At 45.5% G+C, this 144,179-nt stretch overlaps 1 protein-coding gene across 3 annotated transcripts; it reads right to left on the bottom strand.

Moving 5' to 3' along the window:
• Window positions 1–48,929: 48,929 nt before the first annotated feature.
• On the bottom strand, window positions 48,930–140,027 carry LOC135901053 (stearoyl-CoA desaturase 5-like). 3 transcript variants are annotated; one of them, XM_065430699.1, is made up of 6 exons: window positions 139,832–140,027; window positions 138,876–139,053; window positions 73,757–73,987; window positions 71,808–71,938; window positions 54,860–55,065; window positions 48,930–50,158 (listed from the first exon to the last, which is right to left on the bottom strand). In XM_065430699.1, the coding sequence occupies exons 3-6, from the start codon at window positions 73,968–73,970 to the stop codon at window positions 49,645–49,647; spliced, it is 1,065 nt and encodes a 354-aa protein (XP_065286771.1). In that variant the 5' UTR covers window positions 73,971–73,987; window positions 138,876–139,053; window positions 139,832–140,027; the 3' UTR covers window positions 48,930–49,644. The 3 variants fall into 3 exon arrangements, with proteins under 3 accessions (XP_065286771.1, XP_070396270.1, XP_070396273.1); XM_070540169.1 differs by having other exon boundaries at window positions 138,876–139,038; XM_070540172.1 differs by having other exon boundaries at window positions 138,876–139,027.
• Window positions 140,028–144,179: the final 4,152 nt, after the last annotated feature.

Here is a 144,179-nt window from a genome sequence, read left to right as displayed (position 1 = left end):
TGTTTTTTTTTCTTTTTTCATTGTTTAACCTAGGTAGAATATTAGGCAGTATAGTAGCAAGAGCTTGGTGGCGCAACCCACCGCCCCGTTCCAAAGGGGACGCTCATAACATCCATCCATCCATGCCTTTGAAGGGGGTGGGGAGGGGGAGGTAGGCGAGCGGAGACGTTTTGGTGTTGGTGACCTAGAGCGGGGATTTACCTGACTGGGCGTCTTGTTTTCGTCGTGTCGGCAAGGGGGTATGATGCCTTTCACGCAGTTTATATTACCCGCCGTATTCTGAATGTGCCGTGACTCCAGTAGCAGCCCTTTTCGCGAGACGAACTCGTGAAAAGGCTGCTTGAGAGATGCACTGTTAGGAAAGGAAAGCCAGTCTCTAAAACAAATGTAATCATATCAAGCCAATAGCCTATGAAACCAAGGGAAGCATAGGGGAAATTACTTGTGGTTGAAATTTAAATGTACAAAATAAAGAAATGGAAACGAAAATGGGCGAAGAGATAACACATTTTGAATCGGTGTATGGTAACGGGCTGCCATACACCTATTCAAGATGCGTTACCAACAAGCCCACATTGCAACCCTTGGAAAGGTAACGTGTCGCCGGTGGGGAACCGAACCCACAACCTACGCATTGTGCGTGACTTGCACTACCAATTGTGCTACAGCGACGTCTATCAATCCATCCACTAACTTGGGTATTTATTTTTACTAGATATAGCCCTGGGAGTGTTAGCCAGCGCCACTCAGAGCCCAAGTGGGCGGATGCGGAACATCCTTCTGTTGTCCGATGGGCTCACGTAGCAAATGTTGTCACTTATAAATTTCCTTTCATGCGGTAGTGACCTCGTAGATTGTTTTGTTTTTTTCGCGTACAATTAAATGAATTGCCTAAACTCCCGTTCTGAAAACTTTGCAAGCGTTTGTGCACTAAATTGGTGGCAAAATTGTGCACTGCTGCACGCGTAACGTGTGGTTTAGGTGTGTACAAGCCGTTTCCCTGCCTCGCTTTTCCTTGACTGTGCAAGGGCTAATAGCTACTTGCAAAAAAGTGCACTTCAGCGCCTGTTTTGTGCATCGCAGCCGTTAGAGGGCTGTTTGTTAGTGTGTGAAATTTGGGCCCAAGGTTTGATGCAAATTTTCCCAGGATCTCGTTGCCAAACTAAACCGAGGAGTCATATGGCGGCGCTAGTTGTCACTGACGCTGGGAGAGTGCAAGGGTGTCGAGACTTATAGGTTTTTATATACCTTTATATCCGGTCAATATACACAATGTGCACGAATCAAATATATGCAGTTGAAGCTGGTGCACGTAAATCGTAGAAATACAAAAATACATAGAAGCAAACCAAGGGATACATAGCAAATATATACAGTAAGTCCATGGGGTTCACGTCTACCGGGCTGAGCGTTCGTGTGTGACACAACATTGGGCTACTCCAGCCTACAAATAAATTCCTGAATTTTTATTCACACATTCATTTTTTTTTCTTTGCTTCCCTTTCCCCTTCCCCTAGCGTAGGACAGTCACCCGGGCTCAGTCCTGGTTAACCTCCTTGCCTTTCATTTATTCTGATATATCTCTATTTTCTGGTATTTATAATTGGTTCATATATATAAAGGTTCCTCATTACACATTGGCAGCATGACAGCATAATGCCAATAGTTTCAATACATGACAATCGATTAAGACTGATTGACTGATTGCCTTCATTGGCTGACTGATTGGGCTATGAGATACGCCGTAAGGGAAGCATCAATCGTGAGGCTAAACCCTCCTTCTGCTACAATCTACCACCACCACCACCCTATACAGGAGAGCTCTGGAGTCCCATGCAAGCGATCTTGCGCGCGACAGCGACAAGCGATGCCATGGAGATGGCTGTCGCGTTCGCTCGTCGCCTACAAGTCGTACCCCATGCGAGCGACGATATTGAGCAACGTTTCCCCGGTGTTGCCGGCATGAGGGCAGCAATATACGCTCCGAAACTAGCGTGACGCATGCTTTTTTAATTTAAAGTTTATGTTTTTCACTGTAAAAAGCAGCATAAAATATTTCTGAGGGTCTTGCAGTAGGTTCTTATCCTTGCACGTGTAAAAAATCAATCGTTTGCTCGTTCCGTGCGACAACCGATAGTAGAGAGAGAGAGAGAGAAGAAAGGGGAAAGACAGGGAGGCTAACCAGATGGGAAAATCCGGTTTGCTACCCTACGCTGGGGAGAGAGGGGAGGGGGAGGTAAAGTGATGGCAAAGTAGAGATAAAGAAAGAAAGGAGCATAGATATACACGCACAGTCGGTCACTGTCACCGCATACCGTCACCGCACAGCACAGTAGCACTTGCAGCACTGTAAACATCTGTTTAGGCTACAGCCGCTTGTCCAATTCTGTTGCCCTTAAAAGCAGCAACAGTGCCCTCGTCGCCCTCCGCTGCGATGGCATTTGATGTCGGCAGTCTAAAATAAGTTCCTCTGTTAGAGGTCTTTGGTCAAACTGCGCTATCGTGATTTCGAGCGATCGTCTCTGTAAATTGCAGCGGGGAGAGTCACAGAGAAGGTGTTCAAGAGTCTTTTCGCTACCATAGTCATCACACGAGGCGTACAATCGATAGTATTTGAGTGATGAACATCCAGTTGCGGCATCGCAGTATTGGCTAGTCGCTCATGGCACTTCAACGAGCGAAGAATTCTAGATTTCCAGAACCAAGCGATCTGTTCAAGTGACGGCCCGTTTTGTCGCTCGAAGCCGTCGCTTCGGAAATAAGTGGATCATCGTGGCGACGGACTACCTCGCCCGATTCGCTGAAACGAAAGCTCTGCCGAAAAGCAGCGCAGCCGAAGTGGCGAAATTCTTCGTCGAGAATATCCTGCTGCGACATGGCACCCCAGAAGTCCTCATCACCGACAAAGCAACGACCTTTACAGCGGACGTCACCCAAGTCATAGTGCAATACAGACAGACAAGCCACAGGAGGACAACTGCCTACCACCCGCAGACGAACGGCCTTACGGAGCGCCTGAATAAGACCCTCGCCGACATGCTAGCCATGTACGTCGACGTCGAAAACAAGACCTGGGATGCCGTCCTGTCGTACGTAACTTTCGCTTACAAAACGGTGGCGCAAGAAACAACGCAGACCACGCTGTTCAATCTGATTTACGGCAGGAACCCGACGACAACGCTCGACGCCATACTGCCGCACGTCACCGACGAAGAGAATCTTGACGTCGCCACCTATCTAGCGCGCCGAAGACGCCCGACAGCTTGCCCGCCTGCGGATCAAGAAGCAGCAGAGGACCGACAGCCGACACTACAACCTTCGACTACGCTACGTCGAGTACCAGCCCGGCGACCACATTTGGGCTTGGACCGCAATACTCCGACGACGACTTCGCGAGAAGCTTTTACGCCACTATTTCGGACCCTACAAGATCATCCGACGCATTGGCGTACTCGACTATGAGGTCGTACCAGACGGCATTTCGCTGTCACAGCGGCGCCGCTTACGACCTGAAGTAGTCCGTGTTGTGCAACTTAAGCCGTTCCCCCAGCGCTAATGAACTTCGGGGACTTTTCATAGATGAACTTTGTACTTTCTTTCGGACTGTGTTACCGTGGACTTTGTTTCTTTGTTGTTTTGTTACTTTTGTTTATTAAGTGTCCTTTTGTGTTTCCCTCTCCTGTTATGTTTGTAGCATAGGGACGATGCCTTTTGAAAGGGGGGCATTGACACGTGAACTTCTTTATCTGTTACGCGTGAGCGCTTTTCGCCGCCTAGGAAATGTTATCGCACAGAGCAGGACGCGCCTGCATGTATCGCAAGTTTCTCGAAAGTTATCGTTGGTTCTATCCGCTGTGTGTTGTCACCGAGCCTTGTGTACTTTGATTTCATCGCGCGACGCGAATGGTGTAGAACTTCCTGGAAGACACGCGGGTCCCAACGATTACTCTGGAACCTTCGATGACTGATGTATAAAAGCCGACGCCCTTGACCCGCTGATCAGATTTTCGACGATCGCTCTGTGCGCCGCTTTCGTTGTGCTTTAAGTGCAGTCTGTTTTTGTGGGCACCGATTCGCCCAATAACAGTTAATTTCGTCTTTCACAGTATTGCAACTCTGCTCTTTACCGTCACTACCGCGTGACAGAATTATTGCTATTAAAGAACGGGGATTAAGCGATGATATTCGGATGGGTGTTTAATTTGAGCGCGCACTCGCGTTAACCTGCTGAACTATTTGTTAAACGGCCATCTGCTGGTCAGAAAACGCTACAGCCTCCTCCCTCCCCTTTCACACCGACTTGTAGTTCATCATCGAGTGATGATTAGTCACTTCACTTTCGTCATCCAAGTTTGTTTCAACTCATTGAAATCATTCGTGAAATTTCACAACAGCGTCATACGCTGAGACATTGTGAGCATACGCCTCCATCAGCTCGGTGTAAATTTCCCTGGCATGAGGTCCCTTCAAGCGCAGAAAGCAGATTACTGTTAGTCCTTCAACCTACATTATCGAAGGATGCGGCCATTTTTTGTTTTGATGTTCTAAGGATGTCCCGACGGCATTATATACAACAAATTTTCTATATTCTGCTGAAACTAGAGAGGCATGCGCTGGTTTTGATGTGTATCGTGTACGCCTGTTCCAATTTTATGGTGCCGATAATGCTAATTTTATCAACGTTTCTCGTATTTCTGCATCTCGTACTAACTCATACACCTCTGTATGCGTTTAGACGGGAATTGAATTTAATTCTGGGGTTTTACGTGCCAAAACCACGATTTGATCATAAGGCACGCCGTAGTGGGGGACCTCCGGATTAACTGTGACCACCGGGGGTCCTTATTAACGTGCCCCCAATGCACGGGACATGTGCCTGGTCATGTGCATTGATATTTGTTTGTGGACTCATAAACTCTAGTGACAACATGTCATGAGCGTCATACAATGTACAAATCGTATACGAGAATTGTATACGAGATGTTCTGGCGAAGGCTACCGAAAATTCATAAAGATAGGGCACTCAACATAAATGAGAAATTTGTTTTTAAAAACAAGATTAGCGTCAACTGTGGATATCAGGAAACAGGTTAAGTGTTCTAATTTTCTCGCTAAATAAATAACTTAAATAACTACACTAAAATCTATTTAAGGAGCGCCGTTGCCCTGCTGCGCCTGCTGACAATGCGCCTGCTGACAATGTAAACTTTGTAGCCACTTACGAGGGGATCTCGTATCAGTTTTAAAGTAGCACGAAAATTCCTCCTTGGCTTGGAAGTACGAGAGAGTTTGTCACTTTTTCGGTGGGAAACTGGGCGCTCGAGCAGTGCAGGAAAAACATGCGCACCAGAAAGGGCAGCTGGTGACGTCTTCTTACGTCCCCCGGTCGGCGCCATGGAAGCAGAACCATCTTTTTTATTTCGGCATGGTGGTTACGGCTCGTGGCATGCCCTTGACTTCATTCGATTGCACTGCAGAACATTGGCCATCCCCTGTCATTGTCAAGTTATAAAAGTTAACTTAACCGGTCAGGAAGGGCGCAATCACCGCTTTATCAGAAGCGGCAGGCACATGGCGAAAAAGAAAGTAGAAACAAGGAGTTAACTTTAAAAAAAAATATGAAGAATCAACCGTGGTTGCTATCCGAGAATCCGTTTAGAATGCTTTGCGAGGCGGTTATTTGTGGAACTATGTCACACCATGTGGGATGCGTGGCGCTCGCCTTACCGCCGTGCCGCACTCCGTAACTACTTCCTCCAGGGCCATTTCGGAGCGCGGCGCAGCGTCTGCGACTGCCTCTGGCCGCAGAGGCACAGTGTGTCGAACGACATCGCCTGCGCCTTCGACCAGTGGCACAGCTTCTCAACGACTCGAAATGCTAGCTGAGTGCCACGAGGGAAGAATGCGAGAAAGCCCCCCTTACCACCGCGCAACCATGCGGTTTTTACCACTGTAATTAACTGCACAATCTTCCGGAACGGCCCACAAAAGCGGTTAGACAGTCACAAGAACTCGCGCTTAGTTCCTAACGAATAAACGCATAAAAAATAAGAAAATACAAATTCCCCGATACGGTAAAGCCGTCAAGCGAAGCTCTAGAGAAGCGTGGTGAAGAAGCTAGTGTGCTTAGCTTTCTTTTGGCGCATAGATGACGGGGTGAAGGGGAGCATCCGCATCTAGCCGTAATCACCGCGTCGAAATAAGGAAAATGGCTCCGCTTGCATGGCGCAGATCACGAGATGTCAGAAAAAGTCAACAGCTAACGTTTCTTGCACAAGGGGTTCCTGGGCGTATTAAGCGCTCATGCAGTTGCAGTTAATTTCCATATGAAAACGTGAGAAACGCTCTGGTTCTGCAGGGCCTAAGAGACAGACTTTTTGAATGATTCGGAACCTGGCATACCACCTGTCTAGCAGCTACAAACTTTGCATGGTCAGTAGCCGCGTAACTGTGCTAATTAAATAGAATGATTAATCTAGTTATTTAGTTCGCGACAAAATTAGTGCACATAATTTGATTCCTGATATTCGCCGTTCACGATAATCTGGGTCCTAATCAATATCATTGTTCAGGTGACCTCTGCTTTTTAGGAATTTGAGGCAGTCTTCTCAATAACACCCGGTATAGTGGAACCAAAGGAAACATGCTCAACCGAGTCCCAATAGCCCAAAGCTGCAAAAGACCCACACCGTTCCCCAGTGTAAGGTAGCTAACAGAATTTTCCGTTGTCGTATACCTCCCTGCCCTTCCTCTTTCTTTTGCATCTCTCTCTCTCTTTTAATAGTGTCTGCTGAGATACAGTGCTTGAAAGTCGAAACCATAAGCCTCTTCGGGCTTCCTTTATTAGCCAAAAGCGTTCTGCAGATGACCCACGTTCTTCATTTCTAATCATCACCGTCACTCTGTCACTAATTCTAAACGCAGTGCAAGTTAGTAATATTCTCACGTTGTGTCCATTTCCTTTTCGTCATTGATACCTTTATTTCTGACATGCATTCCATGGTTTTCAATGAGTGGTATTTCGTATCAAGTTAACGGAAGGCAGAGTTTCAGGGTCATAATTTTACGAACATTTCAAACCCTCGCTCAACATTTTATACTTCTCATTTCCAATCAGTTTCCCTCGAGAAAAGTGTTTTTGAAGCAGAGCCGTGCCAACATTTGATTAATACCCTTAGTACCTTATCGTGGTCTATACGCCATAGTTTCGGCACTGTCTAATTCACGAAGATATCTTAATTTTTCGATTGTAGCTTGTAGTTTTTTTATTATAATGGGGGGGAGGGGATATATGGGACTATATTCTGTCATAGGAGAACCAGGACGAATCTATTTAAAATCTACGTGTGCCCCAGAAGCACACATTGCAAGCAGAGGGCAACAACTCTCTTGGTGGGGATTTTTGAATTTCTTGAAGAGGTAGCAAGGGGTGGCTGGCTTTTCCCTCGGCAACTAGTTCAGCACAAACTCAGTTCTTCGTTTCTTTACGGGCAGCAATTGACGCCACCAGAAAGCAATTTATAAAAGTCTTAAAGTTGTCTATGAAATGGATGATGATGATATGTTGATTTTTAGGGCGCAAGGGCCAGGTATGGCCAATGAGGACCAACTATGGAATGGACACAAACATCTAGACAAAAACGTTACTGTAAATATCTTCAGGGGTGCCGTCATCTGCTCCCTCGAAACCATTAAGTCGATTAAAAGACTGCTTCGTATTCGCCAGACAACTCCCGTCTATTCAATTAGGTCGCTGTTTCCTGCTTTCGTAATGTTTGTAACTAAGAATGACAAAAACTATCTCCAAGATACACAGTGTTTTCCTGTTGCTGTCACCGCTGCGTATGTTGCTGCAAGCCATTTCACACGCTGGCAGAGATTGCGAACATCAAGCGGAAAAGTGCCAGACATAAGGCGCTCGCCCAGAAAAAAAGAAAGAAAGATATTTGCTCCCCCCCCCCCCTTTTTTTTTTCGTTAGCTAATGGGTTATACGCATGCTTAACGAATCCTCTAAATGTGCGTAAGACTTGCGTGCGGGACATTAACTTCTACATCACTTCAAGACTCCCTCCTCACCTCCTCCTTCCTTTCCCGAAAAAAAAAAGGAAGGTAGAGAATGCGGGGGCGACTATCGGCAACGAACAATTTACAAATGTAGGTTGCACGCACGATCATATTTCAATTAGTTTAGTATAGTCCCTTGGCAGGTGGAACAGGAATGGGGTGCACCTTTGATATCATTCTTTTAGTCCTGTTTAAGTTCTACGGTCTCTTCGATGAACAGTTTTTTGAAAATAATAAATTGCCCCTGTTTTCCTTGCGCCCCGTCCGCGACCCATAATGGACCTTCAGGTAATGACGTCGGCGTCATCTAAAAATGTCGTAGAACTTCTTGATTTTGCGTGCACGTATTCACAAACGTCTTTTACTTTTTTCACCGCGTTCATAAATATCCTGTTATTACGAGAATCATTTTCTTTATATAGCGGGCGCATGACTGTTGACCAGTGATGAAACATAGTTGCGTAAGTTAAATTTTAAGACTGCGCCAATCGCCTTTCTTGAGTGCACAAAAAAAAAAAAACCACCCTGCACAACGCTGGAAAAGCTTGGCAATAACCCGCCCCCTAACGTAAGAAATAATTCTTAAACTCTGGCTCCCGCCGATGTTAGCCTTGGTTGCTGTAAAAGCGCTAGTGAGACTTTTTGAAGCTTAGGGACTGCATGAAAAACTTTAGTCGTCAGTTCCATTCCTCGTGCTTCTTCGGACGGACATTCTTCCTATCTTTCTTTTTTTTATTATTTCTACCCTTTCCCTTCCTCCCAGTGTAGGGTAGCCAATCATTTAGTTACTCTGGTTAACCTCTTAGCCTTTAATACATTACCTCTTCCTCTCCCTGTACGAGCATGGACCCTGACGGGGCCTGTAATGGCAGGTACAGTCGGCTCTCGAATTAATGAGAGTGGTTGTTTCCAACAGAGATGCTGTCGTAATATGAAAGCTTTCGTGAAGTACCGAAGTTGTCTGTCTTCATGAACTGTCTGTTCACTGTTTTGCCGAGGGAAACCGGATGCAAGAGGTACAGTTGAACGGGCTACCGCGATTCTCGCTTGTTGTGCGCGCGTCTGAGACGGTTTTGCTTTCCATTCAGGCCGTTGTATCGGGACGCCCTGCGGGGCCACAGGAGGGTCCTTGAGCGTGGCCGGTGGCAGACGCGATAGTTGATTGGGATCAGACGCGACCCGCCTGGAGGTTTCGCAGCGGCACGCGCGGAGCTCTTCTATGCATCCTTTTACAGCGACGCAGCGTGAATACAGTATGCAGGGTGTTGTTTTTAACTGTACCAAAGTTGTAAAATTAGAAATATATACATCACGGTAACGTTATGTTTACCATTCGAGTGTACGAATAGGCAGCCTCTAGAATAGGCAGCCTCTAGGCAGCCTCTAGAGCAATTCCCGCAATTACGTGCGTAATCAGCGAAGTTATGCTAATTAACTTTCTAGTTATCGACAATAAGTGGCCACAGCAAACGAGTACTTTGTGGCTCGCCCTCGACACTACCTATCCCAACAATTAAATTTTGACTAGCGGATTTCATGTGTGAGCTACGCGAATAATTAGTTCCCTTTGGCGGGCTCATTGAAACCAAAACTGGCTGGAAAAAGAGCGTCTGTGTCGTTGAAGTGCCCCCCCCCCCCCCGCCCCCCCCGCCTTTCGTCGTTGCCGAGCTCACCGCCAGTCCGGCCCCACGAGCACTTTGCGTTATCTCCTTGCTGTCTGCGGCGTTGGCCTAGCGCTTCAATGCCGGTGGGCCGCCAAATTTATTTCATCATTCCATTATTATTTTATTTTATTAGTGATGAAAAGGTAATTAGCGCAAATATGTTAATTATTTATGCAAGTATTTTGATTTCTCGTAGCAGTAATGGCCGCCTGATCGAGTAATTTACATCAGGGACTAGAATTATGCTGTCTGCCACAGGCAATTTTGGTGCGACTAAAAGAAAGATTACCCTGTATATATCGACCCCGAAATCGCCGAAAGATCTCAGAAATTGGCCGCGCTCTTCACTAATAACGAACATTTCAGGTGAGTTTAGAGGAAGCGCAAGCTCATAACAATAGTTACTGGCGATCAAAGAGGGCGAGAGCGTAGCCATCATGAGAATTCATGCCGAAGCGGGAGCCATGGGTCCTGCCATGTTGCACAACGCTATTTTTTAGCGTGCGCAAACATTACGAACGTTAAACTCGCCGAAATAACGAACGTTATCATAGCGCACGTAAGCAACAGAAACCCAGTAACATTCGGAGCAGGATGACAACTCTATTTCTTTACATATACGTAACGCGTTTACGTTTGGTTGCAAAGACTATTCTAAAGTTGTCTAGTAGTTCACAGGTTTCACCGCCGCCAAGTGCCCGATATAGCAGTAGCACGTTATGGCCTCAGAGTTGATTAAGCTCCAAATGACACCTTCAAAACGACTCACGAAGCCTGAAAAGCAAGATTTTAACGTAGCAACTGCTTCATCACTGGCTGATTGAAGAATGATTTACACAAACAATGAATTTCAAAACTGATGTAAAGACACTTTATATTTAAAGGTGTTATCTCAAACGCCACGCTGGCCACACGGTGGACAGGTAGGTTTGGACGTTGTCCCTATTGAATGATGGAAATAGAAAATAAGATGTTGGCGCATGAGTTCAAAACTTGTTACACTGAGAGAGAGGCAACCTTACCATAATAACAAACTAAAAAAATGAAATAAACATGACGTACCAAGGTCGTCTGGATCAAATGCATTCAGATAGCAAAATGTTGAACCACCTCGAAAATTTTTTTACCATATATAGCCTTTGGCTAAACAGCGGGGAACAGAAGGTTCCATAGAGCTATACATATGAACTAAACAGATATAGCAGACATAGACATAAGGAGTCTGAGAGTGCAAAAGTCTGTCCATGTAGAGCGCAGTCTACTGTTAAAAGGAACACATGAGTGTAGAGCCCGTGCGAATTTTCCCACCTGGCAAGTGCATAATTCCCCGCCTTTGCAGCAGCGGACCTGTGGTTGATGACGCTGGCACCTTCCTGCATAGCTGTGCACTCGATTGATATAGCTTCAGCCGACACTTGTACCTCCAGCGCCAGAAGAGTGAGATCCACTCATTAGAGTTCTCCATCTAGTAGTGTACTGCGTTGTACGTATCTCAAATTTCACAAAATGCATTATTATGCAATTCAAAAAAAGAGAAGAAAGAAAGAAAGCGTTCCGCACATGACAAGGAAGATAGACACAATTAATTTATTGAGACAACATTTTTCTTTCTGAAATACAAAAGAACTTATGATAATCACTTAAATACTGAAATAAATATGACACTTCTTTATTTCTTACTTTAATGGATTACTTTATGACATCACTTACCCCAACCAACAGCCCTACAACCACTACCTTCTTGTCCGTTCCCCCGAGGTGGGTGAGCGTCATTGTTCGAGGAAAAAGCGGGCAAACGAAAACAACATGGCGGTCTTCACTGTGGGCGAATGACTGCTTTCGCAGTAAATGAGCCGAGAACTGAAGGAATCGCTAAAATCTGCTACTTTTTTTCTTTGTCCTGCGGTAACTTCGCGCAAACGTCCCGAAACAGGATGTCACTTAATTAGGCGTCGCGAGTTTCTTGCAGATTGTCGTGATGTAGCTGCACATCGTCAGATTTCGTTCATTCTGCTTCACTAATGACACGCCACAGTCCGCGTGCCCGGCCGGCCATCGAACGCGCGACATCGCGGCAGGCGCGCGCACCACGCACGCTCGGCCACTGCGTCAGAGGACTACGCGCGCAGTCGACGAGCATCGAGGAACGGTGGGCGCTACCACATCTCTAATGCGCGCTCAGTGGCGTCCGCAGTGGCTCACGTGTTGTTTGCGTTCCTTACTACCTGTCGCGATCGCAGTCGACCGTCGAGGCCATACCCTGCAGGTGATCAGTGGCGGCGGCCTAATGGCTTACAAAGATGGAACGCTCCGAACAGGAGGAATGAGGCACCACACTGTCGTAATGTGCACGTACGTCGAAGGACGTGCGTGCTTGATGGCGAATGGTTAGGGCACGCGGATTTTGTGGGCCCTCGCTCGTAGCACGAGAATAGCACGTGCAGAGGAAACCGATGCGTTCTTTTTTTCTTCTCTCAATATCTCTCTTCCTGGTGCTTCTGCTGCAGCGCCCTACTGGTTTCGAAGCAAGCAACATCAGAAGGAGGAAAATAGAAATACGGAGGACATGACGCGAGTTCGCTTGAAAACAAAGCCTCCTCGCGGTTAAGCCGATCTGTGCAAAGAGGAAAGAAGAGCGTTGTGCCTTGTCTTCCGTTTCGCACATGTGGCCTAAGGTGGCAGTTAGCTACCGAATCCGGGAATGCGCCTCGGTTCATTTGTTTTTGTTTAAATGCGAATATCATTCCTTATGGTATTCGCATTATGCTTTACTTCCGCCGTTTTGAGCCCGCCCGCCCACCCGCTTGCATATCCGTCTGTCCATCCGTCTGTCCGTCCGTCCGTCCATCCATCCATTCATCTTCTTACATCGACTATAGTAGCCTAAGTTGTCTTATAGTTTTTGCCACTGAGTATGCGCTTGCGGTCGTGATGCCGTCGTGGTCAATGCATGGCCGTCATTACAGCTTTGTCATTCAACACTCATCATGGCGTAGTCGTCACGCCATAGTCCTCATGCATTCGTTTTCACACAGCCATAGTGATGCCGTCATGGTACAATCATCGTTATTCGAGCATCGTGATCGGAATCTCCTCATTCTGTCTACGTCACGCTTTGTACTTCGACGCAGTGGTCCACGTTGTGTAAGAGCGTGGAGGAGGAGTATATTTTATTGAAGAGAAAGGAAGAGAAGTAGGCCTGGAGAACGTGTCTCTAGTCTGGTACTCCTCACTGGGGTTACTAGCAGGGGCGTAGCCAGGAGGGGGCGGGGGGGCTTATGGGGCTTCAGCCGCCCCCCCCCCCCCCCCCCCCCTGGCTACACCGCGTTCACTTGAGCGCAACCTCTCCGGAAAGTCTTGTCTCGCCAGTGTAGGATACCGAGCAGTATGCGTATGGTTCTCGGTGGACCAAGCATCTCACGTTTTCTTCGATATTCTTTCGGTAGCTACATTAGGTGCCCAAAGTAGGCATTTGATTGTGGCCAACATACTTTGTGCTTTTTCATTTCGGTTCCCCGGCCCCACAAAACAGAAAATAAAGACGTGGCACAGCGAATTATCGTATGGTGAAAGTTCGATTTTGTTACTTCTTGTTTTGCGGACAGTAATGGGCCACGGGACGCTTCAGTTGCCGGATAGTCTTATTATACAGTATTGCGATAGCAATTATATGGACACTCCAGGCGCATTCGGGCCGTCGCCGTCACCCTCATGTTTCGTATAAAGTCCAAGGGCAATAACATCGTGGCCGCGCGCCGCATGCTGTATGTGCGAGTGAAAGCGTGGGGAGGGGGATGGGGGCTAGAATGGGTGAGACGACGATGGTGGCTCAGTCTTGTGTGCGCAAAAGATAAAGCGGGAAGCAAGCGCGCCGCCTTCCGTCGCGCACGATACATCGGGAGGAGTGGATGGAATGGGAACGGGATCTGTGAATCTCTAATAAATATATGGGGTTTTACGCGCCAAAACCACTTTCTGATTATGAGGCACGCCGTAGTGGGGGACTCCGGAAATTTTGACCACCTGGGGTTCTTTAACGTGCACCTAAATCTAAGTACACGGGTGTTTTCGCATTTCGCCCCCATCGAAATGCGGCCGCCGTGGCCGGGATTCGATCCCGCGACCTCGTGCTCACCAGCCTAACACCATAGCCACTGAGCAACCACGGCGGGTCAGTGAATCTCTGACTGCGGACCATGTTTATTTGCCTTGTTTGACGCATTGTATACAGTGACTTTTTTTAGATACTAAGATTTATTGGAGACTTATACGTATATTTAAATATCTTCTTGTGGGGTGTTGTGTATACGTGCAGTGTACTTTGTTTCCAGTGACACTTTTCGCCTTTTATCAAGTTGTATCTTCCCATTTCTAATCTACGAAGGCGAGTAAAATGAAAGTGAGCCAACCCACCCCGCGCAATAATTGTTCGGTCCATTATCTGCGAGGCATGCACGTTACACAGAGACACCTCTCTATTACAAAAGTGACACGCAGGTGTGAGTATCAAGGTTGTTTAATGCTTTCATGCACGGGGTTGAACATGGTTGCGCGACATAATGGACGCTCTAGAAGTTGAGCAGCATGGTGCCCTGAGGTTTTTGACAGCTGAAGTTAATTCCCAAAAAGAAATTAGTCGCCGTATGGCTGCCGTGTACGTTGAATATTGCCTTAATTGGCCACTGTGAAGCGTTCGAGCAAACGATTCAAAGAAGGACGTGAAAGGTGCCATGATGATCCCAGACCGGACCAAAGCCATCGTACAATCACCCCCTAACAAAATTGCAAAGGTTGATGAGCTGATGAGACAAGAACGGAAGATAAGCATCGATGAACTGGCAAAGCGTGTGAACATCAGTCACGGTTCGGTTCACGCCATAATTTGTTCACGAAAAGAAGAAGAAGTGTATCTGTTCGGTCGCCCATTTTGTTCACGAAAAGAAGAAGAAGTGTATCTGTTCGGTCGCTGTTTTTATGTGGTGCTCTGATTTTTCTGGTTTTTTGGATAGTTACGGTTACCTTTGACGACGATTGATTAACAAGACATCGGGTGAAGATTGGACGAGCCAGGCGCCTTACAGGTACGACATTTCTTTTTTGAAAACCTGTCTATTACCCCGCCGCTACGGTGGTCGGAAGCCGAGAACATCGTCACGAGCCTTATGCTCGTCCAAACGTAACAAGCCATATGAATGACGCTACGGGCCGTAATGAAAAGCCTGGAGCCTTGCAAGCGTCACAAAACTCCATAAAGCCGGCACGTTTGGTTCTCCCCAACTCAGAATCAACTTCAGCGAATTCAGGAATGATGGCTGATGGTGAAGCCGAGACCAAGAAACCTCGCCTAGAAGACGGCAAGTACGATGATAGAACATCGACTTATGAGCTAAGTGATGAAGAAGATATGGGTGAAGATGCACCATTTACTGTGGTCACGTATAAGAAAAAGCGAGCCGAAGGCATTCCGGTTGTCTTTCGCCCAACAAATGAAGGTACTACTTTTTGGCAAGTAAATCCAAACCGAGTGTCTGCCGAAATAGTTTCTGCTGCCAAAGAGAAAGTACAGTCTTTCAGGACGACCAGAGATGGAAGTTTCAGTGTTAGCGTTGCTTCCTTAGCATTGGCGAAACGCCTTTTGATGCTCTCAAGTGTAGGTGGCCTGGAAGTCAAGCCATTCATCCCAGAATCGTACACGCGAAACGTTGGGAAAATAAAACATGTGCCTCTGCAGTACACAGACGATCAACTCCTAGACTTCTTGAAAGACGCAGGAGTTATATCGGCACGCAGACAGATAAGGTATTCGCGCCAAGAAGATGGAGCAGTGAAGTCATATCCACTTCACACGGTAATCCTGACTTTCAGAGACGACCGGCCTCTTCCTGGAAGAATTTACTTGGGTTTCACCAGTCACCCTGTCGAGGAATACCTAGGACCCGCACTTCACTGCTATAATTGCCAGAGATTCGGGCACATGGAGAAAACCTGCCGTAGCACACGTAGATGCAAAATCTGCTCAGAAGACCATGACCACAAGCAGTGCAAGTCGCTTCTCCAACCTAAATGTGCGAACTGTGCGGGGAACCATGCCGCCTCCTTCTCAGGCTGCCCACAGAAAAAAGCAGCGGCGCAAATGCGTCGACATGAACTAATTCATGGAAGACAACCGCGACGCAACGAACCCGCGCCAAACCTCGAGATTGTTCATCCAGTGCCAGATCACCCACCTCAGCGGGCACCGGAACCACCACAGCCAAGAGCGCCAACAAGATATCCCTCCTCTAGAGAACAACCAACAGTGCAATCAAGAGACCAATCAAGAGAATCACAGTCAAGCGCCCAGTCCTATGCATCAGTACTACAGAAACCCAGAGGACAACAGGCAGAAAGTAATACACAAGAAAGCTCCTGTACTCCCACACATTTCTCTCAGCGACCTCACGCATCTACTGCAGAAGTAACACCAGCTAATAGCGAACATACTACAGCATCGGTGACACAACTGATTTTGCCAATGCTTTTCGCAGCTCTTAAGGCAATCCTATCTGCTTTGCCGGAAGCAAACAACCTACCAGAAGTAAAAGCCTTGTTGCCTCTAGAAGCACTATTGTGTCAACAATCCGGGCCGAAACTGCGGCAGGCACTACATGAATAACCGCTACAAAAATGTCTCCATATTTCAGTGGAATGCCAACAGTCTTCGAAGAAAGTGCGCTGACTTTCGTAAACTGCTTGTGCAATACAACTTCCCAATACTTTGCATTCAAGAGGCGGGAATCACTGACGACTTTCGCCTCTCGAATTATGTGATATATAAGACTTCTCGTCAAGGTGCTGTTAGCAGAGTGCTCCTGTGCGTCAGAAAGGACCTACCATCTTATCAAATTCAGTCCAGTGATTCAGACTTCCCGGAATTCATCGCATGTAAAGTATCCTTTGGCAAGCTCTGTATAACAGTGATTAATCTATATCTACAACCTTCAAACCGGATTTCAGTAGATGCGCTAGTGGATATATTCAAAATAGCTCATTCTAATGTATTTATATGTGGTGACTTCAACGCACACAACATCATCTGGGGCAGTGATCACTGTGATGCCCGGGGTAATGTTATTGAATGCGCCATAGATAAATGAAACTTGACTGTTTTAAACGATGGGTCGCCAACATTCCTTCGTGGATATAATTACTCAAGTTGCATAGATGTTACCCTGTGTTCACATGATCTAGTGAATGGTGTGGGATGGACAACAGATATGGAAACGCGCGGAAGTGATCACTTTCCCATTCTTGTTAACCACCCTAGCATGCACTATGATATCAGGCGTTACAGCAGACTAACCAACTGGCAAGCATTTCGATACCGCCTAACGGATCAAATTAACCAACATGCAACAGTGGAAAAATTTACAGAATTTTTGCAGGATAATATGAACATATGCACAAAGAAGGTCCCAATACCAAAAGACTATGCTGCAGTTGACGGAGAATATGAACACCTAAGAGCCATCAGACGCCGATCCGAAAGAGCTTACCGACGGAGCGGAAGTTTAGAAGCATACAGAAACGCTCAGAAAATACACAATGTAATGCGCAGACGAATGGAAAGCTTAGGCAAACGGCGCTGGCGCGATTTCTGCGGCACGCTGTCTCCTCACACGGCTGTCCCACGAATTTTTCTAGTAATTCGTTCTTTAAGCGGACCTGTAACACACAGCTTCCCATTTCGTGATCTCGCTGTAGCCCGGGACACGTGTGAAATAATAGTTGCAGATGAATTTTGTGAGCTAATTTCCAGATGTGCCTTTTCATCACAATGTGCAGAATTTGATATTTCAGTAGAGTTGGCTAAGCGAAAAATTACTGCTTGCTACTGGGCCCAACATCCTCAATTAGATCACACTTTCACATTAAACGAGCTCCAATGTGCAATTGCATCATGTCGCCAAAAGTCCGCTGCTGGGCCGGACGGCATTACGTACAATATGCTAAGAAACCTCGGACCGACAGGTACAAATGCGCTCTTAGACATCTATAATAACTTATGGATAGAGGAAACTGTACCTGAGTCTTGGAAAGTCGCTCGAATCATACCAATTTTAAAACCTGGTAAGACGCCCTTTTGCCTTGAATCCTTCCGCGCCGTTAGTTTGACAAGTTGTTTATGCAAAGTAATGGAGAAAATGATTGACGCGCGACTTCAATGGTGGTGTAATGAAACGAAGGTGCTGTCCAACTACTTAGTAGGTTTTAGAAAACATAGATGCACAATGGATGCAATATTAGATATAGTAACCTGTGTGGAGCACGAGCGTGCACGTGGAAACATGACGATAGCAGTATTCCTAGACATCAAGAGGGCATTTGACACCGTTAGTCACATTCATGTTCTGCTAAGCATGTTGGAACTTGGTCTGTCTGGCAGGTCCTTGCGATGGATTTCTGAATTTTTATCGGGTCGCAAAATATTTGTTCAGACGGGTGAAGGAAAGAGTGCTGAACATATTGTCAAACAGGGAGTACCACAGGGAAGCGTACTCAGCCCCTTCCTTTTTAACTGCGTCATGGCTGATTTAACGCGAAGACTGCCATCACAGTTAAAGTTTTCACTGTATGCAGATGATGTGTGTATTTGGACATCTGGGTCTAAAGCTCAACTACTCCAGATGGCACTGCAAGACGGCATAAATATCATCAACCAATTTTTGAGAGAAAGAGGAATGGTACTATCACATGCAAAGACTGCTGTGTTGCCCTTCACTCGGAGGGTGTTAAAAAATTTCACCCTTAATCTGGAAGGACACCCTCTAATGATTGTCACACAGCATCGATTTCTTGGCATAATACTTGATAGGCAGCTATCCTGGGCACCCCACTTAAAAAAACTCGAAAACGAGGTCAATGCCATAGTGACTGTACTTCGCAGACTTGCAGGCACATCATGGGGCGGATCAGTATCGTCCATGCTGACTGTTTACAATGCATTAATACGACAAAAAATTGCATATTCCGCGCCCATCTTACACGGACTTTCCCACACGTCAGAAGAGAGACTTCAAAGACTTTTAGCTAGAGGACTACGTCTATGTCTAGGAGTTCCACGAGCGACTTCGAGTTCTCTTGTAATAGCTGAGGCTCGCCAATCACCATTTCCAGTTATGCGAACTACAGAAACATGCCGGCATTATTTCCGCCTTCAAACCCAGCATAAAAACCACCCATTGGCTCTAGACATAATGAAACGAGATAGAAGTTATGTTCATATAGAAATTCAAAAAAATCTTCACATATTGCCAGAAAATGAATTTTGGAACTCAGACATCGAATATCCTCCATGGCTGCTTACAGTTCCAAAAATTGAATTGTCAGTAGAAGGGATATTCAGCAAAAGAGACATGTTCATTCAAGCTGCTCAACAACTAGCACTATACCAGATATATATGCGGTATTCAGGATACACACACGTCTATACAGACGGCTCCAGTACAGCAACCTCTTCAACTTCATCATTCATTATACCGCACCTCAACAAACAAGAATCATTTAGGTTATCTCGTGCGACTTCGTCCACAACGGCTGAACTGTTCGCAATCCTATGTGCGGTAAAATTTATATTGTCAGCAACAGAAGCGCAAAAATGGGTAATTTTCAGCGATTCACAGGCGGCTCTAACATCACTCTGCAGCACAAAGGGGAAAACATTCAGCGACAGTATAATATATGAAACACTTAAATACCTCACAAAGGCAAGCGAAGCAAAACATGCAATAGCATTCCAGTGGATACCAGGGCATTGCAACATTCCTGGCAACACAGCAGCCGGTGAAGCAGCACGACAAGCGCACCTGAAAGATGATACGGCTCCACTCCCAATATCAAAGAATGAATTACGCTGCATTATTAGGACAACGTCTTTCAACATGTCTAGGAACACTTGGTTTGACCAGAATTCTAAGAGCTCTGACTTATATCATATTGATCCAGTTATTGAATTCAAATTTTCATTGTCATTAGATAGAACTATGGAAACGCTTATTCATCGATTAAGGCTAGGCACTGCCTACACAAAGCATTTCTTACACAGAATTGGCCGAGCGGAAACCCCCGAATGTGATTGCGGATTTGTAGATGAAGATATATATCACCTCCTTCTTGATTGCCCACATCATGATACACCAAGATGCCGACTTAAATCAGCGCTAAGTAAATTAGACCGCAGACCTTTCAGTTTAAGGAAACTTTTAGGCCCTTGGCCAACAACGGCCTTGCAGAAGAGCGCTTTAAAAGCACTAAAGACTTTCTTTGAAGACAGCGGCATCGCTGGACGCTATTAGTGCTTTCATTGTTCTGTTCGTTTCAATGTGACTCTATATATCCATCTGTTTGGGAATTATGTTATGTTGACTGCTTTGTTGTGACTGTATGTGCTAATATATTTATTATTAGGCAAGTGTTATTAGGCAACAGTATCGTTTGTACTTTTGAGTCTTTCGACTTTGTTGTGACTGTATGTGCTAATATATTTATTATTAGGCAAGTGTTATTAGGCAACAGTATCGTTTGTACTTTTGAGACTTTCGACTACATAAGTGTGGAGACATTTGCCATGTATATTGTATGTACCGCTGACCCGCTGACTAGAAAATGTGTTATTAGGCGGCAGTATCGTTTCTACTTTTGAGACTTTCGACTACATAGGTGTGGAGACATTTGCCATAGTCTTCCTGTGGAAACGTTGCTTTATAAGTCCTGGTGCTTGTGTGAAATGATTATTTGATATGTACCGTGAACCCTGAATTATGTATGACGGAACCACTCAAGAGATAAGGAGTAGCCGGCGCCTTAAATTGCGCGCCAACATCTCCTTATATCATATCAATAAAAAAAAAAAACATCTCGGTTATCCGCTCTTGTGTGCGCAATGGTTGCCAAAGATTTTGAACTACGGCCAGAAGACGGAGAAGTTCAGCGCTGCCTTGACTCATCTGACCTGGTATCACAATAAGGGTGACGACTTATTGTCTCCATTTGTGATCGGGGACGAACCATGGTGCCACTTTTACGAACCTCAAGCACGATAGCAAAGCTTGCAGTGAAAACATTCGAATTCACTACCCCCAAGAAAGCAAAGGCCGTTATTTCCGCCGGAAAGGTGTTGACTTATTTTTCGATCGTCAGGCGCCATTACTGATAGAATTTGCTAAATCTTGAGAGGCTATCAATTTGTGTCGTTATTGTAAAACGCCAGATCAGCTGCGTGTCACAATCAAGAACAAACTACGTGGAAAATTGACGAATGGGGTCATCTTGTTCCACGACAATGCCGTCCCCACGTCGCTGATGTGGTTAACACAACACTGGCAATGCTCAAGTGGGAAACGCTGCAACATCCGCCATACAGCCCAGACCTGTCGCCTTGCGACTTCCACTTTTTGGAGCATTTGAAAAAAAAATCAAGAAACAGCTCAAGGGAAGCAGATTCTTGTCGGACGGTGACGTGAAAGAGTCAGTTGCAGACTTTTTGAAGCAGCAACCCAAGAAGTTTAATGAGACGAGAATCACGCGACTCGTTAGACAACGGGACCAATGTCTAAATGATCATGGACACTGCTTTTAAATGAGGTACCCGGTTTGTCATATATTCGCACTGGCTGACTTTCATTGGACTCGCGCTCGTTTATTTTGCAGAACTCCTGCATTCTATACGTGCTCTAAATTGCGGCTATAATTTCGGTGCAATTACTCACGATACACGACCGGTGACAGCTGCTCCTGCGTAATACATTGGAACAAATGACAGCGTCATCGATATTTTTCATTGGCCGTTGCATATGTACAAGAATCTAAACAAGGTTCTTGAATGACAATGTTTCATTACAATATTTGTCCTCAGCTTGTTAATTTCATGGCCTTTACATTTTTCATATCAGCGGCATGCACTGCCTTGATGGTTTCGAACTGACATAGTTCTAAAGTTCGTGTGATATTTTATTTACTTATTAAATAGAGAAAAAACATGGAAGCAATAATATCGGTTATATTGGGCACAATTTTTGGCCCGTACAAGTATATTTTTTTATGAAAAAATACATATTTTACTTGTTTTGACAGTGCGTAGCGTTCAAAAATTCGTTTGCAGCATCTTTAGCAATGGTAATGCAGTTATTATTCATGTATTTGATCCCAAGACAAATTGTTTAAGAGGAAGCTTTAGCTCTAGCCCAACTCCGACGCGGCTTATTCAAATACATGTAAAACGCAGAAAGGCTTTTCTGTGATAACCCCCCGGATCGCTTTTAATGAAATTTGTTGCATTTGAGAAATAAAGTTAAATTTTAGTTTCTGTTGGAAGAGGAATTTCGATTTAGGGCCTGAACATTGTTCAAATATTTTGAAATACTCGAAAGTCCCCCCCCCCCCCCAAAAAAAAAAAATAGAAGCACGACGTTTACAAACTAATAGCTCTGCATCAAGCACACATGTCGCTGTTCAGTAAACGGCATCTATTATAACAGTCAAGCGGACAAATTTGGTGTGTCAATTCGTATCTTACGGGAATTGGTTACGTTGTGTACAAGGATTCTGCGAAAGCCGTATTTCGATAACGCTACTTTCTTGAGATTCACGTGTAAGATAGAAATTTTGTCCGCTGTAGATGCACTATTAGGTGCAATTCATAGAATTGTGATATCATTTTTCGTTGCTGAGTTATATAGTTTAAAACTTGATCGTTTTGATTTCCGAAGATTTGTGATTTTGGTGAATTTTTAATAAAGAATCGACAACCTAAATGAAAAATTCGAAACCAACAGTCACTAGAATCTAAGTTTTTCTTTTAAATGCAACCGACCTCGTCAAATTTGGTGTGTTGGTTGCCGAGAAAAACGAATTCTCCTTCTACATGTATTTAGATACGAGCACCCGAGCTAAAGCTTCCTCTTAGGGAGGAGGCCGAGCTGCAATGCGACCCCCCCCCCCCCCACCGAACGAAATTTCTGGCTACGCCACTGGTTACTAGGTATATGTGATACCTAGTATCACATATACCTAGTACCTAGGATCACGACTTCGCCGTGGTCCTTGTATCATCGTCATTCCAGCTTCGTCATTAGACGCTAGTCATGTCATCATGCCATCGTCGTCGCATAGTCATCATACCGTCGCGGTGATGCTTTCGTTTCATCATGGCCATCATTTCAGAAATGTCATCCCACTGTCACCACGCTGTCGTCGTTATACCACCGTCATAATTTAAGAATCGATATTTCATTGTTGCCACGTCATCGTCGCTATACGCCCTTGTTGTTCGATCGACATGATTCCTTCTTCCTCATTCTATCGTGACTGCGTCGGCCTCATACAGTAGTCGTCATGCCTCCATGCTCTTGGGCGACCTTGGCAAGCGAGTGCCACAGCAATGTGGCACGATGTCGGAGTATGCAGCGTACATCCGAAGCAACGAAAGTCTCAGAATTACCAATACACGAGTTCAATAAACGTGACTTGCTCGATTGTTATTCGCATTGCTGTCTACAGTCATTCTGAGATACGTTCTACCATAATTTTAATGTATTTAATTCTTTGCCATCTCAATTTTGAATGAATAAGCCGGGCTAGGAACAAGAGGCTCCCACCGCATCGCCAAATTCCGTTCACTTATTTTTTGTTATCTATCTTTAAGATATTCGGCACCTGAAGGTGGCGCCGGCTGTATTCCTCTTCTCTTAGGTGCGACCCCCCCCCCCCCCCCCAAAAAAAAGAAGACGCTGCATATCTCACGCAGAGAGAGAGGAACATTAGTGCGCAAATTTGAAAAAATGCAAGTGTTCCCGGGAAGGGTTGCAATCGAGGCCCTACGGGAATGACACATTTCAAATGCTCACGACACTCGCGAACACAGGAAAATATCATGCACTCGATCACCTCTGCGTGCGTATTAGCGTGAGAAAGCACTTCACCATGTTGCATAAACTTAATCTCTGAAGCTATCTAGTCATAGATACACTCGTTCAAACCCAGGTAGGATACGTACGGATCCAGAAAAGAAAGAAGTATGCCCGAAAATGCCATGTTTTACCGAAATGAGACGTACAATAGCGGGATCTTGTAGCATAAATCGCGCTTATGCGTGTTCAGCATATTGTTGCAATTTTTTCTGATCGTTATGCACCCACAATTACGTCAAAATGTCGTCCTGCTATGGGCGAGGCACGAAGTTGTGCTGACGCTATCTCATGGTATAAGTTGTTAGTCTAAAATAAGGTGCTCTATGGTGTTCTTCGATCTCTTCACATGAGCAGACAACGCTCTCAACTTCTCATATTCTTAACAAGATGTATTTATTTTAGGCCGTGACACGTCCAAATCTAGGAAGTGTTCCAACAGAGTGGCTGATGTTAATTAATAAAGTGAACTACATGTTTTGTTTTTCTTTGAATGGACTTCTTCTAAACAATGTGCATCACTCGTTACCAAAAGCGTAGCAGCAATAGCACAGCATTTAATGCACCACGCGCGCCATGGCATCACCTTCAATGTTCCCTGTTACGTCACAATGACCTCATAACCAAGGCTATCGGCAGGGCACTTGCTCGACATTTCACGACACTGCGTCGGAGTTGACGCTTTTGAAAGGGCCGGTGGTTGCCGTAAAGTAGGTGTGTTCGGGCCGTCGTAGACGACATGCCTTTCGCTCTAGGAGGTTGCCAGCAGTCATAAGGCAGCCGCGAGGCGGCATCCGGTCTGCAAGTTGTGCGTTTAAATGCCGAGCCAGCATGACCAGCCCAAGAGCGATATATGGCTGGTGTAGCCACGCTCACCTCATCCTAGACGATATAGGCCGCCTTCGAAGCGCGGAGAAAGCACCGAGAGAATCGCGCTCAATTTGTTTCCTTCCTCGTAGGCGTTACGCCGGCACGGCAGCACACGTATGCGCCACAGTCCTTTCAGAGCACACAAATTTCAGCCGGCGACCGGGCGTGTCACTTTAGAGGCGAGCACAAAGGCCCGACGGGTGTAGAAGAAAGTTCGAGGAAGGGCGAGAGTGAGCCAAAGGCACGTCTGCGTCGGACAATTCGCGACGTTGCTGTCTTTGCTTGTTGCCTTCACCGAAGCGAAAGAGTAATGACGCTTGGCGTCAGCCTTTCAACGGTCACGGACGACATTTAGCGGGTGTGTACACGCCTCGAGCCTAAAATAGTTTCACACGCCGTCGTGCTCGAGGTGCGAGTCGACCTTCACCGGCTTCACCACACTGGTCGGGCTGGCCTGTTGCGCCACTGCGATCGGTTGCGGTACGCGAGGGACTTGTTCGATGGATGGATGGATGGAATGTCTTTAATGAAAGGTCCTGCGTCCTGCGGGGCGCAAGGCCTCATAGAGCGGGCTACTCCCCACGTTGGGACCGGGATCGAAAACAGTGCCGAACACGCACCACTGATTACCCAACACATTGAAACATGCGCGGAAGCGACAGTGATGTCCTACTTTGTCTGCTTTATGCCAAATGGTACTGAGACACTCCTCGGGATTATCGCATCGAAAAAGACAGACGAAAAAAAGAAAGAAAGAAAGAGAGAAAGGAAAGAAACAAGCAAAATTTTGTGGAAGCTGGCGAAACGACGCATGGTCTCCTGTAGGTTACGTCGAGCGTTTAGCATCGAGTTCACAGTTTACCCAAGTGGCACTGAAAGGGAAGCTGAAAAACAACATTAAGTTAAGCAAGATCGAGCACCAACACATCTGGAATCGCAAATACGTCAGTCTTGCTGTGCCAGAGGAGGAGGAGGAAAGAGAAAAGAAGAAGGCAGGGAGGTTAACCAGAATAACGTCCGGTTGGCTACCCTACACCGCGGGAATGGGAAAGGGGAAAGTAAAGATCACAGGGAGAGAGAGCAGGAAGGAAAGAAGGAAATTGCGGCAAGTTCGGTGACGCGTGTGGTTGTACAGAAATTGCCTTAAAAGTCACAGGTGGTCGCACAAACCCGTCGTCCTTAAGAAAGACAAAAGAGCCTTCACCGCTTTATGGGCCGACGGGCGATGGGGGCGGTGTTCCAGCAGCACCTGCACAGAAAGCGGCCGATTGTCCAGTTTTTGGAAAGTTTTGGCAAGTTCTTGTCTCTCTAGGGCATATCTTGGACAGTGGCACAGCAGGTGGTCGATGGTTTCTGCGGTGCCACAGACCTCGCATGCTGCACTGTCAGTCACTCCAATTAATGTAGAGTATGCCTTTGTGAAGGCCACGCCTAACCAAAGGCGACAGAGAAGCGTAGCTTCACGTCGAGGAAGTCCGGGTGGAGGTCGGAGCTGCAGGGAGGGGTTTAGTCGATGTAGTCGTGTCAGTCGTAAGTTTTGCGAGTTCCACTCGGTCACTGTGAGGCTACGTCCCAGGTGTCGAATCTGCCTTTGCAGCGTCAGTCCTCGAAAGCGGAATCGGAACGCTGTGCTCTTCTTGATGAGCTGTGCGTGCAGCGTTATCGGCGGAATCATTGCCACTGATCCCACAGTGGCCAGGTACCCACTGAAAAACGACTTCGTAGCCTTTTTGTTGGACGTCATGGTGAAGTTTCGCGACTTCGTATGTCAATTGGTCATGACATCCGTGTCGGAGAACTGACTGCATGCACTGTAAAGCCGGTTTTGAATCACAGAACACAGCCCATTTTCTGGGTCTTTCCGAATCAATGAATTCCAGTGCTCGACGCAGGGCCGCTAGTTCTGCCGCCGTTGAGGTCGTGACATGCGATGTCTTGAACCGCAGTGTCATTCCTCGCGTTGGTATAACCACGGCACCGCCAGAACTGCACGACGTAGTCGATCCGTCGGTATAGATGTGCACGTGGTTGCTGTACCTTTCATGCAGAAGAAGTAAGCTCAGCTGTTTTAGAGCAGGGGCCGGTAGATCTGTCTTCTTCTGTAGTCCAGGAATCATTATCTCAACTTGTGGACGGGTCAAACACCACGGAGGAAACGCTGGCTTGGCCGCAGGTGCGTACCCTGAGGTAAGGAACGCACGATGTGTACTGACAATACCGCTAAATGTCGAGCAGGGCCTTGAAGCAGTGAGGCTCGCCAAGTGGTGGGAAGGGGTCCTAGCATAATGCCTGAGATGCATACGCATTGTCTCAACGGCAATGTGCGTCGTGATCGGGTAATCCTGCGCTAGGGCGATGGTTTCAGCCGTTGATGCACTGCGTGGTAAGCCAAGACATATCTTAAGGGCTTGGGCTTGAATACTCTGAATCGTACGCAGGTTAGTCTTGCAGGTGTTGGATATTGCAGGCAGGCTGTATCGCAGGAATCCAACGAACAACGCCATGTACAACTGTAACATAGCATGTATAGGTGCTCCCCAACTTTTTCCTGCAAGGAACCTGAACAGGTGACAGATAGCAGTCAGCCGCTTTTTCACGTAATTGACGTGCGGAGTCCAAGACAGGTCTCTGTCAATTACGACTCCCAAGAACCTGTGACTTCTGCTGTATGGTATAAGTTGTCCGTCAATAGATACGCCGTAACCAGACATTGGCTTCCTCGTGAATGCCACCATTGCGCACTTTCCGCATGAAAGTTCAAGTCCTTGTTCACGAAGGTAGCAAGATGTCACTGTGGCAGCCTTCTGAAGCCGAGCACGAAGCTGAAGTCGTGTCACACCTGATGCCCAAATGCAGATGTCGTCCGCATAGATGGAAAGTCGTACGGTGCTTGGCAGGTTGTAAACTAATCCACTGAGGGTGAGATTGAAAAGAGTGGGGCTAAGCACTCCTCCTTGAGGGACTCCTCGGCTACCGTAATGCTCGGACGTCGGGCCATTTTCTGTGTGCATGTAGAATGATCTCCTCTGTAAGTAGTTGCACACCCACATATACATCTTACCACCAAGTCCGACGGCTTCTAACGTGCTAAGGATGGCGTCATGGGTGACATGATCGTATGCTCCTTTAACGTCGAGAAACAGAGCAGCAGATAGACGCTTACAGGCCTTTTGGTGTTGCACAAAGGTTATCAAGTCAACAACGCTGTCTGTTGACGAACGGCCCCGTCTGAATCCGGCCATAGCTTGTGGATAGATTTCATAGTACTCTAAGTACCATTCCAGACGTGTTAAAACCATTCGTTCCATCGTTTTTCCGACACAGCTGGCAAGTGCGATCGGACGGTATGAGGAAATGTCCAAAGGCGACTTGCCAGCTTTGAGAAGTGGAATGAGGCGAGTTGACTTCCATTCTTGCGGAACCGTACCCGTCTGCCAGGAGTCGTTGTACAGCAGCAAGAGTGCCTTCCGAGCTTGGTCTCCTAGGTTACACAGGGCACGGTATGTAATGCCGTCAGGTCCTGGCGCTGAAGAACGCCTGCACAAAGCCAGCGCAGCTTCTAGTTCTTCCATAGAAAAGGGGCATTCCATGCGGGGATCGCGTGAGAATGGTGGGTGGTCGAGGGTTCCCGTACCCGTTCCATCGGAATTTGCCTCGCCAGCAATCTTTCTGCAGAAAGATTCAGCGACGTCAATTTCTCTACATTGTAGATAAAGTGCCAATGATTTAAACGGGTGGCGCTGACTAGAGGTTGTGCGAAGGCCACGAACAGTCCTCCATATAAGCGACAAAGGTTTTCGCGGATCCAGGGACTCGCAAATGGATGCCCATTGTCGCGAAGCCAGCTTGTTCATGTGACGCTGTATTTTCTTCTGTGTTCGTCTAGCCAATCTCAAATCATGATTTGACTTCGTGCGTCTATATCTTCGCTCCACACGACGGCGAATGGCTCGAAGTTTTGCTAGTTCAATGTCGAAATCGGTGCGGGAAGAACTCCTAGAAAGCGGATGCGTGGTTGTTTGTATGGCATCCTTTATCGCGCCCTGTAGGTTATAAGAGGTGCCGTCACGACAACAGTCTTCCATTATTATTTTGTATTTAGGCCAATCGGTGCACTGGACGGTTCTGGAAGACTTGGAACTAGTCAAACCTTCGATCTTCAAATAGGTTGGGATGTGGTCGCTACCTCGTGTTTCTAAATCGGAAAACCAGTGCACTCTTCTCGAAAGCGACCGTGACACGAGGGTTAGGTCTAAGCAGCTGCCATACGCTGATCCACGCAGATAAGTAGGGCTACCATCATTTGATAAGCACAATTCCCGTTCAGAGGCAAAGGACACCAACGTTCTGCCTCTAGAGTTAACTTTGGAGCTTCCCCATAGGTAATGGTGGGCGTTAAAGTCACCAGTGAGCACCCATGGCTCTGGAGTAGATGTCAAAATTCCCAGTAGGCGCTCACAATCTAGACGGCTTGCTGGAGATAAATAGGCTCCAAGAATTGTAAACGTGAGCTTTTTCTTCTTCACTGTTAAGCAAACGTATTGATTTGCTTCGTCAGGAGGCACTGGGTGATGTACATAAGTCAAGTCACGGCGTATAAACACAACAACCTTGCTGCATTCTCCGTGGGTAGAGGACATAAAGCACTCATACCCGGACAGTCGGATGGGAGCTGACAGGTGGGGCTCGCAAATCACGATAATGGGAAACTGGTGCGTAAAAACAAACTGTCTAAAGTCGGACATGCGTGACTTAAGCCCTCTGGCGTTCCACTGCAAGACAGATGCATGCTTGACTTCCTCTTCAAACGACGGCATCGCTCGGGCCATGGTTTTACCCTAGAGCCGCAAGCACCGGACTCAAGGTGTCCAGCACCTGCAGTGCGCTCTGTGCCGACGGGGTTTTCATGCTGCTCAGTAGAATGCGCATGGCGTCCATAAGTGACTTCAGCATCACTATGACTTGGCGATCCTCAGTCGTCGTCCCATCCGCGGTTCGTGAAGTCATTGTTGGCGGCGCACTTTGGTGTGACCTCGAAGCAGGTTGTGCTCTTGGAAGTGTAGGCCACTGTTCAGGAGGTGAGCGTGTTGCCGCAGTCTTCGTTTTCGCAGTATCTGTTTTTGTGGAAGTCGGCGTTGATACGGTAACCGCTGTGCCGGAAGATGGTGTATATCTTTCAGTAGACGTAACTCTTCGTGCTGCTCTTCGGGGCCGATGTCGTCGTCGCCTGAGAGTAGCGGCAGCCTCTTTGTGTGTCGAATGGTCCCGTACCATACGTTTGAGTACTGCTCGCTCGTTCCTCACCCGCGGGCAATCATTGGATGAGGCCTCATGAGTACCATGGCAGTTAGGGCACTTTAACACAGTTGCGCGGCAGGCATCGGCGGAATGAGATTCGGCGCACCGTGGGCACACGAGGTTATTCCTACAGACACCTTTTACGTGTCCCATCTTGCAGCATTTGTAGCATTGCAGGGGCTTCGGTATGTATGGTCGGACTGGATGGCGGACGTGGCCAACTTTGACATGTGAGGGAAGGCTGTCTCCATCAAACCACAGCTTCAGGCAACGGGTGTTGCCAAGTCTTGTGATGTGCGTGATAAGAGTGCCTTCTGTAGTTGGCTTTATTAATATTGGGAAGTCGTCGGTTGGTATAGAAATATCGACATCATAAATGACGCCGATAGTCCCATTGCAGCCAGTAGGTATCATGGATCGCACCTGTACTTTGTCGATCTCCGTTACGTGCCGCAGGCTTTGCAGTGCACTACGGTGTAGAACATCGACTGCAACGACATTCTTCCGTGCGTTTATTCTCACATCCTTTATCTCATTTGGCGCGACTCCCTCAAGAAACGCAGAAAGGACTTGCCTGTTTAGGAGTTGCAGATTTGACACTGGGTCCACAGGCATGAAGAGCATAGTGTGCGGCCAGCGCTGTGATGGTGTCTTCACGGTAGAGACACTTGGCGACGATGACCTCCGCAGTAGTCTTCTTTTTGTGGTTCGGCTCATGACAAGCGTGAAATCGTCGTCCGACGAGTCGACGCTGTCCGAGTACAACTCGGTTGCCTCGCTGTCCGTGTCACTCGACGCATTTCCACGTTTCCTGGACGCGACCGCACGTGATGGCTTGGCTCCAGGAAGGTCTTCGAGGGCTTCTTCGTCCATTGCCACAACACGGGAGCGGCAGCTCCCAAAGTTTGGAAAGAAACAAAGCGAGACAAAGGTACAAGCGTTCTATGATAGAAACACTTCCGCTGTGCCAGAGAGGAGCTAGAAATCGCATGGGGCGCTCAAAACACGAGAAGGGAAGTGACGCCATATCTTGCGATTATATACACCATATGCCTGTGGTATCACACATTTTTTATGTATGGTTCGTTTTGCTTATGAAAAATATGCGAAAACTCGGTCAAGTCACTTCTGTACGCACTTTTACCGTGGAAAGAATAATATAAAATAAGATAATCCTAAAGAATAAAAAACAACATGAAATACATCACATCAGAACGTTTTATAGACGCCGTACTTAGGGGGCAAAATTTCGAGAGGTAAGTGATCTTAGTTATTAAGCAACCCATTTCTGAAAAAAGGTGGGTGGTTCTCGAAAAAATAAACTAATGATCTGCTCGTCTAGAGCACGTTTATTTTAGTGCCCCTAAAAGGGGGTCTGACCCTGCTTCCGTAACCTGCTAAAATCTGTGACGAACGCGTTTCTCGGTGCTAATGGCGCCTAAAACCCGAGCGAACGGTAGATTTTTGTCTGACCCTTGCCGGCTGTCGGGAAATTAACGAGTTCGTTTGCAGAACAAAAACAGAAACGATAAAAATAATGCAAAAAAAATTTAAATTATGGGGTTTTACGTGCCAAAAGCACTTTCTGATTATGAGGCACGCCGTAGTGGAGGACTCCGGAAATTTCGACCACCTGGGGTTCTTTAACGTGCACCTAAATCTAAGTACATGGGTGTTTTCGCATTTCGCCCCCATCGAAATGCGGCCGCCGTGGCCGGGATTCGATCCCGCGACCTCATGCTCAGCAGCCCAACACCATAGCCACTGAGCAACCATGGCGGTAAAAAAAAAAATGCAGGTAAGTGACTGCTGACACCCTGAAGTGTACTCAATGGCCTCGAATGTCTGAAGTGGAAATTCTTTTTATTGAAAACAGCTGATCTGAAGTGAGCGTGCGCTATCTACCCTGGGTACATAAGAACACATGTCGAGTTTGGCTTTTTGCCACGTGCAGTGGCACTGGCACTATTTCTTCGGTACGCTAAGCGGCTTGCGTCCGCTCCTCTTAAAACCTCCGGATGTCTCTCTCTTTCTCTACTTCCCTCCTTTGAGGAAAGATTTCCATTGTAGAGAGAGAAGGGAAGACGAAAAGGCAGAGAGGTTAACCAGACTGAGTCCAGTTTGCTACACTACACGTGGGGAGGGGAATGGGGAGTAAACGAGACAGAAAACTTAGTTGTAGGATGTCTATAGTCAGGCACTCAAGTATGTTGCCTTCCGGTAGTGAAGAAGCGCTCGAATTGCTTTCTGGGCTACTGAACTGTGAGGCCAGGCTCCCAAGATCTTTGCTTCTGTAAATGGCCTGTCATCTAGTATATTCAAGGCACACTGGAGAGTCTGACGTTGCTTATCAAAGCGAGAACAGTGGCACAGAAGATGACTGATGGTCTCTTCACACTTGCTCTTAGTGCACATTGGTGAGTCCGCCATTCCCATACGATAGCTGTAGGACTTGGTGAATGCTACTCCTACCCACAGCTGACACAGCAGTGTGGCGTCACGTCATGAAAGGTTTGCTGGTAATTTAAGTTTGAGTGATGAGTCGAGGCTGTATAAACGACACTTAGTTCTGTGGTGTATGCCAGTAACTTAAGGTGATGGTACGAGCGAGACGGAGAAGCTTTCTTGCAGCATCTACTCTCGATAAAGGTATAAGAAGTGTCGGTGCGCCATCCTGGGCACGTCGGTCAGCGTCATCGGCGAGGTGGTTATCAACGACGCCACAATGTCCTGGCAGCCACTCAAAGATGGTATCATGGCCTCGTTCACAAGCGCGATGGCCAGTTTCGTTGATTTTAGACACCAGCTGTTCATAATTACCCCGTCGTAAACCTCGCAAGATCTGGAGGCCTGCTTTGTAGTCCATTTCCATTGTAGTCAGACATAGTAAAATGAGGGCAAAGGATGTGATGAAAACATTGAAACAAATATGGACGTTGTTTTTCGTGACAGTGTAAGAAAACACTGAGGTATACCTTCACTGGTGTTTAATGTACTAACAGCTGTGCTCAAAATTTTTAATTTATGCAATAATGGTCTCTTAAGTGGCTCGGAAGAATTGACGCTCCTTGTGTCTCCTTCTGAATCGAATATTTTCGGTTTTGTTAAGTAATGTTATACAACAAAATTAATTAGCAGGCGATGTTTTTTCTTGACAAACGGTTGGTCAAAGCGAGGTTGGAGGGCCACGGAGAATCGGAAAAGCGTAGAGCGGCCAACACGGAGCTCTTCGTAGCTCTGCCGACTTTTGAATTAAAATTTGATGAAAGTTGGTTGAATCAAAGTAGTGGGAAGATTTAGTTCCAGGTGAAAACGTCAGCAACAGTGGAAGACAGTAAACTGTACAGAGACATATACAACAGATTTAATCAACTGAATTGAATTGATGTCCAGCACACATAGATTCAACAGGTTTCTACTTGGTCTGGGGTATAGACGAACGTCCAAGTGCAAAAAGTAGAGGTGTGCAAATATTCGAAATTTCGAATACGAATCTAATAGTCTTTGTTGTTCGATTCGTATGCGATTCGAAAAGTCACTATTCGAAGTTGTCGAACGTTCGTTTCTGTTCGAATATTATAAGGGACCATAGCAGTTCTTGCAGTCTACGGGAAGGAAAAGCGATACAAGCAGAGACTCCTGTGAATGAGTCTGGTGCAGGAAAATCACAGTTGTCACGCGTATGATGATGGCGGTTAATGCACAAAAAAAGGAGGTCACTTATGCGCAATAGTGACCAGCCACTGAGCAAGCATGCTTCGTCTTTAGCAGCATACGAATTGGCTGCCAAGATTTCGACAAAAATTGACTCGCCATCTCGGCCTTGCGAAAGTGGATGTACAGCGAAGCTGTTGAAAACCACCACTATTACTGCTGAGATGGGTATGCAATGCTTTATTGATTTAGAGTAATGATAGTAACGCAATCTGAAGTAACTGTAGCAATGGGATTAAAAGTAATATTGACAGCACGCCGCTACTGGTCGTATTGCCGTTCATTTTTCCCTTTGCCGCTCCTCGTATTCACGCTGCTCCTCGGGAGTCCTAACTATGCATTGCCTACCCATAGCGGCGCTGCAACAACAATGAGATCAGTTGCTAGGCTGGTTATTTTATATACGAAAGGCTGGTGACGTCTCTCCCCACGTCGCAAGCTGCCGTCGCTGCGGCAGCTTGCGCAAGAGTAATTTTTACCGGAAAACGTATGTGGGGATCGCTACGCGCCTCGCATTGTTATCCGGAGCACCTTATCATCAATTAGGTGGTTCGGATGCTTCTTCTGTGCTGGTTGTTTATTAAAACGAAGGCTGTTCTGCATGTTACATGCGTGATTCCAATGAAGGTATGCACCTTTTGGCTTCAATTTGCTGGCTGCTGGAAGCTTGCTTCACCTACGCCGCGGGTCGGCCTGTTAATGCACTACCTCCAGGATCAGCCCACAATTTTATGCATGGACATGGACGCGAAAGACGCCGACCAATGATAGGCTGGAAGCTTCGCTGTAAAGCAATGCCCTATTTGTCATATGTCATGTTGTTTGGATCTCTTCAAAACGATGTGCGGCTCTGCAACATAGCTGGCGCTCTAATATAGCTCCTTCAGCGAGCACTACAATTTACCATAAGCCTCTGGGGGCGAGTTGTTCGCGTTGTTTCATTAACTTCATTGTCATCGTGCACCAGATATGATCGCACTTTCCTTTGCTTCTCATTTACAAGCTTGTCAGTCGGCCTGACATTCAATGGTCAACGGCATTACTCGTGTCAAATAACGGAAACAAGCCTTCTATTGCCAACAGATTTTCATATAACATTGCATTTCTATTTTTTAATACAAATTCCGAATATTTGATATTCTATTCGCTTTTCGAAGGTCGTGTTTCTTGAATGGTTCAAAAATTCATCAATTTAGCACCCATTGCAAAAGGGTAAATAGGAGGACGTGTGCTGCATGCTGCGCAGTCGTAGGCCCCAGGCGAAAGCCATCCACCAGTTCGAAGTGGGCGACGCGATGCACACGTGTGTGCTAAACATCTTGTGGCCAAAGTTTTCTTTCTCGCAACAAAGAAAAAAAAAGAAGAAGAGCGGCAGGATTGCATGTGAATGAGTTTTTGTGATAACAAACGTCAATAAAAGAAATCGTTTAGTCTATTCGCGATCGTGCGGCAAAAACATTTTCAAATTGTTCCGCAAAGCAATACAGCACAGCAGGCGCTCAGAATTTAATGCCTCTCTTCTCTTCCTGCACGCCTTTTAACTTTCAGAGAACGGCACACCATACAACGCAGAAGCTTGCAAAATAGGTTGTATCGCATAAGCGAAGCTGCATCTGAATGGATGAAGCCAGACGCATTCTTCAATTTTCAACAATTTTTATATTATTGTTATTATTGCCACACAAATGATGCACATATGATACAGGCTTCGCTCCCTTAAGCAGTCCATTCCAATTGAGTAGCCCACAATAGGCATGTCACGAATTCGCGACAAACGGCAAGACGAGAACAAACGAAACATTGCGGATCTCAACCGTACTCCGTCTGTAGGCAACAACTAAAGAATTGAGTAGCACCTCCCGAAGGTTGTGCAATTTATATCTGAAAAATGGGGTTGTGCGATGCACAATTCGCACTCTATGTCGCATCACTTTGTAGGAACCTTTGCGTTCTATTTACAACAAAGTATTCTCTGTCGAACAGCTCTGGGCCGTCCAACAGGTCCAACAGGGGGCCGTTATAGGGGGTGGCTCGCTCGCAGAAATAAAAAGCAAGATCTGCGGCCTAACCATTGTCTCGCAATACAATAAAATAATTAAAATCAACACAGACACGAGGTTCGCTGACGTGCTGATGAATGCAGGCCAGGCAATGCGGACAATAATCATGCTGTCGTGCTTCTCATTTCGGCGAACACTTCATCGAAAAGGGCTCGTTATAGGAACAGGAGTGTCGCATCCTTTCAGTTGTTTCTCCGGGTACCGGTCGGTTGACTATACTCCTTGGCTGATCAACGCCCAGGCACATGGCGCGTGTCTTCAGGCCGGCGCAAGTGGCTTACCTGAAGAGGCGGATATTGGCCGACAAATCACGCCACCCAAGTGGCTAAATAAAGAAGTTTAAACAATTAACGACAGAATTATGCCCTTTTTTCTCAGATGTTGCAATTAAAGCCGAGCAGCAGTCAAGTCATGCCAGCTTAGCAATAAATGCCAGGACAAGCATTACTTTCGAGATATCCGTCCTGAATATCTGACGCAAAATACTTTTGCGTTCCAGTTAATAGCTTCCCGATAGACTCTCTCCAGAAGTTCGGCACTACATTAAACTGGGAGGCCAATGCATTTATTTGTGATATTTAGGAGACGCGGATTCCTCGATATATAGGAGAGCTAGGCTGAAGATTTTTTGCTAAGTATAAATGACTTTCCTCAGTTTCAATTTCTCAATTGCAACATGGGTCCTAAACTGAATAAATAAAAGAATGATTTAGTAAATATTTGAATTAGCTGCCTGTTAATCACGCAGGTAATTCCCGCCTACTTCAGAAATCCCCATGTGATAAGGCGGAACGGCGTATCCAGATTGTAGCAGACATTTAAAAAATTAATCTGTTCGAGCCTTAAAAAAACGTGCGTGACATTTCTTTTTTCCTTCGAGTTAGGCGGCTGCACTGCACGCTTGTTTGCACTCGCAACAATGCGCGCGCTTTCGAGCTTGCCGCGTGACAAGGTCAGAGGCGTTGCAGGCATGAAGGTAATGAATAACGTTCGCGACAGCGTACGCTGCGACAAGATTTCATGTCTGCGGCAGGGGGATAACACGTTCAAGCTATCTCGAAATGTGGCGAACAGACGGAAACTTTTCCTTTTCTCAATCCTTTCGCTTTTCACTCAAGGTCGGTTACGCTGAAAACGGAAAACGAGAGTATCTCTTAACGCCGTATCACAATCCCTGGCCTCGCCTGCGAAGGCCGCGGCAATATTTTTGGTTTTCGGCGGAAGTAGACTGCAAAGAGTGAGGAAATGACGGAGGAAAAAAAGAAAAAAAAAAGAAAGAGAAACGCATTACGCACAATCAGTGCAACAATTGCTTAATGTCTGAACGTCCCCTTCTCAGTTGCTTCCTGTATGTCGCTGAATTATCGTACGTTTTGAAGCTGACGTACAGAACGTATACGGTCCTGCGGCCAGACCGTAGCTCTTAAAAATTTATGGAATTTGTCACCACAGAACTACACAGTTGGTTAAGAGGGAGGACGCCGTAGGGGAGGACTCCGGAACAATTTTGACCACTTGGGTTCTTGAACGTGCATCCAAAGCCCGACACATGAGCATGTTTTGTATTCCGCTCTCATCGGAATGTGCCTGACGAGGGCGGGAATCCAACCCGCGACCTCGTGCTCGGCGGCAGGACGCCATAGCCACTGAGCCACGGTGGCGGGTATGCGGTGCTCTTAATGGTGGTCGTCAGTGCGATTGAAATCCCTTCAAGCAAGATTATTATTGAATTCACCAAATGAACGATGACAAAGATGAACGAAGAACGATGAACGATGACTAACTACTACAACTATCAACCCCGCCACTACTACGATCACTACAACTACAACACCAACTACTACTACTACTACTACTACTACTACTACTACTACTACTACTACTACTACTACTACTACTACTACTACTACTACTGCTGCTGCTGCTAACTACCACCACCACTATAAAGAATGAAGGCAACAAAGTTATTCAGTCAGTTCTGCACATGTGACGCGCCAGCCATTATGCCCACTCACACGCACCAATCCATGTAGTTTATGTTGACAATAGCTTGCTTTTGTTTTTGAAATAGCTTGCTTACACATGGATCTGACGATATGCTTTCGCATCAACAAATGAAATACTGTTTACTTTGGAAGCATCAAGTCATCCCATTGTAAAACCATAAAGTGTCTGAGCAAACTCTAACTTGTGAATTCCCCAGTTCATGCTAGCAAACTGAATATTTATCTTCCGGTTAACCGCTCTCTCTCTCTCTCTCTCATTTTATAAAATGAAATCTGGTTGCACTTCCAAATAACTAGTGCCTTACATATCCTAGGCTGCTGCAGCAGCAAACGCAACGAGAAGGGCGATGGGGCGGAGAGGGGGGAGAGAGTGGTATCCAAGCATTTGTCGACCCAACGCGGATTACGAGCAGGAAGAAGAGGCAGCGCAAGGTAATGCGGGACGCCGGCGCTGTATTTCCTCGCCCATCACACAGCACCTTTGCGGCGGCCGGACGCGTCCCGCGAACATATTCAGCTATGGCGGGGAACTTGGCGCACCATTCATGCGGAAACGTTTCGCGGCATTTGATTTGTCTAGCCGCAGCATTCCGCCGCTGCATGAATGGAGCCATCAGATAAAATAGTCACGAACCGCGCGGCGGCAGCACCACGGGCATATGGCGCGCAATTTCTTGAGTATTTTGCCAAACTATCCAAGCACCTCCTTAGGCAAAGTATGTTGTCATTGCATTGGAAAGCTTGAAATACTTCTCACGGTGCTTTCGATCACTGACCAATTATCGTTAAAATAAAGTACTTGTTTCGTTGCCATCGCTATCTTTTCTGCCCATGAACCATTCTGAACCACATATAGTATAAAGTCATATCATAAGAAGCCAACAAACACTTATGATATGACTAATAAAAATCGAGCCCCTCGGTTAACGCCCTTCCTTCTCGTTTATATAGTATGAAGGTGTTTTATGGTTGCGGAACCGAACCAGAAGTCAGCCCTTTTCATTGAAGCGCAAAGAAAAGCGTAACGAAAAACATCACCCTCTAGTTACAAGAGCAGGAACGTGGGCTTGTTGGTATGAAACCTTGATCCGAGTTTTTTAGCGGAAATAAGAGGTGTGCGTGTCCTGTGTGTCTTTTGTCCAGCCTCATATTCGCGCTAAAAAAGAAAAAAAGCTCAGATCAAAATGAAGTTACGAGCAACATTAGTTTTTACAGTGCGATGCTCATGCAGCTAAGTGCAAAACTACGCAGCCATATTAACTAAATAGGGGGCTACCAAGTTAACTCACCGAGAAGCTAAGCAAACACATTTGATTTTTTTCCCAGAAAACGGTAGCCTGAAGCGTGCGTTACGTACGAAGCGTTACCTTATTTAAAGCCTCGACAATAAGCTTCCTCATGCATTAACTTCCTATTTAATATATCTATTATAGCCTGTAATATATCGAATTATAGCCTGTCATGAAGATTGGGCATACAGTGTCTCAAACAAGTTTGTTCGCGGACTCAAGACAACACAGAGTGCGCATTCCCGCACGTGGCTGCAAGAATAAATTTCAACTTTTCGGGAATCACCTACATGTTGAAGAAAAAAAAAACGAAAAACTAAACGAGCGAGAAGATGATGGAATATCGTGAAAGAACTGCAATGTCTTAAAGCCGTTGACAAGTAGATAAAAAGCCTGATATCATTCAAGTTTCAGAGAGGTACGCCGTCTAACTGAAGGATGATTGCCAGAACCTTTCACATAAATTTGGAGGCCCATTCATAGAAACGGAGTTGTAGGACATGGCATTAGGAGTACTGATAGCGCACGGCTCCCTCGCATGACGCATTTATACTGCTCATACGTATGCAAGGCTACGAGGCCCTCGCTTTGTTTTCATTGCACAGATAAGGAAGTGTGCGTTAGATGTTTTGATTCTAATATCAGAATAACAGATCACAAATTCAATCTACTATAAGCTCGTTCATGTAATGAAACCCAGACAGTAGGTGGCTATAGAAAGAAGGCTTGGAATCTGTTCCACATCGCTGTCCAAGGTGACGCAGTTAAAAAGCGAGCAACGTGACCTTCTGGAACATTCTAGGAGGCCTACCATTTTCTTACTACTGTTCTCCCGAAATCCTTGTCCTATTTTGTGACGCTGTGGAGTACACTATTTAGCTGCCAGACGCGTCATGTCATAAAGTTCAAGGAGCTGGCAGGAGCATGTCGAGGAGCTGGCAGCAGTTGTAATGCGATAAAAGAAAACTGAAGGACGCGTAGCATGTTCCCGATAACAATAAGTGCAGTTATGGTTATGTGAGCACCGACCGACCTGGAATGAATAAAAGAAAATAATGTCAGGCATGAAATACCCGCAATTTTAAGCGTATATTCGACGGAGCGGCAAGCGCACGTTCGTTTACGCCCGGTAATGCTCTCTCTTGGATACGGGTGTCCAGTCCTGCGCATTTTTCCTGGCAATGAATCAAGCTGACTGAAGAAAGTATCCAGCAGACGCGCAACAGCATGGTTCCTCTCCCGCTCTATACCCTGGGGCATTGTTTTTTCGCGCCTAGCGATCCCAGCAGGAGTGCGGCTACACAGAATCCCCCCGTATTCGGCAAGGCATGATTTTCATATCTGTCGAGCGTTAAATTTGGCCGGCGTCTTTACTCTGAAAGTAGCCCGAATGCACGCGCGGAGGCGCCCTGGAGCTGTAGCTGTGGGATCACCGTGCAAAATAGGTGATTGCTATCTTTATTTCTCCATGGCGTGAGTACCGGTGGCGCCTCCTGACGATACCGGTAAGCCTGTCGCAAACCTGTGGGCGTAGGCCGGCTGCTTCTTTTTGTGACCGTACGCGTGGTTTGTTAGTTCTCAGCGGCCCAATGAAGCGGTTCGAGACGTGGGAAGCCTGGTAAGATCTACTCACTTTTTCCTGGTTTCCGCGTCGTCAAGTCTGGAACGCCATCTGTTACACCTTTCTTACGCGCTGCAGCTGTAATGAAGTGTCCTTGTTACACTAGCTACGCGCGAAGGGGTACGTTGGCTTCGACGGAAAATGTTTACCTCAGCTTAGTAGAAGCACTCCCATGCTGCTCCAGGTGCAAGGCGAAAAGCGGGAGGACGCGAAATCGGATATACTCCTAACTGACAATAATGTGGACCTGCACGTAAAACTACCACCCGGGTCGTATGCGCATGCGCTCTGCTGATTTTTCTGCCTGCACTACGCAATGAAACAAGGCAGTAGCAACGTCCGCACGCAACGCACTGTCCGAAAGACAGTCAGCGATTAGACGAAGTCACTTCTATTGGCTGCTTTCGAAAGGAAGACGTGGCAACTAGTCTCTTATGTACTGTCCTGCCCCATGGAGTTCGCATCACTCTCTTTGGTGTAGGTCGCCTTCAGTGAATCAGTTTCATAAAATCGACTAGTCTGATAAGTTTGGCAAGATGCACGTCCTCACTAGGTAAGAGGCCAAGGAGGCCATCTCAGCATCGCACTCAATGTGGCCTATACGTGCGGTGCGATAATTTTTCATTTTTATGGAAACAAAAAAAAATTGATTATTGCAAATAACATAATTCTAGTCCTAGAGCATGAGAAGAATTAGAAAAGAAGAATGATAGGTGTAACCTTAAGGGATAAGAAAAGAGCAGATTGGGTGAGGGAACAAACGCGAGTTAATGATATCTTAGTTGAAATCAAGAGAAAGAAATGGGCATGGGCAGGACACGTAATGAGGAGGGAAGATAACCTATGGTCATTAAGAGTTACGGAATGGATTCCAAGGGAAGGGAAGCGTAGCAGAGGGCGGCAGAAAGTTAGGTGGGTGGATGAGATTAAGAAGTTTGCAGGGACAACATCGCCACAATTAGTACATGACCGGGGTAGTTGGAGAAGTATGGGAGAGGCCTTTGCCCTGCAGTGGGCGTAACCAGGCTGATGATGATTATGATGAGTCCTAGAGCTGGATTTTTCAGAGAAGCAAACATTATTGCTACGTGAAATCGAAACAAATATTCAAACAATTTTATTCAACAAAATGCGCTAATTAACTTCTTAATAAATGACTTTACGGTACGTAAAGCAATTTACGAATTGTAGCCGATATATTTTTCAGGTGTATTCACTTGGAAGGAATTTCCAGAATGACACCTGTTTGGAGAAATGCGCCATAAAATTCACCGTAAGAATGCAATGTTGGTCCACTTACTTTTTTCACAAAAGGCTCTTTTATACATTTAAGCACAAAAGTAACTGAAAACCCATATATTTCATTCCACATTTTGCAAAAGGTTATCTCGAAACTGGTGTCCCCTTGGAAATTCAATTCAAGCGGATGCGTCATGCTAACTCTCCGGATACAATTCGTAAATTGCAGTATGTGCCGTGTAAAGTACTTAAGAAGACAATTAGTGAATTTTGTTAATTAGTGGAATATGGGTTTCGATTTCTCACGCTAGTATTGTCCGCCTCTTCGAACAATCCAACTCAAGGACAATAATTATGCTATCTGCCACAGGGGATTTTTTAAAATTCCGTAAAATTTAAAGATGATTGCCCTGTATATGCCGGATACATCCTGTTCAAACTCCTGCTGACAAACTCGTTGTTCTCTACACTTGTACGACGTACAGCATATTTTGTACATCTGCAGCCGCTGCTTATCTCAGAAGTGCTCCACTCTCTGAAGGTTGTGCTGCATTTGCATCAGGGCTCGTTTGTCTGGCTGCGGTACGATCTTGGCCCACGGATGTGCACCATCTGCGCATTGCGTGCAACGAGAGCATGTGTATTCTTTTTTGAGAACTACTGAATTCAACGAAATCAGCAACAAATATCATCATTGCGTCCGTGCGTTTATACGCCCTAGTGGTAGTTGCGTCATATCAGACTTCATCATGCAGCTTTGGTGCCATGCTATGGTCTAAACTGGGCCAGCATTTGCAGTTGCTCCTTAAAGCCATCATTTCTTTCTAAAATCATACTAAAGAAGCATACCGCGCTTTAAAGGATAACAATAATAGTAAAACATAGCGGGTCTGTTCAATAAAAGCTCCTCCGCGTACCATGTTTCGAGTATAGTAGCGTAGACTCAAGGCCCCGTTCCATTCATTAGGGGGTACGACTTCGTCTGATCACATTGAGATATTACAAAACGGGCTCTGCCTGCCGCGATTCAACGTCTACTTGCACGTGCATATATTGATCACCTTCGACGTTAAAAGAACCACGGTAGCTTGGTCATTAGCATTTTCATAGCGCCGCAATCGAATAAGGTCTGTGGATTTTTCTTCTCCTTCTTTCGAGAAAATCCCTGAAAAAAAAAAAGCAGCAGCAGGAAGCAGAGCTTCCCGTTTCTGTTTTCTTCTCATCGGCCCCAAACAAAATAGAGAAGGAGGATGTGGATACGGATGCCAACAGGAGCTCGCATCTCAATCTTATCGGTAGCAAAATACAAAACATCCCCCCCCCCCTCCCCGAGCAGGCCACCAGGCATCAAGCCACACTGACCTCTAAACTTTCACGCTCGGCGTCTGCTACCGCGACTGGGGTGCACTGCAGATCAGGCGGCAGATAAATACCGCTGCACAAGGGTGCGTGGATCGCGCTTGTGACTGTGCAGGGACGGCGAGATAAAAAGGAGTTGACGCGACAGGAAAAACAAGACTGTTGCACCACCGTGACGCTGGCAGCTCTGAAATCGCCGACGCCGCGCGCTTTGCCCGACGCATTTCCCGTTTCAGAGGAAATCCACCGTATGTGCACGTGCTTTCCGTGCGAGATGCACGCAAATATAACAGTTCTAGACGCCGAACTTCTGCATGCCTGCGCAAGGTTGGTCTGATTGCTCCCTCGCGAGGTCCGAGACAAGAGACGTCTTTCTTTACGTGACGCACAAGATGCAATCTAGAACGCTGAGCGCAGTAGGATAATCGCCGGTCTCGTGCAAGATTTCGCCGATGCGGTGCTTTCTGAAGAGTACTGCATGAGACGCGAGCTGTCATGCGCAGTATTTCAGCAGTATACCGGCGCGGCATGTGGGGAGCATTCTGCGCGATGCAGGGCGAAGCCGACGTTAAATTAGGATACTCAGTCCTAATTATAGGTATACGCTAAGGCACTCAAACACATTGTGTAGGAGGCGTTAGTACGAAATGAGTGCGATGAGAATGTAAATAGCAACACTACCAAAAAAAAAAGATTCTGGGGCGATTGCAGTGCAATTTATTAGCCGGTCAGTTTTGACCAGGAGTGTCTTGATTCTCAATGTTTCAAGATGAAGACGCTTCTTGTATTGCACTCGCAATAGCTCAGGCGGGAGAAACAGGGTAGCGTTGTTTTTATTTGGGTGCACATTTGTAAAACAATGGAGCGTAGAATAGCGCTTGTCGGCTTAAACACGTTAAACGCAAGCACATTTGCGGGACGTTATGGTGCACGTCCCTTCAGGACTTTTAGTTTAACATGTGGGAACGCAAACGTAAGAACGACGTTAGAAGACAGCGCAGTCTGGTGCCTCGTGTCAAACGTATCCAAGCCCAAGACAATGCATTCCCAACCATCCTGTCGTTTCTATGCGTACGCGTCTCGTGAGGGCTGCGGAGCTGCGGACTCCAGAATCGCAGAAGTATCTCAGAAATTGGACGCGCTATGTGCTCATAACCAAAGTTTCAGGCGAGTTTAGAAGAAGCGAAGGCTAATTTTTATAGTTACTGGCGATCAACGTGAGCGAGACCGTAGCCATCATGAGAATTCATGCCGAAGCGGGTGCCATGGGCGCCGTCATGTTCGACAAGGCTATTTCTTCGTGTGCATAAATATTACGAACGTTAAACTCGCCAAATAACGGGCATTATCATAGCGCACGTAAACCAGAGAAATTCAATAACGTACTGAACATGCTCAGTGAGGACAACGCTACTTCTTTACGAACGCAATGTGCTTGCGTTTGTTTGTAAACGCTATTCTAACACTCTCTAACAGTACGCCTTACGGTGAGATACTCGTATCACCCACAGGACCAAACAACTGAGTGCGAGTCAGGAAAAAATTTAGCCACTGCTATTATATTGATGCGAAAGCACCAAATTGGACGAAAAAGCCGGCGTCTGTAGCAGCAAAACGGCACCTGAATTCCAGTTGGCTGCCATGCCACGTTACGTGCGCGCCTCGACAGAGAAGAGCAGGTGAAAGGGAACACCTGCTGCCTCGCTGACGCACCAGGTGTTGCGTGAGGGCAGAGAGCATCGCAGCGACGCCACGTCACCCTCTCTCTCGGAGACCTGTGTTATCCGCGCGTTTCTCGTCCTCGCAAGCTTCCGTCTACGTTATTACTTCGCCTCTGTAATTGATATAAAAATTAACGTATATATTAAAGAAATAGACCACATTCGAAACGAACAACGCTGGCGGCAGCGACTTTCGACCCAACGACCCCTCGCTCAGAAGCCGAGCGTCTTACCCATTGGGCTAAACCAGCGCTTTCTAGATAGCAGGACTGCGCACTCTGCTTCATGACGTCATGCTACTTGGACCGACATTTCCGTTGCCAAGCCCTGCTGGACGAAAGCGGGGACGTCAAAATCACCGCGGCTTACTCGGGAGCATGCCCATTAGAATCTATGGCAGTCGGCAATCGGGCAAGGTAGCATGACGTGACGGATCGAAGTGTATCGGCCTTGCGCTATGTAGGAGGCGTTATGCAAGGGTATCAATGCACTCGCTTGCTCACGAGGAGTTCATAACTCGAAGGACCGCTCAGCGGCGTTAAATTGGACATGAATGATTTCGCATTCACAACTCATAAAAAGTGCTTAGCGGTCTTGGGATTTTTTTCTATTCTAAACTTATGTCAAAGTTGTTCTGTCTGCGTAAGTCAATGGCTCGACCGGCTCCCTGAATGCTCATTCAGGGAGCATTCAGGGAGCCATGTCGATGCAGATAACAGAGAAATAGCATCGTCTGAGTAAGATCGATATGTTATACCTGTTCAACGGGGTTACCGGCACTGTGGCGATTATTTTTTCCTATCCCATTCTCCGACCAGGACGCAAGAACTGCATATACATATACTATAAGCTTAAACGACTTCAATGACGTTCACATAATGCTACCTCGTGCCATCTCGCAGGACACCGAGATGGCCATCAGAAACATCTTCGTAACTTGCATTATTTGACTTCACTCTGCAGGGGTTTGTATATTAATATTTAATTTACAATATAACTTGTAGATATGTGTGCGCAAACTTGTAGCCGACTTTCGCAGATCTATGACACTCAGCAGACTCGCTGTCTACGAGTGGCGAGCCGACATTTTTGCTAAACCTGTTTTGTTGTCTGGTGACAAAATACAATGTAACAATAATATATACCGGATAATTATGCCTTCCTGAGAAAGCTTATGCATCTTATACGAAGGTTTGTCGACTATGGAGGTAACACTTCTTGAATATGCAGCATTCACTAGCATTGAGAATTTTGCAGCGGTACTTTTGTTTCGTTGACATTGCTATGGCTGTTCGTTGGCAATATGTGGCAAAAGCTTACATCCATCAGTCATTTATTTTGTTTCCTTTACCGGATTTTCTATCATAACACATCGTCACATGCTTTATTTTAGGAAATATTGACACTATATAACACAAGAGGCAATACTCCTACAAAGTTACGGCTGCAAATAAAGTTCTACAGACTTTCTTTTAACCGGAGAATGACCACGCCGACGAAGCCGCCCGATCTGCACATGAAAGTGGTCAACGTGTCTTGATTCCGCTTTTGCAAACAGACGTTGCAGCTGGGCTGCTATTGATGTCCTGTGAATGTACTTTGCCCCTGTGGGACCCGAACGCTTTCACCATATGTCGTTTGCGTTCGTTGTCTCCGGACATACAGATGCACCTACCGCCTGGGTTACCACGACGTGAACAGACCATGCTGTACCGTCTGTGGCTAGGCGTTGCATTTACGAACTCATATGCCTTCCTTATAGGAATGGCCAACAGCCCCACGTGCGCCACATGCAACATCAATGAGACGCTCGCACATATTATCTGTGTATGCCCGCGATATAGTGCCCAGAGGCAAGTTTTGTGCAGAGTGCTGGACCAGTTGGACAGTCGTCCACTATCAGAACTCAAAGCTTTAGGTCAGTACTCCCACAGAACATCCGCGCTGAAGGCCTTACTCGCGTTATTATGGTTCCTGCGGTCGGCGGGGCTTCACGATAGACTTTAAGAACGCCGCCCCCTACCGCTCTGTAGTGTACGCGGTTTGTTCGTGTTCGTCTCTATTTCTCTCTATCTCGCCCTTCCGCCCTCCTTCTCTTTTATTCCCCTTCACCCTTCCCCCAGTGCAGGTTAGCCAACCTGAACTGCCTCTGGTTAACCTCCCTGCCTTTCTATGCATCCTTTTCTCTCTCTCTCTTCCCTTCTTTAACTTGCGACGTACTGGCTTCTAGACATAAGAAAACTGCTATTCGATAACAAGTGCTTTATCAGCAGAAAAGCCGAACGCGACACTGGTCCTGTGGTGACGGCTAATATATCGCTAATTTTAGGGGCAATGCGCGACTGTTCAGAGTTGACTCCACACAATACAACGGGGCTTGATTTGTACATCCAGCGGTGAAAAGCTCCATTTTTCACTGCTACAAGCAACCATGCATCGTCGTTCGCGCTTTGTCATGTCGTTCCTCAGTGCTCGTTCTTTCTTAATTAAAATGGCGGACAGTGACGAATACGATGCCTGTTACAGCGAATTAACCGTAAGCAGTACTTTACGGTGCCTGTGATTTGTTTGAGGATGAAAAACCTGCTTTTTGCCAAGTCCTAAGGCTAAATGAAAGAAGGTGCCTCTCTGAGATCAAGCCCTTGGAACCTTGGACTGGCTTGCGGGTGACATATGCATGACATATTCGACTGGTAGCTTCAGAGCGCTCCAGAAGCGCTTCCGTGGTCGTGTAACACAGCAACTAAACTTTACTGCAACCATACTGGGGCTTAAATAGCGACGATGAAGCCAGATTAACGCTATGAGATCCTGTTACTCTTGTAATGCCGCTTTAATTGTACCTTTCGCGACCTTAGTGTAGCTCTGACAGAGCGCTTTGAAATGACAGGTTGAATATGCAGACAAAAAGTCAGAAAAGTGCTGCTACGATGGTTTAAATTATGGACATTCGACTGCACCTGTTATGACTGCTTAGATTGCATCAGTGCGTTCCCTTTGTCATTTTTTTTTCCGTCACGCGGTATAGTGTATTGAAACCAACCAGGTTGAACATCGTTCATGTCGATGCCTTTTCTCTGTTCCCATATCTTTAGGCAGTGCTGGCTGCTAAGGGAAACTATTTTTCCTTTTGATTGCACCGCAGATATAACGGAACGATATCGCAAGACCCACGATTCTGGTTCAACAGCCTTCGGATAACTTGAAGACTTTCCCCAAGAGCGAATTCAGCGCTTCTACCATAAGTTCCGGGTGCTGTACCATTTACATGGACGTCTCAGTGGATTGTAATCATTGCTGATTCACTAATTCCATTCGTTTCTATTTCTGTATTACTTGCGTCGGACGTGATCTGTAAACGAGTAAGTTATAAATAAAGAAGCAGTTTGCCATCTACTCCTCCGATGCCTCATATACGAGATCCAAAGACGGCAGCTAGAACAAGAGCTACACTCCACTGATCCTCACCGGCCTTTTTCACTCCAAAATTGCTGGGCCCATGGCCATCGAAAATAGCACAGCGAAAAGCATTGAACGCACTTGAACATTTTTTTAAGAAACAGGCATCCTTAACAAATACTAGGTATTGCACTGAATAATCACACGATGTTACTAGAACGTTCTTCTATTATTTGTAATTATTAGTGCTTGTACATTACGTGTTATGCGTTCTTTTTTTTCTGCGTGAATTATTTTAACACAGTAATTCCTCATCTTTTTATATGCTCATCGAAGTCTACATCACGGCCGTTTGTGTGGGTTTGTGACTTTGTTTACGAGCTCATTGTGGTGCAACTTTCATTTTACTTTTATACTGTTATGTTCATGGGCTTATAGGACTGTGTTGTGCATTTCTTACCGTATGAAGTGATTTCTTTTCATTTTCCTACATATTTTTTGTATTGTTGTTTCAGTTATGAGAAAAGGAGTAGCGGTCACTATTATAAGGTGACTACGTCTCTTTCTTTTATTTTCATTTCAATAAAATAACGAAGCAGTTTCCAGAGAACAATATTTTTGTTTCTTTTATTTCTTATAAAGAAACATGACTATATACAAAGGTTTAATGAGTGAGCGAAAACCACGACGACAACTCAGCAGCGATGAAGTGGAAGCGCGCGGAAATAAGCACACTATTGAGTCCATTACAGTACACGAGCAAGATTTGTTGCTTCCATACGTGAAAGCTACCTCAATCGAACCAAAAAAAGCGGAGCACGTGATGACTACTCTCTTCTTCGAGAACTTGTTGCAAGTTGAATCCTTACGAATACACTAACTTGTCGAGTTCTTGTACGAGCGCTTGTCGCATCCTTTCCTTGTATGCGTAAGCTATGCGCGCAAAGATACGCCTCTGCTAACGCCAAGTTTTTTCTCACTATAATGCAGATGAGTTATTCTGTTTGTGAGTCAGATCACATATTTTTTTTTTCTTTTGCTCAAGCCAACGCATGTTGTCACACGACGTCTTTTCTGCGCACAAAGACCGCCAACATGCGATGTACGTCGTTGCCAGAAAGAGCTTAGAGATGGTAGGATATACCATCTCAGAAAGTGAGATATGGTATATTCTATAAGACAGCCCCGTAGAGCAGCCATCAAGGCAAGTCGTAATAACCGCCGTTTGAACACGCCACACTCGTCTGAAGAATGCAGTAGTCCATGCATGATCGTTACATCAGCTGCCCACTGGTGCACGTGTGTTTCACCTGCAGCAGTCCCCGTGCCGATCGTTGGCGTCGCTTCTGGCTGTACCTCTTGCGAATTTCCCTTTCTTCAAGCATATCTAGCGGCCTCAGCCCTGGCTTGCTCCAGTTACCGCCGCTGTAGCCGCTGCGGCAGCGTTTTCTCTTTCTGCCGCGGCCATCTTGCGGAACCTCCTGGGCAGCCGCGTTCCGTCTCCAGTTCTCAACTTTCGGGCTAAGACGGCCTCCCTGGAGGCGACCTTGAGGTCATATGCCTGCCCAAGCTTGGCCATGATGTCAATGAACATGGTGCTCATGTTGAGCTTCCATCCCAACTCACTGGTCGAGTAGTCCCAGGGGAACGTGTGGTGGAAGTTGTGGAAGCCTTCGCCGACGGCGACGAAGGACACCCAGGGAGCCTCGGTGGGAGAGATGCTCTTGTCGTACGGCTTGTTGCCCCAGAGATGGGCGAAGCTGTTCACCGACCAAGTGAAGTTGAGCGACAGGATGAGGCGCAGCATGGTGGCTGTGCAGAAGGCGTTCCAGTACGACTCGCCCCAGAGCCAAGCAGGGAGAACGGTGGGCAGTATGAAGGAGAACAGAAGCACCAGCCGCATGTAGTACCTGCGCAGTGAGAACGGACGTGATAAAGCCACCCCCGGAAACAGGAGCTCGGACGCCATTTTCATTATCACAGGGCAAGAAAATAGAAATACTGTGTAGGATCTGAATTTTGGGTACGCGCTATAGCCGCACATCGCGCATGCGGAAGTCTTGTATCTTGCTGTATAATTTCGATTCCATACGCTGGGAAGCTCGACCTGTAGGAACGCGTGGAAACTGCAGACTTTTGCGCAGAAAAGAAGCTATCTGTACCCCGCAGAGTGAAATTGCCGGCAGTACAAATGCTAGTTTTGACCTTCTGGGTTATTTATTTTGAAACAACGTATCTCTCAAAATGCATTATGGCAGTTCCTGGATGCCCAATTTTTGCAACAAATCACACATCATCTACTGAAAGTATAGATATAAGCACATCAGCACTACCAACTACCCACTTGAATCGTGGTCGAGTGGTTTGGACTGCCGCCGCTATGGATCCAATTCCACCTGTCTCGTGCTTCGATGTTGTTTTATTTCTAGTTGGCAGGATACAGGATGTCATGCTGGCTCACGAATACAGCTTCAGCTGTTCCTTTTTTGTTCACTCACTGATAAACTCACCAATTTGTCGGATATGGTTATTCTCGTCAATGCCTGCGTCGTCGTGAAAATTCCTATTTTTGGAGTCTGAGGAGTGATAGCGAAGGTCGAGCTTTGTCGCGCTGGTTCAACCCGAAAGTCTAGAATTTCAACGTATGCAAAGAGACACAGTAAGACGTATATTAAATTTAAGAACACAGAAGTAATCAAGAAAAGTTTGCATCCACAGAAGCAGACGCCGGCTACTCAATTCATAATTACACACTAATTGAATTACACGGCAGTCAGAATTGATCGGACATCTCGTTTTACAATATACCCTAGCATACGAATTGCCTCATGAATGTGGATTTGGGTGATGAGTAAGGAAGAAATGTATGTACCAGAATCTCTATTTCAATACCATCTAGTAAATGCCGGCGCTATTGAGCTTGCGGTTAATGATGTACCTAAATTGAAGAAAAATATATAGAGTTCTACGTGCTAAAACCACGATCTGTTTATGAGGCACGCTGTAGTGTGGACTCCGGATTAATTTTGACCGCCTGTGGTTCTTCAACACGCACCCAATGCATGGTGAACGGGCGTTTAATTTTGCATTTCGCCCCCTCGAAGTGCGGCCGCAGCGACCGGAATTCGATCCTGCGACTTCGTGCTTAGCAGGGCAACGCCAAACCTACTAAGCATCCGCGGTGGGTGATCATGTACCTATAAACGTTTGGTCTTCCATAAGTTCGCGTTGTTAATCCCTTTAGCTTCATCGTGTTAGCAAAATCCTGCAAGGCGCTTTCATGTGTCTTCCCTTGACGTCGCCTTGGTTACTGTATCCAATGGTGCTTATTATTTTATGATATTTACGTGAAGAAGTATTATTGCAACAGATACCTCCTCGCTGTACATGACATTGTGCTCTCACACAAATGAGTGGTATTCACTTCTTGAGCACTAACCCACATGTCAGTTCCTCAAAAAAAAAAGTACCCTTCACTATTGATACCCGTCTGTTTTGATATCCGGAATTTGTCTTTCCCTTCGTTCTGTTCTACCCTTCAAACGGTTGGGTGAGACGTCCCGTTCAGAATACAATAACTAGCTTGCTTCTCTTTCTTATTGTGTGGCGCTTATACGATTCTATGAAGTAATAATAGCGCGACTAAGTTTCTCTACTTACTGCTTCAAAAAGTACGTTTGGTCTGAAACATACCGCTTTATGGTGTAGACATAATCATGTCCCCGCAGCCAGTTTTTTTAGACAGTTGATCCTTATTATTATTATTTTTTTACGTGAAACTACTCGTCTTTCGATGAAGCGCTCATGTTTACACCGAGAGCGCAACCCGACGCGGCAGACGTGAGCAAATTCTCTGAAGCATCGCTTTCAAGTGACAGCTGACATCGCAAAGTCGAAAAAAAAAAGAATATGGAAGGAAACTAGAGGGAAGCAGAAGAATCACAAGCGAACACTACACGGTGGCTTCCTTATGTGCAGAAAACAACGGTGCTCCGCAGCACGACCGTCTTCCTCGGTGGCACACTTTTTCGCCATGGCGGCCCGAGCAACCTTGGCCCAGAGGAAGACGCCATATCACCTGCTTGCTTACGCGATTTATACGCTCGGCTCTTTTCCTCTTCTTTTCATCGCCGGCATGTATCACCTCATCCGGGGAAGCCATATTGTAATAGTTGTAAATTACTCGCCGCCGCTGCGTCTTTGGAGTTTGCACCTTTCTGAAACTTTCCAGGCATACACGAGCATTTCACATAGGTCTCTTTGAAGCGGGCGAGAAATGACGTGGTCCGAGGGCGGCACATCGGCTTTCATGCCTTGGCGGAAATTCAATTCAAATGACAGCTACAGAGAGTTGCAGAATTGCGCTCGGGGTGCGGCTGTTCGTCCCGGCTGAGTCCACAGAGGGCCCGGCAGAGTTACCGTAACTTTATAGCTTGACCAACTTGTACTGTCAGCCGAAATTCAAACACGAATGAATCCAAAGGAAATATAATGCGTTCCTGCTTTTCCAGGTTCACCTCCATTTGTAATTGATGCCTAATTCAGACTTTTTAAGACGTAAGTTTATTTGGTACTACACCAGGCTGAGAAAACTGGCACGAAAGAATGGCACGCCTCACGTCCACGTTACGACGCGTGTCAGGCATTCTATTGCTTCCTCCTGTTCACAGTGCAAGTTATGCCCATGGTAGACTAAATAATCACTCCTCAAGTGTAAATCCAAAAACCCGCTAACTACTCTGCTCAAGTGGGGTTAATTTAGACGTAAAATTTCGCTCCTAAGAAAATGCATTTACACTTTATGTTGCATTTCTTCTTACAAATGCTTGCGTTACTTCTTTAACATATGCTCCTCAAGGATCACTCCATAGATAGCAAGGGCAAGTGTGCTTTCTGGTGCTTGTTCCGAAACTTCCGCAACGCTGGCGTTGCTCTGTAGGACAATTACAGCACTAATATAGCACCGATCACCGAGGCTGTGACTTTTGTCTTCTTTCTATCAAATTTCTTCGTGTTGGGCGTCCTGAAATTTGCTTAGCAGCAAACGGCCAATGCTACAGTTCATAAGAGACATCAATAAGCAATACCCTCGCAAACTTGGAGTACCTTTCACAAGTGTTTCATCACAGTGATCAATTACTGATCCACAAAAGTGAAGCATCACAATACAAATTACACCAAAGCAAAAGTAATCACAGTAATTTACTGCCATGATATTAACGTTACTGCCATGTTAAAAAGTGAAGGGAATGTTTATTATTATTTTTTTTGTCCTTCAAGTGAACATCCGGATCTAAGACTGACATAACTATCGTGCGCGATAATCAACGTACGCTCAAGGAGAGGAGAAACGGATGCTTCGGATGCTTCCGGGCAACAGTGTTAGTGATCTGCATTGCACCATACTTCGAACTGATATGTCGGTGCCTTCGTAATGCTGACGCGTGCGATTGTGCCAGGAGGTTATTAGCGCGATACACATCGAAAGACTTCGACTAGATTCTGCGGATTGCAGCGGCGTCAGCAGGAGTAGAAAACGCAGAAAAGACTGGCGTAGTTTTTGCGCTGTCTGCTTCCACTACCGGTTTGTCAAGAGCTAAGAAAATGATTATTATCGAATGTTGAGAAACAGCGACACATAAAGCCAGCCTTATTGCGAGATCAAGTTCCCGCACTTAATTTTTGAACAATATCGTCGACCCACCATATAATGGGGTTTATGTCCTTGCAATCACTTTATGCAAAGTCATTGGAAGCTATGCAATCGAAGCTATACAAATAAGCAATTTAATTTTGCTAGCGCTGCAGTGAATCCCGACCGTAAGGCAATAGGATATCTAATAAGCCTCGCTATTTCAACTCTATATTCCCCCCACATAGCATATTCCTTACACATAGCATATTCTCCCCACATAGCACTGCTATCGGTTACTGTCATCCCAACAACTTTTCTGATGTGTTTTATTCCCTTGGTTTATAGTTTCCTTGAAATTACTCCGCACCAGAAACAACGATGCCGAAGCCTGATTGCACATCAGGCTCCATTTCTTTGCACAGAGCTTGTGCAAGGAAATGGTAGGGCTTGTTCCACCCGGACCTGTGATTACACTGGTCAAACCACCAGTGATGTCCCCGGTTAAGGCATGGTCGGAACCTCAATGAGTATACCGACGGGCATTAGAGTAATTATGTCAAGTGATGTGCATACGTATAATTTTAGTACACACTCTCACAACACAAAATTGTGAAATCGTGCATGATTATTATCTCTGACCATGCGATGTCATACATTTCGTCTTCACAACCTGCTGTGTATACGTATCATTTCATAAGGTTACCACGGTTCGTGAGTATCCTATTACAATAACATGCAACCAGGATTCACTTTACGTAGCGCTCGACCGGAGTTATGGCCAGCAAACATATCTTTGCTCGTTTGTTTCGTTTCGGTTTGGCAGGGCAATCAATTGTATGAAATATTCGAGTTGGACTGCGTTGAAGTAACTTCTGGACACGTCATGCCATGCATTATAACCTATACGATATGCATGCTGGGAGATGAATATCAACAACAAAAACAACCCAAATGCGGCTGCGCAACTGGCCCTCACTGTTTCTGGAATCTTGCCACGGGGTCCCGCAGGATGTCGCTGCAGTCGATGTGCTTGCCCTTCTCGGTCACCTCCGGGTGTTTTCTGCACAAGAGCCAGCCGACGTGCGCAAAGAAAAATCCGCGGTTCACGTTGTGTGGGTCGGCATCGGTCTCCGAGTACTTGTGGTGGACGCGGTGGTCGCGCACCCACTCGTAAAGGTCGTTCTGCGAGACAGCAACGAAATGGCAACCTGATGTTGATATAGAATAAACAGGGTGAAGGCAGAAATTTGCTTAGGCATTTTTTTTAGCGAGAGGTACTGTACGGCACGATACAGCAAGCAAAAACAGCAAGTCAGTCAACGATTTCACAACCACCTAATACAAGGAGTACTGCACTACCTGCACATTATTGCAGTTGCGAAGTTGCACGAAGAGCATACTTGTAAGTCATATATAAATGACTAGCAAAAGAGTGTTCATTACACTGCACTAATTCCCTGTTGATACTGCCTTGTCAAGAGTAATCGTTGTCCAACAGGAACACGTTTTGAGAGCTGCAGTTACGAGGACGGGCTTGTACAAACGGGGGACCAAAGATCATGGCCGAACCTACTATATATACGTACTAGAAACCAATTAAACCCAACTACTACTAACTACTAACTAACTAACTACAAACGTACTAAACCCAACTTCCTCCTCTAGTTACTAATAAACGGCAGCAAACGCAGCAGTCTCTGTGTTCACAGAGGCGCCGTGTGAAAGAACAGAAACTAAGCAAGCAAGTGCTTGTATATGCTCGAAAGGAAGTGAACGGGACGAGAGCCGGAGAGTAACATTATCAATGCAGTTTTGACCCAGCGCGGTTGCTCAGAGGATGTGTCGGCGCGTTTCGGGTCATGAAGTAGTCGGTTCGATTCCCAACCATAGAATGCCGCATTAAAAGGTGGCACTGAAACGCAGAACTCAAAAACGCAGCAATTCTCAGATGTTAAACTGCATCTATCAATAACACAAGTAAGGTATTCAAAAAAGCAGTACATGCACGAAACCCCTTGACAACCGCAAAGCACTACGAGACAAAGCTGCTTTTCAGATAGGGAACAACAGCGCACTCGCGCATCATTCGTTGCCAAATTTTTTGCTATGCTTCAAGAACCTCACGCGCGCGTTGTGTTTTTTGTAATCTCCTAGAATATCAATATCCTTGAAGGATATAGTGTGACCGCAAGCTTTACAACGCAAGAGTGAATTCCTTTCAGTACATGATGCTCCCCCGTTCAAGTTTAGATGATTACGCAACATGTAGTGAATTCGGGGTCCCATTCGTTCTACATAAACATTTTCGCAAGTATTAGTGTACCACCGTGACTTTTAGCAGAGAGTATAACTAGTGCAATAAAGACAGTTGGCCATTCCTCTGAATGCCTGCTTTTTGTCCGACTTCTTCCTCCCCCTTTTTACTTTCTTATTCCCTGCGCTGCGCTGTCTAATTGATCTTCTTACGTCGCTTTGGATGAAGAAGTGATTGAAATTGTAAACAAGCCTGAAGTGTGGCCTGCCGGCTGCGTGCTCCGCCCGTTTCATGGCACTGTGTTACCTTCCAGCCAATTTGATGATACCGGCACGCCCAAGCAAGTCCTAATGGCACCAAAGAAAGGCACCAACGCGAGGAAGCCCAGAGCAAAAAGTGAGGCGTTCTTCGTAAACACATACGACAGCGAGCATATTATTACTCACCTGACTGAAACCTCGCATAACTGAACTTCCACAAACCGGTCCTATTTTTTGAATGAATGTTCTTTCTTAAACTGTGGCTTTATGGGGAACGTTAAAAAAGGGGGCACTGTGTTTTTGGCTAGCAAATGCGCTCCTTGCGCGTCTAGTGGGAACGATCTTGTGACATATGAAAAATGTGTGTGGGCCGAAGCATTAGCTTCCGATGGCGTAAACTTTCTTTCTGGCTTCTACACCGCCGAACTCGGAAAGCTCGGTTTTCATAGAGCACTCTGTGGATTTCGAGCGCAAGCTTGATTTTTCAAAGCCCAAAGTGCATATATACGGTCACTTCAACTTGCCTAGCATCCACTGGGCTGCCAACCTAATTCAGCGCAGCAGCTCAGGGGCACCGTATTGTCTGATTGAGTACATCAATTTTAGCGGATATCACCACTCTAAACACAATTTAAAATTGCGCAGGCAATGTTTCAGTTTTCATAACAAAAGTCGTAATACTTCGCAACAATAGGCGAGAGGGGCTTGTTCCAATAGAGTGGTTTCATTCGTCATTCACCTCCCTTCCCCGTTATCGATTTCGTTTGTCTGATAACTTAAACTGCACTATGATAATGCAGTACGAAAATACATATATGGGCATGACGACGTTACGGGGTCTAGACTTGTTCGATTATAGTAGTTTTCCTCTTTTTTAGAACGATGGACATTGATTCTTGTGCCAAAATGCTCACCTTGATTGATAAGCTCTTTCCGCGGTGCGTAGAGGTGTAATACATTGCGAGCAAGATCGTTAGCGCGCATTGTGTGCACTGCGCTTGTCATTTCGGAATGGTCAGACCTGGTGAGGGGCCCTTTAAGAATGGAAAGGAACCCTACTCTTCGTTTGGGTGAAAAATGGGTTTCGACAACCTGTACTGCCAAGCCGGCCCCAATCGGCTGTTTGACAGGCACGGAAATAAACTATAGAATTATCCAACTATCTTTGCAGTATCTTCACAAGTGGATGTGAGGTTTTTCTGCGCAAAATTAAGTAGCGCATGCGCCATGCGTTCTTTCCTTTTTTCTTTTTCCTGCGTAGGAGCATGCTTCGCCAATATAGCTACTGGAAGCGCAGCGCGCCTGCGAGCCACTTTTTTTTTTATCTAAGCATTCGTTCGATAATTTTTTGTTTGTAACCACAGGTACGTGCTAACTCCGTCAACAAGAAACTGCTGAAAACGCGCCGCTTATATTTAACAATTTCAGTGCCCAAATGTTGCATCTCTGAAACTGAAAGGCATCTTCTGCTGGTAATACAGAAAGCAAAGCGCAGAAAGGACAAAGGACAAGTCGAGATACGATGAGCGCTGTCTTTCAACTCTTGCAGACACGCATTCAAGCACCCGCAAGAGTGTCTGCAAGAGCACAACAATAAAGTCCGCAACATTGCTGCAGGCGGCCAACTGGCTGCCTATTGTAGAAAAAAATGTGACGCGCAGCTACAATGCCATCCTCTTGCCGATCAAACTGTTGTCGTGTATCGCCACCGCAACAGCTTGACCAGAGAAATAGTGGAGGACACTGAACTAGCACGGGCAGGAGATTAGTGTTTCAGGTGGCCGCATTATGACTTTATGAAAGAAAGACCTTTCTGCTAAGAAACAAAAACCCGCAATAATGCAGCACCGCGACGGTGAAACTCGACAGGTTCACTGCCTATAGCTCCACTTTCCTTTTTTTCAGCCGCTTACTTTGCTTTTGTTCGCATAGATAGCTTTCAGAACGACTGGCATGAATTTCAAGCTTGTGGCCCTACTACAACTAGGCAGTCCTATTCTATATGGAGTGATGCGGTGAGTCATTTGGGACAATTAATGCGAAGAATTCTTAAGGCAAAATGAGCCTTTAGGCGGAAAGTTTTCATTCTGCCGGGTGAGGGCCACGACCAGCTTTTCCGAAACACCCCACGCCCCACCCCATTTATATATATATATATATATATATATATATAACAGTTGCACTTGAAAGTTCGTGTCACCTTGAATAATGCTTGACTGAAGTGACGACCTTTTATAAGTATTTACGAGACCTCATGGTTGAAAAAAGTTCAATTTCATACCCTCAGTCCCTCGCACTACCAAGAATCTGGCGTCCCTCGGTGGTGCAATCGCCCTTCGTGAAATTGTCGTATACTTCGCTGTCACTAATGCTGCTTCGCCTTTCCGGAGAAACCGCAGCCTCTCTCATTTAACTGTGAGCCCGAGTACAAGCGCTGCTGCGCATCCCTGCTGCTCATTCTGATTTCCAGTGAATCTGGCTTGGCCTCATCTCGGTTACTGAGTGAATTATGCAGGGGGTCGCGACTATCATGTACCAAGGCTTAGAAAAAGAGCAATTGTGTTACTCGAGGAAAACCTATTGCGTATTGTTTCAGTAGAGTGGAGTAGCCGCCAGTATGTTTTTCGTTATTAAGATTTAATTAGGTAATCACACTTAATCACGCAGTTAAACGACTTCACGCACGACGTTGCTTATCAGTTGGATCTTGGTAAACAGATTGACGCTAACTTCATTGCCTTTTTCTAAAGCTTTCGATTCATTACTTCATTCTCACCTTTCGCAAAAATTAAATGTGACACTAAAACAAAAGTTCCCGTCGGGGCGATTGGATTGGTAGTTTCCTATTTAACCGCTTGCAATATGTCGAGTTTAGTTCTGCTAGGTCATGAATTCTTGAAGTATACGTATATATACAGGCTCTGGCGTTCCTCAAGAATCCATCCTGCGATCTTTATTGGTTTTACTTTATGTCAGTGACCTCCCACAAATGTTTCTTCCAGCATTCGTCTTTATGCTGACGATTGCGTCTTATACCGTGTGATTGACTCTACGGCTAGTTATAAGCGACTAAACGATTCCTTTGTCTATTTCGGTGCTTGCTGCGAAAAACGGAAAATGAACATTAATTAAAAAAAACAGTTGTTTTGTCCTTCACGAAAAGAGCAGCATCTGTAATTGCGACAAATTCCTTGAATGGATCATCTTTAATCAGAGTTCAACAATACAAATACTTCGGCGTAACGTTTACTCACAATCTCTCATGGACTACACACATTGACCAAACACGTTCAAAGGCCCTATAAAATAACTTGGGTACCTACGTCGTACTATGCAAAAGGCTCCGAAGGCAACTAAACTCTTAATGTATAAAACTCTTGTTCACCCCGTTATCGATTATGCCGCCACAGTCTGGTCACCCCATAAACAAAATAACATAATAAAACTCGAAGCAGTTCAGAAAAAAGCCATCCTTTTCATTTTTCACCTGTAAGACCGCTATTTTTTCACCCTCCTCTGCCCTCCCTACGCTGAAACATTACTTTCAGTACGTCGTGTTGTGGAATCATTAAAATTTTTGCGCAACATAATTAACAAGTCCTATCATACTTCAAACACAGCTTGCATATCTTTTCCCAAGCCTTCTTTCACACGTAACTTCCATGAGCTTAATCTTAACCCTTTCTATGCCCATACAAATACTTTCAAGTACAGCTTCTTTCCCCGCACAACAGAAATATGGAATTCCTTACCTGGCTGCATTCGTTCACTACCGATAAGCGAATTCGAAAGTGCTCTCTATAAAAAACAGTGGGAGTAACTACTTAAATTAGGTTTAGATTATACTTTATGTGTATGCGTTTCGCTGTTTCGCCGCTTTCAAGAATCGATAAAAACGATTTTTCAGTTATTTGACTGCCGCACAAATGTTGTAAGGGTCGTTGTTGATTTCACTTTATTTTTTGTTCACCACTGTTTTTACCCACTTCTGCAATAGCCCTCATATGAGGCTGCAGTAAGTACAAATAAATAAATAAATAAATAAATAAATAAATAAATAAATAAATAAATAAATAAATAGTATAACTCGAGAAGTACTGTCCTCGTTGTCGAAGTGTCAATGAGGCATTTGTAGGCACCCCCAAATGACATCTAACTGCGGTATCTTCAGTGACGTACTAATTGCGTGAAATTTTTTGCGACCGGCAAATAAACCACATGGAATATGAAAAATACCACGTGACTGCGCTGTCACCCAAATCCCCACAAAGCAGAGCCCTCAAATGAGCTGGTTGAAAGTAACTGCACTGCCTGTCGTAAAACCCGAAGAGACAGCGCATAACCTTGACAATGGTACGGAAGCAGCACCAACAGCAGGTGTTGCACCTTCGCAGCTATTCCTTCCTATCATTTCTGCGTCACACGTACTATCCGTCTCTGTAGGCTGACTGATCACAATGATAACAAAAGCCCCTTGATAACACGGCCGAATCACCGCTCTGACCATCGCATCGAAAGAGTGCATCGCGCAGCTTTATTTCGCGCCAGAAACTTGCTTCGGACCAAAGCCAAATTAAAGTGACGGTTTATTTTTCTTGACAGCGTATATGTGCTGCAAAAACAGCTTCATATGGCAAAAAATAAAAGCGAAATAAACAGACCGAGAAGTGACCCACACGTAAAGAAAAGGCAGAACCGATGCGTTTAAAAAAGTAAATTTAGCACTTCTAAATGAGTCGAACTGGCAACCTGCGCAAAAAAAGAAAAAAAAATGCGTATTAGTGTGCCTTTATTATTTGTGAATTCGTAAGCGCCGTTCAGCACCACTTGCCGCCTATAGGACGTGTTCGAATAGGTCCGCTTCTGCAGCTAGGCAGTACTGAGTCCGCTTTATCAAATCTTCAGTGGCTTTTTTGATGACCAACGCTGGAATTCTACGGCAGACATCCGTTATCCTTGTCTTGAGCTCATCGCACGTCGCCGTCTGGATCATGTAAACACGGTCTTTCACATAACCCCAAAGAAAGAAATCGAGTGGAGAGAGGTCAGATGACTTAGCCAGCCAATATATAGGCCCGTGCCTTCCACTCGATTGCACATGAAAAGTCGTATCCAGGCAGTTTCATGCTCGGCTGCTGCTGTGTGGTGTTGCTACATCTTGCTGATACCACAGAAGTGGAAGATTTGACAGCGGGACTTGGCTGAGAAACTCATCCACCACTCCTTCAATGCTTTCGTCCACGTAACGCTGTCCTGCAGTCAATGTCTGATCGAAGAAGGTGGGACCGATTATAGCACCGGCGTAAATTCCGCGCCACACATTGAACGACCACTGGTACTGGTGCGAGCGCGCTTTACCCAGTGTGGATTGGAGTCACTCCAATAGTGTGCATTATGCAAATTTACGTGGACATTTCTGCAAAAATTGGCTTCATCTGTGCACATGATGTTGCTCAAAAAATCCGGTGACTGATCAGCTGTTGTGAGGTCATGGCGTCGCATGAACGCCGTGGCCCACTCGCAAAACTGGATTAAGGTGGATTAACGTGAATAAAGGTGGACTAAGGTGGATTAAAGTGTATTTAGGTCTATTACAATTGATTTAGGCGGATTAGACTAGATACACCAGTATTAAGGTGGATTAAGATTGGTACAAATTAGAGCAAGGCGGATTAGGGTGTATTGAAGAGAATTAAGGTTGGTGCAACTTACAGGAAGGTGGGTAACAGTGGAGTAAGGTGGACAAAGTTTGGTACTAATTAGAGGAAATTGGATAAAGGGGGAATTTTAATTTAATGTGATAGATTAGACAAGTCTTCATGCTTTCGCATTCAAATCACGTAAGGATACGTAAGTGACTATCAATTCTTGTAGTAAACTCTATGCGACAATGTGTTTCCCACAACCCAAAATTAGGAGAATACACTGAAGCGTTCGCTCGTTCTGATGAAATCAGCCACGACAAGTGTCCAGTGGTCCGGTAGCCCGAGCAGCTTGACACACGCAGAGAAGACTACAGAAGGTGGCTGCTGATTCTACACCACTCCTCCTTCCACTCATTGTGACCGAGCACTTGGTGACAGCCGGGCCGTGTTGCCGAGGCCCCGAAGCGTGGTTCGTGGCGTGACCTGTCGCAATATCAGTCTGTCTTGTCTAATGTTGGCTTTGTGTGCAAGCCACAGTCACGAGGACCACTGCCCGTGACGCGCGGGTGACTGGCGCAGGCAATCTGAAAGTCAAAGCTGTCAGCCGTCCTTGGACGTCGCGGGAAGGGGGCTAAGCGGACTAGAACGAGGGGGAACCACCGAAGAGTGTTGCCCGTTTGAAGGAAGAATGCACCGGGCGGGGTTTGCGGCTACGTGAAAACTGGAGAAGCAAAAATGAGACAGAAAAGTCGCCTGTGACGTCACTCTCTGATGTGAAATGAAATAACGATAACTACGGATGACGTACGCGCAGAAACTTCAGCACATGCCGGAAACCACGATCGTGCGAGCTGTTTGGATGCAAGGGGGGAAAGGGAGGTCTAAATTTGATGATGAGTTCGATGTCGTCAACATGCACGCACACCCACGTTAGGTCGGGCGCTATCAACAAAAAAACCTGGAATGTACGTCGCATGCGTGTACAGGAATGTGAAGGAATTACTTGTGTGGGGTTTTGTTTGCGTGCATGTGTGCGGTGTGCAGATGTGGTGCGTGCATTTGTGCTTGGAGAGCATTATTCCATATAGTTGCTTACTTCTTAGTGTAAGAGGCTTTTTACCATATGACAATGGCGGCAGCAATTTTCACAATAGCACAGCGCGCGTGTAGTTTACCATTGTGGGAGATTGACTGGAAATTAAAGTAGGCGACCAGAAGAAAGCGTTTCTTGCTAATTACTGGCATTCTGTTGCCGTTTTGGCACCGGAATGCACCTGTGTAACTTAAATGCAAGTAATTGCAATAAAATGGGCGACAGAGTTTCATCGGGTCCTCCAGGATATTTTGTCCTGAAAAGAGATCTGGACAACATGTGGACAAACAACAAACACAACAACATGCGAACACTTCTGCGAACACTTCAAACAACACTTCTGGACAACATGCGAAGAAGGGGATTCCCTCACGAACGGGCTTCCAAGAGTGACCGCTGATAGTACGCAAGGAAGCGTCACGCATTATTCTCACATTTCTGTGAGAGAAAGGAAAGATGGACATCTGGCGACGTATTTGACGCTGATGGAGACGCTCAGGCAAAGAAATTGCCGGCCAGGTCTACCAGGCTAACTACGCCTGTAGCAACTTTAGCACCACCACCAGCCCCTGCACAAGCACCAGCACAAGCACCAGCACCAGCAGCACCACCACCACCATTGATTATTTGCTGGCCGCGTACAGCAACAAAACATGGCGGCGCCTGAACGCACACAGAACACACTCAGAGGGGTGCAACTCAGCGCGCAATGGCCCTCGTACACAGTGACCCTTGGTAGCTCAGGTCGCGAGATTGTCATCGGTCTTCACTTTCCGAGGAATCCCCATCAAGGTAAATTTTACAAAATACAGAAAATATTTTGAAACATAGAATTTTAATTTATTGATCTTGTTTGGCGGCGACATAGGACGAAGAATTGAGAAAATTGAGAACGCAGGAAAGCAAGATCCAAATTGAGGAGGAGGAGGAGAAGGAGGAGGATGGTGTTAGCTGCAGAAGAATCTAGCTTTGCGAAGGCACGTCTTCAAATTTGGAATGAGCCACATGTACTTGTCTAATATAAGTGTTGAGCCAGCCGTTCTCGCGATAACCGCATGAATATTCTTATCACAGGGCATATGCTCCGAACTATCTGTACGTAATAAAAGGAGCGTCGTAGCGTTTAACTGACAAGCGATTTAAATGCTTGCAGCAACCCACTGAGGCGACGGGAAACACAGTATGTATGTGAGATCTATATTCTTTCTATTCCCACCAGACAGTTTCGAATGAGACAGTGCATTTGCATGTAAGAGCCAGGTCGACGATTCTTCGCACCTAATTTACCACGTTGAGCAACATGCGTAGCGCCATAAATAACCGTGTGTATATACTCTGAGAGTGATCGTTTTCCTGCTTCTTCCCATCTGCCTGCGCAAAGTAGCAGGAAGCAAGAAGACGTCCACCGATACGCACCTGTGCACCTTGCCTGGCAATAAATTTCCCTCTTCTTTTCTGGGGAATTCGCAACCGAAAGAAAACGAGTGAGCAAGACGCTTGCGAGCAAATAGAAAACGCTTCTCTACCTACATACATACGAAAGGAGCAGTAAAATGTGTGTGTAGAGGATAAGTTCGAGGAGACGACACGTTCAACCTCCAAGAGAGCTAGCTGTTACACCAGTTACACCAGTTACACCAGTTAGCTGTTACAACGACTGAGGACGCCAGTAGAGACAATTGTTTCGAAAAGTTTCAGGGCGTGTCTATTCTGTCACACCTGTCCGTGCCGCGAACGCCCCCCCCCCCCCCCCCCCCTTCATTTGTAACAGCGTGTCCGCAGAAGTGTCGCGATGTATCGCGCCACCTGCGTCACACAGTGGGGTGGCAGCAAGCACATGCAGAATGAACACGTGCGCTGAAGATTGCACATCTGTCATAGCACTAGTGCTTATCTCACTCGCGCTGCTGGGGAGCATAATGAGTGAGATTCGGTTGGCAGCGGTGTCACCGCTTTCAGAATACTCGAAGGTTCCCTCGCTCGAAGCATAGGCGGAAAGTTTTTATTTTTCCGGTAAAGAGGGTGGGCGACCAGTTTTGTGAACACACACACACACAAATATATATACCAGAAAAAAGCAATTCCGGGTCCGGGTAAATATTCATAGTGAAGTAGACGCGCATTGACGTTTCGGCCGGGGTCCGGCCTTCATCAGAATTCTGATGATTGTGATGAAGGCCGGACCCCGGTCGATACGTCACTAACCCGCTTCATACGCGCGTCTACTTCACTGTGCATATTTACCCGGACCCAGACTTGCTTTTTTCTGGTATATATATATATATATATATATATATATATATATATATATATATATATATATATATATATATATATATATATATATATATATATATACATGTTTTTGTGTCCTCGAAGAGAGAGAGAGAAAATGATAAAAGAAAGGCAGGGAGGTTAACCAGGACTGAGCCCGGTTGGCTACCCTACACTGGGGAAAGGGGAAGGGGGACGGAAAGATTGAAAGAAGAGAAAGTCCACTGGAGATATCAGTCGGTCACTCAGTCCGAATCACAGGCGCTCACTCAATCCGGTCGCTTTCAAATATCGCAGCAGCGCTTTTGTGGCCTTTTGTAGCTGCGATATGCGAGGCCATGGTCCCAAGATCTTCTTCAAGGTGAATGGCTTCCCATCTAGCTGATTGAGAGCTGTGCACAGGTCTTGCCTTTCGTTTTCATAAGATGGGCAGTAGCACAGTAGGTGTTCTATGGTTTTCTCGACACCGCAGGCATTGCACTCGGCGCTATCAGCCATTCCAATAAGAAATGCATAAGCATTTGTGAATGCGACTCCCAAACGTAAGCGGCACAGCACTGTTTCCTCATTTCGCGGAAGACCTGGTAACAGCCGCAGTTGCATAGAGGGATCGAGGGAATGCAAGCGGTGGTGAGTGAATTCAGATGTGTGCCACTTCTCCGATGTCAAAGAGTGCGCTAGCTTGCCTAAGTGTTGGGCTGCTTCGGTCCGCGATAAAGGTATTGAAACAAGGGTTGCTCCTTCGTGTGCTTTTCTAGCAGCTTAGTCAGCGAGGTCGTTGCCGGAGGTACCGCAATGACCAGGCAGCCACTGAAACACGACGTCGTGTCCTTTCGCGATCATGATATGGTGCATTTCTCGTATCTCCGACACGAGTTGTTCACATGACCCGCGACGAAGAGATGCCAGAAGACATTGTAAGGCCGCCTTGGAATCGCAGAATATAGCCCACCGATTAGCCGGTTGGTTATTAATATAATCAACGGCACCTCGGAGGGCAACAAGCTCCGAACCAGTCGATGTTGTCAAATGAGAAATCTTGTATTGGATGCTTAGTGATCGTGATGGTATGACCACTGCGCTGGTGGAGCTGGTCTGAGTGGAAGAGCCATCCGTATATATGTGTATTCGATCAAAGTAGAAAGTGTGCAAACAATCCAGAGCTGCTTGCTTCAAGGCCAAGGTAGGCAGGTCGGTCTTCTTTCTTATTCCTGGAACCGTAAGACGCACTTGAGGTTGTTTTAAACACCACAAAGCTGAGGTTGAACGTGCAGAGGGTGTGAAACCCGATGGTAAGGAGGCACGATGGATGCTGACCTTGTTGGAGAAAGACGCCTGTGGTCGTCGTTCCGGCAGGCACGCAAGAGAGCTTGACTGCATCCGTGAAACATGACGAACATGGGCTCTAAGCGTTTCGGTACTAATATAAGTCGTGATCGGATGGTCTTGAGCCATTACAATGGTTCCAGCTGTTGAGGCGCTGCGCGGAAGGCCTAGGCAAACACGTAGTGCCTGCGCCTGCACGCTCTGAAGTTCTCGAAGATTTGACTTGCATGTTTTAGCAAGCACGGGAGAACTGTAGCGTAGGAATCCGATGAACAGTGCTCGATATAACTGTAGCATGGAGCCCACTGAAGATCCCCATGTTTTGCCGGCGATGAACTTGAAGACGTGAACAATAGATGTGAGCTTCTTCTTTAAGTGGGCAACATGAGGGCTCCAAGTAAGGTCTCGGTCTACAATGACGCCCAAAAACCGGTGACTTCTCTTGTAGGAGATAGGCTGACCATTGATGCATACCGGATAAGGAGTCATCGCTTTTCGCGTAAAAGCGACTAACGCACATTTTTCTGTTGAGATGGTAAGGCCTTGTGCGTGAAGGTAGTCAGATGCCTGTGTTGCTGCTTTCTGTAGCCGTACGCGAACCTGCAGGCGAGTGACCGCTGATGTCCAGATGCAGATGTCGTCGGCGTAGATTGAAACACTCACTGTTTCCGGTAGGGATTCGGCCAGCCCAAGAAGCGCGAGGTTGAAAAGAATAGGGCTTAGAACACCACCTTGGGGGACGCCTCGGCATGTGTAGTGGTCGGTAGTCGGACCATCTTCCGTTCGTACGAACAAGGACCTTTGTGTCAAGTAGTTACTGACCCATCGATATACTCGTCCTCCTAGTTCAATTGTCAAAAGTGCGTCTAGAATGGTTTAATGTAAAACGTTGTCGTAAGCGCCTTTCACGTCAAGAAAGAGTGCTACTGATAATCGCTTCCGATATTTTTGTTGTTCCACAGATGTTACTAGATCGATGACATTGTCAATCGATGAACGACCCCGTCGAAATCCCGCCATAGAGTCAGGGTAAATCTTGTGGTGTTCAAGGTACCATTCGAGACGCATGAGAATCATACGTTCCATGAGCTTCCCGACGCAGCTGGCAAGAGCTATAGGCCGATAGGATGCCAGTTCGAGCGGTGACTTTCCTGCTTTTAGAAGCGGTACCAGACGGCTGCGTTTCCATTCCTGTGGGACGACACCATCTTGCCATGAACTATTAAAAATGCTGAGGAGTTCTCTTCGTGCTTCTCTGCCTAGGTGGCGCAAAGCAGTATATGTTATGCCATCGGGCCCCGGTGAAGACGAACACTTACAGAGCGCCATAGCAGCTTCTAGCTCTTCCATAGAGAATGGAGCGTCCATACTTGCATCTCGTGGGCCGGGGATGTTGCCTAGAGCCATGTCAGGGACTGAAACTGTGCCGCCGGCGACGTTCACACAAAATTCCTCTGCGACGTCTATCTCACAGCGGTTTTGATAGAGAGCAAGGGCGTTGAATGGGTGTCGTTGCTGGGGACTTGAGCAAAGACCCCGTAGGGTACGCCATACACAGGACAATGGCTTGCGGGGGTCTAGTGAGTCGCAAAAACATTTCCATCTTCGATCCGCTAGCTTATCCATACGGCGTTTGATCTTCTTTTGCATGCGCCGAGCTTCTCTGAGGTCAAGAATTGACTTCGTGCGCCTGTACCTCCTTTCAGCTCGGCGACGTAGTGCACGAAGCCTTTCCAATTCAATGTTATTCTCTGTACGCTTTGATGGATGTGTGAAGCAGCATGTACAATCTTGCATAGCGTCCGCAATTATGTCTTCTAATCTGCGTGCAATATGTGTCTTGCATGTGTCTTCTACGCGATCTTGAAAGACTGACCAGTCGATTTGGCGAGAAACAACCGGTAATGTGGCGTCTAGTCCATCAATTCTCACATAAGTCGGGATATGATCACTTCCATGGGTTTCAATATCAGTGAACCACTGCACGCTCAAAGTCAGGCAACGTGACACCAAAGTCAAGTCAAGGCAGCTACTGTACGTAGTTCCACGCAGAAATGTCGGGCTTCCGTCATTTAGAAGACACAGGTTGTGGCCTGATGCAAAGGATACTAGTGACCTGCCCCTCGAATTTATCCTGGAGCTTCCCCATATATGGTGGTGAGCGTTGAAGTCCCCTGTTATTATCCAAGGACCGGGAGTAGCAGCCATAATATATTCCAGTCTTTTTCTATCAAACTGACTTGTCGGGGAAAGGTAGACGCCGATAAGAGTGAAAGACAGCTTCTTTTTCACAGTAACACAGACGTATTGGTTGCCGTCGTGTGGCGCTACTTGTTGGGGAAAATACGTAAGGTCCTTGCGAATGTAGACCAGAACCTTACTGCTACGGACACACGTGTTGGAAACAGAAGATTCATATCCCGATAGTCTTATGGAGGCTGATAAGTTCGGTTCACAGATGACCAGTATAGGAAAATGGTTTGCAAATACGAACTGTCGAAAATCCGAAATACGGGACCTCAGGCCTCTCGCATTCCATTGGAATATGGAGGCACTTCTCACATCATCCCGGAACGATCGTTGTTGTTGTCGATGAGCCATGATTCTGCTGTAGAAGTTCTCAAGCACTGGACTTCTGAAGGCTCGCCAGAACCGGACTGATGGCATCCAGCACTTGCAATGCACTTCGAGCTGTTGGTGTCTGTAGCTTGTCCAGAAGGACACGAATAGCACTCACCAGAGAGCTGATCATAACAACAATTTGTTGATCTTGGTCCGCCAATTTATCAGGAACAGACGAAGTGTCCCCTGCTGTAGAAGTATCACTTCGCTCAGTAGGGGCATGTAGCTTCGGGAGTGCAGGCCACGCGTCAGCAGCCGTGCTGTTCGATGCACCCGTGTCCTTTGAGCTGACTGCGTTTGGCCTGGGCGGAAGAGTGGGTGGTGATATACGTGTGTGGCGTTCTGCAGAGGCTTTGGAGGGTCTTGATCGACGTCGGTGACGTGATCGTCGTCGCTTAATAGATGCTGCTGCTTCTCGGTGAGACGAGTGGTCTCTAACCATTTTCTTCAATATTTGCATTTCCTTTCGAATCAAAGGGCATTCCTTCGAAGATGCATCGTGAGGGCCGCTGCAGTTTGTGCACTTCAGCACTCTGGCCTCGCACGTGTTTGTGGTGTGGGGTCCAGTGCAGCGAGAACAGACGGTAGTGTTATTGCACACACTACTCACATGGCCAAGCTTCATGCACTTCCAGCACTGCAGTGGTTTTGGTATAAAGGGGCGAACTGCGTGTCGGAAGTGGCCCACTTTTATATGGGATGGGAGGGATTCGCCCTTAAATATGATCTTCACACACCGTGACGTGCCGAGACGAAACGCGTTTGTGATGATGGTGTTCTCTGTAGCTGGCTTGATTAAGATTGACAGATCGGAGTCGACAATGGTCTCGTCAACATCGTATATAACGCCAGTACGGACTTGTTTGCCCAGCGGAATATAAGGGCGGACTTTCATCCCGCCAAGTTCCGTGATCTTGCGCAAGGAATCCAACGCAGCCGCGTGTTCTACGTCAATCGCTAGCACGTTCTTACGGGTGTTCACTCTCATGTCTTTGATTTCGTTTGGAACCAGCGCCTCTAGATGGGAAGACACGGCTTGCCTGTTGAGGCGTCTCAGGTTGTCAGTGGCGACAACTGGCGAGAACAGGATGGTGAGCTCCTCGGTATCCCGCGAAGATCTCACGGTGGACTCACTCGAATTCGATGATGCGCTGAGAAATCTTCGCTTTGCTTTACGACTCCGCACCAGCTCGAAGGTGTCGTCACAAGAATCTTCTCCGCTGATAAAGTACTGCATGGTGTCGTCGCTGTCCGTGTTCACCCAAAGAACGGCCTCATATCAGAAGTTGCAAGACCTCATAGTCGCAGTCATAGGCGCAGTCCTCTCGCACCACCAAGAATCTGGCGTCTCTCGGTGGTGTTATCTTCCTTCATGTAATTGTCGTATACTTCGCTATCACTAATACCGCTTCGCTTTTCCGGAAGAACTGCAGGCCCTGTATCTCGCTCTTTATTTTTATTTTTCTGTGAGTCCGTGTATAAGCTAGCGCTGCTGTGCATGACTGCCGTTGATTCTGATTTCGAGTGAATCCGTCTTGGCCTCATTTCGGTTACTGGGTGAATTAGAGAGGGTGTCCCAACTATCATGCACCAAGACTTAAAGAAAGAGCGTTGCTTTACTGGAAGAAAACCTAGTGCATATTGTTTCCAGTACAGTGAAGTAGATGCCAGTAATTTTTTCGTTAGTGAGATTTAATTCGACAATTGCAATTAATTATCTAATTCGAGAAGTACCGTACTCATTATAAAAGTGTCAGTGAGGCATATGTAAGCACCCCTAGGTACCCCAACCGACATCTAACTGTGGTATTTTCAGCGACGTACTAATTGCGTGCGTTTTTTTCCGACCGGCAATACAAACGTCATGGAATATGAAAAATACCACGTGACTGCGCTCCCACCCTAATCAGAAAGCAGCGCCGTCAAATAAGCTGATTGAAAGTAACTGCACTGCCTGTCGTAAAACCTGAAGAGACAGCGCATCACCTTGACAATGGTACGGAAGCAGCACTAACAGCAGGTTTCGTGGCTTCGTAGCTATTCATTATAATTCGGTTTCGCGATGCCAACTTCACGATGTCGACTTCGTAAGTTGACGAAACGCGCACGGATTATGGGAGCTCTGAAACACTGATGCTCCACTTTGCGATGCAGCAGAACTCTTTTCAAAGAAAAGCGCCCGCCTTTTTTTTCCCGACGATACGTTATCAGCCATTTATTCAGCGTTATCCTCACGATTGTGCATAATGGACGAAATAAAATAGGAGTGGTGGTATATAGGCGACATCATGCCTCAGCTGCATGAAAGAAGAAAGTGTCTCAGCGGCAGCACTGTGAACTGAATGTTCTCTTGCGAATGAAGAGGGCTCCAGCTTTTCTGTTGTGCGAGCACTCACCTTGAATTGCATGCTATAAAATGAAGACATCGCGACAGAAAACTGGCGCCCTACCTGAGCCGCCACGCAGTTGAAGATCATCAGGAAAATTCTTAGCGGCATCTTCGCCTTGTACGCTCGGTGACACCAGAGCCTGTGGGCTCCGGCAGTGACACTGATGCCAGAGAAGATGAGGATGATGTTGCCTACGAGTAAAGTAAACAGAAAAGGCGGCAAAGAAGTGTGAAAAAATAAAGGCAGTCATTGTTTAATTCTCTTTCGTCGCGTACTCCACACCAGTGGCTGTTGACCAATAATATGAATGATGCTTTCTTTGTGTGTACACTAATGCGCTCTGTGAGCACTATGCATCGAGCTGTGCCTGCCCCTTGCACGTGATCGGAATACGGACAGAGGTCTTGCAACGCGCCAACCAGGAGCGGTGAAGTGCGTGCTTTGCGTTAAGGTGGATATACGTATACACTATACCTATGATATCTTGAGCTGATGATCCAATTGGATAAGCCATAATAATTCAAAAGCAGTGAGTGACGCAGTGAGACACACTCGTTGTCACTGCACTTTAGCTTCTCTGTAGAGGAGCAGGAAGGGAAGGTTTGTGGATTTTACGTAGCAGTTTTTCACAACTCCTGAGGACAGTTACTGAACTTGTAACATGACAGTTACAAGAACTGTCAGGGGGGAGGTCCCCCTGACAGTTCTTGTAACTCCGGGACCTCCTTCTGTACTAATGATGAATGATGAAATAAATATCTTTTCTAGGTCAAACAAATTGTGCACCCCCATCCGTCTTCTTCCAAGCCCGTGTGTGGGCACATGAGTGGTAAAAGGTGGCGTAAACGCAATATGTGCATTCAAGGAAGCGCAACAGGGATATGCTATAACAGCGGTGTAAGGCATTTTATTCCTAATTTACTCCATGAAGTTCAAAAATCAAGCCAACATGAGGAAAGGTGGCACATGCTTTTCATTATGACTTCTTTCAATCATTATCCAAGCCGTTATGCATTTTTGCGAACAATTACCGCTTTTCATGCGAGCGCCTTTCTCTCGCTTTTCCACAGTTTGAGATTGCAGAACGCAAGCGGCTTGCGTACGTGCCAAACAACACAAAGCCTGCTTGCTTGGATTTTGCTGGAACAGAACAGCAGGACACGAGCACCTCGCGTTCCATAACCTAAAACTCTGTATTAGTGCTGGTCTCCACAGTTATGTGTATACAGATAAATGACACCCGATAAATAAGCTGATATGAAAATATTGTGTATAGGTGGGAATTGCCGAGCCATGCGAACCTTGCTTGCTGCTTAAGGGGCGCACAAGGGAACTTGGTACGCAAAATCTAACCTTTATTGGGCAGAGTGATCCATCTGGCGATGAGCCAATGATGCTTTCTGAAAGCGCCCCTCTCACAGTATGCCCACTTGTTGATGTCGCAGAAAACTCTAGGGTTTACTGAACGATATACGGATTTCGCATCGAGTATGGCGCAAGCCCGTATGGGTCCCGTTGCGTTCTATTACATGGCTGCAGCTTTATGATTTTTTTAATGTAGTACAAGACGCATAGAGGAAAAAATGGCATGGTTAACCTAAACAAATGGTTAGGGCACTGGTCATTGCCACAATTATACGAGTTCGAGTCCTGTATTTACTCATAGGGTGATGAATCTTTTGCTTTGCATTTTCTTGCTAGACGATTCGGTATGTCTAATGCAGTGTGAAAATGTAAAGGTTTTCACGAATGCTAGAAAGAGTTCTTTTTCCTGGTGATAATCCAACGCTTGAGGAAATGGTACAGAGTTACTTTCGATAATAACCTACCAGGGCAAGAGCAAATTTTCCGCGAGCTTACAACAGTGAGACGAGAAAAAAAAAATATGGAGGAGCAGGAGGAAAGAGGTGACTACCCTTTATTTTTTTCTTACTGTAGCAGCAACACTGTCAAATTTTCCTGGAAATTTGTTTTCTTCCAAAGTGCTTTCGGAAAGGATGGATGCTTACCAAAGACATGCGTCTGCCACTTGCTGTAGTACATCTCGTAGATGCCAAAAATACCAAGGATGTGGATGAGTGATATCTTAAACACGTTCCACCAAACCATCTCAAGTTTGTAGTTTTTTGGAGTCGCTTCTTGGTTCGGTTTGGCTACCACCGATGTTGTTTCGCTTGTAGCACTCGGACGCCTCTCCGTGATCGTTTCCGTTAAAGGAGCCATGGTGTGGTCTCGTTGAACTGAAAAAGAGACAAGTACTTTGAAGCAATGTTGCACTCAAGCGCAATTTTTACAGCTGCGTACATTAGCTCTCAGAATGCAAGTTCACACCGGCAGCCAACATTTTGAATGTGCTCCTATACATTTAGAAAAAAGCCGTGTGGCTCGGCTGAGATAAACGAACAAGAAAAAAAAAAAGAAATCCGATATGACGAAGTAAATAAATAAGCTAAGAATTACTAAAAGTTTTGCAATTTTCATTTCGTTATTTTTTTTAAGAGTACACGTCAGCGTAATGTCACTCCTGAAATCCCGAATAATGAGCGTAATTACTGCGTTTCGATGACCAAATCAGTGCCATTTCAATATGGGGATCTGCATGCAAGTGTAACGCTGCTATGTCAGCAGGCGTAATTTATGACATTAGCAAAATTTAAATTGGCTGCACTGAGCTGCTTTATTTCATTAATATGACTCAATCTATTTGCATGTTTTCTTGTTTTTGTTTTAAATTTCCAACAATGTCGCTGCCTGGACCAAGTGCACAACTGAGAAGATGATGTAGGACCGGCTACTAATAATAAAAACTATGCAATAATGAACGGGATTGGAGTGGCACGTATTCGTATTGTCATTCGAAGCCATGAAGCTTGCACCGAAACAGCTGTAAAAGAACGAGTTCTAATGTAAGCGGCGGAATAGCTTGCCAACTGAAGTTTTGAACCTTTTCTTGTTTTAAACAAAAGGCCAGCGGCGTCAACTTTCTTGAAAAGACCTAAATTATTCACTAAGCATCGCGACTTTTCCAAGATTTCGTTTCCTACTCTATTTCATGGACAAAGGCAGGATGTTCACAATCTAAAAAAACCCTCCCCCTTCTACGCTTATTGCATGGGAGGTTGTACGATTAGCATAAGCCTTCGGGAAGATGAAAACCCGACCGAAAGACGTGACAGAGACAAGAAAGACTCCCGCAAATCATCAAAACAATTTCTACTCCTTTCGTTTGGTAACAAGGCAGGAAATGCAAATGAGTTCATTGTATGAGCATAACTGAAGAGAAGAGGCAGTCATAGGATCGGTAAGGAGACAGAAGCAGCAAATTAAATTCGGAGGTTTTATACGCCATAACCACTGTCTTATTATGAGGCACGCCGTAGTGGGGGACTGCAAATTAATTTTAGTCACCTTAAGCTCTTTGAGGTGCAGCTAAAGCTAATTACACGTGCGTTCTTGCTTTTAGCCCCCATCGAAATCAGGCCGCCACGGGCGGGATCGCAAACGTGTCCTCCAGCACTGAGACACAACGCTATAGCCATTAAGCTATGGTGGTGGGTGGCAACAGCAAATGTGTATTGATTGTCGTTACCGTGCAACAGCAAACGTTGAAAACTGCACACATCATAGGGCTTAAGGTGCTTGAAGAAACGCATCCAAATAGCGGTAATAAATTAAAGCACAGTATGGAAAAGCTTCAGAGTAGCAAACAGAATTATCTAGGCTGATGATCACAGCGGCACAGGGAACTATGCCCCGAGCTTTATTGGGTGGCTTGCTTTAATTAACGAGAACAGAGCTTTTCTACCCCGCAATCTACTAAAGCCAGAGACACGTGAAGCGACATACAATACAATACAATGCAATGCAATACAGTACAATACAATACAATACAATACAACACAATACAAAAGAATACAATACAATATAACCTTTATTGTACATAAAGGAAAACAAAGTACAGATAGCAGGCCTACCAAAGCCTCACAGAGCTTGACTGGTAGTGCCTGACAGTCAGGTCACAGAAAATTGCACAGGATTAATAGCGGAGTTAGCTATTAGCGGGTCGGAGCAAAATATTGAATAGTTATAGAAAATGTTACTTTAAACTTCGAAAATTATAAGTAGTTTCTTAATCCCACGTCTTGTGTTTGCTCCTAACACATGCATTGGCAATTTATTTAATATGGCTGGAACATAGCATTGCCGCGTTCTGCTCCCGTACTTTGGCGCAGTCTTGGGGATGACGTAGGGTTCCTTCGGTCTCAAGGAGCGGATAGGCGCATATCGTATTTTAAATCATTATTCCAGAAGTGTTTAATTACAACACTTTCGACAATCGGGGAAGTGAAGTTTGGCAAGTTCAACAACCTAATGACGTCTGCATCTTGCTTTGGGCACAAATCGTGGAAGCACTGTGGACGCGCGGATGTTTGGCTGTAAAACACCCGGATAATCAATGCAAAGTGACACGCCGCGAACTCATTACGCACTCAGGGTACCTTGAGGCACGGTCAAATGCCGTTCGAACGACCTTGACCAGCTGTGAGCTTTTCCGAAGAAACATGTCGCCGAGTTCGCTTCACCGCCACTTAATTAACCTTGGAACCCAGCGGATCATCATGGGTTTGATGGCGCGTCCGTTTGGCTGTACCTGAGAGCCGTGCGCAAAAGAATCGTTGGCGGGGTCTCCACAGCATTACGCCTTACATGCGCACAATTGAGAAAAAGCTTGCTGTGTCCTACTGGCAGATGTTTTCTATTTCTAGTTATTTCTATTTCTCTCCCCCTCGACATTGGAAGCTGCGCCACTGTCTCGCTCCTTCACTCGCACAGACAAACTTTCGTACTTCGAACGCATATTTTAACGCGAATGTCGTGCTCATAGATGACGTTGCGCAAAGATATATATTCGCAATGAACAGGCAAGCATTGTGCACAACTACCTGCGCAAGCGAGGTATCATGGCCATCGATGCATAAAAACTTCCTCGAGCTGCGAGCGCCCGAGCAGATATAGCGAGCATTCAGGATTCTACTACTGAGCCCAGTAAGAATTCACAACACACATGCGTACAATGAGAGGAAAAATGAGCTGAACAAACGATACTCAATATTTCGCTTGGCTGAACGCTCTTGTCACCGCTTACAGAAGCAGCGTACCGTAACGCCGCCATGATTGCAAAAGTGCTGCATTAACCTAGAGGTGGGACCATTGGCCGCAAGAAGATAAATAATTTATTAAATATCACCTCCTCCTCCCCCGCTTGCTTTTCGCGCAAAAAAAAAATCAACAGCGCATATTCATGAAAACTGAGCAGAGATTTCAAGGGACAACAAAGGGATAAAATATTTCAGCTTCTCTAGTAAATTACCCTTATACAATGACAAGGAAGTCCCATCTCGCCGTGATGGAAAACTTGGTGAGCCAGAAAGAAGGAAGGAAGGAAGGAAGGAAGGAAAGAAGGAAGGAAGAAGAAAGATAAAAAGCAGAGAGGCTAACCAGATTAAGTGTCCGGTTGGCTACTCTGCACAGGGGGTCGGAGTATAAGGGCAGAATAGGTAAGAAAACACGAGAAGAAAAAAAGTAAAGAATCAGTTCACGTATTCTATAGTTTTTCAGTGAGTCCCGCTTCCGTTTAAAAGCAGACTAGCGCTTTTAAAGCAGTTCGTACCGATGTCAGCTTCGACCAGGGTCCAAGAACTCGGCCTTCTGTAAGGGGACGGTTGTCAATCCTGTCGAGCATCGTGCTGAGGACTTCGTCCATTGACACGACAACAATCACACAAAAGGTGCGCTAGCGTCTGTTTGCACTACGAATTCCATAATCTTAACTTATGGCTGTTCCGATGAGGTAAGAGTGCGCATTGGTAAAAGCTACTCCAAGCCATAGGCGACAGATGACAGTTACATCCCGTCGTGGTAAGCCATGCGGAAGGCGGCGCTTCACATCATCAGCATCCCGGGAGCAAAGACGCTGGTTTTTAGCGACTGCCGAATTCTGTTGGGCCAACGTCAGCTCGCGAGCAAGCGCACGGAGCTTTGCCGCTGCGTCTGTTCTTGTCAGCGGGATAGCGACGCAATAGGCACTCGTATGTGAAGATCGAGCGGCTGTGTCTGCTCTCTCGTTTCCAAGGATGCCACAATGACTAGGCAACCATTGAAATGCGATGTCATGTCCTATCTCAACTGCCCGATGGTAAATTTCCCGTAGAAGCCCATCGTTCTACGGACGTGCCTCGGCCTCCCTAAGTGTGCATCCACAGCAGCCGCAATCACCATAGCGCCTGGCCACCCTGTAGCAACATACATCGCAGTCGACGCCCGAAGAGTGCATATTCGACATGTCACCAGGACACCCTTTCATCATCTCGCTTGCCTGCCAACAACTAGGCTGCATGCGAGTTTCAGCCATATCGTGACTATATACTCATGGAGCATCGCTGCCATCGAATTACGTCCCAGCAACATGGCCTTCGTTGCCACTGTGGTCTCTGTATTCACCTAGAGTGTACCTTACCATTCCAGGCGTCAAGAAGAAAGCACAAATTCCGTCAGCAGCATTGAAGCAGGCAGCATTATTGCTGTTAGATGAGGTCCGCAGTGACCCCTTGCATGTTTACGCTGATGGGCCGCTGAAGTACTTGTCCTAGCAAAATCGACAGAGATAAAATTCAAGACATCGCATTTGATATCATTGACGCCTGTCGAATCTGCAACTCTGTGTGCAGCAATTAAGTTGATCGATCATTAAACGCCCCAAAATGGCCCATCATCTGCGATTCCGAGGCCGCCCTCCAGAGTTTGCTCTCTGCATTACGCCGTGGGCCCCACGAACGACTTGTCACGGACACACGGGAAATTTACCATCGGGCAGTTTATATAGGACATGAAATCGTATTTCAATCGTTGCCTAGTCATTGTGGTATCCTTGGAAACGAGATAGTAGACACAGATGCTCGATCTTCACATACCAGGGCCGATTGCGTCGCTATCCCGCTGTCAAAAACAGACGCAGCGCGAAAGCTCCGTGCGCTTGCTCGCGAGCTGACGTTGGCCCAATAGAATTTGGCAATCGTTACAAACCTGCGTCTTTGTTCCCGGGGTCCCGATGTGAAGCTCCGCCTTCCGCATGGCTTTCCACGACGAGATGTAACTGTCATCTGTCGCCTATGGCTTGGATTAGCTTTTACCAATGCGTACTCTTACCTCATCGGAATGGCCATAAGTATAGATTGGGAAATTCCCGGTACAAACAGACGATAGCGCACTTTTTGTGGGATTGTAGTAGTGTCAATGGACAAAGTCCTCAGCACCACGCTCGACAGGACTGACAACCGTCCCCTTACGGAAAGGCGAATTCCTGGACCCTGGTCCCAGCCGACGTCGGCACGAACTGCTTTGAAAGTTCTAGGGCGCTATAACCGAAAGCTATTCCAAACGTTTTTATTCCAGTTCTGCAATGAGCCATCCGGGATTGGTCAAAAACGTTTTTGGACCACCCCCACTTTGCCTGTCTGTCACGCGACGTCACGAAAACCGCGATTGCTCACCATATTATATGACGTGTACACACTGATTATGCATGACTGGACCAAACAAAAGAAAAATAGTTATTTCTGATTCAACATTTTTTTGCCATTATCCCTCGGCTATTGGTGAAAAGTTTTCGGGCTGCAGCCACTTCCCCTGCCTGCCATCCGGCGTCACAAAACCGCGAAAACTCACCGCCTCAAAATGACATTACGCGTTAAAGGTGTATTAATATGCCGAAGAAAACTGAATTTTCTGCTGAATAGCCGCAGGCTGGGCCGCTGTTTTGTAGCGATGCCTTATGCCTTATTCTATGCTATTCTTATCATCCACCACACACGGCCACCTGATCCCGTTGATAATGTGGGCAGACCGTCGCTCTGACCACTGGCCAAGCGCGAAAAGCCTGAAAAAGCATAGAATCTGAAAAGGCATCGCTACAAAATACCGGCCCTGCACCGTTACGAAAGGCATAAAAAATGGCTGCCACCGATCGCTCAGGCGCTGGCTACTCGCACCTGCCGGAGAGCTTGGGTTTATTTGCGCACAATAAAGCTTTCTGCGTGGCAGTGCAACGTTTTTGAGTGCTTTAGGCACGTTTACGACCTCGCTCTGCCAACTGTTCTTTACTGACGATCCGTTTTTGCGGCATTTCTAATTCCTTTGCATGCCGCCGCGATTTTCGACCAGCCACCGCAAGCTAAGTAAGGGAAAGCGAACCAATCGCAAACGCCAGCAACACCCTCTTCATCCGGTTGTCGATTTTCAGTGCACAGGCTCAGCCCCATCGAATCCCTCTCCAATTGAGCGTGCTCCTCGCCTCTGGTTAGATAAGACAAGCCGCTCAGTGTAGGCAATATTATTCGTTTTTAAAGCCAACAAAAGTTGCTTCCTATAAACGAGGAGAGCGTTTTATTGGTCTGCTCATACAACCCTGCGTGTCACCGCCCGATGCTTGCGTCGGGGGTAACGCAAATTTCACGTCAGGAAATTGGAATAAAAACATATTGGAATAATTTTACAATCTAGGGCCCATAGTGTGCTTTTTAAAGCACACTATGGGCCCTAGAGTTTTGAAGGAAACGGGATTCATTGAAAAACTATACATCGTGCGAACTGATTCTTTTCGTTTTTTTTCTTTTATTTTTTATCGTCTCATCTTATTTCTTCTGCCCTTACGCCATGCCCCTATGCAGAGTAGCCAACCGGACACTTATTCCAATTAACCTCTCTGCCTTTCATTTCTTGTTTTCCTTCCTTCCTTCCCCAGGCCAAGGAGGGAAATAAACTTTCAACATTGCCTTTAGACGAAGGCTAAGTTGTGAAGGGGACTGCAAACAAAATTAATATTTTAAGTTTTGTTGCACTCCGGTGTGGCCGACTACTGATTTAGGAGTAATTGATGTATGTCTTGTGCATGATGTATGCGTATTCGCAGTATTTATCAGCCACCATCGTGGCTTACCAGGTATGGCTCTCCTACGCTGAACTCAGGTTTGTGTGTTCCATTCTTGGCATAGTTGGCTGGTTTTCTGGGCATGGAATGCAAGAAAGTATTTGCACGTGGACAATCGTCACAGTGGTAGCGCAAACATGACACGAAAGAAAATTTAAAAAAAAATACTTGTAACAGATATGCACTTCCTTGTCCCGCGACATTTTTTGTGCTGCAGTAAAAGCTCGTTAATTCGAACCGCAAGGGGAAGCCGCTTCAGTTCGAATTAACGAAAGTTCGAACTAACGAAAGTGAAGGAGGGCAACAGTACACTGCGATTTGGAAGCAGTAGGGCATGTCAGAAATTTGGCGTGTCAGAAAATGATGGCGTGTGCCGCGGGCACACGCCATCTTCAAGTCGAAGCTCTGGGTACGACTGTGCCACACCACCGATGTCCACCGAAACGAACGTTAGCCGAGGCTTAACACCATCCCAATGAATCGCGACGGCCGATACCTCCTAAGCTGAAAACAGAGGTGCACAACCGATGAAGACTGCCGAGACAAAGACGCTGAACATGTGAAGGTGGCGAAGGCCCTGATTCGTTGGTTCTTGATTGCAAGCGCAGCTGCGACGTACTTGATTCGCTGTGTTTTGGAGCTTGCCGTGCCATCTCCGCACAATATTAGCAGCTGTACAAGATTTGCAAAGCCTCCGAGATTCGCAACGGGCAAGAAGTCTCCGAGGTTACGCAGAACGGAGAGGCGGCAGCCGCCGCTGCCTTCTGGCTGACCCCGCGTCGGTTAGATTTTTGTCCGATTTTGCCTTCTCTCGCCCTTCTCTCCGTTTCGGAGGCAATACAGCCTTGTGTGTGGGCAGTAGGCGCGTTTCTCTGGCCGTGTGCCAGGCGAGCGTAGTTCGAATTATCCGTGAGGGAACCTTCTCGCGTTCGAATTAACGGACTTTTTTATACATAGACTTCTATGGAGCTTGGCCGGACCAAATCGTACAGTTCGAATTATCCATAAATTCGAATTATTGCAGTTCGAATTAACGAGCTTTCACTGTACCACAATGACAACGCTTATTCCCACAACTAACCCAGCACTCAACTTGTACAGAGATTTAGAGTCAATGAGCCCTAGGTGGCCAAAATAAATCAGGGACATTTTCTAGAGGCCAGACATGTTTCGAATGCCCACCATAAACTATACGCATCGTTTTTTTTTGTACTGTGCTGTAATCCAACTAACTCTGAAACCCAGTTAGATATTATGAGCAGTAGTGAATGGTTGTTAGTTTGTTGCTGACCCGGTCAGCAGACACGGCTGAGTCCCTGAACAACTATTTGTGTGCGACTCTAAAAAAAATAGCTGAGGTTGGTAGAATGAATTGAAGAACTGAACTGGAAGAACGTTAAGATGGGTGTGGAGATAGATACAACCCGCACCGCATGTTGGAAAGGGAGAGAGGAGGTTCTGGCTAAAGTAAGTGAGGCTAACTCAGAGCGACCTTTGGTAACAATAGTTCCAAGCGCTACGCAGTATATCAATATGCATTCTCTACCCAAAATCGCATCTTCTTTTGCTACAGCGAGCACCCTGTGGTAATATCTGAGTTCATAGAAACTTACCGCTTTTCAGCGGCAATGAATGCCCCGAGGTAAATGTCACTTTCCTTCAATACTACAAAGCACAATTCCTGCTTTTAACCTAGTTACATTGAAAAAGAACACATCCTATCACCATTCTAGCACAATTTACGCAACGGTCTTTGAAGATTTACACAACTAACCAACTTGATACAGGACATATAACTAGCCATGGACAGTAAGAAGCCGTCTGGTCTCATTTTGCTTGACTTCTCCAAATTATTTGATTGGGCATCGCATCAAAACCTAATGATAACAGTCGAAGCAGTATTAAGTAAACGGCCAATTACTAACTGTATTCGTGCGTATCTAAACGACCCGACTCAATTCGTATAAGTTAACCACCGAAAAATCACAAATGACTCGAGTTACATCAGTTGAATCTCAGGGTAGTGTCTCGGCCCCGTTTTTATTCCTTGTGTTTATTAATAATTTACCATTATCTATCAAACTAATATAACCATCTTTGCCGACGATTACATTATATAAAAATAAATTAGTTGTTCAAATGGTCAGATCATCCTCGACAACGTTCTGAAATCAACGTTATAATGGTGCACTCAGTCGCAGATGACATTAAATGTAGTAAAGTCAGCTTTACTAAGTATAATGAGGGAAGAAAATATGTTTAATTTTCCTACATTATTGGGAACACCCAACTACTTTTAAAGAGTGCAAGTATCTTCAATTAATCATATCACATGATCTCAGGTGTAAAGCACAGGTAAATCTTGTAATGTCATTTGCTGTAACGTGGCTGTTCTTTCTTAAGAGACATCTCCATTTAGCACCACATAAAAGAAAGATCCTATAGCCTACAGACCAATACTTGAATACGCTAGCGTCATTTGGTTCCCGTTCACAAATATCTATTAGAAAGAAAAGCTGTTAGGTTTATATTTAACAAATGCCGTTTATCTGATTTCCCCTCAGAATTATTGGCAAAGCTGGAATCATCACCTTACGTAACCGCGCTAAATTCTTACGCTAGAAAATTATGTTTAACTTTTTCATAACCACATAAACATTGATAGTTCCAAGCACCTAGAGAGAGAGAGAGAGAGAGATGCAAATGAGAGAAAGGCAGGGTCCAAGCCCTTACTTAATCATTAGACTAGACGCTCACGCAACAAACATCCCCAAACTCTACAATATTACCGTTTCAGGGCTGACTGTTTTAAGTACTAATTTGTTCCACAACTTTCCAACTTTGCGCAATTGTCGCTATGTGCTGCTTAGTAAGTTTCAACAACTTAATCTTGCACTAACAGCGCTGTACTAGAATTCTTGTCAACCACGTCGCTAGACTCTCATCTGCAACGCTGGCACCCTGCGTGTGACTGTGTGATGTGTTGTTTATTCCCTTCTCTTTCTTTCTTCCTTTACCTCCTTTTTCTATTTTTGTCTCCTCTGCAAGGGAGTGTTTGAGGTGTTCATTTTAGGAGACGATTGCTAACCCACCTTTCTTACTTTTTGTGATGTTTACATATGTTCGCATGATTGATAATAAAAATAATTACCACAGGTGATTAGGAAATTAAATATTCCTATCTTCAATTTCTATCTATTCTTACATTGAATATTCCTAATAATATGTAGGACTAGTTGTAATAATTAGGATAATTTCCTGTAATTACTCGAAAGCCACTTACGTGTTTCCCAGAGATTAACTGTAACCATGTGATTGTCGCGTGTACTTTTGTGTACCCTGCTCAAAACCCCATTGGGATTTTAGTTTATTGGAACTGAGGAGCAGAGCCCCTGGAAGCTTGCACGCTCTCTAACAAACGCATAGAGATATAGCAGCCCCCGTCAGTTTATTCTGGCTTCGTGGTAGGGGAACACAGGGGCAAGTCCAAAGCGATGAGCGAGTTTGCGTCCTCATTTCGGCGAAGTAAAGCCGGGGAGTTGCTGTGACTATGGGGTCAGAACTCCGTAAGGCTCAAGTTCAAGCTGTGCAGACCGTGGCGACTATGGGTGTGTGACGCTGAACGTTCATGCGAATATCTTCGTAAAGGGGAACAATTGTACGTGCGTGAAGAAGGAATGCTAACAAAAGCATTATTTCTCCATGTGCGTTATTCCTGTGATTGAAGTCATGCCTAGCCGGAAATCCATGTCTGAGGAATGTTCTCCAAAGGCACTATTGGCCCTCTTTTCAATAGCCTTTATTTAATAAGACAAAAAAAAACTAGGTGGCGGCATACGCGCTCTGACTGGCTGCTTATTCCTTCATATTAATTTCTGCAATAAAGTTACATGTGGGAAGTTGGCTCAAATTGAAGCTTAGTGACCAAATGTTGCAGTCAGTTGCGTTATGGCGTGATTACTGCACGACTCTGCACGAAAGATCACGTAAGCAGTGAACTCGTGTGCCCCGGCAACATCAATTCGTAATGAAACGTCAACCCCGCACGCCATGCCACTTTGTCGACGATCGAGAAATCGCGCAGGAGAGGTTAGGATCAGCAGAAGGAGCCATTATTTTAGACGTTTTGTCTATCTGCGTACTAGGGAAGTCTTGCCGCTCTATACTGCACTCTAAAGAGCTAACGCTTCAGCCTCTCTATGCTTATATTTCGTTTTACCGAAGCACGTCCTTAGTGCTTCTCCAATGAACTTTTCAGAAGCATATTTTTTCACGTAATGGTTCTGCTGAAACCCGCAAGGAGGATAGAAGTAATTAACAAAGGCAAAATGAGACACACAGCGCAATCGTAGCAATTGCTACAAAGGAAACCCATACGGGTTTCTCGAAAGACATACCTCGCAGTTGACGAAAAATTCGTCCTGGTCCGGGACTCGAACTAGGGTTAGCTCAGACGGCCTGGTTAGCTCAGATCGTTGAGCGGCTGCTCCTGAAAGGCGGTGGTGCTGAGTTCGAGTCCCGGACCAGAACGAACTTTTATTAAACTGAGAGCCTTTTTTTTCGAGGAACCCGTATGTGCTTCCTTTGTAGCTATGGCTACGATTGCGGTGGATGCCTCATTTGCCCTTTATTAAGTATTTTTTGTTCAGGCTGTTTTCTATCTGTGGTGCCAGCTATATTGACAAGTTGCAAGCATCCGTATTCTCCCACCGCCTTGCTATTATTTTTGTGTCGCGCACGAAACCCGTGTTACTCTTACGTAAAAGGAACTTGTTTTTTCAAAAATAGTTCATTTCACTAGGTGCAATGTGTGCGTAATCAAATTAAGAGGTTGCCGTCCTTAGCTATCCTTGAGGTCCAGAGCGCCTTTGGCTTGCACACGCCGTGGTTGCTTAGTGGCCATGGTGTTGGGCTGCTAAGCACGAGGTCGCGGGATCGAATCCCGGCCATGGCGGCCGCATTTCGATGGGGGCTAAATGCGAAAACACCCGTGTACTTAGATTTAGGTGCACGTTAAAGAACCCCAGGTGGTCGAAATTCCCGGAGTCCTCCACTACGGCGTACCTCATAATCAGAAAGTGTTTTTGGCACGTAAAACTCCATCATTTAATTTTTTTAATCGCTGTCCACGAATAAGTTGCTCGCTTCCGCCAGCAGGAGCTAAGAGATTTGCCGCAGCGATTACATATAAAAAGCCTTCAGCGGTACAATGGACACCAGGCAACATAGCCGCACCACATTGAAGAATCATCGAGAGAAGTCGCAGCGCAGTCATTCCAGTGTACCGACGCGCATCACTCCGAATAAATTTATGTTTATGTTCCTCGCATGACTGCCACTGCTCGCAGACGGCTGTCACGGGCCGTTCATGAGCTCCGTATTTGTACGTCATGGTGGTGCATTGGACGCATACACTACCGTGCATGCTAATGTGGAGAAGCGTGTTCAAAGGCACTACTGCTTCTCCCTCGGCTCTGAGAGATCACGCGATAAAGGAAAGGGGCGCCGCTGGCGAGACATGTACGCTCGTTTAATTATCACAAGGACATGACGTTCCGCTGCGCCGATCATCGGACGCAAGAAGCCACGATTGGAACGCAAGTCCCAAATGCTCGCGGCTCACGCAGCACGTACATACACGGTTTACGTCAATCCTTCGCCACCGCTTTCATCACCAATTCACTCCCATCTGTGTCTACGTCTCGAGGTTTGCTTATCTCCTGTTTCGGGATGGCTCTGTCAGCTTCTAATAAATGAAAGGAGGACACCGTGTGGCTGAACATGCCCACGTAGGGGATCGCTTTGGCTGTCGTCAGGGCCGAGTTCTACAGCGGGGTCCGCGATCGTCCTTCGCCTAACGACTGCACAATCGAGGGGACACGTTCCGCGGTGGTGGTTTTGTCCGCCGGCGCGTGGCTCGGAAGTCCGTAACACTGTGTGCGTTTACTGCACCGTCCAGCAAGTATTGCCTTGAGATTACGCCGCCAGCTGGTTCTCGCCGGTGGACGCATGGGCCGTGCGGACAAATGCTCACGGACTACACGAAGGGCGGGATAATAAAGTTTGGTCGCATGCGAAGCGCTGCACTGGCAGCCTTGCCCATGTGGACGCTGGTATACCCCGTGCCTGCCTCCACGACGGAGAAGCAACTTCTCTGGACACGATTAAACCCCGGTCGTAGATCAATTCTGGTCGAACGGCAACTGCATTTTTAACTTATTAACGATGCATGAGTCTTAAAGAGCTGGCTCGAACTTTTTAGGGGTCACCATCAGGCTTTTAGTATTTCGGTATGTTCAAAACTTCTAGGTTGGTTACCGCGGCCTGCCTTGACACCTTACGCACAATGTGTATGTCACTAGTATGCTTTGGACAGAAGGCACATCTGCAATTCATGAAGTGCACGATCTTTTACTAGCCCTTCACTTTTGTGTATATTCTCGTTAAAAGAACGCTGTCTGCTAAAGAAGGTCATTTTGGTGAGAGCAAAATCTTGGGCTGGTTATTATTGCATTGCTAAAACTTTTCCGCATTGCCTAAATGCCACCGATTGCTAATTGGAATGAAGCAGCAGCTGCATCCACGTGATGATACTGCAGTATGATACTGGTGGGGAGGGGGGGGGGGCTGCACTGGTCATTTGATGTTCAGCGCATATCGGAGCAAGCGTGGCCGTGGCTTCATACGCGAACGCTGAGAAGGATCCAGGGGGAAACTGACATGTGCATGGGCCATTCCTTCAAGAGCGCGTGTCCGAGGCGTGCGTCCTGCCGCGGCGAAGGATAATTCGCCAGCGCACGTGGACGATTGCAAGTAGCACCGGCTAGTTGGTTTAGTATTGACTTTGTTACGCCGCGCACTCCCTTACGCCTTGTAAACGTCTGTTAAATAGATAGCGCTTCGTTCACGTCAACCAGCGGTATCTCATCTTGGTGAGGACTACGTCGAACCCTGCGGAGTAGACAGGTACATTAAAAGTATCCGTGCGAACAAAACACAAAGACGGAGCTGAACATTCATAATTTTATGCAGCGCTGAAAACGCTTCACGCCTTAGGGTCGCGCTGCTCGAGACAGCGGCAAAAGATATACCCGTCCTGTGCATTTGAATATGTTACCGGCAGATTAAGCGTACCGAGGCTGCGTTCAAAGAACACTGCTTCACCTGGAGAAGCATAGTCCCTCGTTCTGGAGCACATGACAACTAATTATCAGAATCGCTTCCATGTGTACACAGATGTGACTGTCAAAGCGGACGCAGGCCGCTGCGCTGCTGCGGTCTGTATACCCTCTTTGAGAGCTGCATGGGTCTGATTCGGCTGGACCATGTGGTCTAATCAACAGTTGTCGAGGGCGTGTCAACAGCTGCTGTCTTACGATAGCTAAAGGCTCTGCCTGCACAAGATGTTGTATTCCTCACGGACTCTATGGTGGCATTGCAACAACTCTTACCATTAAGCTTGTTCACCCACAAGTCACTGTCATTTAGGAAAGAACTCAAGAAAAAATGCTTCTATCTAAACTTTCAGTGAATCCCATCTCACATTCGCATTGCTGGAAATGCGAAGCTAACGCTCTTGTGTACGCAGCACTCTCACATCCCCCTAAAGTCAAAGTACCGAACCGCAATCAAGTCACGAAACCGAACATCCGTGCTCGCTTTGTAACGGTTTAGATAGCGCCATATGCACCCTGCGTAACCAGGTGGTTTCGTCGAGAGGAAGCCCAGCTTTCCAGAAGTAGCCTGACATCGAATGAGGACAGATTCTGCATATACTCATGCATTGATATTCAGGACTTCATGGAAAATGGTTATAACGGCACGTTTTGAGGACAGGACACAGAAAGAATGCACACAGGACAGTCGCCGAACTTCAACTGAGCGGCGTTCCCACAGTCTTCTCCGCCCCTGAGAAACTGGCGCGTATGTGCCGTGCAGTGAACTGCGCCTGCACTTCGCAAAAGTGCGGAAAAGCATGTTGTACCCCTTGTAAGCTGCCAAAAGGAGGTAGTTTACCGCATTCCGCTCTCTTGTTGCAAATGTTAATTCGGCAAGACTGGTCGATGCGTTAATGACTGTTTGAGGGAGCATCGAGAAATGTGCAGGCTTTTGTAGAGAGGGGTCACTTGGCTGACCATTGCAAAAGGTGCCCGTGTACTCCAGTGTACAAAGACACTTGTATACTCGGAAGTTTCAAAGCTCGAAAAGAGAGGGAATTGTTTGAGGCATTTTGTACAAAAAAAAGAAGGTTGCATTATCACCGCGTCACTTAATTTATCAAGAAAAGAAGAGATATATTTGCACAATAAGTATCAAAGTCCGCGGATAATGAGAGCGGGAAATGTGTTATAGCGTGGTTAGAAATGTGTCTTTAACCTTGCGCAGATCAGGATTTTCAGTAGTGGAGTGAGACATGATCTGTTTTTCTGCTGGCAAAGGTGCGCTGTGGCAATGTTGTTTCTAATGTTTCTGCACAGCAACTGCTGCTCATGTAATTTTTCCGTAGTAAAGCTCAGTTGAAGTTCGGCGACTTTTCTGTGTGCATTCTTTCTGTATCCTGTCCTAAAAACGCGTCCTTATAACCATGTTCCATCAAGCCAGCAACCAACTAGCCCAAGTCTCTTAATCACTATTCAACACTGCGCGTACAGATCCTACGCTGTGTACTTCGTGCGATGAAACAGGAGACATTGAACACTTAGTGTGGTCGTGACGAAGTTACCATGGCGACAGGGACGCTCCACTTGAGAAATTACAAAAGAAAAGTCTCCCACATGCGTGTCTTCAACACCTTTTGTTTCCGGACGGAACTGCTATAGGCCGCAAGGAATCTTCACACCTTCTCACATTTCCAACAGATACTGAACTTCCCGACATATGGTGAATACCCTAGTGACAATGAAAGAGACGCTAAAACGGAGCAATTGCCGACCTAAACCAGCCTGTATCTACGACACATCCCCTTCACCGCTACCATCACCATCTCCACCACCACAAGAACGCTGAGGTGTTCAGATGCGTCTCTGTGCTTGTGTTTTCTCGTGCTCTTAGTTTTATCATTTTGTGGAGACAGAAAGGCAGACAGACAGACCGACAGACAGACCGACAGACAGACCGACAGACAGACAGACAGACAGCCAGACAGACAGACAGACAGACAGACAGACAGACAGACAGACAGACAGACAGACAGACAGACAGACAGACAGACAGACAGACAGACAGACAGACAGACAGACAGACAGACAGACATGTAGATAGATAGATAGATAGATAGATAGATAGATAGATAGATAGATAGATAGATAGATAGATAGATAGATAGATAGATAGATAGATAGATAGATAGATAGATAGATAGATAGATAGATAGATAGATAGATAGATAGATAGATAGATAGATAGATAATTTTAATGACTCAAGTCTGAGTCACGTGACGGGTCGCTGTTTTTAAAGTAACATTTGGCGTCAGTATTCCGATGTTGGTACCTTTAGTGGTTGATTCAACTTCTTTTTTTTATGCATGTAGCTAAATGTGACTATAACATGGCCCATAAATATATCCATGAGAGGAACTTAGCTCCCCGAGTAATGCGGCATGTGGCGGGAGAATGTTGTGAGCTTAAGAAAACACGAAGGCTGTTATGTCTTGTGAATTTTCACGATGCTAGGTGTCTTATGCCATTGCGCTTATGCCAACTACTACTCATGAAATAGCTTCATTAATACATAAGGTAAAAAATCACGTTTCACCAGGGCATGATGGTATACTAGCGGTACCTTTGAAGCACGTATCTTCTTTAATATGTGACGTCTTGTGTTACATAGCAAATCGTATGTTAGAAAGCGGAGTGTACCCAGATCAGCTGAAGATAGCACGTATATGTCCAGTTTACAAAAGTGGGGGAAAGAATGACATATTTATAGACCCATTTCTGTTCTACCCGTCTTATCAAAAGTTTTTGAAGGTGTCATTAATACTCGTCTCGAGAATTTTTTCCATAAGTTCAGTGTTATTACTTCCTCGCAGTATGGATTTCTGAAAAACAAATCAACAGAGCAGGCGCTTTTAACAGTAAAAGAAAAAATTATTAAGAGTATCGAAATGAAACAGTTCACTCTTAGTCTTTTCTTAGATTTCTGAAAGGCATTCGATTGCGTTCATCACAACACCCTGCTACGCAAGCTCAACAGTTATGGCATACGTGGTATTGCATCTGACTTGCTAAAGAACTATTTAAATAACATATCACAGTATGTTCAAGTTAATGGCATACCCTCAGAGAAATTGGCAATTCAGCATGGTGTTCCTCAAGGATCTATATTAGGACCGTTATTGTTTCTAGTATACATAAATGATATCGCTAACATATCTGAATCGCCTAATCTGGTCATGTACGCTGACGATACGAATATATTTTTTTCATCCCACTCCTTGTCCCAAATGGAGGCTACGGCAAATGCATATTTAAGAAAGTTACATGACTGGTTATTGACGAATCGGCTAAGCCTCAATTTATCAAAGACTAACTACATAATTTTTCAGCCTATTAATACAGTAGAAAGTATCACTCTGAAAATTTGCTACGAACATACTGAATTAAAACGTGTTTTAAACCAGAAATTTCTTGGTGTTTGGTTCAATGAGAATCTTTCTTGGAATTTTCATATCACCAAATTAATGTCTGATTTAAGTAAAACAGTCGGCTGTTTGTATAAGATATCTCATTTGTTGCCCCCCTGGTTAAAGATATCCATGTATTACGCACTTCTATACTCAAGGTTATCTTACTGTATCCTTGTATGGGGAACTACGACGTCCAGCAATTACCTCAAACTAATTTCAATTCAGAAACGCGCTATACGTGCCATTGAAGGGTTTCATGGCAGACCTTCAGATTTACCTACGTTACCGCTATTTCAGAAATATGGCATCCTTAAAGTAAAAGAAGTATACAACTTCTGTCTACTTAAGTACATCCATCATCATAGATTGTTCTTTTCATGCCCAGATAATTCCAACAGTCGTTATGCATTTCGGACGAAACGTAAGCTTGTTCCTATCACACGCACCAATTATGGCAAGCAAACACTAAGCTACCAGATTCCCACGGTAATAAATAACTTTCCCTTTGAAACTGAGTATTACCTTCCACAAAAACGCTTTAAATCTACAATTAAAAAATACCTATTGGAACAAACGGAATGATACATTTATTTAGTCGACATACTTTGTATTTATTTGTATTTATTTAATACTTTTCGTTGTATTTATTTGTATTTTTTGCTACCTGTGATATTGTTTCTTTGTTTTAGGACTGATATATTTATGTTTGTATAAAAAAGATGTTGTGTCTTTACACCCCTAATACGATAAATTGTGTATTCAATTTATTCTTTTCTTGTACAAATTTTGTGCATGTTAACTTACTGCTTCATGCTTTTACAATGCTTGAGAAATTCATTGTGTATTTTGTTGTGAAGTGCTTATGCACAATGCCAGCTGTTTTACGGGTGACCGGGACCTTGTCAGGCTCTTGCCTTTTGTCTTGGCGCCCTCTTTTCCTTGAAAAGAAAATAAACTTTCACTTTCACTTTCATTACATGGTAACCGCCGCAGATTTTGCATTGCGGATGATCGAGAAGCATTTCAACTTAGTGCATTGGATTGGCATCGTTTGTGCTTATGCTATCCATGTGGCATCTCTATTTTGGTGGCTGTAAGAGGGGAAAGGCAAGTTTGCGGTTTACTGAACAGACTTTTCGACGATGCTGTCAACTTGCGTGGGGCCCCTTCCTCTCTTGGATTATATTTCTATAGGAATGAATGCAGGAGAGTAGTATCATCGGCCGGGGCATGCACTTCGGGTCAAGCGCGTCGGCTTCCACGAAGTACTACACAATTCGTGTCGCGCATACAATCAGATAACAAAAGGTTTGGTGACAACAGCTTATGAATAGAACTATCGATAACATTCGACAAGCTTCTGACACAAGGAGGCACGTGCTGCGCCGCGCGATAACATTTAACAAGAAGTATGCGTGTCAATATTTATGATAATATTTGTGTCCAGATTACTATAAATGAAAAATATCAATTAGCATGTTAAGTACCCCCTCTTGATATATTTCAATACAGAATTTAACAACATTACAAAATCTAAAAGTGCGCAATAAAAACACAGTGACTTTTACTATCACTAATATAAGCGGAAATTGGGATGAATATATATGAAACACTAATTTTTCTAATAATTTATTACATATTATAAAAATTTACTGAAATCAGGTTTTGATAGAGAACAAATTATTGATGTATGTATATTGTTCCACTCGCTACCAACGCGGGGGAACAAGGAAATTTAAAAGGCGCCGTTACTCCAGAACAATTCAGGTAGTGTATACAGACGGTTATGACGAGCTATGCTTTAGCGCTGTTATAGTACTGTTTTAGTACTGTGGTGGCTGATTCAAACTGAGAACTGAGTAGAACTTATTGCCTATATGGAAGCACGTATTAATGCAAAAAAAGAAATGGGAGGAGGGAAGAAAAGTTGTGCCGTATTCGCGACGCTTGTAATTGGTGAGAACTGTTCGTTGTAGTACCGTGTGCACGATCACCTGGCCAGTGTCAACGACAGTTTGTTGTTGCCCGCCCTTGCAAACCGTCTTTGCAGACCAGCGGCGTCTGAATATGGGTCCTAAGTTCACCAGTTTCATTACGAACTATAGTGGCTGTGTGGGTATGGAGTTGTGCTTCTATAGGGACAACATCACACAAGTGAAGCCTGGCGACGAAGGTTGCACTGTTGTAGCGGATACAAAGAAGCTTTGGACTTGTAATTTTTATCCATCCCTGGGGGCACCGAAATCTATATGGATAGCGTCAGTTAATCAGTGGTTAGAATCAGAGAAAAAAAGACGCCCGTTTAATTCGACCGCACGTGGAGGTGCCGCACTTCGTTGCTTCACGCAGGACGGGTTGATCAGCATTTTCCCACCGAAAAGCCACCTATAGGCTTGGCGCAGCAAGTGCCCGGCTCGTCCGACGTGAACTTCAGCTGGTAGTGAACTAGCGTGAAGAGCGCGGACAGTCGTCGTGCAGCGCTATGGCCCTTTCGTGACACTTCCGGTCAAGCGGGTGGCGCACGGGAGCATTAGCGGCAGGCGAGGATCGAGTCCTTACGTTGCATGGTCCTGGCTCTTACAACCTGCTGCGATAAGTAGCTTACTATGCTCACTCTCCGGTGTTCGTGACGGCAAGTATAGGTGCGCGCTAAAGCAACCAAAGCGATCAAGAATAATCTCTAGACATCCGGTATGCCGACCCTCGTAAGTTACCGTTCTGCTTCGGAACGCGAAGCACTCGTCTTCCATCTTATCAAGTATACCGGCTTCGCTATAGTCACTCTAATTTATAATATACCAGGACACTGAATTCAATGAACAAGAACTGTTTCCTGTCGAACAAGGCGGAAAAGCGGTCGGCAAAAAAAATTACATGGGGTTTTACTGTTTGCTTCGGCTGGTCGTCAAAGCTGCGCCATTAGGATGCGAGGAAGGTTTTACTTAGTCAGTGTTGGTGATTCCGGCGAAGCATTATTGCAGCAGTGGATGATTGAAGTGAACTGATCGATTAGAGGAAAGAACAGGCAAGTACTGTAATAATAAGCGACTGTAATCCATTGTGTGATCCTATCATTTGATGATTCCCTGTTGACACTGGCATGATACTCCCTCATCGTGGTTTGTGAGTTGTTGCGGCATTGCGATCTACTGCTGTCTAGCTGCTGCAGTGTCTACAACGTCACACACGGTCAACCGAAACAACAGCCCAACGACCGCTTTTTATGTGTTGCTGTTAAAAACGATACATAGCGCCCGGTTTCGCAACTACTATCTATGCTGATTAAATATAAGAAATTCGAGATGAATTGAAAATTTTTGCGGCCTAAACTTGCGAACAACGGGAAACATCAGAATGTGCGCAATATAGTCGCAAATACAAGTACTAATTAACAGCATTGTACTAATTATCATTAAGGAGGTCCCTCCTCAGTCTTTGACTATGGGACCTCCTAGAGTTACTTCTGTAAAACATTTCAAATGCTCAATAAACTGAAACTGAAACTGAAACTGAAACTGAAAGGGTCATGTCGTGATTAGAGAAATGAAGCCAGCCAATACTTAAACCATAACCTTTAGCTAGAAACATCACAACTAGAATCAGTTTCGGGAAATAGGGACTAGAAAACCACCGTGAAATGCATCGCTGGTTCAGTCAACATTTTTTATCTTACTCCATTTTTCCACAGGGTGAAACATATTGACTTGAACAACTTTTTCTGCAGATATTGAATAATACATTATTGAGGCTGCCGCAAAGCACGGATGTATTTGCTAAAACAATTCTATGCTTTGAGCAGTGGATGACTTTCATTACGCCATTGAGCCATGCCCTCCAAAGTAACTAATTATTAGCTTCTATGCTTCCGAACTCGAGCAGATACAGCATGCTGTTGTAAGAAATAGTGTGACAGCCCTGGACATTTTGTTAATGTTATTAAAGATCATTAATGGCTATACTTCGTTGTCGTCGCCCTGGGCTCCTCCAGCTGACTGTGTACGAGGCGCTGCTGTCAAATCCACGTGCATGCACTATGCTTGCACTCGGTTTATAGGCACGCTTCTGGCTCAGTGCGTCGCTGCTCAGCCGAAGCCAGATATTCTTTGGCGTCCGGTTCCAAACACCATAGCCTGAGTCCTTCATAGCTCTGCTTGTCCTTGTAGGGTAGCAAACGGGACTCGGTCTTGTTAACCTCCCTGCCTTTCCTTCTTCCCTTCTCTCTCTCTCTCTCTCTCTCTCGCAGACAATTTAAATGCCACTCAGGTCTTGATCAATTTCTCACAGCCAACCATGCTTTTGTTCGGCGCACACGTTGATCTGGCACACGCGGCACCCAAAGGCCCTTTGTATTCACCCTTTAAAATTCATCAAGGTTCCTCTCACAGCTGCCTTCATTTTCATTTCTTTTTTTGAATACGCAGCTATTCGTTTTTACCAAAAGCCAGCTTGCCACAAAAGCACCGTGTACCTCGGATGTGGCAGCTCTGTAATTGTTTTGTTAACATTGTTTTATTAATTTATTGACAGTTAGCTTCAATTGCTTCTTTAAGCTGCGCCGTAGTACTTTCAGCGATCTCTTGGCTAGAGAGCGAAGCCACGATTTGTGATTTCACTGTCTTCGACACGAAGCGCACTCTATAATTTAATTATCAAACTTTTCCATAGTGCACGGACCTCCGCTGCACCAATTTATAAATTTACTTCTGAACTTTCTTCTTAACCTGGTTCACAATTACATCGCGGAAATGTCCTCTTCAAGGCGATATTTCTCTCAATTTCGAACCCCTTCCTCTCGAATGCGCCTGGCCTCCCTCTCTATCTTTCTATACCCTTCGTACTTTTCACTTAGTTTTGTCCAGCCTTTCTTTTCCACAGCTTCCTCATCAGTTTTCTCCTGTATCTAGCCAGACTCAGTCCAGGTTTAAACGTCTACCGCTGCCGTCAGGTTGCTTCTTGTCAAGAGTTATTCCGACACGCCTGTTGTCGGCGTCCACCACAACGGCCTGGGGACACGCCTCTTGTTCGCAACTTGAATTTTACGGAGTCGAGCTGACTAGCGTGTCTGCCGGGGAGGCGCGGCAGACAGTGGCCCATTGTCGTTTTCTTTGCTCGTATCTTGAACCGGCTGGGCACTCGCGCCAACTGGCACGCGCACGCGCAAGTTGGCTCACTGGCGTGCACCGCGCGCGGTCACCAAACGAGGTCAAGGAAGGGGCCGATCATCAAGAACCATCGCCGCCGGCAGCGGAGGAGGGGCCCGCTCTCGAGGCTCAAGGACGCCGGGCTCGGGGATTGTCCGTTTTGCAACTGACTCCCTAACCCACTTTCACCTGCGGCCGCCTAAGGAGCACACCGGTGCTTACCCTGCACATCCCCCTTTCTGCTTCAGCCGTCGGAAGCTTCCTAGGCTGGTCGACCGCGGCGGCGATTACGTTTCATCCTTCCGGGCATGTTATGTAACGGCCTGCCATGACCTCACGGCCTTTTGCTTTGAACAGAGAGCTGAAGCTTAGATATCAAGCTTTTTGTTTTGTTTTTCTTTGTTTTTCTTCGTGTTAATGACCCCTTCGCAGCGTGGAGAATGCATTCTTTTCCACTCTCACATTTATGCCAATGACTCATACTCAACCAGGGAGCACCTTAAAAATGAGTTACTGGATCATAATACAAAAAAGGTTAAGGTGTGGAGACACCGGCACAGGGATGCACATGCACAGGGGCACATGGCTTATGGAACTTAATACTAATAAGTGCAAAATTATGCGAATATCAAGAAGTGCCAACTCTCCGCCTGTATACTACCTAAATAACGTTGCGTTAGAAGCGGTTACTTCATATAAATACCTGGGTGTTCATATTTCTACTGACCTTAACTGGACACGCCATATTGAATACATTACTAACAAAGCTAACCGCATGTTGGGCTACGTGCGCCGTAACTTTTCCAAAACTCCATCTTCTTTGAAATTACTGCTTTATAAAACACTAATACGTTCTAATTTGGAATATGCCGCCGCGATATGGGATCCGCATCATGAAAAACTGATAACTTTACTTGAGCTGGTTCAAAATAACGCTGCTCGTTTTATCCTGTCCAACTTTAACCGTACCGCAAGTGTAACAAGCATGAAAGCTAATCTTTCTTTACCTCTTCTAGCATCCCGCCGGCAGACAATTCGTTTGAGCCTTTTTCATAAACTATACCGTCACCCCATGCTACGCGATTCCCTCATTTCGTCCCCCAGATACGTGTCAAATCGCATTGACCATCGTCACAAAGTTGGCATTGAAACATGTAACACTAAAACTGCATTTCAGTCTTTCTTGCCTCGCACATCACGCGAATGGAACCGCCTTCTTCCCGCAGATATAGTCGACATAATTGATAACCGGCGTTTTCATTCTGCACTAGCTAACATTGTATAACGGGAAGATGATAATACTTGTTCTGTAATATGCATTGTATTTATTTGTGTATTTCTGTTTTGTAACCACTCCCCTCTTTAATGCATTTGGCCCTGAGGGTTCAATAAATGAAATTAAATGAAAACACGAACGCCGTGTTGGCGTTCGTGTTGTCCACTTCTCTTCGGTCCGTGTCTCCACACCTTACCCTTTTGTGCAATATGAATCTTTTCCAACTAGCTCAGCTTTCTGTTGTTCTTATACTGGATCATGTCACATCCGTGTGGTCTTTTTCCGGGGCGTGCCCTTCTTGTTAATGTATATATAATATACATTAACAAGATAATATATATATATATATATATATATATATATATATATATATATATATATATATATATATGCCGGCATTCAGTCAGCGCCGAAACAGCTTAGCTTGCTTCTTCAAACGCCTTCAAGGACAACAAGATAAGCGTCTCAATATAAGCTAAAGAGTTGCATTCAAATTTCGTTCCGCTGATGTTATAGTCACCAGCCAGTTTATAAAAGGAACCATTGAGGATCACTCGAAGTAAACCTTTAAGAGAGAGGGATGCTTTTAAAAGGAAGCTTTAGCTCGGGTACCGCTATCTAAATACATGTTAAAGGAGAATTTGTTTTTCGCGGCAACCACTGCACCAAATTTGGCAAGGTTTGTTGCATATAAAAAAAAACTTACTATCTAGCGATTGTTGGTTTCGAATTCTTTATTTACATCTTCAATGTTTTTATTAAAAATTGAGAACTCGAAAATATTCAGAAGTTTACAACACTGTCTCTCAGCAGCGAAATATGATACCTCAATTCTGTGAATTGCATTTAATAGTACATATAAAGCGGAAAAAATATGTATGTTACACATGAAGCTAAAAAAATGTATTAATAAGGAAATACAGCTTTTGCAGGATCCTTGTAAACAACGTATCAAATTTGCGTAAGATATAAAATGACGTGTCAAATTTGTCCACTTTCAATGATGTAATGGTTGCCATTTACATAACTGCAATATCTGTTCCTCGTGCAGAGCTATTAACTTGTAAACTTCGTGCTTCTATTTTCTCCACACTTTCGAATTTGTGAAAATTCTTGTAAGAAAAATTCAAGCCCTAAATCGAAATTCCGCTTCCAACAGTCGCAAGAATTTAACTTTCTCTCTCAAATGCAACACATCTTATTAAAATTGGTCCGGGGGTTATCTCAGGAAAACGTTTTTGCGTTTTACATGTATCTGAATAAGGCGCGTTGGAGTTGGGCGCGAGCTAAAGCTTCCTCTTAAGTGCCACACAGAAGAATGGTAGGTAGCCTGATGACAACGGCCCAGCGACGATGATGGACGACGGCCATATGATGGTGATGACAATGACAAGGACATGTCAATAACAATGCCACCAACGATGGCGAATATGGCGACGGGACCGCGGTGTTGGCACGACAGTTCACGCATTGCGGATCCTTTATGGTATCTTGGTTTGGGACAAATTGTTTCCTTTCTTGGCAAGTTCTGTCAAGAAAACACCACGGTAATGTAAACATGCTCATGTGCGACAGACGTCACGAAATTTGGCTGAAGTAGCCTTGAGCGGCTGTACCTGGAGCAACAAGGAATACAGCACGTTTGACGCTATGGCTACCTGGACGCGACCATGGCACAATTTAACGACGGCGAATCATTTTTGCAAAAGTTGTCCCGTGGCTTGTTGGCGCAAACAAAATTGTGAACTGGAATGACAGCGTAGCGTTTCTCCGCTGCGCCCTTCTTCGCCCTTCTTCACGTACACTGATATATCGAAATAATAAGGCATATAGTTGTAGGCCTGGGTGAACGTAACGACAAGAATTAAGGCACAACATGACGTAGGCACTGTACGAAACATATTGCATAGAACAAAAACATACGACGGACAAGGAAATGCGTTCATTTGTGCAAGACTAGCGATCGGCTGACGATCGTCAGGCTTAATGTCACTGTGGCCTGACGCAAAGCCTTTCTTCGAGTGCGTGCTCCTGTCTAATGAAAGCTGCCTCTAAATGGTCAGCTGGCGAAGGAAACGCCATGTTGCTCCGTGCCAGCATCAGGAGTCGGCGTGTTTCCTTGATCAAAACAATGATTTCATGGTATTATCGTGTTGCGCGCCACTTCCTCCTGGCCCTCATTTTCGTTGTGGTTGTCCTTCATGTGATTGCGTGCCTGGCTGCTCAATTGTTTCGTTTTCAAAACACCCGTGTATAGGCAGCCTAATACGTCAGAAAATCGATCTGCGCTTCCGATGACAAGGGTTTGCGTGAGCAGTAGCATGGCCATGTAATTGCAGGGGATCGATCTTCCGTTGTCAAGCCAGCGTTAGTTCCCATGTGCCGAGTAGCTCCTGACAAAGAGCATCACTTGACCCCCTTGTTTCCTTCTTCGTGCTTTACTGCTGCTTTATTTTCTTTACTAAATATTGAAAACCTGAAATCAAGTAGTGAATTGTTCCTATCCAGGTCGCTTAAAATTGCAGCCATATATACGTATATGAAGAAATCCACATTACGAAACATAACAAATTCATTTGCTGTGTTTTCAACGTGCATTGCTTCAAATAATAAAATTGTATTTTATAATAATTGCAATAATATTAATTGCATCTTTTAAACCAAACAATTAAAAATAAAGATGAGAGCAGCCAACGGGGCGTTTTTGAAGACGTGCTCCTGAGCGACCTGGACATACTTTGCCACTGATAATGTGAGCTTCAGAAGACCAAATAAAAAAAATCAATAATTACCTTTTTGATTAGTGCCTTAGGGGCAGTTTTCTAAATGACAAATTCAAAGGCAGTATATGTTTTATGAAAAATCGGTGTGCTCTAAAGAAAGCACCCTATATACAGGGTGTCGCAGCTAACTTTAGACAGAGTTTAAAATATGCAAATGCCACGTAGCTGGACAGAACGAATCTAATGTTGTTTGCCGTCGCTTGGAGATTCTCAAACTATCTTTTTCATTCCGCCTAATTAGATAATTAGTGTTAATAAGTAATCAACTTCTCAAATATAGTAATTAAGTGAAAGGTGCCAATTAGAAAATTGTAGGGCGACGCGAAAAACTCCCGGTACAGGTTTCTGCTCCTCGATACGTGCTACATAAAATTGTTTTTCCGAGCGTGAAAGAAGCCCGCGAATACAGGCAAAGTGCCCCGAACGGCCTGTCTCGCGGCATTTTGCGTGCATTTGCGGGATTCTTTCAGGCTCAGAAAACTACTTTTCGACAGGTGGTACCATGGTACTCTCGGCCGTTCGACGCACGATTTCATGTAGCTGATAAGCTGTGTGGAAAGCAATTAATAATGTTAGACGAACCTCTGTAAATCTGTTGCGCTCAGGATTTTTTTTACTGCGCACTTTTCGGTCAATTGTGGCTAGCACTTACGATTGTAATATGAAAACAGTGCGTTTGAAAGGCACCACCATATTGCATATGTGTGCGATAATCACCCGGTCCTAAATTAATCCATCCACTCTGCTCATTGGCTAATGGCAGCATACTCGTAAGGGATATCAAATGCCTCTCGGGATTTTACGTATTTCTCTGCCTTAGCTTTAAAGCGCCGTTAGATGCATAACGCTTTTCGGGCACGAAATTGCTCGACGGCTCCCTCGGGAGCTTCTGCTTCCAATGAGGCAAGCAAATAAGAGCCAGCGTTTGCCTCCTTGCTCGAAATGGGAACATTGCAAACAAAAGCAATGGGAAGACTTCGAATTCACACGGCACGTGGTGGCAATGTTGAAAGCTCTAGAAGCACATGAGCTTCGAGTTGATGGCCTCCGAGTTCCACGAGCACGCGCTTGACCTCTAGGGTCATGGCATGATGCGGAATCCTGGAGTACGCGACAAAGATTGGTGGCTGTCTAATGGTTTCCTTATACGTGCTTCGCGTTTCGTTGTTGGCTCAGTGGTCACATCGGAATCTTTTGCATGAAATGAGCTTTACCGAATTCTATATACGTTACGCAAATAAAAAGCGCGATAATAGGGTAATTGAATAGTTGTGTATATCTGTATAATGAGAGCTGCGGTACTGGAGGCCTCTGGAATAATCTTGGTCATATAGGGCTTTTTCAAGTGCATCCAAACCTCGATACACGAGAGTTTCTACACTCAACGCATAGTAGTATGTGGCCGCCGTCGTCGCGATCGGAACCTATGAGCTCGGGCTTAATATCGCAATGCCTGAGCCACTGAACCACCGTGGCAGGTTCCAAACATAAGTGCGACGAAGACAGCCGCTGTCGGGTGCTGACGCTATATAAATGGTGTTAACCTGTTCAGACTAGAAATTTAAGCATTTTTTTTTGTAAACGCAGAAGTATGAAAACAAGCGCACTGTTCCGCACTTAAGAAGGGAGAGAACACTCACACATTTTTGATGCGAAGGACAAGCAGGGGTCGGTGGGCGGCAGGCGGTTATTGGTTGAAGGGAGAGTCGCTCTCACTAAAAGCATCGCAGAGATCAGCTTTAGGTTATTCTTCCTCTCATCTTCGTGTCTTCCTTAGCTGCCGGCTCAATTATGGCAAGAAATCTGTCTAACTTGACTTGCCGTTTCCGGCGCTGCACAACCCTCCAGCAATGGAAGACCACGTTGTCGTTCATCAGGTTGAACACTTTGCTTGCTACAGTTAAACTGGGGTGGTGCTAATCAGTGAAGTCCTGGCTAACTTTGTAGTAGTATTGTTAATTGAAAATTTCTTCGTGAACTGGTTCACAAAATTAAAAACGTTGTAGTTTATTTATAAATATTGATGCCGAGGTAAAAATATCTTTTAAAGCGTTGTTTTTGTTTAACATTAAATAAATTACTTGATCCGGGCATCCTACAAGCGATCTCCGTGAGCCCTATACGTAGTTTGTGAACCAAAGCAGAGTTCGTAAACAGGGGCAAAATTTTCCGAACAGTGGTGTTCACGGACCAAGTTGTTCGTGAGCAGTAGCATTCGTTGACCGAGGTACTACTGTACATTGTTTCATATGGTAAATTCTGTTCCGGTTTACGACCAATTCGGTTATGAGCTAGAGTCACGGAACGAATTGTTCGTGAAGCGAAACGGCACTGTACCGATAAGTTTGAGGCTGTAAGCCATGCAAGATCGATGGGTTTAGTCACCCAGTTCGTGAGTTTCCTCTTGTTCTGACTAATATAGCCTGATAATTACACTGTATACCTATTATTGTAGAATTTTTGGCACAAGGCCCCCCTCGCACACGAGGAATTACAGGAAGAGGAAACATTAAAGAAAGAGCACATGCTGCGAAGTGTAGCGCGCATGTCAAACTGAGTTATTGGTATTTATCCGCCAGAGCCTTTCAACCGAGATTGGCATTGTAGTAGCCGCCAATTAAATTCCGATTTCGCTTTTCGGCTCTGACCTTCACGAATATATATAGAGTGATTCCTTTCTTTAAAAAAGAAACACGATAGGATTTCTTTCAAGAATATGACACTTCTTTCCCGGTTAATTTATTTATGCGCTGAATAAAAGTAGCACAGAAAAAAGAAAACCAAAGCAATTACAAATGAAACGATCAAGGGTAATCACGAAACGATCAAGGTAATCAGTATAATTTTACATTGTTACCACCAATCACTCTTAATTTGAGAGCTTCGTTGATCAGCAGCATTGTTACACTAGAGAAAATCAAAACAATCAAGGAAATCAACGATCTGGCATTGAAAAGTAGAGACACGTCTGGACCCTTCGTTCCGCGACTACAGTGCTCTACCAACTGACTCTATGCACAAGGTCGTGCGACAAGCGAGGGCCACTATAGGAAGAATTAGAGTACTGCGATAAACATGCGGACATTATCTCGAAGGTACAGTGTCTGTAACTCCACCAACTTTGTAGATTTGATAACGAGCTAATTGAGATAATGAACTAAAACTTTCAAAGGTTATTGCCGTTTTCAATAACGTGAACGTTTGTTATTGTAACTATCGAGCTACTTGCATTTTGTTTTTCTTCAGTAAAGTAAAAAAAAAAATATTGCTGGTTGTACGTTTAACAATATACTTATCAAAATGGAATGTTATTTCTTCTTATCAGTTCGGATTCCGGCAGAGATAGTCAAGTAACCTACTATTAGCGTCAAAGGTCTATTCTATGTCTACTTACGTTCATAATTTATATAAATGACTTGCCTAACTGTATTCGTTACTTACAATGTATGTTATATATCAATGACTTCTGTTTGTCATCCCCTCTTCCCGACAGAGTAGGCAGTCGTTGTGCCCCTCTCAGTGGCGGTTGTCAGCTTGCGCCATCCCTATTTCCTTTGTGTGCGTGTATGTTTCCACAAATAATAATAATAATAATAATAATAATAATAATAATAATAATAATAATAATAATAATAATAATAATAATAATAATAATAATAATAATAATAATAATAATAATAATAATAATAATAATATATAAAATAATAATAATAATAATAATAATAATAATAATAATAATAATAATAATAATAATATAACGATACAGATTACTGCCAATTGCATTTGAGCACTAGTATCAAAACTGAATCACTGATTTATTTATTTATTTATTTATTTATTTATACATACTGCAGCGCAATTTGCGCTATAGCAGGAGTGGGTTAAGAAAATGTACAGAAAAAGCATTGGAGTATACAGCGGTACAAGTGAACACTATTAAAAAGCACAGATGAAAAGGAAAAGACACAAAAATACAAGTGAACGCTTTTACAAAAGAGCACTGGTGAAAGAATACACAAGTTATACAAATGCTGCCGGGCATACCCATGCCTGATTATGCCCATACCCATACCCATGATTATGCATCTCGGATAGCGGTTGCAAAAATTAGGGATGAGCATGAGCGAATGGATCCAGGTAATGAATTCCAGTCTTCGATTGAGCAGGGAAAGAAGCTGAATTTGATCTTGCAAATGTTCAAGAATAGCGGTTAAAAAATAAGCCTCAAATTAACCCCCCTAAATCAAAATTCGTTGTTTTAAGGTCTGGCCAACGTTTAATAAATAATATACCACCTGTATCAATTGGTCAGCATCTCATTACCGCGAGTGAATATGTCACATACCTATAGAAAGTCCAATTAGACCTCAATTTTAAGTGCCGTCATCATATATTATTGCATGCCTCAAAAAGAAAATGGCTCACGGCATGCGAGTCCTCATCCGACCGTATTCTCATTTCAGCCCTAATAGACTATTGTCACTGAATTACGCATTTATTTAATCATATGGCGGGGCCCCCGCCTTAGGGAAGCACATATAATACTCATATCAGCTCGCTGCAAGTTATCCAAAATCAAGCGATCAGGGTACTAACTTACAGCTCTTACAGTGTTAATGCAAGAGAACTGCTCAGAATTAATAGTATGACTACCGTGTCTCACATGTAACTATAACATAGGCATCTTGTTTTATAAGCTGATAAGCTATTAGCCCCCAGTTGACCAAGTTTTAGAATCATCATTACTAATTCTAGCATTACGAGACTGCATTGCATTTTTCTTGTGGAATGCCTTATTACTAGTTACATGAGAGTTTAAGGCCACATACAGATTTAAAGGCGATCTTAAAATTTTCTTGATTGAATTACTTGCTCTATTGATCTACGTTCTATTACCGCGAAAGCATTATATGCCCCATTACGCGAAAATCCGGTGTGGTCGTCGGCGTGACCGAAAGATGGTACAAAAATAGCGGACGGCGCGAAGAGTAAAAACACGTCAAGAAAGGCTCAGAAATGTGCACGTAATTTTTCAGGAGGCTTTCTGCAAACAAAGTAAATCAATGGCTGTGAAAAGGAGGTTACGTAAATTTCAGTCTGGGTGGGAATCGAACCCGCGCCACCGCGGTGCGAGATGGACACGCTTTCCTTTCGCCACGGAGTCTTCTTTCTTTTCTTTATTGCCGGCTTCGACATTATACACAAACAATACACAAAAGATGAAACATGTCAACAAGGATTTTGCTGGCACGACATATTAAAATTAAAATTAAACTCGACCTATTCGCGACCTACACGCGATCACTTCATTGAAGCTGTAGTACGGTTCAGGGATGTCCATCGGGCACTCCCTGAACAGCCAACGTGGATTGACAAGCTAGATAAAATACGCCACGGTGGCTCCATGGTTACGGCTGACTAAAGTTGTGCCTATAGTGCGTGCGTCATTACATCACTACATCGGTCACTGCCTCTCACGTGTCACTTGGTCTTGGGATTTCATTGGTGCTGTGTGCAGTGCGATGCACTCTCGACGCCAAATGATGAGTGCATGAAATGAGGTGTGCCTATAGTGCGCGCGTCATGGCACACGTCACGTCGCTGCCTCCCGCGCGTAGCTTAATGTTCTGGTTTAATCGGTGCTCTGTCAACTGCGACGCACTCTGAAGCGTCTACCTCAGCGGCAGCTGTGAAATGTGGTCGCCCATGGAAGCACGCCTCAGCAGACGAAGCAAAGGAACACAAAATAAAACGGCAAAGTCACGACAGACCTACCATTAGGCATAAAATAAAATTCTTCCTTCTGCAGCGAAATGATCAGAATTGTTTCCAGCCTATGGCCAACGTATACGCAAACACACACACACACACACACCAATTGAGCAGAAAAAAACCTTTCATGCATGTCGAAAACATCAGTCGATAACATTTCACCTAAGCGATTATAAGGCTTTCGCATTCCCACACGTTAGCGGTCTTAAGGTTCTCTGCTGAATTTTTTTTTGTTCACTGTGCATCACAATGCTTTTGAAACCTTTATATATGGTGTCACTCCACCTTATGTTTCACGTTTATTGCTCACGTTTATTTTTTTCTTTTTCTTTAGTATATGATCCTTTTATTGGAATATATCTCTATGCGTTCTTCTTGCTATGCGTGTTGTTGTGCGTAGTTCGCGCTTGATATACATCTGTACATACTCGTCATACCTCTATTTGTTTTGTTTTTCATTTGTGTATTTCCGCTCCAGTTGTTCTCCCTCATCTGTGTTCTACTCTTACATAAACATCATGTTAATACCATAATTTTTTTTTATTTTGCTGTCACATAGTCATTCCTCTCATCATGTAACCTTGACAGGAAGTTCCAATACAGTCATCGAGCATCGGATCTCCTTTTGTACTTCGTATTTATCAAAAATTGTACCACTTCATGAAGCAATGAATCGAAAATAGAAATTAAGCAGGAAGCTACGGTCGACCGAACAACGGTTACATTAAAAGCTCAGCCAGCGCCCACCGTTAATCCTCCCGTGAGCGTCACTGGTTGAATTAAATGATCACAGATGAATTAAAAACATTAAATTATGGGGTTTTATCTGCCATAATCATGATCTGATTATGAGGCGTGCCGTATAGTGGGGGTCTCTAGAAATTTGGACCACCTGGAGTTCTTTAACATGCATCTAAATCTAAGTACACGGGTGTTTTCGCATTTCGTCCACATCCAAATGCGGCTACTGTGCACAGATGAATAAGGGACGAACATTGGGCGAGTCCTTATTCTTCTGGCACACGCTGCCATTTCTTGTCCCTGGTTATCTGACACGGAAGCCTTGTTGACTAAACGAAGTGGCATGACACGCAGAGATAAAGTTCCTTAGCAACCTTGTGCGTCGCCTGGCTAAGGCACGCGTGATATTAGCGTCTTCAAACTTTGCATTTTAGGGGTTACCTATATTGTTAAAATTCAATATACTGTCGTTCCATCCAAAGACTGCGATGATAAGCAAAGGAGATGTATGTAGGCCCGCTTAACATTGGTGAAGAAGGTAGTCTCTGAGTACGCCACTCTGAGCACACATCAATGATCGAAAGAGAATGATGCCGTGTTTGCCCAACACTCTTTACACAACGAACGCCTGCACCCGTCACGTCCGAGAACCCAGGAATTTCAGTGGAGGACAATGGCGACGCTTAGTGCGACCACCTTTCTTCAATCGATTTTTGATGAACCCGCCATCCTTTGTTGATGACGTCAAAGTCGCAACGCGTAGGTCTTCTGTTAACATCGAGGAGTTAGATTACTTGGACTATAGCTGGTTACAGATAGGCGGTTCTATTTCTCTCTTTCATCCTTGTGCTGCTGCATATTCCACGTCCTTCCTTTCTTCTTCATCATTTTATTGCGGCAAAGTGCCACATTCCCTTGTGACAGTATGACCAACGCATTTTTTTTTTTGTATACACGTTCCTGTCACTGTAGATTACTTTCGTTTAGTAAATCGCTGCAGAGGACTTTCAGTATACGCGGTGGATGAATTTTCAGTATTTGCGTTACAAAGCAAGGTGGCTTGAAAAGCAAGCTTTGAAATCCACGGTGTGCATGAGTTCCATACTTAGGAGTAACAGCAGCTTTGTTTTGAACGCTTCATTCTGTATTAAATCTGTTCAAGTCGTGCCGTGGAATGAGCTGCTCTTTGTAGCTTGTAGATGTTTGCTCCAAAGCTCCATAGTTATGGAGTTGCGTCGGACCAGTGACGATCTTTCAGCATTAACCCTGGCGTCCCCATACGGACTTTCGAATGAATGAATCCTGAAGCTCCTTTTTCGTAACCTTGTCGCCTATAAGGAAGAAAAAACTGCTAGTGCCACTAAAGACTTTGCCGAGGAGTCAACACCATACGATTGTTTGATTGATTGATTGATTGATTGATTGATTGACCGACCGATCGAAAAGCGCTATAAGAAACTGCGCAGTAGAATAAAGAGAGAGATAGAGAGGAGAAAAGGCAGGGAGGTTAATCAGGTGCGAGTTGCCCGTTTGCTGCCCTCCACTGGCGTGGGGAAGATAGCGGTTGGGAAGAGGACAAAGAGAAATATATAATGAGGGATATTAAAAAAGAAAAGAGAAAAGAACAGGTCGAGTGTTTTTCATTAGAGGCGGTCGCATAGGCCAGTGGATCGCAAAAGCGCAGCAGTGCTACAACGGCCTTCTGATGTGATATTAAGTCCCATCGAAGCTGCAGAACTCTTTTTTTCCAAGAGAGGCCTGTAGCCCTACTGGTTGGGCACAACGGAAAGCGATTGTCTCTGTACACTGCACTGCAGGCACTGGCAGTAGAAACTATACCACGATGGACCTTCCGAACAAACCAATGTGTACGCTGCCATGTTTCGAAGGTCCTTCATGCCAGATGCCGTGCAGACAGATCGCGTGCCGTGCGAAGCACACATGAGCCATCTCGCACCGGACATATGCCGCTTGCAGTATCATCACAATTAAACTCACAGGGAGACAAGATGCGTCAGTTTCATTCAGCTTCTTATTTTGGCTCTTAAGCTGACGTAGACACATCGTCTTGACTATGCGATCTCTGTCGAAACGAACAGCCACCTCATAGATTTGTTCATTTTGATCCTGCCACATATTCGGCTCGTTTACTTTGTTGACATTGACTGCAGCTTATCTACAGCTCACCCAGTAGTACTTTAATGCAATTGTAGAATGTTGCATGGACTATTCAAGATATTGCGTGGTAATAATCTTGTCACTTACTCAGTCTATCGGTGAACCATGGCAGCGCAATAAGCGCCACAAAAATGTAAGTAAAGCGTCATTTTTACCTGTTGTGCTATACACAAATATTTCTGAACACAAACGCCTGTCTCGCTATTTTACATCATATTTATACTTCTCACTCGCTTATAGAATGCGCATCAAAGGTCGGAAAGAAACTGATCTCGGAGAGTTTTCAGTCATCGACGCTCAAGCAATTCCACGCTTCCCTCCGCGTTTTGTTGAAAATGCTCGCACTTGTTGCAGTCTTTCACGTCCACTGTCCTTGCGGTGGCCACACAAAGCGATTCTCGCACAGTATTCTTACTCATTCAGAGTAGTTGGACAAAATTGAAACAATTGATGATGTCGACGTTCTGCTTACCAACCATCATATACAAAAGGGTTTTGAATGTACCACCGTACATGTCCACCTATTTTCACTGAGTTTTTTTATCAACAATGCCGTAATGTTACCTGTTCTTAAATGTAAGCTAACACTACATTTGATAATATTCCGCAGTTTGCTTCGCGCTACATTTATTGCCGGTAAAGAAAGAAAGAAAGAAAGAAAGAAAGAAAGAAAGAAAGAAAGAAAGAAAGAAAGAAAGAAAGAAAGAAAGAAAGAAAGAAAGAAAGAAAGAAAGAAAGAAAGAAAGAAAGAAAGAAAGAAAGAAAGAAAGAAAGAATTTATTGAAGGGGAACAGGACGTCGAAGACGGAGTGCCAACAGTTGCAACTCTCATGAATAGACGGAAGACTACTGCATGCCAACAACACTTAAGGCAGAGCAGCCACTTTCTGTTATAATTACTGAGTTAGGAAATGGTTGCGGCGCGTTGTAAGCATTTATTAGATGCAGATATAGCAGCTTGGGCGATCACTTGGGCGATCACTTTTAGAGATAGTTTCACACTTTCACGACATTTCGCGGGACTAGCACCTGACGCGCTTGGGTCAACAGGTGAGAGCGTTTCTGGGACTTTGCCAAGGCAGCGCCATCAGCATTCTGCCAGGAACGCTGTCACCAATAGGCACTGACACCTCCGGCTTCATAACTCGCGAAAGTGAAAGTATCTAGTACATCTCCAAAAGCGATCACCTGAGAATACCGCCCCGGAACTGGCCACCGGGACAGGCGGAGATGGGAAAGGAGAACGCGCTGCTGGTCGTTTACTTGTCCAAGTTTGCAGCTGTTTCTCCTGTGTACACTCCCGCCGGACAGTGCAGTGACAGGCAACGCACCAAATTGTTACAGCGGCCCTGACACGATGCGTGTGAAAGCTGGACGGTATGCGTATTCGCGTCGTTAATAAGCATTTATCAATCTAACGCTCAACAACGGGGAGCAAAATTGCGGCACTACTAGAAAGATTTTCTTGCTTTGATTCGCCATAACTCCAAGCCTGTTTCGGAGAAGCGCGACTAAGGAGGATGGTTACACAGTTAAGAGACATGCCCGTAAATTCATGCGCATGCAGTCCGTGGAATGTCCACGACAGTTCAACGTGAGAAACCCGGCGTGCGAATTGTCATTCACCGTGCGAGGCACTGTACTGCTCAACTCTTATAATCATCAACCTTCGCGCTGGGAATATACGCGAGCAGGGCGAAATGCTTGTGTTCACGGAGGAAAAATACAAGCACGTCTGAATCAGTGTAAGCGGCGCTCAGAAAACAGTAGTCCAACATTGACGTGCTATTCATGGGGACCCTTGACCGTAAACTTCTCAGACACGTCACTTCATGCATGTGCACTGGTTGGAAACTGCAGATCGAAGGAATGATCTGTTCTCATTTCCTGAAAGAAGAAAAAATGCTAATACCCAGGCGGGCATCTGAGGTTGCTTAGACTTTGATATACCATCTCCTTCTCTGCCACAAGTAGCCGTCTAACATTAAATAGGACAACTTTTTCAGCAAAGTGATTCTCTTAATCAGTTGATATGTTGCATGATTCTAACGACCGAAAACATCACACGCTCTATGAAAGACGCCCGAGTTCTCACGCACCGAAATCTTAGTAAATAGGTGTTTTCACATTCAAACCTAGACGGAATGCTGCTACAGCAGCCAGTGCCTGGAGCTAAGGTGCAGGAAGCTGCCCTGGAAAAAGCGTGGTTAGCCAAGTAATCACCAGAGACTGGGCTAAGTATCCAGCTTTCGCAGTGCAGGAATCGCCTCTTACTTCAAGGCAATGATATTGCCTAATTAGCAGTCCTTTCGGATTGTGAGTAAAGTTAACCAGGTTTGCGATGCGTGCCTATTGGCTATCTCAGAATACTAGCGTAGCATATGGAACATCTACGCATGAAGAGGACTCCGTGTAAGTAGTGCCGTGTTTGTTCATATTATCTTGTGTCCTCGTTTTGTTTGCGCAACGCTATATAGTATACTGATGTATAATATATGTAACACTGAATCCAGTGCGTGCCGATACACGTAGACTGTAGCGCTCTTAAACATCATTTTACTGAAGACAGCACATGGGCCATGAACAACGAATGCCGTATGTCGGCCATTTTTCTGCGGAATTTTCAATTGATCGTTTGCCGTGAGCACAATGTACCCAACCATTCACATGACTATAATTCTGCCTAAATTGAGATCGAAACGCACACAAAACAAGCTTCACGTAAGTGATAAACACTCCTTGAATGTAAAAAAAAGAATTTTCATTTTTCTATTTCTTGAACATTGGAAATCCGCTGTGTAATACGCCATATTGGCCGTTCGCCATAAGCCACTGTCGACCTCTTCCCACTTATTGATGACACGCGCGTACGACTTTGACACAGTCCGTTGTTGCTTGATCTTCGATCCCCATTTGTTCCCTTGACCCCTTTCCTCAGCACAGGGCAGGCAGCCAGTACGTAAACTGGCTAAACTCCCTGCATGGCATTCCCTTTATTTTTTCCTCTTCCCCCTCCTCCTGTATTACAAGAGAAATTAAATTCTGGAGTTTTACGGGCCAAAACTACAATTTGATTATGAGGCATGCCATAGTGAGGGAAGGAGGATTAATTTTCACTAGCTGGGGTTATTTACCATGCAGCACGGTACATGGGTGTTTTTGAATTTCACCCCCATCGAAATGCTGCCATCGCGGCCCGGATTCGATCTCCCGCCTTCGGGCTTAGTAGCGCAACGCAACAGCCACTACGCCACCATAGCGGGTTCCTCCTTCATCTGCTGATACGAAAGCCCAGCAAGAATGTACGCCATCCGTCAGGGCAGCTGCTCCGGCGGCCTCCGAAAATTTCGCCATGGCAATGGCCCTTGCTCACGCGGAACGCACGCAAAAGAGCGTCACCATAATCACAGACTCACAAGAAGCGTGTCGCCGGCTTCTCAGGAGCCACGTGACCAAAAGAAATCACTCAATAATATCGACGAAATTCCCCATCATCACCGGATCGTATGGTGCCCAGGTCGCATAGGTCTTGAGGGGAACGAACAGGCCGATTCGCTAGCCCGAGGGATAATTAACTGGGCAGACTGGACTGGTACGGTCCCGGGAAACAACCTTAATAACCCGAATCCAACGCATGTCCGAGAGATTCTCGCTTATCAGCGTACAACCAGCAAAAAATATCCTCCCCCTCACCCACAACTCAGTGGAGAGGAAGTCACCAGCTGGAGCAAAATTCAGACCGCGGTATTGCTCCACCTTAAATTACGAAACGCCAAGTTCCGCACTCCATAAAGGGCTCACTGCCTGGGTTGTGGCGGCACACCAACAATACAACACATTACATGGAATTGTGAATCACACCCGTTTGATAAGACAAGCCACACAGTGGCTTGTCTTATCAAACGGGTGTGATTACAAAGGCATAGCTAAGCAGATGAGACCTGCCGGGACAACAGTTCGTCGTAAAACAGGCCAAGCGGGCGCCGACGCTGGTGGGGCCCTGGACTAAAGGGGCTCCGGCCATCCCACAGAAATTATTCTGAACAACTGACGTTTCTCTCTCTCTCTCTCTCTCTCTCTCTCTCTCCAATAAAATGTGCACAGAAAGAACTCGACAGAGTTGAGTCTTACAGCCTCATATGACAGCCTCAAATTACGTATGTATGTATGTAAAGAAAAATCAGTTTTGTTCGTACACTGGTTGTCATCATAAAGGGAATGAAATTTCCTTTTTTTTAATACCGTATATAACAAAAACGCAATTGAGAAGTTCTCGTGCGTGCATGGATGCATGCATGCATGCGTGCAAACCAGCAAAACGCATGCACTTTTGTCTGCATGTGTTAATCTTGCTTACACAAATAAATGTGATAATGTGAATTCATTTATTTTTTGCTTTGTTGTTTATGTTTGAGATGCACAATGTTACGAAGCGACTTTTCTTTCTTCTTTTGCGATAATTTACATTGTTACTAGGGTGGGTTGCCGACGGCTGCCTTTGTAAGAGGGGCTGATGTGCTCGACAAGCTGCCTAAGCAGCTTTTTTTCCCTTTGTCGTCCCCATGTACTTATCGGGAAAACAAATAAATTACAAACTACAAATTTCAAACTTAAACTATTATGGGCATCGCGCACAACTAAAGCTATACTGTCTTCATCGGGGACAGAGGCTTTCAGCACACACTCTGGCTACCTGTTACAGCGCGCGCGTATTGTTGTGCCATTACCATCAGACGTGCACACGAGTGCCAGACAGCCCGGCGCCGCACCCCCTTTTGCATGGAGGTAACCACGCGCGCGAACTTTTAACCAGGTGGCCAGCGCGGTCGCTGGTTGGACCTCTCGGACGACCGCCGAGTGCTGACTTTGTATTGGGCCGTTTGAGTGACAATGGTTCTCGGGGAGTATAAAGCTGCGAGGCGGCCGCCTCGAAAACAGGATCCGCCGACCCACCGGGAGCCAGTGCCGCTCTCGACTGGGGTGAGATGTGTCACGCGTTTTCGCCGGACGTCGCCGTGCGGGAACAGTCGCGTTTGCTGTGAGATCTCGGCCGCAGTGCCGACCCGTTCATGTCCTGTATAATGACCTGTATATAGTGTATAAAGTCCCTTTTGTTATTCTCATCGACGCCTGGCTCGGAGTCTTCGCTACCAACGCTCTGTCACGAAACGGGTGACGAGCGCTACGGGACCACAACGTCGTAATAGTGGTGCAGCGGTGCAAAGTCGTAACAGTATATATGTCGTGCCCCGGTTCACGTTTGTTGCGTCGATACTGTTTCTTCTATTTACCCTTCTGTAGTTGCGTGACCTTCAGTGACTGGCCCTGCTGTGTGTGATCTGCACTGTGTGTTCGATTTTATTCTTTTATATTTGCCCTGTTGCTCTTTCTTTCATCTTTCCTACCCTCCTTCCTATCTTCCATTTTTGTGTTGCTGTCACCTGCCTTCTGAAGAGTAGGCAGGCGTTGTGCCCCTTCCTGTGGCAGTTTCTAGCCTGTTCCTCGCTTTCCCTTTCCTGTCAAATGTATATGTGTTTTTAAAACAAAGAATAATATAAATGTATAATGAGTGTGTAATTTCGTGTACGGCCCTTGTTATCTGGAATAGCACGCTATAGCATACGGCTATGTAAACATCTCCAGCATCCATTAAATGATGCTTCTCTGTCGTTCAGTTGAGAATACCAAAAAAAAAAGAAAGACAGGAAGAACAAATAGAGAAAACGAATAATGCGAGACGTCGACTCGAATCATGCACACGATGGTTGCGTCCTCTATAGTTGATACATGTTAAGTTCTTTGGACATGTGCACGTGCAGCCAGCATCACTGACTTGACAGGGCGGTAATCATGGACAGACAGGGAATTGTTTGAGCGAATGCGCTGCGCAGCTTCTCGGAGGTCCTCAGATGGCTCCTTCTAGAAACAACACGTAAAAAACAAGCCTATGAAGGCTGTGAACAAAACAAACCCGCGGTGATTCCCCACCGATCTCGTGCCGCCCCCCACTGGGCTGCCTGTGCACCTCGATCCTTCCAGGACGAAGTGAAATCGCTTCACACACTGCGCTGCTTATGAAAGCGTGAGAAACGCCAGGCCGCCATGCAGACAGGCAACCGAACGTGTTTACTCGCCACAGCAACACGCGCTCTTCAAGCACTGTTCTGTAACAGTGATTTCGTCGTGGAATACACCAAATTATTGTCGTGTAGTGTGATAGGCATTGCGTCGCTAGATTTCGGCGCTTTATATTCATGTAATTTCCAGCACTTGCGATAATTGTATATGTAAAGCGGAGCAACGTCTTTCTCAGCATCAATAGTTTTGCTGCAGAAACTGACACACTTGCTAATGGCAAACGGCAGACGCACACGTAAAGATTGTCGCGCTCGCCGAAATGCGATCAATATATCGTCGCTGGGGTGAATCATCAGTACCCACCACGTGAAGATGCTGCGTCGATGGTGTCAGGTGGGCACGTGAGGTTCGCATGTGAGAGCAAACGTGGCCGAGACTGAGGCAACACCAGCGAAGATCAGCGGGGAGACTGCTTCGGGCCGCCACAGCAAGCATGCGTATACGCGAACTCATGCGTCCCGCCGGGGCTAAGGTTAGTCGCCGAGCGCGCGGTAACGGTTACAGGTAGCGCACACAAATTGGTTGGGTAGTATCGAATTCATGTATTATGCCGCACAGCGCGTTGGAGTGCAGTTCAAATAATAAATAGCGTTTCATTCACGACAACCACTGCTGTCTCTTCCTGGTGAGAACTACACCGAACCCACAAAGAAACCGTGTCGCATCAATACTAAGTCGGCCAAATATGGCTGTGTAGGGGATATTCTTTGAAGCATTGCGGCCATGACGTTAGTGGTCGCTTCTGACTCCAGCAGTGGGGATACAGTGCGGAAAAGCAGGGCCTTCGAGACTTGTAGTTTCTATTGCTGGTGGAAGCCTCCGCTAGGCGGAGGCGACGTGGACACCACATATTGGTCATCATATGCGCCTACCCGAAATGCATGCAATTACTTTCTTTCACCGGAAGAAGAGAACTGAATAGATATGTCAGGAACAGCATTGCAAGAAGACGGATAGGGGTGGGCGAGTTGGAATGAAGTAACAACTGATTTAAGTACTGCGACAAGAGAAAGAGAAAGGATGTGGGTAAGAAATCAGCAGTTTCGTCCCAAGGGCGAAGCACTGACTTCGACAGCAGGGTTTAGTGTTGCACTTGAACTTTTAGGACTGTGCTATGCGCGGGAGCGACATGCGGGGGGTACCGAAAGTTCTGGCACCCTTAAATGCTTCAACGCGCCATGTAGGGGTGCTAAAGACATCGCACAGGCACTACCGACAATTAGAACAACACTGAAAAAGTTAGCTAACTGCTTTTATTTACTAATTGAAAGTCTGCGACAAAAATATTAGTGGCGGTTTCTCTACAAAACACTAGACAACCTGCACTTGGTCTTGGTCGTGACGACTAATATATATGAAAAAAAAAAGTATCGTAGCCCGACATCTGGCACACACTGTATAAGCATGCTACATCTTAAACCTTTGAATAAGGACGGAAAGTTGTGCTTGTTGGCAACGATTCATTTCCAGCTCTGCAGCGGTAACACATGCATATGAATGAGTAAGAGAGGCAGCCTCAGGCAGAGGCAATCTATAGGCGATGTTTAGCTGACTGCTTGCTTTGGTGCACAAGCCGAGCCGTAGTTTGCCTCAAATTATGATAACAAAACGAGCTTAGCAGCATAACTTTGCACTTGGGCAGCGATAAGAGGGTGACCTTCAGCGGAGCAGTCAAAGTGCGCCAATTACGCATTAACTGTCTCTTTCAGTAGAGGTATAATACTCTTATTAATAAGCCATATAAATTACATACGTAACATCGCTTAAAATACCACTTAACGACGTCGCCGCCGTCATCGGCTTCAATGAAGACCCCGTAATAGCATACCTTACGCAACGCGGTTAACGCTAGTAATTGAGGGTAGCCGATTTACGTTGCTGTTGTGAAATGGGCAGTTAATTTGCCAGCGTGGCTCTTGGTCGCTATTCAGGGATCAATCAGCAGCGATCTCAATTTATCCGATCAATATCATCCTCTCCTATCGGGTGAGAGAGAGAGAAAGAAAGGAAATGTATAAATCGTAGTATCTTGGGCGCCTGGCCGAACAAAAAATAGTAAGATAGACAGTTGCGCTTGGAGCCTAAATTGGCTTAGCGCCTAAGTTGGCTTGGTGCTTAAGACACAACGCTGGATCTGTACCAACTAACCTGCATTTCAGCTGTTATTGATGTAGAGAGGTAAAGCAGACACGCTGCTGGTTTGCTACACAGCAACGGTCTGATATCCTCAACGTCATCATTGTCGACGTCGTCATTGACATCATCATCAGCCAACCTCATCTCCATTGCAGGGTGAATGGATCTTACAATGCTCTCTTATTACCCCTCTGCTGCACTTTCCGACCTTAGCCTTCCATTGCTATTCTAATAAACCATCTGGACAACTCCACTGTTTTCTCATTAATCCCAACTAGAATATCAGATATACACACGATTGCTCCCTAATCCAGACTATAGTCTTGCCGTCTCCTAACCTTGCGCCTGCATTTTTCCCTCACATCACTCGTTCCGCGATCCTTAGCTTCATCTCACGCTACTTTGTTATCATCAAAGTTCCAGCGTCTCAGGTTAGAATTGAGAGTCGAAGTATCCTATAGTATAGAGGAGGCTATGACTGAGTGCACACTCGTTGCGGATATTGGTGAGTTGCCACTTATGATTTCAAAATGTTTGGTATATATGATTCAACTAATTTTCGTGAGCCTGTAAATTTTATAATTTTATTCTCACGATCTAAGTCCCATGTGATGGTTGGCCTATGTAGGGTGTCCCGGCTAACGTTAGCGAAGCTGTCAAACGAACAACAACAAAAAAAAACAACAAGGTGCAAAATACGATTACACATAGAGTTTCATATTACTATAACTCTGGCGCTGTGATCTGTGAATCTGGCGCTGTGATTGTTCGACTGTCATGGAAATGATGGGAAGTACAGGCTACGGATTGGCATTCTGTTAAATGGCGAGAGTGTACATATATTTTTTAGCAGTTTTGGTTTCGCTCCAAGCGCAATTGCTATAACTCGCAGTGGGGCAGTGCGACGCAAAACTCTCTGCCTTTGTTGTGTTGCTCGAAGGGGCGATAGCACGCTGGGCCAGCGGCTGGGCATATGTTTGAGTCGCAGTGTGGTGACGAAGCCCTGACGAGAAAGCGATGGCATCGTAAACGTTGAAAGAACGTGTTTTGACTGTTTTGACGTTGGTTTGTTAAGTGTGTTAGGTTGGCGCTCTAGCGTTACGTGCTTTATCAAACTTCAGAAGAGCAAAAACAAGCCACTACTGATACAAGCACGATACTACGTACATGTTCTATGCTTATAACCTTTAAATCACGTGGCGTGCCTACTAATAAGCTTAAACGTGGCTTTCATTGAAATGCGTCACGATTGTATATCTACTGGTGCTTTCTTCTGGGATAACTGATCGGGCCGGCGTTTACCGGTCCACCGGTTATATGCCCTACGCATTACATGACCTGCCCAGCTCGATTATTTTCTCTTAATGTCAAATAGAATATCGGCTTTCCCCGTTTGCATCCACACTGCTCTCTTCCTGTCTCATGCCGTTGCACGTAACATCTTTCGTTCAATCGCTCTTTGCGTGGTCAGTATGTAGATGCATCTTACTGTTTTGCTACAGCTGTTTGGCTTCTTGTACGTGCTTATGTTTGCAGTACGAGCCTTAAAGCTGTAAAGTTTAGCTGCACACATGTGCTGGGTTCTTTAATCACCTGCCAGTAACGTTGTTCTACTAGTGATGCAGAGTGCAATAGAAAGACGGCTGACTGTTTGTATAACGCAGCTTTTTCACTACATAGGCAGTTGCGCTTCTAGTGGCTTGACAATCAAATTTGATTGAGGGCTTCACTACGCATAGCTCGTTTATGTGCTCATGGAAATGTACATTTCAGGACACATTGAGAACAAGAACTTACTTGTGGTAGGAAAGGTTGCTGGTTTCTGGCTGTAGTCTGCTGTCGCAAAATGGGTAAGTGCAAAGCCATGCCGTAACAGCTACTCGCGCGCGCTTCAGAAGAAGCGGTACGTCAATATAAGGTATAATGAAGCATACTCGTCGGAGGCCAAAAGCGTCCCAGCTATAGCACTGCAGCAGATGCGCTTCAGAGTACTTGAAGACGTTTAGCAATCGTGACAACCGACGCAGCCTTTCGAAAGAGCGAGAGAGTTCGCAAGTGCCTGTATTCGTGAAAAGTGTTGCGTTCGCAGCGAGCAGGCACCGCACGACACACTTGTAGCATTCCTCTCAAAGGCGCAACACTTTCTCACAATGCAAAACTGTTATTTCCATAAATACTTGATGAGTATATTTATATAAGGATATGTGCGGTTGTTGTTGCTTTTGTAAAAATAAGTAAATAATTATTCACTGGCGCTACATCGGGAACAAAATTGCGGAATAATGCATACCTGGTGTGCCCTGGTGGTAAACCGTGCTTCAATCTCAAAGTCATAGAAAACTTACATAGTGTATTGTGCGCTATATAAGATACTGCAGAAATGACATTAGATTTTACGTGAAAATGTTTTAGTATAGCTTCGTTTACTGCGCTGCAAGCAAACGCCACTAACCTAAAGATCGAAGTCAATCCGAAGCCTGTATTTCCCATCATTCCCATGTAGGTTGAGGCAACGCTCAGGAGAGCCCCAGTAAACACTAGCGCCACATTTCCATCTAGCGTATTTATTTAGAAACTCTATGACGATTACAAGACCTACGGCATTCGGACGTCAGAAGCAGCTGGGACACACGTTATATAAATGAAGTTCCAGAGCCGTGATGTTGAAACGGTGCTCTGCCAATGTCATTCCTTTTTTTTTTGCGCTTCGTCAGTAGTCACAGCGACGCACCAACACGTTATCTATGGGATCAGCAAGAATGAACGGTGGATGATACGAGCGGCATAGACTAGAGCGGAAGTAATGGAAACAAAATCCTGGCCCTGCACCCCTACTAATCGCTAACTTCCTCACAACAAACATAAGCTCTTGTTCCACTGCCACGCTATTGAATATTGTCTTGGCCTATTTAATAATAAATCTCAAACCTAAAACCAGGACGTTAGCTGTTCAAACCCTCATTTTTTTGTGTATTGTAGCGCCGCTTCAACGTTGCCAAAGAATGCGATGTCAACTACAAGTCTCGCGCAGGTTGCTTCGTTGCCTGACATAGAATTGTTTAACAACTGTTGTGGTTTGTCTCGTGCGTGTTTTTTCGTGCACAAGACGGCACACGAAGGCAGAACGAATCACCTTGTTGGAAGGAATCACATCCGAACACAACATAGACAAACTTCGTATTATATAAGCCACGAGGCACCCGAATTAAATTCCGGTTACTGACTGTTCTTTACTGGCGTTAATAGATGACACTTTAATCTAAGATTCACCGAGTTACATGACCAGGGTCGTTGCTGACGCGCGCAAAATCCTCAGGCGAAAAGAGAATGTCGCACTGTTTACATTGTGTACACCACCCATGAGGCAATAACACATTCTTCGCAGATACGATGGCCACTCGGTGTGCAATGAGCGTGAGAAACCATTCTCACTTTTTTTTTTCACTCTGATGAGCTCAGGGGGACAAACCTGGGGGGAAACGCTCACGCCGAAGTCATTATTGTATTGTGCTACAACGTCATAATTCGAAGCAATTGCCGCCTCGGGAAAACTTGAGAGAGTTGCCAGACGTCCACCACGTTCACGAAATGGGCGCGCAATCAACCGCGGAGAGTGTAAACAGTAAAACTCGACACGCGATCTGCCACCTAATAAAGCGAGTGGACTGCTATGATTGCCTTCCGGACTTCCCAACCCACTTGGCGACCGCCACCTTTTAAGTTCGCAGCCAAAAGGATAACCTCCAGAGCTGTAAGAAGCAGGAGATGAAAGAACAACGCTCCTATCTGCCGTCTTAATGAGACGTGAGAAGTAAAGAGTATAGCGACCGACAGCTATTATTAACTGCGGCTAATAATAACTGAAAAAAGAAACTATGAATCAGAGTAAGGGATGACATTACAGGAGAGAGTGATAGAGCGCAACACTTGAGGCGAATTACGGACGTTGAGGGGCCAGCGGACACCTTCGATAATGCAGCTAGACGTGGGTATAGTGGCGGTTGTTTGTCGTAAGCGAAAGAAGGCGTGCTCATGACGAAAAGCGCCAACCGGCGCATCGTGCGGGTGCTTGCGCGCGCGAACGTTATCGTGCGAGCCCGTTGAAAAGAGGGGGAAGAGGAGTGCGCGCGCATATCGGAGCTACGCGTCTGACAACAGTTACAACAGCGTGGCCTCTTGGCACGATCGCCGGACTTTTTCCGGAAGGCTAATAAAACCCGGGTAAGACGTGCGCGTTCGAGAAAGTGTTTTCTGCATCGGCGCGCGCGCGTCCTCGTATACACCGCAAACGCGGGTGGACGCGGCGGATGAAGGCGTGTAATGGCCGGTCGCGCAGATTGCACGTGGGAAAATTCTCGAGTGATTGTTTCGACCGTCTCTTGGTAGATACAGCTCCGACGGTCGAAACAGCTGTCCTAAATATACATCGCTGTATATTTAGGACAGCCCACAATGACCGGTTTTTCGCCTCCGGTCACGCGTGCTTGACAATTGATGCGACACTCTAAGGAAATGTGCGAAATGTAAACAGTCCTCTCTCTTTTTTTTCTCTTTTTCTTTTCTCGAAGGTGACTCGGGTGTTATGTACGACCAAGTACAGATAGATTCCTTTGAACGCACATTCGCCTCCACATAGACGTTTGCGCGGAATGTTTGTCTACCTGTGGAAACAAGACCGAAGCGTCCGATTCCAGCAATGCCAATGTAAAAGTTGCCTTGAGAAAGAAAATGAAGATGCTGTGAGATTAGAAGAGCTCTTGGGTGAAATTAAAGTCAAGCCTTTGATACACTCGTAAGGGAGGAGTAGTGTTGTATTGTGGATTCTTCTTATTTCTCCGTTCTTCGTTGGAACGTGAAATTTCTCGGATGATAGACTGCAGTGATGATCAACCGCAGACAGGAAGTCAGACAGATCAGATCCACAAGAAAGCTTTATAGTTAAACGTTTCTATGCTGATACATGACAGATAAACAAATGAATTACAACTTGAACAATAGAGAAACAGTGCCTCACTGTTCCACTGTCTCAATGACTATTAGAGCCCAGACTCATATTAACGTACATTATACGGAGCCTCGCTGATCTATCAGCAATCTTGATTTCAGCCAAGTATGAGGGACATGATATCGTTTGGATTAATGTAGCTCAAACAGACGAAGGAAAATGGCGTTAGGTCCGTTGGCCCGTCCCACAGATGCAATTTCCAATGAGAGTTAAAAGTTTTGCATGTCACTACTCAAAGCGATGGGCTTACTTTCCAGAGTAAAAGTATTGGAAAACAAAACTGTTTTCTTTGTTTCTACAACTACGTTTTCATCTTTTACATCCACATAGTCAGTGAAAAGCGCTAGGCACGCACAGTTTAGTTGCAGGCCATCTCAAACCTCGGCGGCATCCCGAGCCAGCAATGGGCTTGGGAGCCGGTGCCACAACTACGTGTACCGCAGTCCCACTCAAGGTTTACTTACGCGGAATAATTATCACCGTCGGCGGAATCCGTCGGAATCCGAATCCGACCGCGTTGTTCGAATGCGTTCTCCGCATACGCACGTGCTCCCATGGCGCGCACCTGACTCGTCACCCGCCAGCACGCGGGCCTTCTGACCCCTCAAAAACACAAGCGGTTGCCGCCCGGATGCGCGAAGGGAAGAGGACTCCTCCATGTACACATCACATGTCGACGACTCGCGACACAGCAAAAGTATACAAAACAATCATGCGGCCTTACAGGAAGGAAAGAACAACCCGGATGATTTTGCACGTTTCTGAAGCGCAATGATTGACCGTGAAATATGTGCGTTATAAATATGCTGTTGGCACCTTCGAACAAGGTCGAGCCCGCCGTTGTAACGTAGTGGCTTTTGCGTTGCGTTGCTAAACCCGAGGGCGCGGGATGAAATGCCGGCCGTGGCGGCCGCATTTCGATGGAGGCGAAATTCAAAAAATACGCCCGTGTCCCATGCGTTGTGTGCACGTTAAAAAACCCCAGGTGGTCAAAATTAATCTACAGTCCCGCTGTACGGCGTGCCTTATTATCATTTCGTGGTTTTGGCAAGTAAAACACCAGAATTTAGAAAAAAAATAACTTCGAATGACCGAGACCTCAGCCGCGGCGCCGTAGTTCTATGCCTGTCTTGGATGCGGAAGGTCGTGGGTTGGAAACGCGTTGCATGCGGCCTGCAGTTGTCCACCTGTACATAAATGACCACAGGCGTCCCCTACACCGGCATAGTTCTTCAGAAGGGAATTTCTTGCGGAAGGCGCCCGCGCATCCTGAAATTTCCCTAATAAACCCTGCGAGAACAACGTCGACTAATATGTAGATGTCATGGAAGTTACGCACTGTGTTAACGCGATGTATCCACCACGCTTAAGTCAGGGAAGAATTACCTTTTCGCGAATGACTCTCTCGCCATGACTCGGTGGCACTGTTTGTTAACACCATCGTATCATTTTGGTAACGACCGGCTATCATTGCGCTCGAGCCTACATTAGCCACCACCATCACTGAGTGCCAGGGAACCTTTCCGCCACTAAAGTATAAGGAAATTGTCTATCATATTATAGTGTCATTATGATGCCATCAAGGTCACCGATGCCTCTGTTCACCGTGAGATCGATTTAAGAGGCGGCAGCAACATCGCGGCATAGCCTGAATGCGTGCGGTCGGCGGGGCGCATGGAAATGTACTACATCGCTTCGGCGTGAGGGATTTCGTCCAATTTGCTGGCAAAGAGGAGTGTTGGTTGAAATGAACCGGTAACGCGCTGTCCCGCAGCAAGGCGCAGAACGTTCTCGTCGTGCGGGAAAGACGCGTGAACTGTCATGCAATGGCGCACCGCGCACTCAATTACGCAATCTTTTTTTTAGAAGTTCGTGCTTTCTCTGCCTGTATACGACTCGCGGTGTGATAAGTTAATGTCGTTGTTGCGTCACTTACGTGAGACGTACAACTTTATTGTAATATTTTACTGTTATACGAGAGCAACAGCTCAGTTGAAATGGCAGCTTCATTCACAGTGTACTTGGCTACTTGCACAGTCGTAAGGAAAATTTTTTTTAGCGTAATTGTTCCAGGAATTTTTTTTTTCTTCGTAGCCTGGGCATTCCCACTTAAATCGTGTTTTACAGCCTACGTGCGCGTGTTCAGTAAGTGCAGTGTATTGAAGCAATTCCACGTTCCAGAGCTATGCACACTAGAAGGAATTTTTTAACTAATTATTTATTTCTTTATTTACTGTTGATTCTGTTCCCCACAAACTTTCACTCGTGAGTGTACATAACTGCCTTTGTTAGATTTTTTGTTAGTGTCAATGAGAATCAAGCAATTTCTATCCCAGTGAGAGCTAAGCAAAAAAAGAAATCTGAAACAAATCTGTTTCTGCGCTGTTCTGCTGACGGCAGTTATCCGCAAGTTCTTGCATTTCTGTTGAAAAAAAAATATAGTCTTTTACGTGCCAAACCCACGATCTGATTATGAGGAACGCCGTAGGGGGGTACTCCGGAATAATTTCCACCACCTGGGTGTTCTTTAACGTGCACCTGAATCTAATTACACGGGATGTTTTCGCCCCCTCGAAATGGGGCCGGGATTAGATTGGGATTACGGGATTACGGCCGGGATTAGATTCCGCGACCTCGGGCTTAGCAGCCCAACACCATAGCCACCAAGGAACCACGATGGGCTTGCATTTATATTAAAAAGGCTAGAGTAAGTTGGGTGTCTGTTTATCAAAATTCGCTACCTGCTAAGTCGGCTGCAATGACATATCACCCTAAATTACCAACGCGCTCGTCGAACAACGAGCCGACTGTAGAGTGAGAGAGAGAGAGAGAAAGGCAAAGGAAAGACAGGGAGGTTAACCAGAGATTATCTCTGGCTGGCTACCTTGTACTGGGGGAGGGGAAAGGGGATGCAATAGGTGAGAAAGAAAGAAGGATAAAAAAAAAGGAAAAAAAAACCTAAGCACACACACGCACGTACACACGAACTATTTCTGTGGGCACTGTCACGCAACCCGCAAAGGCATTCCTAGTCTTACGCAGTGTCACCGTACAGTCCTGCGCCACACAGTGTACTGTCACAATTTGTCAGAAAGTCCCGTGTCTTTCAAGTATCGCAGCAGCGCCTTCATAGCGGATCGCGCCGATGTTCGCGTAGGCCAGGTTCCAAGGATCTTGTTTTCTGTCATTGGGCGCTTGTTCAGTTTGCCTAAGGTGGCTGAGAGGACAGTTCTTTGTGGGTTAAAACGAGAGCACTGACAAAGAAGATGCTCGATCGTTTCGTTGCACCCGCAGAGCCGACTGTACCTTGACGATACGCCTATGAGCTGGGTGCGACAACACTGTTATTTGGGCTTAATTGTGGATAATAGCATCTCTTGGAGTCCTGCTGTCATATTTGTACGACGCAGATCGCAATCCCTCCTTAAGTATGTGGCCTCCTTAACTACTAGAGGTACCGGGTGCGGCTAAACAACGGCTCTCTAGCTGTACCGGTCATCTGTACTCTTAGACATGATGTATGCGTTACCAGTCCTGAACGTACCACCTAGTTTATTGACCCAACTGGAACGAGATCATTGCATAGCCCTTCGACTAATGCTTGAATTACCTCGTGAGGCGAAATCTGTTGCATTACTCACTCAAGCGCATCAGTTACCCCTGGGGCGGCAAGCAGCCCAGAGAGCTCTATATTATATTGAGCGTCTGCACCGCGCATTGAATGGTAAATCGCTCCTTGATCGTCTCATTCACCGCCCCTTATCTCGCATGGGAAAAATGGCGGCATTATTTATGAATACCACTGACATTTCTGAACATGCTGCTTCAGTTACGCCTCCACTTCCAAAAAATATCACGAAACACGTATTCCCCACTTAGCTTACAATCCCTGACATACACAACAGTCTGATATATGCCTGTTTCGGCAATGTTCCAATTGGCTCAGTCTCACATGTTCGAAATATTTCCAGATTATCTTCAAGTTTTCACAGATGCATCTGTACACAGCGACGGTCAAGGCCCCTCTGCAGCTTTTTTCTGCCCTTCGACTCAGGTAGGGCGTATCTTTCAAATACCTCATCCAACTTCGTGAACAACCGCTGAGCTAGCAGCGATTAATGTTGCACTGAAATACGTGCAAGACGAGTTATCCGCCCCGAAGATTGCTATCTTTACGGACTCCAGCGCTGCCCCTAGCAGATTACAGTGATGTCAGATTGATTGTCCAGTTGTGCGAAGCATTACTGAGTCTGCAGACATAATTTCATCACGTGGGGTATCTCTCGTTGCTCAATGGATTCCTTCACACGTAGGAATCGCCGGAAAAGAAGAGGCTAATCGGCTGGCTTCAACTAGCGCTCATAACAACTCAGTCTGGCCTGCAATTACGTGCAAGCTTGATGACGCTCGGCTGCTAATTCGTCGCCACCTACTCCAGTAGCTTCCAGACCAGCGCAAATGGAACGTTCGCGCCTTGTTTTCGTGGTTGAGGCTCGTCTCGTCACGCTAGGGTGCAACTACTCAAGCTAAGGGCTGGCTGCGTGAACCTGTGCGAACGTTTGTAAAGGCAAGGACATGTGGCCAGTCCATCGTGTACGTCTTGCGGTTGCTGCGAGACACTTCAGCACCAGATGTTGGAGTGTCCCGCTTTCAGGGCGCAGCGCATGTCGCTAGTGAGAAATTATCATCTCCTTGGCCTGCGGTGTGCGACACTCGAGGAATGTTTGTACGCCAGTGGTTGTGCGTCTCGACGCGATCAGGCTCATCGCGTTCTACTTACTTTTCTAGAATTAACCAACTTAGGTTCATGTTTGTAGCTCAGACATTGTTTCTTCTATTTAACATTCTGTAGTAGTGTGACCTGCAGTGACCCGCCCAACAGTGTGTGACCTGTACTGTGTGTTCTACTTCATTCTTTGACATTTACCATCTTGTTCTTTCTTTCCTGTTTCCTCCTCTCCTTTCTATCTTCCTTTTCTATGTTTCTGTCTCCTCCCTTCTAAAGAGTAGGCAGGCGTTGTGACCCTACCGATGGCGGCTGCCAGCCTGCTTCTGACTTTCCCTTTCCTGTCAAATGTATATATTTTTGAAAAAAAAATAATAATAAACCTAACAATGCCATGCATAATTTAAAAAAAATTTATGTCACACGTTTTTCGTGTAGTACTCTTTATTGCTTAAGCCTCTAAACAACCATTATGGTAAGTGTGTTGACGAATATTTAGTTAGAATTACTTCACTGAGGACGGGATGTTTGCATCTTTTTCTGGACTACATAAAATATAGTGCGGAGGATTGAGCTACAAGCTTTTTTTTTCTCTTTTTGGCAAGAAAAAGCACATTCTCCATCGAGGCGTTGGAAATGTATTTGTCCAGTTCAATACAAGAATGCATTAGGCAGCTAAGGCTGTCCACGTACCCATCGGTCGATAGTCATACAGCTAATGTTATGTTTATTACGTGATGGGATATGTATAGTTAGGTTGCTTTTAGGTAATCACCATGCTACATATAGATTTAGGTGCACGTTAAACAACCGCGGGTGGTCGAAATTTCCGGATTCCTCCACTACGGCGTGCCTCATAATCAGAAAGTGGTCTTGGCACGTTAAACCCCGTAATTTAATTTTTGAACCATGCTACATGATTTGAAATTTGAGCGGTCCAATAACTGAGGAAATTATGAAATGATGGAAGCAAGGAGTTGGTCTAGCGCAGGGCGGTCAGCTAATGCAATGGCCACTTCGTTTGTTTACAACATCACCAAACTCCTTGCCTGAGGTGCTGGAAGGAAGCGCTGAACTCCAAATAAAAGTGAAATGACAGACTTTGACACGTGGCACACTGGACCCGAACCCTCACTGATTTCATTACAGTGCTAAGGCGACGGCGCTCAGCCCAGTGCTTCTGCTTATCGACAAAAAAAGAAAGCAGACAATCGGTACTCTACATCACGGAACAAAGAGTACTCACAAGATATTCAACCCCTAAGTACACATGCACTCCAGGTTTGCAGACTATGCGAGAAGCAACCCAAACTAAACGCGGTTCCGCCAGGTGGCGAATAGCATCAGATACATTAAGGCACTCTACGAGAAAGTATTCCATATCCTTGTTTGCGTAGCTAAATTTAAAAATAAAATAATTCTAAGGTTATTCCCTTCAATAATGGGCCAAGTTTTACAGCCTCGCAAGTAATTTGCCCTTTGTCTCCTTTCTAGTTGTTTTTTTTATTTTATTTATCAATGCTGTACAGGAGCACAGAAGTAAACACATACAGGAGTACCCATATCGGAGTAAACAAACAAACGCAGTGCAGGCATAGCGCTCAGAAGCAAAAGAAAGGAAAAATTTACAATAGGTATGCCATGTAAAGTACAAAAAAACAGTCCAATACAAGTAGAAACTTAACATGGGCATCCGGTGGAACGTGCGGAAGAGTACGATGAAAAAAATGGCTGTGGCTTAGGTAAGGTTAAGCCCAGGATGCGAAGCATACTAGCCTTTATTTTAGTTGTTGAACCACTGTTTAGCCTGGTGAACTGCTGTTGCTTGGCTATATTTGGTTCGGCTAGACGAAGAAACAACTCATGCATTACTTCTTCGCCTTCAAGAGTGGAACGCGACAGCGTTCCCGTCGACCCGCCAAGGGGTGTAAGACAATGGGCTACAGGGCAGCGACTACGCGCCCCGCATTGGACGCGGTGAGCGTCGAGCAAAGCAGCGTTCGGCGCGGCAACGAAATGTGCGCCTGAGCAAGAGACGCACGCCTTAGAAACAGCGCGTTTCTAAGGCAACACCGCATTCACTAGAGGCGCTTTTGTACCGCTTTGAAGCGTTGTACTCGTGGCTCAGTGGTAGCGTCTCCGTCCCACACTCCGGAGACCCTGGTTCGATTCCCACCCAGCCCGTCTTGCAAGAGTTGAGCCAAAGCCACTTCTCCTCTGTCGTGACGTCACGGTGTCACGTGATTTCATGGTCACCGCCGCGCCTGAGGAGCTGGGTTGAGCCCTCGTAATATGCTTCGCATAAAAATAAAAGAAAAAAGCACCGACGCGTGTGCAAAGCGTAAAGCACAGAATGTGCGTAATGGATAAAATTATCGATAAATTCGCGAAACAAAAATATGTTCATCATTCTGACAATGACTCAAGCTGCAATTCGAGTGCTGATACGAGTGAGTTCGCAGATTGTCAATAAACAAGGTGCCTCCGAAGGGAATTCCAGAGCTCTACAGATGAAGGGAAAGAGAGTATCTTAGTGCGTTACAACGCAAAAAAAAATATTCGACTACATTTAGCATGATTTATTCTACTAGAGTGACGGCTGCGGGCATCAAGTAGTCGGTTATTAGGTTTATAAGGTCATGGTAAAGAAACTTCGAGGCCAGTTCCCTCCCGAAAGCCTGGTATACCTGCTTGGGTGTGAAGTGCAGGTACAAGGTGATGCCTTGAGTGTCTTGTGTAAATGAATAAAAGAAGCTCAATTAAATTCTGGCGTTTTACGTTCCATATCACGATCTGGTTATGAGGCACGCCATTGTGTGGATTATTTTTCACCACCTGGGGATAACTAACGTTTACCTAATGCACGGCACATGGGTGTTTCCTTTTCTTTCCTTTTCATTTCTTTTCTTTTAATTTTGCCTCCTAGTAAAATCGGGCCGCCGCGGGTGGGATTTCGTCCCGAGAACTCGTGCTTAGTCGTGCAAGACCATATATCCGCTAAGCCATCATAGCCGGCTTTGCGTCAATTAATCTGAGCTCCCTGTTTTGAACCTTTTTTAATACCGACTTTGAATATTTTTGAAGAGGCTTCTATCCATAGCTGCTTTATTCTAGTAACGGCCTAACCGGAGTCGTGCAAGCAGTTATCTTTACTGAAGGGGTAGCTGCTGTTAGTTTCCTACGTAAAAATTACAGTTGTTTGAACGCGTGGGCATAGACATTATTGACACCAAGGAGGTTAAAGAAAAAGGTTTTCTTCAACCTCCTTGATTGACACTGATGTCCCATTTCAATAACGTTCTTATTTTGACACCTCTGCATTTTGCTGAGTCGACTCGTTCCACACTATTGTTCATTAATGTATGTGTGAAGGTTAAAGGCACTGTTTTACGAGTTACAGTTATCACATCGTTTTGCTTGGGGTAATTTGCATATACCGACTGTTTTAGGCTTGTAGCGCAGCTCGGAAGAGCAAAAAAGGAAGCAGGTAGGGGTAATCAAAGGGAACGGAAAACAGAGTGAGCGCTAACTTCCAACTGACAGTTTATTTTGTGACACAAGACTACTTATACACTCGGCAAACCATATGACATCAGGAGATAACAAAGAAATGAAGCAACAACACCGATAGTAACCAAGTGGTAACATATTCAGACAGCCTGCGCGAACATAGTTACAATGCCAAGAATTGTATCACAGCTGGGGGGTTTCTTGCGCAGAACTGCAAAACGTGTGGCTGCGAACCTGTCTTAGAGGAGTGCGTCATTCTTGGTCGCAGTCGTAATCAGCTCACAAGAGAAATCATCGAAGCAAAGGCTATCATTGGTCTGGGCCATGCATGTGTAAGCTCACCTTCATTATCATTATCAAACAATGAATTGGCGTATCTCCGACTGCAGCCACAGGCTGTCTGGATATGTTACCATTTGGTTACTATCGGTTTTGTTGCTTCATTTCTTTGTTATCTTCTGATGTCATATGGTTTGCCGAGTGTATAAGTAGTCTTGTGTCACGAAATTACATGATTACATTACATGATTAGATGTCATTAATATATGCCAGCCTCACCTCTCTGCGATATATATATTAAGAGAGAAAGAGAGAGAGAGAGAGAGAGAGCGAGAGCAAAGAGAGGAAAGGCTGGTATATATTAATGACATCTAATCATGTATGGAGCCAAGGATAACAACAATAAGGCTTTTTTCCCCGATGACTGCGTCATTTACACTCCCGTTAAAATAGTAGATCACCAGAGGAAGCTTAATAAGTCGCGGGAAAGCATTTGTTACTTGGTCCAGAAATTTGAGGAACAGTGCTGCACCCAGCACGGAGCTTTGCAGCAAAACAGAAATAATGAACACCAAGATGGTCGCATTCATCATTAGTTATTTACCCGAACAAACTGAAATCGATTGGAGAGATAGGCGTCAATACACGAAAACATTTTGTAGTTGATGCCAACGGATTTGAGTTTGATTATCAGTTAGGCGTGTAGGATGTTGCCGAAAGCCTTAAAAACATGCATAAAATTACGTCTGCCTGAAGCATCGATTCGATTGCTGTTATATTCTGCCAGATAACTCCCCATAGCCTTTCTTATTAAATCTTCCATTAGTTGGCAGCATGTGCTGGTTAGGGATGTTGGCCTGTATGTGTCTACAATGTGCTTATTTCCACATTTGTGAATTGGTACCACTTAGACCCACAACCAGTCAGGGGAAAGCACTGTCGTTTATAGTGATGCACTGACTATTTTGTGCTGGAAGGGAGATAATGGAATAATGGACCCGCGTATCACTTGAGGGAAGTGTTTGATAAATTATCAGGTCCAGACGATTATTTAACGTCTATTTGTAGCAGCAAGTTAAAAATACTGGACTCTGTTATCAAAGGCATCAGGCATTGCGATTCGTATGACTCGCACTCTGATTTGTACTCGTTTCTGACGTGAGCACGGGAGGCAACCGACTATGTTGAATGAGTCCGAGACAGTTGGCGCATCCTCAACCACTGTATCAGCAACTTCCAATTTGCACAGTGCACTTTGTGGTTTTGGAAGACACATCCAAAATTTTCGAGACTGATTCGTCATGAACTGAGTCAAATTACTAGAAATAAAATTATTTCTCGCACTTGTTAACTTTTCTCTCAGCTATCGCGAAAACTGGCCAGCAGTTGTGAAATTATGCTTTTCCTTGCGCATCCCTTGCACCGATCTTTTCAAATGTATGACAGTTCTCGTAATCTATGGCATTTCCCGCTTTGTATTTTTCCACTTGGTTTGGAATAAAGTTATTTTCACAATGTACAATTACAACTTTTCGTTTTAACCATAAGTCGTCGGTGCTCGACGTGCCATCGTCACAATCATCTAACATTATTTCTAAGAAATAAATCACGCTTTTATCATTTCCTTTTGTGTAACTGCATTGTGTTTTACGCGTAGCTTCGTTTGTTGCTAATTACTGTAATTTTTTTCTTGCGTTTATGTTTGCGTGAATAAAATATAGACCGTATTTCTCCACTTGATTACAATTCCCAATGGAAACTGCAGTATGTATGTATGTATGTATGTATGTATGTATGTATGTATGTATGTATGTATGTATGTATGTATGTATGTATGTATGTATGTATGTATGTATGTATGTATGTATGTATGTATGTATGTATGTATGTATGTATGTATGTATGTATGTATGTATGTATGTATGTATGTATGTATGTATGTATGTATGTATGTATGTATGTATGTATGTATGTATGTATGTATGTATGTATTACGTATGCATCCCTGCTACAGCGCTGGCTGCATAGCGTGCAACTTTCTTCGATAGTTTGGAGAAGCGCCAGCGAATGAATAGATCATATTTTTCGACTCGCGCTCAGCCTTTATGTGTAACGAGTCAGCAAAGGTTAAAAAAACTGAAGTTACAAGACACGGAAGCGTCAGAAGGCCACAGCTCTCGCAAGGCCGGTCGAGCATCTCTGGAAAACCCCTTCGTGTCTACCTGAACCCAGACAGCTGTGGACTTTATAGCCATAATTTTCCTTTACTTATAATGACTTCTTCAGTGAAGTGGACTGCAGGAAACGCCCGCGAGGAAGGTTAAAGGGTTGGCCAATGACGCTGGACGTTTTTCTGCGGATGGCTCCTCTACGCTTTTGCAATAGGATGAATGCACCGAATGGCACTTTCTTGGAATGAATGAATGAATGGGTCGTTTTATTTCTAGTCAGTATCGGGACAGGTAGTATAAACAAGTACGGCGATCGATTATTGGCGAGAGCAAAATACTGAGGAAGAAGCAGAACGTAACAAGGCTCATTGAGCGATGGCACGTTATAGATGTCGGCAGGGCTGGCCTATGACTGTTACTATTAGCGGATTTATTCTTGCTGTATTGGCCATGCAGCATTGTGGGGATATCCAGGCACTTTTCCCACTTTTCTGGGTCTGTGCTTGCACGTGCTTTCGACCGTCTAAACAACGGTAATTCTCTGCATCTTACGGGACTTTCGCTTTCTTATTGGTTTCAGACGACGTAGGCCAGAATATACTGTGCCGCGTTTTTTTTTTTAAATGCAAAAGCGTTACGTGGCCCACGAAACGGAAAATCAGCTGGTGTGGCCCGAGATGGTACAAAAATGTCACGTGATCACAGAGACGCGCTCGTGCCACTGCTCGCGCGTTCGTCGTCGTCTTCTTCCGCGGCTGGCTCCGATGCCACTCCGAAGTGCACCTCGGCGAAGGCGCTGACGGCACTGGCCCACTGCCGTTCGGTGGTGTGATTTCAGTGAGTTCCGTAGTGCTGTCCGATGGACGAACCTTCGACGGAGATGGCACAAAAAGTCACGTGGTCACAGAGACATACCTCGCCGGTGGTCGGCGCCATATGTAGTTATATCGAAGCTTCGACTTCGACGTTACAGTCAGCAGCTGCGCCCGGCCCCTTTGCACGTCCACGCACGTACGCAAACGAGACCGAGGCACGCGATGCGAGAAATGATGCAACGCAACGTGAAAACAATACCATTACGTTTAGTAAAATGAGTCGCCATCGGGAAGACGTAGCAGCAGTGCTTTCGCATTCATCCACGTTGACACACTCATGCGCCCTTGACTTTTCTTTTTGTTTTTACTTCGATCGCTTAAAAAAGGCAATAAAATTTACTCGCTTAGTAAACTAATTCAGCTACTGTCACACTTCACTCTACCCACAAACGATCGATGCCGATTGGCGCCTTGTGCAGCTCCCGATTGGACGCATATTCACTTCAGGGTGATCGAGGCGGAACGCTACACCGCAACCTTCTGGCGAAGCTTTGTGTTGTGCCATCCCACTACGTCACAAAGGGGTTACACTGCGAGCTTCGCTGCTCGGTTCCGAGTGCGTAACCAGGTAAACTGAACGAATCATTTGAGGCCAGTTATTTCCGTCTACATGGCCATTTCGAAATGTAGGAACATGGAACTACACTTCTATGACGGTGCTCTTCAACTATAATATGTAAATATGTGCCGTAACGTTTCTAACTAAGAATTTAATTATTGTACTTACTTAACTAGCGAATTGGAGAATTAATCGCTCTGGTTTTTCTTGCAAATTATGTCCACCTGAGAAGGTAATTCATCTGCATAGTGAAGTAATCCGAGTGAATTTTGTAGACATCCTAAAAAAGCGTTCGAAGAAAAAGAAAACACTGTCGATCAGTTGGCTGAATGAATATAGGCCATGGGATACACGCTCATTGACCTGTAATGTCCAACAGCATCATTACCTGAATAGGCCTATCTCGTTATTCAAATAAAACCTAAACCTTGTTGTCATCATTACTTAGTGCAAGGGGCCGTACCCACCAATACAGCGCTTTAGCATGACAAATCACTATATGCTAAAACACTGTGTTAATATTAGGATCGGGATTTCGCAGGCAGAAGTTGTCTACGCGCATGTCGTCCCCCGGACCACGCACCACGGCATGCTAAACTGTTGCGGCAGTAGCGATCGGGGTTTCGAACATTTTCACGCGTATGTGTACAAGGCAATATGCCAGATTTCAAAATAAGTATTGATGCATCACGTGAAGAGTATATCCTAAATGTGAAATCGTATCTTCGTCTCTGTTGGGATGCGTTGCGTCTCCTAACTTAGGCTCGTTTTGAGGCGGCCAACAGTTTATTGAATGTGGTTCGTGTGGCCGCCCTAAAATGTTGGCGTTCTCTTCGGGACGAGCTGAACTCTGAAAATGTCGGCAAGTTATTCTAGCATACAAAGAGCAAGCAAGCCATGGCTAAACAGATGTGCTGGTAAGTTATCGATAAATTTAGCAAGTTTCTAGTGCCCTTAACAACTTTGCATTTCTTGGAGTCTGAACGACTATTTAATGAGGTAGTAAAGCCAGTCAATTGTCCCGTTAAAGTTTCTTAAGTAACTCTGGCTAAGTTCAATGCCTCGTCCTCATTTTTATCCCAAAGGGATTACATGCGTCTCTGTTTGTCTCTCTACTGCTAAATACATACAATAAAGCTCATCAGTGATCCACCTGGGTGCATCAAAGCCGCTTTTTTAGGCGAAGCACAATCTTAAAACCTGGGGGTTTACGTCAACAATACAGTTCAGTTGTTAGCCCAGAATCGTCCTGTGTACTCCTTGCCTCTCGTGTCTGCGCTTCGTTGGCTAGTTTTCATCTTTGTTGACCATGAACCAAATCACTCCGCGTTGCTCCAATCTTGAGATATGATATCGTTTTAGTAAATCAGTGTTTGTTTTCCCATTACACATTGCCACCAGTGACTCGCCAGCAGGCGAGATAAATTAAAGCGATAGCTAAAAAGAAAGACGTCCAAAGGGGGAGGGGGCCATTAAAACCTCAAAAAGACAGCATTTTAAACAGTTCATCAGCGTCACCATCATCATCATCAATTGGCAACCTTTTTCTTTCTTTTTTTTTTGATCAGCGAGAGAGAAAGCAAACCCGCCGTGGTTGCTCAGTGGCTATGGTGTTGGGCTGCTGAGTACGAGGTCGCGGGATCGAATCCCGGCCACGGCGGCCGCATTTCGATGGGGCCGAAATGCGAAAACACCCGTGTACTTAGATTTAGGTGCACGGGAAAGAACCCCAGGTGGTCGAAATTTCCGGAGTCCCCCACTATGGCGTGCCTCATAATCAGAAAGTGGTTTTGGCACGTAAAACCCCACAATTTAATTTTTAGAAAGCAACAAAAGTTTTTGATCGTGACCTGGCATCACTGTCTAATAAAAAAAAAAGAAAGGTTACAAACACTTGCGAAATAGCTTCCGACTGCCCAGCACAAGGCGCGAGCCTTGCCGGCGCATAACTCCGCTGCGTAGTCACTCTCGCGTGATTGGCTGCAGCGCTCTGCGTTCTAATAATCTCGAAGTGAAACACGTCGGTGTGTTAAGTGTTGCGAGGTTGGCTTCGCTTCGCACGCAGAGAGCACGTGGCCCGCATAGACAGGCGGCTTTCCTTTAGCCAAACGCTTCGACAATGGCACATCTCCGCACTTCACTCGTGCACCGAGGAGAAGCTGAACGCCACCTATTGCGCTGCGAGTCCAGGTTACTCGGAATCGGAGGAAACGCGCTCGTTGCTCCCCCTTTTCGGCGAGCGTATTCCATGCGCGGCTTAAGCGTTCAAAATGTAAGCGCAGAATCTACAATGGCACCGTCGAGAAACACTGTATGAGTGTACACGCAGATGAACCTCTGCTCATGCATGTCGAGCGCCCTGCAGCTAGCGCAAATAGTAGCTCCAGTAATCGAGCATATGAGTTAGGTATTATTTGAGTAAGTTATATAAAGTGAAAAAAAAATTTTGTCACAACTACTCACGGGAGTCATTGTGTGGAGTCATCTATACTTAACTAAGTATTGAGTTATACAAATGTGATGTCATATTCCCTCATCAAGTTGCTAAATTTTTCCCATATTGAAAGGCCCATAACACTCCCCAAATCCTGTATTAAATTCAGAGGAATAAAGTTCCCACAGAATTATGGTGTATTAAGGCGTTCAAAGTTCTGGTTAAATTTTCTTGCTGCTCATGATATATTCTTGCCGGAAAAATATTATGTGCGCTATCATTTATACATCCCCATAAGGCGCTTAATACGTTCAAAATTAAGTGCTGCTAGCTCTCCTTTTTTTTAAGTTCGGAAGCGTAACATTAGTAAAAATTAAAGAATATGTTTACAGGTGCCACCAGCTTGACTACACGGATAAAATCAAGCAAATAATGGGTAAAACGAAGCCATAACATTCCTTCCACAAGTCATCGCAGCGTCCGGTGGGCCTTACGGGGTATGTTGCGTTATCATTACTCGGTTAGTGGACTATGCACTTTTTTAAGCTTTCTTGTTTTGGGCATCTCAGAAGAAAACGTGGTCTTTGCGCATATACGCAATTCCCATCACTTGCGCAAATTCCTATCAGCGTGCAAAATCAATGCTGAGACAGAGAGAGAGTCTTTAACGAAATCTGGAGAGGTTTGCCTGGCTCTACACCTAGCATGCTATGCTACTGCATATGGCTATGATGAAAAATGAAATGACGTGTACAGTGCGCGTCACAGGTGCACAACCTACACAAAACACTCAACAAACGAAAGTATCCCGATGAGACCAATCTCTCTGCGGAAGTTTAAAAGGGCCTTTGTTACGCGAGACGACTATGTTTACTATAGCTCTCTCTTTTCGGCATTTGCTCAGCTAATGGCATTTATGTCTCAGCGTGACTTCTACTTATTAGGAGACATGGCGTGACAAGTCACTGGGAAAAATTTATATAAGTGTTTGTCAATGTATTTCCCTAATACATGATAAAATTCTGCGAGGCATGAACTGCCCAGTGGTCAGTGGTTTTGTAATATTTTAAGATCTCGCATGACAGCACATTCCCTTATAGCACTACTAGTGTTGAACGAAAAAAAAAAAGAATATCTGCCACAAATTTTTAATTAGAGACATTCTATAGCAGTGATTGTCGGCACAAGGTGATACTACAGAATAAGGAATTCGAACATTTTCCCAACTGCCTTCTTTCGGGTATTTGACCTGTAGCGCTGAAATTCCCCTCTTGCGAAAAAATAAAATCAATAAAAATTCAGTGTGGAATTAAGCTCAACCTCCTCATTTATGCCGGTGCCTCTGCACAACAATTTCGGTGTCACAACACAGAAGAGCGTTCGTGCCGACGTTAGTAACAGCTATGAGGCACCCTTACTACACAAAGACCACAAGCACCGTCGGGCGTCTGTACTGCATTGGGGGACTGAATTACGATGCCCTGAATCACAGCCGGGACGGTCAAAGAGTATGTTCCAGCGATGTCTTCCCTTCGCGACTAAGCATCGTTTTGTGTCGCTATCGAAGCAAATATAGCGTGGCGCTTGTCATAATGGTTCAAGGAAGGAAACAGCCGTCCGGTATGGAGATTTTTACAAAACACTTAAGCACTCGCTCAATTACATATTTCTGCAGCTAAGCTCGAACGGATGCGTTCGAGCTTAGCTATAAAAACTGTATGCGCATAGCTCGTGCAAGCTGCACCCCGCTGCGCGGGTTCGAGAGCCAAGTCGAACAAGAGTGCCCCTACCTTAGCGCCGGTCGTCGACTCGGGCTTCCGCAAATGCCAAGGCTGCGTCCGCTCAGCCTGCCAACAGACGGGACGCTCGCCGGGGGAGTCCGGAAAAGCCTTGAGAATGGACCTTTGCTGCAAGGCACGGCTGCTGCACACCCGGGCTACGCCTGCGACCAAACTGTTGAAGGCTCCCCTACCCGCGAGGTGCAAGTCAAATCAGGTGACCCACCCCTTCTCTCCATACCCCGCGTAAAGGGAGTGAAGGAGAGAGTGAAATCTTGCATAACACCAGCATGACAACGCACAGTGCATATACAGTGGTGTGAGAAGGGGGGGGGGGGGGGAGTTCTTTGGTGACGTCACCAATCTCGCTAGCTTTTCAAGTTAAGCGGCGACAAAACCCTCAGATACAGCCACACTTTCCTATCCGTTTCTCCTCCCTGCCCTCTTCCTCTTCCCACACACATGTGCTAGCGACCGCCTGGCGGTAACTAGGGCAACAGTGAACCGTGACATATAACAGTTTTGAAAGAACAAAATTCCTTTTTTTTATTTGCAGACAATAGGGGAGGGCCCAGTATGGGAGCTGAGAGGGCAGAGCGCTAAATTTCACTCGATTTTAGTAACGAGGTGTCACGCGCCTTTGCTTGTCGTGCCTCAAGCGAAAGCGAAAGACCGCGCCGTACGCGCATTATATATACCCGGACAAGAGTTGCGAGAAGTTAATTAAGTAAGCTATGACGGGTTCTGATAATACTGTCCCTAATTTCGCTACTGCATGAAAATAGAAGAGGCAACAGAGATATCTGCAGTCGAAGATTCAAGCTCTCCCCATTTTCTTTTTTTTTTCTAATGTATAAGAAGAATCAAGTTTGTAGTCACTCGGAACTATCGTGCATGAAATTGAGCGAAGAAAACAAATGACAGAAAGAAGGTCAAGCAAGAAACCAGCGCGAATGCAACTGTCTCACTGTGGTAGGTGGAAGGATGGCGGTGGGCGAATAGACGAGCAGCGGCGGCTTCCGACTGGGACGCCCAAGAGCTCGGCCGCACGCGCGTGCACACCGCGAATTCGTCAGGCGAAATGTGAGTATGCACACCGCGCCGCCGGCATCGGAAGCCCGGCGCAGCCTCGCGCGCTGAGAACGGCGAGAGCGAACGCGTGCTCGCGGGCGCGACCCGCTGCCCTACAAAGCGGCGCCGCTCGAGCTCGCGCCTGCCCCCGCGCACGGGCTCGCGGTCGCCTCGCCCTCCGCGAGGCGCCCCCCTCCGCAACGACGACCACGTACTCGCTCGGTGGTTTGCATTCTTCCGTCCGATGTCACCCGGACAAACTTTCTCCGCGCGTTCTCTCAGTTCGCCGCGCTTCTGCGCCCGCCGGCGCAGGAGCAAGCCGCGTTGAACAGTACAGCAGCTGGTGCGCTCTCCTGAAAAACTCCTCAAGAGTGATGAGCGCGCGGCATCATTACGAGCTGCGGTATTGAGTCGCGCTACACGCTGTGCTTGTTGCTGCATGCACGCCCATGCGCCTACTACATGGACTTGTACAGCGGGCGGCACTTAGTGAGAGGTGCTTGCGCCTCCGTTTGTTTGGGAGTGAGCGCAAAAACGCGCTGGCGTGCACTTCCGCTACCAGTGCTGTAACGCTAGGACAGCGCGCCTCCCCTGCGTGCATGCCTCCCCGACGTCCCGCCGGCGAAACACCGGAGGCATCCGCGCCTTCCTTTGCGGTTTGTGATGACAGCATGCTCTACTCTGCTTGGGTGGTGTGCGCCGTCGAGTGTCTCTCGGGAGAAATGAGGGGCGTTGTTCTTTTTTATTTTCTTCCGCACATAGCGCTAATGATCACGCGGCAGCAACCTGAAATTCCTCAGGGCTGTCTGGATGGAGTGACAACTCTCTTCGCGTAAGTTTATTGTACTTTTGGCGGTTTTTTTTTTTTGCACATGATCATTGTTCTCTTTCTTCGACTTCCGGGGTCTGACGTACGGCTCATATGAACGAAATGGAGAAAGTTTGCCTCTTCTTTTTATGCTCTTAGTGACTGGCCCACGCGCTTCGACATAAATTTTAGCGACTCTCATTGTACCGCAGCCTTGTGCCACATTGCCGCCATTTTAACGCGACAGCGTTAAGGAGTCCGTGTCGCAGAATATCGAGTGTCGACGTCGGTCGTCGTTTCGGCGAAACGATTTTCAGGACACCCACACCCAGGCCCTCCATGTGACGCAAGGAATCTACTGAAATAATTGAATTTCTCAAGCAAAAATACGTGGAAAAATCGTAAACTATGACTTACACACAACCTATGGACATGATAGCTCTCGGATTGTAATTTGACTATATGAGTAAAGATAATTCTGTTACTCGAAAAAAAAGCATCTTCCAGCCTTTTTACCATTCACAAACCAGCTGCGGCGTCCGCTATTTGCGCGCCCAGCTGGCGCTCGCCTCCGTCGCGTCGCGGTCCCCGCAACAGGCTGCGTTTCTACCACAAAGCCCGCCTTCGCGCATAACGTTCTCGGCCAGCGTTTCCCGGTAAACATTACGGTTACATACGCTCCCGTTGCCGGGAAGCATGAGAAGCAGTCAGGGATCTTTGAACGGTATCGCGTTCCACTCTTAAAAGCGAAGCTTGAGCGTCCTCCAAATTTTTAAACACACCATATCACCCACCGCAATGGCTCAGTGGCCGTGGCGTTCTGCTGCCGGGTACGATGTCGCATGTTCGGCTACTGGCAGCATTTTTGTGTGGTCGAACTGAGAATAATGCTCGTGTACTCGTGTACCTATATTTAGGTGCACGCTAAGGAAACACCGGCGGTCGAAATCATTCCGCAACCCTCCACGAAGGCATCTCTCATGGGCCCATTGTGACTCACGACGTTAAACCCGAAGAAAAAAGTCAATCGCACTCATGATATCGCTAAAAAGATGTAGTTGCTGTTTCTGATAGCAACACAAGACATAGAGATGAGTCTATGTGACTTTACCTTGATGCATTCAAGCGCCGTAATGGCTATCGGCATCCCTTATATTATTTTTTTATTTATGAATTTATTTATTGCGAGTTGTACGATTGGGGACAGATGTGTGGCATTCTCTCGGTGCCGTAAGCATATCAATTTCTTGTTTGTATGTTTTAGTTTTTTTTCTCACTGCAGCGTTTGCGAGGTATATTTCTCGCCATCCCCTAATCTCCCGATTTTAATTACAATGCTACATTATTAGCGTCGTCGCAGTGGATGCTCATTAAAGTACGAAAGTTTCCAGCTGAGCTAACTGCCTCATACTTTCTCGGAATTCAGCAGGCACTTACTTTGACAACATGGAAAGAAGGAAGACGGCACATTGCTGCACGTGTTGGTCCCTGCACGTGCCGTAAAAACCGGATTATACGCCAAAGTCTTGTTCAAAGAAAAAAAAAAGCCACGTCAAAGAGTCGACCCACGTTTCTCTTTACCAGTCATTTTTTACCGTTCTATAGCTGTTTTTCTTTTATTATTCTGGAATCAAAGTTTGTGGGGTTAACCTATATTCTGGTTTTTTCGGTATATGGGAGCTCTCAAAGTTGCGTCTCAATGGATTATGTGATATTTATCACACCACTGACAGCCAGAAATTATCGTTGCAATACTACATTCACCATTTGCTGTTTGCACAGACATGGTTAAAAAATGTTGATTATGCTTACCACTCCACAAAATGCTGAAATTATTTGGCCGGAATAGATTTTATTGATGCATTTTTAGCAGCCATCAAACATTACTCGTGCGGCACTCACTTTTAATGTCTTTTTGTTTGTTTGTTTGTTTGTTTGTATGTTTGTATGTTTGTTTGTTTGTTTTATTATGAATCATCTGCTATAGATATGCAGATCAGGCTGTTGTATATATGGATAAATAAATAACCACCACCCAAAAAACGCAAACATTCGCGTTCGTCACGCCTGCAATGCCGATACGATAAGCTCCACTTCGTTTTGCTGGAAATCTGTCAGCCTTCCCCGAGTGATTATCTACTGTAGACAGACTTTGAAAGGGGTGTTATTGAAACAGTCGCCAAAAAGGAGTTTAACTTTTGGGAAGCCGTGCATGAACAATTAACTTGTTGATTCTTCTGAACACTCATGGACCAAACGACCACAGCCATCTTTTTTTTTTTTAATGCTGTAAGCACAAACTGTGTCGATGGTCTTGTGCCTATTATTGCAAAAAAAAAAAATCGAAATTCTTTGATATCTTTGATATTGAGATATTCTTTGATATCTCGTTCCACACTGCAGCTGAGAAGAAAAACGAAAAGACTAAACCGGAAAAAAAAAGGCTCGCAATGGGATAGTAGCTTGCAACATAAAATGTAGACTTGGTCTATGCAAGTTGCGAATGATAAACAGCATTACTACGGTGCGTCAATGCCAAACTTTATTTCATTTTTCCTAGAAAAACCTTGAGGAGCCTAGTTTATGCTTTGGTAATGCTGAACCGCTTATTCTGTCGTGAAATTTCATATTGTCTTCATTCTTTTCTTGTTTTCCAAATATGGTAAGAGCCTGCATTTGTTGTATGTATCTTCTACGCCAACTTGTGTAAAAGTCTTGTATCTGTGACTCACTTCCACCCAACTAAAATCCCGGACGGGGATTGTAGTATTCATAAAGAAGTATATAATGTTGGTGGCGGAAGAATGAGCGTAGCAGCGAAAATTCCTAGAGGGTTTCTTATTCGACATTAATTTGGAATACTACATGTGCATCCGTGCAAAAATCGTTTCTTACATGGTCTGAACTTTTTTTATATAGAAAATTGGGTATGCTGTGAAAGAATTCTTTCACAGGCTAGTCCACGTATACGTAGTTTGTGTTCTTAGATAGTCGGTCAATTCGCACTGCGCTAGCTCATTTTTAAAGAATGGATACTATACTTTCTTCTGTTATATCTCCGTTGCGCGATTTTCAGTACAAATCTGTGTTGGCCATCAAATATTGTGACTGCACTCAAGGGGAAATAATTTTTTGCCTCTAGTTTCGAAGCTTTCTGCAAGGTTAATGAAAACAGTGTGGCTTCGAAGTATTCTTTTCTGCTGTTGTAAAAGCGCCTGTACAGCTGTATGCGTTTTGTCATTGCTCAATTCTAAGTATCCCTTCATTCTGTTGAGGCGATATCAGCCCACAGCCCCCTACATCTACCCCCCACCGTCATCTCCCAGTAAGGTGTCAATAACAACGTGAAATGAAGCTGCGCTCTTACAGCACACTCCGCAGCTTGCTGTATAGTATATATGAAAAGAAAACCTGTCTTCGAACACAATGGGTTCATT

This window comes from Dermacentor albipictus, chromosome 1, assembly GCF_038994185.2.
Source record: "Dermacentor albipictus isolate Rhodes 1998 colony chromosome 1, USDA_Dalb.pri_finalv2, whole genome shotgun sequence".
Classification (NCBI taxonomy): domain Eukaryota; kingdom Metazoa; phylum Arthropoda; class Arachnida; order Ixodida; family Ixodidae; genus Dermacentor; species Dermacentor albipictus.
Note: the sequence above shows the minus strand (reverse complement) of the source record. Positions and strands in the feature narration are given on the sequence as shown.

What these genes read in the sequence shown, in the direction of transcription:
- LOC135901053 (XM_065430699.1), bottom strand. Translation starts at nt 73,970, where the DNA reads ATGGCTCCTTTAACGGAAACGATCACGGAGAGGCGTCCGAGTGCTACA. An exon ending in GTGGCAGACGCATGTCTTTG is followed by an intron (nt 71,939 to 73,756) that starts GTAAGCATCCAT and finishes CTTTACTCGTAG; the next exon opens with GCAACATCATCCTCATCTTC. An exon ending in TCAACTGCGTGGCGGCTCAG is followed by an intron (nt 55,066 to 71,807) that starts GTAGGGCGCCAG and finishes GCTGTCTCGCAG; the next exon opens with AACGACCTTTACGAGTGGGT.